We start from the raw sequence: 141,352 nt of genomic DNA, 5'->3' as shown, positions 1-141,352 counted from the left end.
TTCAAATTCTTCAAAAAATAAAACAAAAAACCCTCAAACTCTGTGATTTTATTTTACAAAAAGGCTTTCCACAAGGACCTTTAAAGCCATAGTTCTCAATGGGATTTGTTCCATAGCAGATGGGCCCTCTACTCAGAATGCTGTGCTTAAACAAACTTTTAAAACCTTAGGAAACGTTACATTAATGTATATCCTAGGTTAAGAGCCCCTCCCTTAGAGGCTCCTTTCTCCCCCTGAAGTCTGGGCCTGTGGCAGTCAGGAGGCTGGGCCGGGCCCCCCAAGGGAGCTTGTGCCAAGCTTGGCTCTGCAGGGCCTGCTCCCCAGGGCCCTAAGGTCCGTACAGTGACCTCTGCTGCCTCTTTTGCCTGGCTGTGACTCCAGCTTCCCTTAGTCTGAGGGCCCGAGTTCCAGCCCCACAGTCCCAGGGGCCCCCTGCAGTCTCCGCTCTCCTGGCTCCCTCCTAGACACTGTTTAGACTTTCTACTGAGCCCCCAGATGCCCAGGTACCTGTGACGAGTTCTTGGATCTCCTGAGAGCTGACATTTTGGCACAGCACCAGCTGTGGACAGTCGAGGATGACACAAGGTTGCGGCTCCCCTGGGGACCACCTGCAGAAAAGCTGACCTATGGGAAAGGCAGAGACCCCGGTGTGGGTGAAGGAAAACCACTGCGGCCCAGCACACAAAGAACAAGGCCCGGCCCGGCCCACGAAGGTCCCCACTGGTGAGGGCTGCAGGGGTGCTGGGGGGCCCTTCCCCGCTGTGGCCCCACTCAGCTCCTCTGAACAAAGATTGGGGTGCTGGGGCCCAAGCCCTTCTGGTCCCCCCACCCACACACCTAGAGCTAGAAAAGGTGCATCCAACAAGGGAGGGCCTGGTGGGGGCAAGGCTGGACCCGGGCCTGCCTCTACTCCCCAAACTGTGACATCAGAGCCCAGCACTCAGATTTGGGAGAAGGCATCTGTAGCCCCAGAAAACGCCTGCCCCCTTCCCTTTCAGAGGCGGGAGGCTGTGAGGGCGGATCAGAGCAGATCCTGGCCAAGTCCTGGCCTTCTGACCTTGTGCAGAGGGAGGGGGAAGGGTGACTCTCTCCCCTCCCCAGGCCCTTCCTCCTGGACACTCTAGGACCCAGAATTCCAAAGCTCCATGGGAGGAGCCCTGCCTTTCCCCTCCCCTACAGGTTCCTTGAGGGCAGGCAACCCAGTACAGCGCCTGGCACCTAAAAGGCCCAAGAGAGGAGGTCAGGAGTGAAGGCAGAAATGAGACACTGGTCCACAGTCTGGGCGAGAAGAATGACGCCCCACACAAATGAGGAGAGCGAGGGATTGTGGAGAAGGGAGGAGAATGGGAACGGTCTGGAAGGCAGAACGGGCAGCTCTGATGACATTGAACCAAAAAGGGTTTGCCCAGAACCGAGATGAGGAGGGACGCAGAAAGCTGGGGAAGCCTTACAGCCAGCGACTCCGATAAAGACCTCGTCTCCAATCTAGATCAAGTGTGGCGTCTAAGCTACAAGAATACAAGTCACTCCGCAAGTGACAAATGGTCAAAGGACATGAACGGACAACTTTCAGACAAAGAAACTAAAGCCATCTCTAGTCATGTGAAAAAAATGCTCTAAATCACTATTAATGAGAAATGCAAATTAAGACAATTCTGAGGTAGCACTTTGCACCTCTCAGAACAGCGGAGATGGCAAATGTTGGAGGGGATGCGGGAAAACCGGGACACTGATGCATTGTGGGTGGAGCTGTGAGGGATCCAGCCGCTCTGGAGAGCAGTTTGGAACTCCGCCCGAAGGGCTCTCAAACGTGAATCCCTTTGACCCAGCAGGGTCTCTGCTGGGCCTGAATCCCAAAGAGAGCTCAACAAAGGGGAAAAGGGGCCCACATGTGCAAAGATGTTTGTAGCAGCTCTTTTTATGATAGCAAGAAACTGGAAACTGCGTGGATGCCCATCAGCGGAGAATGGCTGGACAAGGCATGGCAGATGAAGGCAAAGAAACATCACTGTGCACAATGAAGAACAGCTGATTGTAGAAAGGCCTGGGAAGATTTACACGAACTGATGCTGGGAGAAAGGAGCAGAGCCAGGACTACGTTCTACAGATGATCAGCTACCACAGACGTGGTTCTTCTCACAGGCCAGCGAGCCAAGGCAATGCCAATAGACTGCACAGAAAACGCCATCCGCCTCCAGAGAGAGAACCACGGAGGCTGAAGGTGAATCAGCACACGCTCTGTTCACTTCTTTTCCCTTTTTTCTATTTTGTTCTCTCATGGCTTTTCCCTTTTGTTCTGATTTTTCTCTCTCAATGGGAATCATAAGGAAACCGTGTAAAAATAAAAATATACACGTATAACTAAAAAATGTTTTTACATGTAACAGGTAAACACAAAAATTTAAATTAGAAATCAAGACATAATAAAACAAAAGGTGGCAATAAAGATGCAATGAAGTCCTTTCTCCCTAACATCTCTGATGTCGAGGAGTACAAGTGCTTCCTCATTACAGATGGGAAAGCTGAGGCTCAGTCAGAGACAGAGACAGTCAGGGACAGAGACGGGATGTGAACGGGCTTCCCTCACTCCAGAGGCGGGCAGCAGCAAGCTGCCCGAGGTCACATCCCTCGGTGTGTCACCCTCTCGGTGCCGACCTGTCCTTAATTAAGATCTGGCCAAAGAGGGGAAGCCAGGCTGCTGGGGGTGGGCACACCCAGGCCTCAGGCTCCTGGTCCGGGGGCATTGGCTCACCTGTTCTGTTGCCAGCTGTCGGGGGTAGGTCTCTGCACACTTGCTGGCACTGATCTTTGCTTGTGGCTGTCTGCACCCCAAGCACCCAGGCCGGGCTCTTTCTCAAGGAGCTCTGCTGGTCTGACCAGGACAAGGACAAGGAAGAAAGCAGAAGGCAGGCCGCGGGGGCCCACATCTTGAGGGCGGGTGCTCCAGGCGTGGCGTGGTGGTCTCCAAAGCCCCCAGGGAGGGAGGACTGGCTGCTGCTCAACCTTGAGACATCTGTGAACAAGAGGCACGGCGTTAGGAAGGCCTTCCTGGGAAGGGCGCATCTGTCCCTGGCCAGGAACCCACAGGGAAGGGCACCACTTTCTCTGGGCGCCCCAGGGGGGAAGGGAGGTGCTCTGTAAGGGAGACCCGACTTCTAGACACACAGTCCCAGGAGGCAGCAAAGCCCAAGGTCCGCTCCGGGGTGAGAGCCTGCCCGGCTGTGGGATCCCAGACAAGGTGCCCGATCCCTCCCAGCCTCCATCTTCTTGTCTGTAAAATGGGAATAAGCAGCCTCCCATACCCCTGGACTGCCACACATAAAGCGTTTTGCAAACCTGAGAGTGGGCAGCACCAGCAGGAATTGGCTGCCACAAAGACCTGCCCGACCATTCGAGACCCCGTCTGGGGTTTTCTTGGCAGAGACATTGGAGGGATTTACCCTCTTCAACTTGTTTTACAGATGAGGAAACTGAGTCAAATGTTTGCCTAGGATCACCCAGCTAGGAAGTGCCTGAGGTTGGGTTTGAACTCAGGAGTATTGGGCCTGAGTGGAGGTCACTCTAGCGCCACTGAGTGGCCCTCATTCTCTGCCACCCCCATGTCACTCAAGAAGCGGGGGGTCCCTTAGTCTCTCTGCAGTAACCCTCAAAGCCCCTTCCCTTCCATTGGGCTCTCAAATAAGAACTGGGCGGAGACGGAGCAGGCGGGTCAGTGGGTGACTAGGTAGAGGAGGGAGAAGTGCTGGAAAGAGACAATCAACAGGTATAGGTGATCCCCAGCTAAAAAGGACTCAGAAACTGGGTGTTTGTAATCTCCCCCAGAAAGGACCCAGAAATTGAGCATGTGAAGCCCTGCTAGAGCGCAGAAACTGGGTGCTTCGGCTCAGGGAAAGGCTCAGAGGAGAAGGCACCGGCTGGGGTGGGGTGGGGTGGAGGTATCTTATTTAAAAGAAGGACCTGCTTTGGTTCTTGCTTTTGTCCCCAGCAGTGGGTTCTTGGGCCTCCGGCCTGGTGGGGGATGCCAGCTGACCAGACCGGCTGGGCTCCTTCCAGGCCCGGCCCCAAGGCCACCTCTGCTTTAAGTTTCCTCCAAGAAACCCCCAGACTAATATGGAAAGGTGCCCCGTGGGGAAGGCAGCAAGGGAGAAAACGGAGAACACGTGTGACAAAAACAAACGCCGAGAACTCTCTTTACGCGGAACGCTGTATTCTGGCCGGATTTCGTTGTCTATGTGGGCCCCCAGAGCCCACGGGATGTAGCAGATGCTTATGGGCAGAATCCAACGAAGAAACGCTCCTCGAGCAACTGGTGTGGGTCTGGTAACACCCCAGGAGCCACTGGAGGTGAGTCACCAGTCCAGGGTCACCCCTGGTGCAAAGTCTGGTGGCAGGAAACTGCCACATGGGCTGGGAAGGGGCCATACTGACCTGGAAGTCAAAGGGAGAGGGAAGGCGCGCTAGGAGTCATGGCTTCCACTTCTTGCCAGTGGACCCGAGTCAGCGGGGTGGAGGGAAGCACGAGGTGGGGAGCCAGGTGAGGGTAGGGCTCGGAGGCTGGGGGAGGACTTTGGACAGGCTCCGATAAGGATCTGCTAAATCAACTTTCTCTTCTCCCTCCTCAATCCCACTGATCCTGGAGTCCGGAGGATCACTCACCCCCCATGGTTGGAGCCTTTCCTCCCCTCCTCCCCTCCTCCCACTGGCCCCAGTGTGGCCGTACCTGGCACGGTTGCCAGTGGCTCAGCCCCCCCCCCCAGATGCCAGGCCTGCACCCTCCTGCGTCCCCCTGGCTATAGGAACCAGCTCCCATGCTGCCTTCCCCTCTTCCCAGGTGCTGAGAAATATGGGGACCCTAGATGGGCAAATCTTTCACAGATGGTGGGCAAGAGGCAGTGTGGCCCAGAGGTCGGGGGTGGGCCAAAAAAACGACCCATACGGCTCATGGGATGCTCCAGGCCAAGGGGTTGAGCTTGGGCTGCCCCCAGAGAACCAGGCTGCATGTAACGACAAATAAAACCCCAGCAGCCTGCAGCCCCCAGTGGGACCCCCCGCCCTGCTAAGTCAGCCTCCCAAAGGAGAAGAGCATGGTGTCCTCAGGGATTTATAGCAGCTCTTTCCATGGTGGTGGTGAACTGCAAATGGAGGGGGGGGCGTGCTTTGGGCTGAACCAACTGTGCTGAGCGGCTGCCGTGGAACCTCTCGTGCTGCTCAGAAGCAGAACCGGGAGGAGACGGCTCCCAGCAGCAGCAACATGGCGCGGCCTTCGACTGGGAGCCATGCAGCTCTGCTCAGCAGCGCGGCGATCCAGGACGTTCCCAAGGACTCACGGGAAAAGCTGCTCCCCTCCCGAGAGAAAGTCTGAATGCAGATTGAAGCACAGCTTTTCAACTTTATTTTTCTTGGGTATTTTTTTTTTGGGGGGGGGGGGTCAGTCCACATTTTCTTTCACAACATAATAGGAAAATGCTTCACGTGACCACAGGCACCATACGTGTAAAGATCAAAGTGCTCGTCTAGAACGAGAATCGAACTAGAAATACATTGATCTCCAACAAAACTCTGTCTATTCCCTGGAAAACCCGGCCCTCCTCCAACTCCCTTTTCTCTCCAGACGGGAAGGTCTGCACCCTGGTCATCCTTGACTCCTCCATCTTCCCCCAGCAGCTGCCAACGCCTCGCTCTATCTCCACAGCCCTTACCCGGCCCTCTCCCCTCCGTTGGCACATCTCTGCCTCAAGCCCTTATCATCTTGTAACAGACTTCCTGCCTCCGTTCTCTCCTCTCCAACCTTTCCACAAAACCTCCCAACCCCCAATTTGATATTTAAAAACCAAACCAAACATGAAAAGGTAAAACTTTGTCACCTCCTTAGCCCCAGACCTTCTGTGGCTCCCTACTGCCCCTAGGATAAGGCTCTGTGAGACAGAGACCTCCCGGGGCACCCCGTCTGTGACCTTCCTCCCTGCTCTCACCCCCAAGCCTTCCCTTCTCACCCATGGCCCCAGCAGGGCCGCCATCTTGGCCATGAGCATATGGTGCCCTTACTTGGTCCCTGTTAAGGGCCACACAGACGGGCCCTGTCTGGGTTTTCTCCTGGTGGGTCCAGGACCTCAGAGCGCTTGCACAAAGAAGCCCATCAATCGGCTGAACGGCCCCGGGGCCTCACCTGAGGGCCCAAGCCCCTGCATGGGGCGGACAGTGGAGCCCCCGCACCCCGGAGATCTCCACTCAGGATGACTTACTCAGAGCAGCCTCCCCCCTGCAGCCTCCAGGCCCGACCTCTCCCACCCCCCATTTCCAGCAGAGCCCGGCGCCTTGTCCCGGGTCACCCCGCCGTCATGAACGACTCTGATCTTTGCCCGGATGCTCAGCAGGACTTTGGTCCAGGCCCTGACCAGGCAGGGATGGCACCGGCCGCTCGCTCTGCCCGTGGTCAGAGGGCAGACATTGGGGGTCACACCCGCTTCTGTGAGTGAAGGCTCCTTGTCCCCCACTCCCTGCCCCCGCACAAAGGGGCCATTCAGCCAACACGGATGACTGAAAGAATCAATGCTTGTTGAATAAATGCTGCTTCTCATCTATCACTTCCCTCCTGGGCAACCTCTGCCCCTACAGCGAGTACCACTCTTCCATCTCACCATCCCCCATCCTTGGGCACGGGCTCCCGGCTCCCATGTCTGAGCAGAGTCGGGGGCTGAGGGAGCGAGGGGGAGGCAGGCTGGGAAGGGCGGGGGTGGAATGGGGGAAGGGCCCGGGTATCATGCCAGAGTGAGGAGGCTGGAGCCAGCTGCCCCCACCCAGAGCAACGTCGCACTTTTGTTCCATACAAAGCCTCGTATCCAGTAGGTGCTCCGTAAATGTTTCTCTGATTGCTTGCACTGGCTCAAAGGCACGTGGGGCTTGTGGCCAGGACACCGACAGTGGCTCAGGTCCCCTCCTAATCCCTTTTTCTCCACCTCGGCCCCAATGGCTGCAAAAAGCAGGGGGGAAACTAGGGGCTGAAAGCGAGGCGGGGGTTGGTGAGATGCCCCCACCTTGTGGAGGCTGTAACGGGGACACTGGTCAAGCTGCCACATCAGCGGGAGTGTCTGAGGTCCCCAGAACTTGGGCAGGAGGCGAGGGACCCCTTTGGGGTACAGGGAGCGATGGGACCTCCTGGGAGGGCTCTGCTGGTGTGCGTGGCCCCCATGAGCGCTTCTTTGGGCCTCTGTGGCCCGGGCACTGGGAGGCAAACCAAAGGATCCAGGGGGAGGGAAGAATTCTGGGCCTGACACAGTGCACGCCCCCCGGCCCAGGAGCCGGGACCTGCTCACTCCTGGGAGAAGAGGAGACTCTCCAGCCTTTGGGATGTCAGGGAGAATGAATGGGGGAAAGATGGAGGCGGGAGCTCCCCAGCTGGGCTAGGTGTGTGGAGGGGCAGGAACAGGGTCCAGAGAAGGAGCAGAAGCAGCAGCGCATGGGAAGCAGGTTCTGAGGCACCTCCGAGGGGAGCTTGGGAAGGAGCCGCCGAGATGTCCCAGGAAGGGCCTGGGGCAGCCAGGGGAGGAGAGCCAGTCCCCCTCCTACCCCGAGGCCCCTCTGCCAGTTTGGCGGCCGGGAGCTCCTGTTCTGAACAGTGTGAACTAACCCTGAGGCGGGCACCTGGGGGGAGCACTGGGGGGAGGACACAGAGGCCCACCCACTCCGCACACGCCCACCTGGAGGCAGCAGGTTCTCCTGTTCCCCCCAACCCACTTCCTGGGATCCCCGCCCCCCTCAAGGCCCCGAGTGTCCCTTTGGAGCCGGGGTCACCACCTGCCTGCGCCCGCCTCTAACAGGGACTCTGGGGGTCGCCCCTGAATGCCAGCCTTGGTGCCCAGGCAGCTTCTGCGCTTTTCTCCCCCATTCGGGGGGTGCCACACGGAAGCCTCTGACGGCCTTCGGGCAGGAGCCGCCCAGAAGACGAGGGGGGTGGAATCTTCCCTGCGGGGACGCGGGAGCCCACGGGAGCCCACGGGACAGGAAGAGGGGCCCGAGGGAAGGTGAGTGAGCCGGCCCCGACAGAGGAGCCCGGGAAGGGCCCCCAGGACTGCAGAGATGCCAAAGGCCGAGGCCACCTGACAGGATGGAGCGCGCGGCAGCGGCAGTGGGGGGAGGGGACTGTGGGGGGCGCTGTCTGAGGAGACACTGGCCCCGTGGGGGGAGGGGACGGGGGATGGAGCCCAGCCCCGGGGTCAGGGCCCTGCACACGGCGGGCGCCGCTCCGTTTGATGCTGGGTTGGAGGGAGGATCAGCAGAGGCCGGTGGGTGGTGACGAGAAGGTCCCCAGGGAACGACAGGGAAGGTGAGGGGGGAGGCCCCTAGGGATCCATGGGGAAGGGTGGTGAAGGATCCCGGGGCTGAGGCCTTACACACTTACCCGGTGCCCGCCCCGTGGGTGGCACCGGGCGGGCGCAGGGAGCAGGGGCAGCTCATGGAGCTCTGGGGACACGGACAGCACTGAGTGAGGAGGAGGAGGAGGAGCTGCCAGGGCCCAGCAAGCACCAAGGGCACCGTGTGCCAGGCCTGGGGGGCCAGTCTGTGCCTCGGAGATCCCAGGGCACCGGGGCCTGGCGACCCCGGAGGGACTGGGGGAGAGGTGGGGCGGGCGCCGGCGGGGGGCGGGGGGCGGGCGCCGGGCCAACTGGAGCCGATGTCACGGGCGTCAGGGGAAGCAAAGCCCCTCCCCCCCGCCCCCCGCCCCCCGCCAGCTCCCTGCTCGGCCCTCCTCCCTGGCAAGGGCTAACGGGGCTCCGAGGCCCCCTCACCCGGCAACTCCCGCCAGAGCCCGGCCAGTGCGAGCTGGAGGCAGACCATGAGGCAGAGGCCCTGGGTTCAAATCCTGCCTGACAAGCGGCACCCATGTGGCCCAAGTGCAGCATGCCCCCCCGGGCCTCAGTTTCCCCAGCTGTCGAGCGTCGGACCAGGGGACCCTCAGCACCCATCCCAGCCCCGGCTCCACGCGCAGCTCGAGCCGGTCTAGGAGGCTTTGGCCAAGTCTCGCGAGAGAACGCGGAACCCCCTCCCCAGCCCCCCCCCCGCCCGCGACCACCTCCCTCCCGTCTCCCCTGGCAACGGCGCCGGCATCAGCGCGGCTCTTACCGGGCGCGGCCCCGGGGAGGAGCGGCCGCTGCCACCTGCGGGCTGCAGGCGGCGCGGGAGGACACGGGGTCGGAGCGTGGCGGGCGCACGACCGGCCGCGGGCGCCAGGGAGCCCCGGGCCTCGGCCTTGGCCTCGGCCCCAGCTCTGGGCCCGCCCCGCCCCGCCCCGGAAAAGACGTCACCCCAGCCGGAAATCCAGGGCGCGCCCGGCCCCGCCCCGCAGGGCGCCACGTCCGCGGAGGGAGGGAGAGCCGGCCTCATCGCGTCCCCGGAGCAACCTCCGCAAGGGCCGGGGGGCTCCCGCTCTCGATACCGCCGCCGGAGGCCGGTCCAAGGCCCGCGCCGGAAGTGAGGTGGACGGAACCCCGCGGCGCTGCGGTCGTCACCGGAAGCGGACAGGGGCGTGCCGGAAGTGAATGGGATGTCCCGGAAGTGGGCGGGGCCTGGACGAGGCTACCAGTCCCGGGACGCCGGGTGAGCGGCTGGGGGGGGCGGTCAGCCTAGGGTCCCGGGCGGAGGCGGCAGCGGCTGCCTTGGCATCCTCGCGGTACGGAGGAGGAAACCGAGGCCCAGAGAAGTCGCGTCTGGAGCCTAGGGTCGCCCCGCGAGAGTCGGGCCCCGAGATCCGGGAGTTTCTTAGTGGGAGGGTGCCCTGGGCAGCGGGGCCGCGCGCGCTCCCGGATATCCGGGCCTCGTCCGTCCCGTGCGCCCCAAACCACAGGGCCCGCCCCGGGGCGCTTCGAGGCCTCCACCCCTCTAGGGGCGCTCCCGCACTGGCGCTTCCCTTGGGAGCAGCCCTGGGCGTTGCGGCTCTGGGGGGATGGGCCCGGGGCGGGCTATTGTTGACTTATCCCGCCCCTGCGGTCAGCACCGCCCGGGGCCGGTCAGAGCTCCCGTGCCGGAGCCCGGGCCCTGACAGTCTGGGCGAGGGGGGAAGCGTCTTAAAACGGCCCCAAGAGGTTTCCCTTTCGTTCAGCTTTCTCTCACATGATTCACGCCATTCAATGTGATCATTAGAAAAGGTTATTTCTTAACAAAAAAGAAGGAACACGTGTAACCAGGAAAAAGGTAAAAAACATAAACAAGCAGCCGGGCGTGGCCTGGAGGAGGCTTTTTCAGTTAGTTTTCTAGGTGGCGTGTGATGGGGAGAAAGCAAAAGCAGCTTGGAAGCGGGAAGGCACCGGGTGCTGTATTGTCTGGACCGAGAGGCGTGCGGCAAAGGTCCTAGACCGGAGAAGCGAAAGCCCATGGGGGAGAAGAGAGTAAATGCCCCGAAATATTCCCCATGATCACAGTCGTCCCCAAGGGGGATGGGGGAGATCCCCAAAGATCCTGGTGGGGCAGAAGCGCCTCCCTGCGGGATTTCCCTTCTCCCGCAGCGCACTTCGCACAGAGGACAGGCCTTTCGGGCAGGGGGTCTCTGGAGGGCTCTGAAATGCCGACTGTAACCGAGACCCTAGGGGCTTTTGGAGAAGACAATCAAGAGAAACCAACGCGGTAGAATGTCACCAACGTTAGGAATGACTGGAAGGTGGAAAAGAACACACAAAGACGTTCCATCTGGGGTTGGAAGTGCTGGGGAAAGCAGGCTGCTGGCTGTGCCCGGGGGCCTCTGCGCACTTGTCTGGCCTTCCTGGAAAGCGACCTGGAGTTTGCCCTTGCAAGTGAGGAACCGATAGCCTTTGACCCAGCAACAACTGCCAGGGCTGTGACCCAGAGGGATTAAAGAAAGATCAATGAGGAGATTCCAATCACTGAGGGGCCCAGCGAATGATGGTGTATGATGAAACGTGCCGCCCCCTACCAGACAGGGAGGGCGTATTGAGACTGAGAATGTGGCCTGAGAAAATGTGAGCCTGAGAGTAAAACTGAATTTTTAAAATGTGGCGTTAGCTCTATGGAATATTATTGTGCTATGAGGAACGCTGTAAAGATTGATTTCTGAGATGTCTGGCGATGCTCAGCTCGATTAACGCTAAATGAACTGAGCAGAACCAGGAGCGAGACACAACATCGGAAAGACAAACAATTCTGAAAGGCAAGGACTCTGGTCAGCACAGTGGCCAACCACCGCTCTCTCCCTGCTGACAGAAGGGATGGATTGACCCGTTTTTGGACACGGCCAAGATGAGAATTTGTTTTTGCTTGACTATGTGTATTTGTTACAAGGATGTCCTTCCCCCAGTGGGAGTGGGGTGGTTGGTTGGTTGGTTGGTGGGAAGGAGGGGGGAAAAAAAGTGAGAATTGGAAAAAAAAAATAAAGTCTTAATAATGCAACTTATTATGTGATTGTGGACAAATTGTCTTGTCGTTTTGTCAGCCCCTCTCTCCCTCTGGGTTCCAGGATCCAATCCAAAATGCTCCATTGGGACTTCAAAGCTCTTCATAATCTGGGTTCCTCCTCCCTTTCCAGTCTTCTTAAATTTTCCTCAACACATACTCTCAGTCCAGTCACACTGGCCTCTTGGTTGTTGCATGAAAAAGACCCTCCACCTCAGCTGCTGACCTTGGCCCTACCTATTCTCTTCCTCTATTCTATCAGCTGACCTCACTGGCTTCTCAAGTACAATCCCACCTCCTACAGGTAGCCTTCCCTGAGCCCTCATGATTCCAGTGTCTTCTCTTTGCTAGTCCCGTCCTATTTATCCTGGTTATAGCCTGTGTTTATACATTTGTCTGCCTGTAGTCTTTATGGTTAGAGTAGGGACTGTCTTTTGTCTCCTGTTGATCCCCAGTGCTTGACAAAGTGCCCGACGCGTAGTAGATAATTAACATTTATTGATGGTTCTGTAAAATGACAATATTTGTCTTTGATAAAGCTATTGCGAGGGTCAAATGGGATAAGGGATGTAAAGTGCTTTGTGCTGTCAATTATTAATAGTATCACTCTTATCCTCTGCTTTAGGTTGTACTTTTTGATATTTCTAGTTTATGGGCCTAGGGGAATCATCCTACAACTTAAATCAGAGACTGAACCTCTTGGGAATCTAGTCCTGTAAATCAATGTCATTGCGATGTAAATCGAGGTGGAAGTGAACAGTGCTAGGAGCCTGCGAGAGGGAGAGGAAAGGAGAGGATGTGGGGGCAGAAGAACTCGATTAGGTCCCAGCTCTTCTGCTCACTCCTTAGGGGACCTCAGGCAGGTCAGTGACCTCTCTGTGCCTCATTTTCTAGACTAGGGGAAAAAAAATGGGCCAGGTGATTTCTTAAGGTCCAGTCATCTCAGTCCTGGGAAGGAAGAAAGCGTTTCCTTCTGTGGTAGCTGCTCTGTGCCAGTCATGTTAAAAGGTTTACAAATGTGATTTCATCTTCACAGTAACTTGTGAGACAGGAGTTGTAACTGTTCTCATTTTATAGATGAGGAAACTGAGGCTGGGTGAAACTAAGTGACTTGACACAGCTAAAAACTAAGGTCTGGATTCACCTTCAGTTCTGACTCCAGACTCAGCACCATGCGCCTTACTTAAAAGGGTATTTTGTTTGTTTATGGTCCCATTTTGTAGCTTTCATTTCAGATTAATTTTGATCTTTAAATGCTTTGGCATTTAAGGAAGAGCACTAGCTTTATAACTTTAATAAGTGAAAGATCACCGAGTCAGTGTTGGAAGGGATTTAAGACCAGCTTACATGGGAAGAGACAGCTAGGTGGCGTGAGTTCAAATCTGGCATCAGACTTAACACTTCCTAGCTGTGTGACTGGGTAAGTAAGTCACTTAGCCCAGTTGCCTCAGTGGGGAAAAAAGAGATAAGTGAGTGTCAAAACATATTAAAAACTTCCTTTTTGGTTTCTCTATAAATATTAAGATGTGATATTTCTCTGTTCTAAAAAGAACCCTCCAAAATTCTTGGAAAAGCTCCTTGAAAAGGTGAGTGAGAGGTTGAAAAAAGAAAAATGTCTAGGAAATAACATGACAAGTGACACCCAATCTTTTTAACAAATAAACTTTTTACATCCTTACCTTTCTACCCACCAGGAACTAGTTGGAGCCTAAATCTACCCAGTCTTTTATCTTAAAAAGGCTATTGATATCTTGCTCATAGTAGGCCTCTTTGTGTGAATCACTGTTATTACTCAATTATTCCCAGATGTTATTAATCCAGACTGAATTGTGATCTAGTTACAGATTGTGATCCAGACTCTTCTAAATAAATATTACCTGATTTGGCAATTGTTAATGCTGTAAAGTATATATCCTGTATATATCCTGTAAATTAAAGGCTATTAAATAAAAAAAATAAATAAATAAATAAATAAATAAATAAATATTACCTGAAATTGGCACGAGGCAATCCAGGCTGGAAATGTTTGGCTATTAGATCAGTATTAAATAAAATTGTTTCTGGCTGGCTTGAGCCTAATAAAAAAAATGCAGAGTACAATATTAGAATTAATATTTTTCTTAATACCAGGCGTGATGTCAGCACCCTCTCTCGAAGATTAATGGTCATTAACCCTTTGCTCAGTCTCCTCAGGGAAAACCAGCCTGCCATGCTGGTTTGGGGTGGCTCTGATCATTAGGAAGTTTTTCCCTATGTGAAGTCTAAATTAACTTCACAATTTGTGCTCATTGTTTCTAGGTCTGCTCTTTCGGTGAAAAAGAAGGAGGGATTTATTTCTCTGCTACGTGGAAGCCTTTGAAGTAAGGTGATTGTATCTGCTCCACTCTCCATCCTCTACCCCACCCCACTTTATCCAAGTCAAAATAATAATTAGTATGTAGATAACACTATAAGGTGCACTGGCTTTATATGTTATCTCATTTGATCCTCATGACCTTTTACAAATGAGGAAACTGAGGCAGGCAGCTGTGAATTGACTTTCCCCATGTCACACAACTGGGAAGGGGCTGAAGCAGGATTTGAACTGAACTCTTCCCTCCTCCACACTCCACTACCAGCTAGCCACCTTTCAAAATCTCCTTGACCTTCAACCCTCAGGGTATCCTGGTTGTCTTCCTTGGCACATTCTCCAGCCTTTCTATAAAAGCTGACACTTATCTGTTCATCACAGCCCTTCTTAATGGAGTACCCAGAACTCAGAGCAACACTCTTGATAACATCGCCTTCCTAGATCTGAGCATTGCCTCAGAACTGTGACTCACCAGGATGATCTGGTCTTTTTCTCTCATCTTGCTGACTGGTAACTTGTAGTTCCCTCCCCCAGCGGGACAAGTTGCTCTCAGCCTCCCCCAGCGGATCTTATTGGAACAGGTGGTTCTGAACCAGGGAGATAAAGGGAACCTTTACCTCCGTTAAACCCCTCCATTAAACCTTGCTTTAACAGATTTGGGTCAGGATGCATTAGAATCCTGACTTTCATCCACTGCATTGAGTATTCAGCTCAACTCTGTGCATCAAGTTTAATCTGTCCCTTGACCCACTAAACTATTGAGTTATACAAGGTTAACCCTGGGAGCTTGGAGCTCTACACTAGTCCTGGGCTAGCCCACAAATCTCCTCCTCCAGAAGAATTGACCAGTCTTGATGGACGGATTTGTCCAACCAGTAATTGAAGAGCTTTCCCTAGGAGGATGGGAATGCCTGGGAAGCAGGGAAGGACTTTAAACAGGCTGGAGAACCACGTGTCAAGAATGGTGTCAAGGGATTCTTGTTGGGTCCTTCCAAGTCTGTTACAGCTTTGGGATCCTGTGGACGTCTACACCTGCCTAAGAGTCTTTTATCCTAAAAATAACAAAACCGCTGTCACTTGACCCAGATGTCCATTCCCTTAAGCCAACAGGCTGTACCTTCTCTCTCACTGAGGCTCTAGAAAAGAGCTCCAGGTCCTCACACTTCCCTCAACTGCTTTAACACTTTCTGCCATAAGGAAGCCCCTCTCTCTGGGCTTCCTCCTCCTGCACTTTGATCAGCTTTTTTTTTTTAATATATATTTTTATTTTTTTATAACTTTTTATTGATAGAAAATATGCATGGATAATTTTTTTTTTTTATAACATTATCCTTTGTACTCACTTCTGTTCCGAGTTTTCCTTTCCCTCCCTCCACCCCCTCCCCTAGATGGCAGGCAGTCTCATCCATATTAAATATGTTATAGTATATCCTACAAACAATCTATGTGTGCAGCACCGAACAGTTCTCTTGTTGCACAGGAAGAATTGGATTCAGAAGGTAGAAATAACCTAGGAAGAAAAACAAAAATGCAAACAGTTTACATTCATTTCCCAGTGTTCTTTCTTTGGGTGTAGCTGCTTCTGTCCATCCTTGATCAATTGGAACTAAATTAGATCTTCTTATTGTCAAAGCAATCCACTTCCATCAGAATACATCTTCATACAGTATTGTTGAAGTATATAATGATCTCCTGGTCCTGCTCATTTCTCTCAGCATCAGTTCATCTAAGTCTCTCCAGGCCTCTCTGTATTCATCCTGCTGGTCATTTCTTACAGAACAATAATATTCCATAACATTCATATACCACAGTTTACCCAACCATTGTCCAATTGATGGGCATCCATTCATTTTCCAGTTTCTGGCCACTACAAACAGGGCCACAACCATTTTGGCACACACAGGTCCCTTTCCCTTCTTTAGTATCTCTTTGGGATATAAACTTTGCTCAGCTTTTGACCCTGCTGGCCACATACTCTCTTTCCTCCTCTGACTTTTGTGACTCTTGGTTCTCTTCCCATCACTCTTAATTGCCCCTTTTCTGTCATTTTTACTGGATTATGATCCAGATCATTCCCCCTCCATGTGTGAGCTCTCCCTCAAGAATTTGCTCCTTTTGGGGGATTTGTCTCATCAAATCTTCTGAGTTGTTGTTATTTTTATGCAGATGAATCCCAGAGTTCAATCCCTGTATCCAACCCTGGCCTTTCTAGAGTGCTAGTGACTGGAGAATTGTCAAAGTACAGCCAGATAACTCCTGGATGTGCCACAGACATCTCTAACTCAACATGTCCACAGTAAGCCTGTCCCTTCTCCACACCAATTTATTTTTCTAATAATAGCTTTTTGTTTTCCAAAATACATGTAAAGATAATTTTCAACATTCACTCTTGGAAAACCTCATGTCCAAATTTTTCTCCTTCCCTCCCCAGCTCCCTTCTCCTCTCAAGACAATCCAATATAGATTAAACATGTGCAATTCTTCTATACATAATTTCTCATTTATCATGCTGCCCAAGAAAAATCACATAAAAAGGGAAAAAATGAGAAAGAAAAATACAAGCAAGCAAGCAACAACAACAAAAAAGTTGAAAATACTATGTTGTGATCCACCCAGGCCTCTCTCTGGGTGCAGATGGCTCTCTTCATCACAAGATCATTGGAACTGGCCTGAATCATCTCATTGGAAGAGAGCCATGTCCCTCAGAACTGATCATCACATAATCTGTGTTGCCGTGTACAATGATCTCCTGGTTCTGCTCACTTCACTCAGCATCAATTCCCTGAGATCCATGTCTGGAAACCACTCCCAGTGCATCTATGGTAAAATACAGATTGCTAGAGAAAGCAGCCTGGTATTCTGAACTTGAGGATCTGAGTTCAAGTCCCAGGTCTGATTCTTCCTAGGTATGTGATCCTCTTGGGTAAGTTATCTAACTGTTCTGGTTTTCCCTAATCTTGCTCCCCCTGCCTCTCTAGACTTATCTCAGTCGCTGTTATGTTATCTTAGCTGGACACAACCTGCAGCAAAGCAGTGCTTTCCCACGTTCCTAATAGATTCACCCTCCCACTCACTACCAGCTCAGCATTTCCAATTGTCATCCCTCCTTAAAGCTCTTTTTGCTCCTGATTTCCCAGCTGAGAACTTGCCTCAACCTTCACAAACAATTGAAGACCCAGAGAGCTTCCTCTTCTCTCCCCCTTCATCTCACATAGTCTTTGCTTTTTTTAAATTGTATTTTTTCCCCCTCAAATATATGTCAAGACAATTCTTCGCATTTTTAACAAGATTTTGAATTCCAAATTTTCTACCTCATCTCTCCCCTCCTCTAGCCTATTTTCATTACATTTATCAGCCTCCAGACAAATGCAACTCTTTCCTCTTCCTCTCTTTTCTTCTCTTTCCGCTCTTTTCCCCCTTTTTCCTCCTCCTCCTGTTTGTTCCCCTTTTTTCCCTTCCCTCTCTCATTACTTCTCCCATTTCCCTTCTCATCCTTTCCTTCTCCTTTCCCTTTCTCCTGTACCTTTCCCTTTTCTCTTTTCCCTCCTACTTTTCTTTTTTATTTTCCTTCTATTCCTCTCCTATTTTGCTACTTCTTCCTCTTCTGCTACTTCCACTTCTCTTCCTTTTTTGTTCTCCTCCTCTTTCCCCCCCTTTCCTCATTCTTTCTTCTCTTCCTTCTCTTTTTCCTATGTATTCTCATCCTTTTCCTTTTCCTTCTAAACTTGACATTTCCCGTAGGAAAAAAAAAAATCAAATGCCATGTGACTAAATCGCTAAAAAAAATTCCACACAATTTGCATTTTGAATAAATAGAAAAATTAATATTACTATACATACATTTTCAACTAAGCAAAACTCAAAAGAATCTACTTGCTTCATACCTTCTTCTGTACACTTAGGAAGGTCTGATGCCTTGTTTGTTTGGTTTTTTTTCCCAGATAAAATTTTGCCGTTTTTGTTGGTCTGCTCTCATTCTACCAGGGGTCCTCAAACTATGGCCCACGGGCCAGATGTGGCTACTGAAGACTTTTATCCCCCTCCCCCAGGGCTATGAAGTTTCTTTATTTAAAGGCCCACAAAACAAAGTTTTTGTTTTCACTGTAGTCTGGCCCTCCAACAGTCTGAGGGACAATGAACTGGCCCCCTATTTAAAAAATTTGAGGACCCCTGCACTATATCTTATGTTTCCTTGTATTTCATTTAACTCAACACCTTTCAACCACGTGTTATATTCTGGCCACTGTGGGTGTTGTAGGTGCAGCGATAAAAATCAAAGAGAATTTGTCAGCCTTCCTTTCAGTTCAGTAATCACCCCAAATGCAGCTAGGAGTTAAAGTCCAAATCCTTTATTGCCTCTTTCCAAGTTTTGTCTCCTTTCCTGTGGCCTGGTTAGCTTTCTTATAGGCCTATTTCTTTCCTTGGTTCCAAGAGTTTGAGCTCCAGCCTCCAGCCTGGCTTCTGAATCTCCCCGACTGAATCCTGGCTGAGGCTCCTAGCTTATATAGGATCTCTTATCAAAGGTGCGAATCTTATAGAACTATAGTAAGTACTAAGGACATGTACTGAACTAGAGAACCATTAAGCACCAGGTTAAATAACCATTGTTTCTATCAATTCCACTGACTTAGCACCTTATTTCAAGTTCTGGCCCATAACACCCTGTGATTTCTATTGGATTACTTGCTGTCTAGGGCAGGGAATGGGAGAAAAGGAGGGAAAAACTTTTGTAACACAAGGTTTTGCAAGGGTGAATGTTTAAAATTATCTATGCATGTGTTTCAGAAATAAAAAGTTTAATAAAAAATATATAGGTTAAACATGTGTAATTCTTCTATACATATGTCCACAATTATACTGCACAAGAAAAATCAGATCAAAGAGGAAAAAAATGAGAAAGAAAATAAAATGCAAGTAAACAACCACAAAAGGAGTAAAAATACCTAGTTTGATTCCCACAGTCTCTCTCTGGGTGCAGATGGCTTTCTACATCACATATTGGAACTGGCCTGATTCACCTCAAAGCTGAAAAGAGCAGACAGCAGAATTTGATCCACCCTTTTTCAAACAGGACTTTGACTCCTGCTAAGAGGTGAGCAGGAGTACATGAGGCTCACTCTGCTCTCTTCAGAGGTGGAGTAGTGGGCAGAATTATGTTGGTCTGCCACCCTAAATATTATTAGTCTAGGGGAAAGAAATTTTAGGTTCAAGATACGCTTCTCCTCCTCCCTTAATGAGGAAGGATGCTTAAGATAAATTGAAAGATTCCCACTTCTTTCTCACTAAATGCCAGTTGCATTACTCACAGTGATTAACAAATAAACTCATTTGTCCAAGCTGATGATAAAATTAGGTAAGTCATATAGATTAAAATATATCAGACAATAAACAGAATGAATGAATTCATCCATTGGGAACAAAAGAGAGAGAGACCGAAAGGTCCTGATCTCACCCAAGAGGTCTTGAAATGGAGACCAGCAAACCCCTCGAAGATTAAAGTTAAAAGATCGGGGTCTCTCCTCTTCCAGGCTCTCACCAGCTCAGATCTTCGTTGGGGCATGAATTATTAGCATGGAATAAAAGTTCTCTCCACCACTGAGGAGTCTTATAGAGCCTCAGCTACATTCCCCCAAAAGTTGGGCTGGAGTCAGATTATGAAGAGTTTTAAATGGAAAACAGCTGAGTTGGTCTTGAATCTAAGCCTCCCTAACTTTTTGAACTGAGAGGCGCTGGGTTTATGTGTGTTTAAGGAGGTAGGTTTGTGGTGGGCAGGTCAGAAAGGGGAAAATTGGGGACAAAACAATGGAAGCTTTCTTCAGGAGTGAAGGGGCCTAGACAGGAGCTGCTCAGAAAAGAGAGGCGGAGAAGAGAGTTGTAGGACTAGAAGTGGCAAGACCTGGTGTCTATTTGGATGTGTGGAGGAAGGGAGATGGAGGGAAGGATGGAACACATTAAGGTTGGGAACCTGAGTGGGAGGAAGTGGGGGAGGATTTGAACAGAAAAAGGAAACAAGGGAAAAATTAGAGGAAAAATTCAACTCTTCATGGGTCATGTTGAGTTGGAGATGGCTCCAGGATGCAACAGGCAGGTGGAGTCTCAGAAGGCTTGGAGGGCAAGAGAGAAGCAGGTCTGAGATTCTTTTCCTCTCTGTGCATTTTCCAGTCTCATTGTTTTCTATTTGTGACTGCAAACCACATTTTGTTCAGCCATTCTCAATCTCTGGACACATGGCTAATTCTGAAATTTAAAAAATTAAAAATAGAGGTATGAATGCTTTTTTCTTTGGTTCTTCTCCCCACCCCTCAGCCCCCCAGAGTATTTTAGGTTTTCAGTTACATGTAAAAATAATCTTCAACATTCATTTTTTTCTTTTATTAAATAACTTTTTATTGACAGAACCCATACCAGGGTAATTTTTTACAACATTATCCCTTGCACTCACTTCTGTTCCGATTTTTCGCCTCCCTCCCTCCACCCTCTCCCCCAGATGGCAAGCAGTCCTATACATGTTAAATAGATTACAGTAGATCTTGGATACAATGTATGTGTGCAGAACCGAACAGTTTTCTTGTTGCTCAGGGAGAATTGGATTTAGAAGGTATAAATAACCTGGGAAGAAGAACAAAAATGCAAGCAGTTTACATTCATTTCCTAGTGTTCTTTCTTTGGGTGTAGCTGCTTCTGTCCATCCTTGATCAATTGAGACTAAGTTAGATCTTGTCTTTGTTGAAGAAATCCACTTCCATCAGAATACATCCTCATACAGTATCGTTGTTGAGGTATATAATGATTTCCTGGTTCTGCTTATTTCGCGCAGCATCAGTTCATGTAGGTCTCACCAATCCTCTTTGTATTCGTCCTGCTGATCATTTCTTACAGAACAATAATATTCCATAACATTTATATACCACAATTTACTGAACTATTCTCCAGTTGATGGGCATCCATTCATTTTCCAGCTTCTGGCCACTATAAACAGGGCTGCCACAAACATTTTGGCACATACAGGTCCCTTTCCCTTTTTTAGTATCTCTTTGGGGTATAAGCCCAGTAGAGACACTGCTGGATCAAAGGGTATGCACAGTTTGATAACTTTTTGGGCATAGTTCCAAATTGCTCTCCAGAATGGCTGGATGTATTCCCAATTCCACCAACAATGTATCAGTGTCCCTGTTTTCCCACATCCCCTCCAACATTCTGCATTATCTTTCCCTGTCATTCTGGCCAATCTGACAGGTGTGTAGTGGTATCTCAGAGCTGTCTTAATTTGCATTTCTCTGATCAATAGTGATTTGGAACACTCTTTCATACAACATTCATTTTTGTAAGACTTTGAGCTCCAAATTTTTTTCTCCTGCTCTCTCTTACCTCTCCCCCTCTCTAGGACAGAAAACAATCTTATATAGGTTATACATGTACAATCATTTTAAACATTGCCATAATAGCCACATTGTGAAAGAAAAATCAGAACAAAAGGGGAAAGCCACAAGAGAGAAAAAGCCCCCAAAAGGTGAAAATTTTATGCTTTGATTGGCATTCAGTCTCCATCATTCTTTCTCTGGATGAGGATGTCCTTTCCCGTCCCAAGTCCACTGGAGTTGTCTTGGATCACGGCCTTGCCTGGAAGAGCCAAGTCCACCATAGTTAATGGTTGATGAGTGCCCAGTGTTGCTTTACTGTGCACGACGTTCTGGTTCTGCTCGCTTCCCCCAGCATCACTTCATGGAAGCTTTCCTGAAACCAGCCTGCTGATCACTACCTATAGGGCAGAAATACTCCATTACATTCAGAGCCCATAACTTCCTCAGCCATTTCCCGGTTGGTGGACGTCACTGGCTTTCCAAATGAAGGCTTTTTCTCCAGAGAGTTCCTTCATCTTCCTCCCTTCTCCCTTTCCATGAGATATTTTAGATTCGAGTCTCAGCCATGGAAGGATGACGTCAACATGCCCAATAGCTGTTGGGACTCTCACTGTCCATGGCTTGATTGCTCTCCTAAAAGTACCATCGTTCTACCAGCCAGATCTCAGGGTGCTTTTCATGCCACTCCCCCAAACTCACTAGAATCTCCTTTACCATTTTCCTCAGCTTGGAGGAAAGGAACTGCCGGGAGCAACTCAGCTTTCTGCATGGTCCTGGCACATCATTTTGTTGTTCGATCATTTTTCAGTCGAGTTCAGCGTGTAGGAGACACTTAATAAGTGCTTGTTGACAGACTGACCTAAAGTAACAATGGAACACTTGACTTTTAGTCAGGACTTCCGTTTCAGGGGAAATTGTGAAAGGCGCCATTTGTTTTCAGTCCCCCCCCCCCCCCCCCACCCCCCCCCCCCCCCCCCCACCTTCCTCCTCCTGGCCTGAATCTCTGCCATCTTTCTCCCTATGAAAGGAGTTTTCAGGAAACTAGGTGACATCAGCCATTTATACTTCAGGGTGAAATTAAAGCAATATTTGTCTTCCTCAGGCTATTGCATTGTCAGCGGTTCTCTCTGTGGAAGGAAAGTTTCTTCCCTTAGAGACATTTGGGGAAGAGAAATCCTGAGATATTATGAGGAAACTGGCTTTCTCGGAGGCAGGAGGGACGGTGGAAGGGGACCAGATCTGAGTTTCCAGGAGACTGGGTGAGATAACTCACTTAAATAATTGGGCCTCAGTTTCCTGAAGAGCAATTTGAAGATAACAGAGCCCTCAGAGGGTGGCCATGGGAGTGTTTTGTAAACCTTGAAGTGATTGTTAAGGAAGCAGTGATGGGTCAGTGATGGCAACGACCCTGGTAATCTCATCTCACTTCAGGCAGTCCCTGAGCTAATCGGGGGGACTCAGCCCCTCAGTTTCCCCATCTGTTAAATGGGCCTAAATCTACCTCTCAGGGGTGCTGAGGATTTAATAGATAAGGTAGAGTCTCTCCCAGCAGAAATGCTGAGCCCACTGCTGGAGCAGCCCCAGGAGGGCTCTCTCAGGAAATGCCTTATCTTCTGTCTCTTAATCGGGCCAGGGTTCTGCAGGGGCCTTAAACCCTGGAGAGCAGGAGAGAGGATGGGACTAGCCAAGCCCCTGGCCCACAGCAGCAGCCTCCGCCCAGCCCCTCCTTTCCCCTTCTTCCTTTCCCCCTCCCCCAGGGGCACAGCCCCTCCTGTCAGTCAGTCGGCCCAAGCCAGTTGTCACCAGCTATTTACAAGCCCCATGGCCCCTCCCCTCAGGCAGTCGGGACAGCTGACCCCCTGTCCCCCACCTCTGGCTCCCAGGTGTCAGTTCACTGAACAAACTGAGTGGAAGCAGGGAACATGCAGAGCCACCGGAGCCCTGCTCCTGTCCAAGGTTGGGTTTCCTGGTTCCCAGGCTCCTTGGGCAGCCCAGCTAAGGCCTAGGGGGGTCCCAAACTTCGGGGACCTCAGGGGCTCTCCGGGTCCTCTCGTAGCCGAACGGGACTCCTCTCCTTCACTGGGAATAGTCAGAAAACATTTGCGGAGCACCTACTGTGTGCTAGGTCCTGTGCTAAGGGCTGGGGAGACAAAGGCAAAGGTCAGACAGTCCCTGCCCTCCCGAAGCTCCCCACAAACTCTAGAGGGGGATCCCTTGGAAATAACCTGAGGGAAGGCCAGGGGCAAAGCTTCCCCTGGAAGTGGAGTTTGAGGTGAGTCCTGAAGGAGGCCAGGAGGCTGAGGTGAGGAGGGACAGTCTCCAAGCATGGGGGAGCAGCCAAGGCAGGCTCCAGGAATCTAGTCTCAGACTCAGGGCTTTCCCCTTTCTGGGTCTCAGTTTCCTCATTTGTAAAATGAGGTCATTGGACTCAAAATGCCTTCTGACCCTAATCTATGCTCCTGACAAGCCACCCCCAGGACATGTGCTCTTTCTCCAGAGATGGGGACTCCATCACCCCAGGAAGTGGGCCCCTTACTTTGGGGGAGCTCTAGCTGTTAAAGATTCCCTGCCTCCCCAGCCCTCCCAGCCCTCAAGGTCAGTCAGCCTCTGCAGCAGCCTTCGGAGCCTTGAGGCCAGTCAGGGTGAGAGCAGCGGGGAGGGGGCCCAATTGGTCAGCCAAGCCTGGATTCAGGGTCCCACCCCCAGCCTTCCAACCTGGGAGACTGGGGCTGGTAGTCTGCCTCGGGGGGGGGGGGGGGGGGCTGGCTCTGGTGGCCTGCCTGGTCTGGATCTCTGCTCTGGTGGCCTGCCTGATCTGGGCCTCTAGGTCTGGTGGTCTGGATCTCTGCTCTGGTGGCCTGCCTGGTCTGGCCTCTGGCTCTGGTGGCCTGCCTGGTCTGGGGCCCTGGCTCTGGTGGTCTGCTCTGGTGGGCGTGGGCTTGCAACAGAGAGAACCTCTTAGACTGGAACCCTTGGAGACCTGCCCCCTTTCACACCCTCCCCTGTCCCCAGCTGGTTCCTGTGGGACTAAGCACCAGCTCCAACCTGTCAGTGCCCCTTGAACTGCTCCACTTCTCCCCCTCCCCCCCAGTGCAGCCCCGGCCTCCTGCTGGGGTCTGATCCCTGGACCTCTGAGTCCTAACCCTCCCAGGCCCACACTCTCCTCCCTTGTCCAGTGCTATGAGGGACTCCCTCTCTGGAGGCAGGTCGGCGCTTCTCAGGGCAGAGTGAGATATTACACGCTGCTCCCGGGGAGGTCCGGGAGGTGGGCTCTGCACCCCGTCTCCCCCGCTGCTGCTCCCCCTCCCTCCCTGCTCCTTAGGCAGGGACACAGTGTCCCACTTGGTGGCTTGGTGGGTGATCCCCAGAGAGCCAGCCTTAGAATCAGGAAACCGGGGTTCAAATCCTGCTTCCCGTCCTCACTAGCTCTATGGGCCTCCGCAAATGACCTAATGTCCTTTAGCCTTGGTTTCAGACTTTGAAACCGGGGATGACCAGAGCGCCTCCTCCCCAGCTCCCCTCCCCCCCAAGGGTCACCCCGCACGTGGCCCCAGGGATGGGGGCGCATAGAACCAACATCTCCGGGGATAAAGCCGGAGGGCAGGACCCGCCCTTGGGGTCCAGATCCTGAGGCCGTCAGCTTTCTGCTCGGTCAGATGACAGGGGGATGCCGGGCCGGAAGCGGTTGCTTTGCTGGCCGAAGCGGCCTCGGTGCCTCGGAGCCCGGCGTCTCGGAGCCCGGCATCTCACCCCGCGGCCCCGGGCAGTTCCGGGAATCCCCGGACGCGCACGGGAGGGGCCCGGAGGGCCGGGGGCCCCTTGTTTTGTCTGCGACGGCGCAGCGGGGCGAGGAAAGGCTTCTGCGCCCATCAGCTCGCCCAGTCCCAGGCCGCTTCCTGCAGCCCCATTGTTAAGGCGAAGCCGCCGAACAAGAACAGAGAAGAAAGGAAAGAAAATCATAACATCGTCAAATGTTTAGACTGAAAGAAGCCATCTCTGCCCCCCCCCCCCCCCCCCCGACTGTTTACATTTCAAAGCTTCATCTCCTTAAGACCCGGCTTTGGGCCGCAGAGCCAGAAGCCCCAGATTCAAATAGTGCCCCAGGCGGGGCGGCTGGGGGATCCGCTGGGGGTGACAGCACGGCGGCAGCTCAGTTTCCTCTCCTGTAAAACAGAGAAAGCGATCTGAAGCCGCTCCCTCCTGGCTTTGGGCAGTGATCGAATGCCCATAGGTCACTTTCTCATCTGTAAAGTGGGTTTTTTTTTTTTTTAAATAAACACCATCTATTATTTTTTATTTAAAAATTTCTACGGCTTGAGAAGTCAGGTTCAAGCCCTGTTTCTGACCCAACTGGCGGAGAAATGCTAAATCTCCGATCCCGGAGCTGCTCCTTCTCTGGGATTGCAAATCACAGAAAAGGTGTCGAGCTGTAGAGGTAGAGGAAGCGTCGGGATCTGGGGGGAGAAAGCTCTTTACCAATGAAGTCACCGGGCGGCTCCTGGCTGGAGCCCTTGCCTTTCAAATCTGTCCTTCCCCCAGCTCCTCAAAGTCACTTCCATGAGCTGGAAGCTCTACGTCTCCCCAAGGACCCCAGAGATATTGAACCTGGAAGATGCAGAAGAGAAGAAGGAAGGAAGGAAGGAAGGAGGGAGGGAGGGAGGGAAGGAAGGAGTTAAGGAAGGAAGAAAAGAAGGATGAGTGTGAGTTCAGTACTGATTGGACACTGCAGGGGCTGTTTGCCTTCATATTACAGCCCCTCCTCTCCTCTTCTCAATCTTTACCACATTAGCTCTGGGCAACTTAGCCCAAAGCAAAAATTCTGGGAAAAGAAACCGAGGCAGCCAGACTGTCTGTGCTCCAGCGCCCAAGTCCTTCGTCCCTGTTCTCGGCTCATTCTCCAAGACTTCAGAGATCTCACGGGTCGAATTAACCCCTGGATAGTTCTTAGAGCTCTTGTCTCTCCTGAGCGCCCTTCCACTGTCAGCTGCCTCTCGGCCATTTCTCACTGGAGTTCTTGCAGGCAGACTTAATGCAACCTCAGCAGAATTCGTTACCTTCCCACCCCTCTTCCTCAGGTCCCGGTTTCGGTGGAAGGGCCCCCTTCCGCACAGGGAAACTTTTGAGGCGCCCCCAGTGCCTCCCTCTGGTTCCTCCTTCTCTCGGGCTCCTTCCACTTTGGGGATTCTGAGTTTCAAAGAGCATCCTCTTTTGGGGGGAGCAGGGTTCCCTTTAAGCATTTTCATTCATCCTCTTGGGCATTTCTTTGATCCCGACAATCAGTCAGCACTTAGGAAATGGCTCCTCTGGCTCAGGCAGGGAGCGCCCACTTCTAGAGATACAAAGAGCGATAGGAGTTCAAAGAGCTGGCGTCCTATACATGCAGAAATGCATGTGAACACGATCAAAATGGATGTGGCAGAAAAGGAGAAAATCCCCCAGACTGTTTAGCGGAGGGGATCAAGAAGCGCTTCCGGTAGCAGCAGCCCGGAGCCCCACCCGGGCATTCAAGGAAGGGGGGGGGGGAGGAGGTGCGCTGTGGGCAATGCCACCCGGCCGGGGCGCTCGGGGGATGAGCGTCCCAGGTGAGGAGCTCGAAGAAAGCTAGTTTGACTGGAAGGGAGAGGCCCGGAAGGGGGAAGAGGGGCCGAGAGGGGGAGGGCTCAGCTTGCACAGCCTGACTCAAGTTCAGGGGAGGCCCCGGAGCCTCAGTGGGGCTCCTGCATCTCAAAGAGAGGCCTTGAGTTCAAATCCAAGCTTCTGGTGCAGCCCCAGGCAAGAGCTGAGCCCTGCTGAGCCCCATGAAAGGAGGTGGGGCCCTAAGAGTAGTTGGAGCCTGGTGCTACAGGCTGGCCAAGCTTGGCTGTGAAAGTGATTGCAATAATCCTTAAAAAGCCCCTGAGGCTGAGTTACAAACCAGGGAGGCAGTGCCAGCCCCAGCCCTGGCCCACCTCGTCCTTGTCCTCGTTGTCCTCGTCGTCCTCCTCCTCCTCGTCCTCGTCCTCACCCTCACCCTCCTCCTCCTCCTCGTCCTTGTCCTCCTCTTCCTCATCGTCCTCGTCCTCACCCTCACCCTCCTCCTCATCCTCGTCCTCTTGCTCCTTCTCTCTCTTTGTATCCTTGTGCTTAGCACGTGGTAAACACTTCATAAATATTGGTTGACCACCTGCTGGATGGGTCCCTGATTAGCCAGACTGTGGGACCCCCTGTAGACTTTGGATGGCTGGGTGCTGAGCTGGCCAAACAGAGTTCAAGTTCACTTTGGCAGAGACCCAGAGGCCAGAAGGCCGAGGCAGCTTCTGGGAAGTCCCTCAGGAGGCCTGCAGGGTCCAGCCAACTGAGGCACCGGGACTCCTGTGGCTCCTGTCAGGCAATCAAACGTGGTCAAGGGAGAGATCGCCAAAAAGGGGGAAAGGCCCCACGCGTGCAAAATGTGTGTAGGCTTTTATAGCGGCAGGGACCTGGAAAGTGAGTGGACGCCTGTCAGCTGGGGATGGCTGGGTAAGATACGGTCTGCGCAGGTTATGGAATATTATTGTTTATAAGAACCAACCGGCAGGAGGAATCAGAGGGGCCTGGAGAAACTGACAGGAATTGGTGCCGAGGGAGGTGAGCAGGAGCAGGAGACCATGGGATGCGGCCACAGCAAGATTATACGATGATCAAGTCTCATGGAGGGGCTTCAGACTTGTGATGGAGAGAGCGAACTCAGTGTGGATCACAACACGGACTGTTCAGCGTTTTGTCGTTTGCTTGTTTTTTCCTTTCTCATTTTTTCCTCTTTTTGATCTGATTTTTCTTGTGATAAACATGGAAACTTAATTGCCCATGTTTAACTTATACTGGGATTGATTGTAGTCTAGGGCTCTGGGGGGGAAGAGACAAAAACTTGGAACACGAGGTTTTGTAAGGACGAATGTGGGAAACTACCTTTGCTTGGATTTTGGAAATTAAAAAAAAACTTATCAAATAAAAAAATTTAAAGTGATTAAGCTCCTACTATGTGTCAGGCTTTGTGCTAAGTTCTAGGGATACAAAGAAAATCTTTGTTCTCATGGTATAATGAGGAGAGGACGTTCAAACAAGGATGTTCAGATAAGCTCCATACACAATTGTGAAAAACAGAGGGAAAGGGTGGATATTAAGAGGAAACCTCTGGCCGATCTGAACTGTCTTGAAGGAAGCCTGGACATGGGACAGTGTTCCAGGCCCCAGAGAGCCAGTGAAAATGCCCGGAATCTGGTCCGGGAGCCCCAGGGAGGCCGAAGGAAGAGGGAGTGCCGGGAAGTACCTGTGGGGGGTGAGGCTAGCAGGGGCTTTGCCTGCCAGAGGACGGGCACTGGATTTTGGAGCTGCCGGGAGCCCCAAGGTGTGGGAATGAGGGTGATGAGGGGAGGTGATTGGAGCTGAGCTTGAGGAGGATCATCCTGGCAGCCCAGGGCAGGATGGGTTGCAGTTGGAGGCAGGCAGGGGCCGGAGGCCAAAGGAACATAGAAGAGACTGCACCCCGGTGATGGCCCAGTCAGAGGAGCGAGGGAGGGGTGCAGGTGGACATACACAGGAGACATTGGCAGCAGATTGGCTCTGTGTGTGTGTGTGTGTGTATGTGAGAGAGAGAGAGACAGACAGAGAGAGAGAGAGAGAGAGAAGGAAAGAAGAGGGGAGAGAGAGACAGAGGGAGAGACAGAGACAGAGGGAGAGAGAGATAGAGACCGAGGGAGAGACAGAGACAGAGGGAGAGAGAGAGACAAACACAGAGGAGTTCAAGGTGATCTCTGAGTTTGGAGCCAGAGGGACAGAGATGGGCGGCGCCCTTGTCAGTAACTGGGGAGTCAAGAAGAAGGCCGGGTTTAGGAGGAAGTTCGGGGCAAGTTGGGCGTCAGGGAGAGCAACAGGCGGCCGGCATGGCCGGGCAGCAGAGGAGCCCACCCGGGCCGCGGCCGGCCGCGGGGTGACGGGCCCGGCAGGTGGCAGCTGGCGGGCGTGAGAGAGCACGCCGGATGGGGGCTGGCAGGCACGGAGGCGGGGCCGGCGCGGCAGCTGGGGGCGGGGAGCCGCCGGGGCTCCCGCCCCTCTCCTCCTCCTCCTCCTCCTCCTCCTCCTCCAGCTTCTCGGGAACGTCCTCCCACTGGGTTGGCGGAGGATCGGGGGAGGCCCGCCGGGAGGGGGCGAGGGGAACTAGCAGGGGGCGCGGGCCGCCGGGAGCGCACGCTGGGGGAGCCGAGCTGCGCCGGGGCTCGGGCAGCTGGGCGCACTGGTCGGAGCCGGAGCGGGCACCGGAGCGGGCGCCGGAGCGGGAGCGGGCGCCCGAGCAGGAGCCGGCCGGCCCGCCCGGGGGACGCGCGGACACCTGGGCCCCCGCGGCCCGCGCCATGGAGCCCGAGTGAGGCGGCGGGGCCGGGCCGGGGCCGGGGCCGGACCATGGAGGCCGTGCTGGCGCTGCTGGCCCTCTGCAGCCACTTGGCTCCAGCGAGAGGTGAGTGGGGCCCCGACGCTTTGTCTCCCGGGGCCAACTTGGCCGGGCCTGGGCCGCCGGGACCGAGCGCGGGGTATCGCGATCGCCCGGGACCGGCGGCGAGCGGGGCGCGCAGCCCGGGCTGGGGGCGGCGGCGGCGGCGGGCGCTGCGCCCCCCTCCCGGCCCCCCCAGAGGCTCACGTTAACTTTGGGGAGGGGGGGTTGCCGGCGCCGAGACAATAGAACTTTGCTGGGACCCGCTGGGGCCGGACGGCCGGCCTGCTGGCTGCCTGGCGGCCGGGAGAGGGAGCCGCTGGCGGCTGGCAGCGCCGGGAGCCAACTTTGGGACAGGAGCCGGGCCGAGCTCGAGCCCAGAAGTTGGCTCGTGGGCCCGGGACGCCCCGCGCCGCGGCCCGGAGCCCCGGGGGGGGGGGCGGGGGAGGGAGATCCGAGGGAGGCGGCCGCGGGTGGTTTCCCCCTCACGCACCCTCGGCGCCGACCCGGTCCCCAGCCTCCCCGCGCCTGGGCCGGTGCCCAAGTGGGGCTTTCCGGGCCCTTTGTCTGGAGGTCCCAGCCTCCTCCCACCCTGGCCCGGGGAGGCCGCCGCGGGACCCTGTCCCTGCCTGCGGCCGGGCCGGAGGGAAGCGGGGGGGCCCCCAGCGCGCGCGCCCTGCTCTCCTCTTGCTCCCGGAGCTGCCCCGCAGGGAGAGGGGGAGGCCCGGGTGCCGCGGGGTGTGGCCCAGGTGCTCGCCCTGCCTGGCGGAGGGAGGGGGACGATAAAGCGCAGGGAGGCCGGTCGGGCCGCCAGGTGCCCCTGGCCACCTGTGGAGAGCGCCAGGTGCCCGGCCGCTGCCCCCGCCCCGGCGCTCCCCTTTTCGGCCGGGGAGGGAGCGATCCGCAGGTGGAGGGAGCCCCACGCTGGCGCCCGGCCCAGCTCCGGCCTCCTGCTTTTCCTCGTGGCCCCGGGCTCGGGGGGGGGGGGCCCTCCCCCAAGCCTTCCCTCCCCCAAGCCTTCCCTCCCCCAAGCCTTCCCTCCCAGGCGCCGCCGCCCCCTCCCCCAGGCATGGGGAGCCCGACTTGCACTGGAAGCTCTCGCCGGCCCCGCGGTGCAGCCGCTGCCTTGGTGGGGGTGGGGGCGGCCAGTGCCGAAGCGCTGCTCACCTGGCGGCCCAGGTTGGAGGCTGCCCCAAGACAGGCCGGGTCTACACATGCAGAGCGAGCTAGTCTGGCCCCGGAGGAAGTGTGGCCCCTAAGGTCCGGATAACTCCCCCCAAACCGCCTCCAATCACTCTTTGTTTTACTGGTGTAGACCCGGCTTTCGGGGAACTGCTCAGTGCGGGCTGGAGGAACAACAGGGCCCCTTGGCCTTGGCCGGAAACTTTGGGCCCTGCCCCCGGAGGGGGCCGAGGCTGGCGGCCCTGGGAGGCCGAGCAAGGGGAGGCCCGGAGCCAGGTAGCGCTGGCTCCGCTTCCGGCTGCCTCTTCTCTCCTTGGGCCCAGTGACCTTGGGCTGGGCACAAATCTGAGAGCTGCCTGTGGCCCTGCCCGCATTGACGACGGTCAATGAAGGGGGGTGGGGGGAGCGTTGGGAAGGTGCCTTTCGAATCCATTCTGAGTCTGCACTCAGTGTGTTGCTCTCTCCCAGCCCAGGCTCCGGGCCCTGGTCTCGAGAAGCAGGACAGACTCCCTAGAGCAGGCTGCCCGGCCTCCGCCCAGCTGATTCTCTGTGTAAGAGAGGAGGCTGCTGAGAGTGCCCCCCCTTTCAATTCCCCCCCTCCAGTCTTGCCCCTGTGCACACAGATTGGTTTTTTTTTTAATTTAACCTTATTTTTTTGCTATGTTGACTTGATGCCAATTTACTCCTGCCAGTCATTCAGGAAGGGTTTGCTAAGCACCTACTGTGTGCCAGGCATTCAGGAAGTGTTTACCAAGCACCTACTGTATACATCTAGCAGGGATAACCACTGTCACACATGTTATTGTCTTTGTCCTGTTGAGAGCCCATTTGGGGTTTTCTTGACAGGGATACTGGAGGGATTGGCCATTTCCTTCTCCAGCTCATTTTACAGATGGGGAAACTGAGACAAACAGGGTGAAGTGACTTGCCTAGGGTCACAAAGCTAGTGAGTGTCTGAGGCCACATTTGAAGTCAGGTCCTCCTGACTTCTCACCCAGCTGCCTCCCTCACACTGACAGTGGGCACCGAGTCCGGGGTTTAAGCTCATGTCTCTAACTCCCGAGTCAGTGTGCTTCCTCCTGCTAAGTACCTACTGTGCACCAGCTGGCAGCGATAACCACTGTCACACATGTTGTAGTTTCTGTCCTGTCTCCTGCTTTTATTACCTCCTTTCTGGGCCCTCTAAAATGGGGATAATTATAGCCATAGTCTGGGTATACCAGGCCAGCAGATAACAAGCATCCATTATTAAGTCCTTACTGTGCGCCAGGGAGGGGATTCTTACACAGATACATATGGAGAGACAGAGACAGAGAAGAGAGAGAGAGAGAAAGAGAAAAAGACAGAGAGAGACAAAGAGAAGAGAGAGAGAAAGAGAAAAAGACAGAGATAGAGAAGAGAGAGAGAGAAAGAAAGAGAAAAAGACAGAGAGACAGAGAGAGACAAAGAGAGAGACAGACACAGAGATAGAGAGAGCTAGAAACACAAAGAGACAGCAGAGACAGAGAGAAGAGAGAGAGACACAGACACAGAGGAGACAGAGAGACAGAGACAGAGAGAAGAGAGAGAGAGAAAGAAAAAGACAGAGACAGAGAGAGACAGAGGAAGAGAGAGAGAGAGAGAGAGAGAGAGAGAGAGAGAGAGAGGAAAAGAGAGAGAGAAGAAAGGCCTTGTCCTCCCTCCCCCAGCTTCCAATCTAAAGTAGAAACCCCACATACAAGGGAGCTAAAACTGGGCTAGGGCAGGGGAATGACACTACAGGGGTTCGAGGCCCATGTAAATGCTGACCCGTTCTTTGTGCAGTGGTTAAGAGTTGACAAAAAAGCTCGATTCCTTATCTTATTTGGGCTTCCCAACAGGCCTGTTAAGTGATTGCTGTCTCCTTTTTTATGGGCGGGAAACTGAGGCTCCAAGAGAGGAAGCAAGTTTCCTGGGGTCAGAGAGCAGGTTTTGAACCCCAGTCCCCCAACTTGAGTCCTGGCCCCTCCCCTGTTCCGAGCCTCTGGGAGAGAGGACGGGCCTTGGGACCAAGGGAGCCGGAGCCCACACTGTGGCTGTGCCCCGTGGATGGGTGACCGTGCACAGGTCCCTTCCCATGTTGGGGCCTTGGTTTTGTCTGGCTGCAGTTGGGATGCCACGTGGGCTCTGGAGGTCCTTCTACTTTTGGTTTCCTCATTAAGGTCTGGACTTTGGACAAGGAAGTTCATTGTTCTGAGACTTAACTTACTTATCTCTAAAATGGGGATGCTGCTGCCCATTTTCCATACTTTGGAAGCTCTTTCCTTGGGGTTACAAAAAGCAGGACACAAGTGATGTCACAGCCGCTCCCCATTTATAGCAGGGAAACGGGGCTTTTCCTAGTTGACAGATGGTCTTTCTTGCGGTTCTGATCCGAGCTTCCCAAAGTTCTGCTCTCTAGCCTACCTCCCTTTGCCCGGGGCCGCCCCCACTGTCCACCCCGATGTTCTCCTCTCCCCAGCTCTGAGGACCCCTCCCTCCTCGCTGGCTCAGAAACTTTGCTTTTATCTCTGTACCCGGATTTCCTTGTCGGTGGAGACATTTGGGTTTTTGATTCCGAGTCCCAAGCGCTGCACACTGTAAGTGCTTAATAAATGTTTATTGAATTGAATTCCATGGACTGAAGGGAGGAGGATCTTCTGATCCTGGTTTTGGAGCCAGCTCTCAGAGGCCTACTGGGCGACCACCCAGGGAGGGGGACCTGGGGGGGTCAGGGTCTTGGCTCCCAGGCGGTGGGCATCCCCTGGCAGCCGGGTGGGCAGAGGAGGGGATGGGAGCACAGGAGGCATTTAGGGTTAGTCAGGGGAGAGGGGGAGTGACAGGAACTGATGTTGCAAGCGGGGGGCACCATGTGAGAGCGGGCAGCTCCGGGCCAAAACCACGGACGCTCGCAGATCGAAAACAGGCTTCTCGGAGCGGCTCGGGCCCGGAGACTGACAGGAAGTGCGGGGCCCGGTGCCAGGCTGGACCACAGGGGGAAGGCCGGCCCGGCCAAGTCCGCCCTTTGGAGCGCTCAGCGCCTGGGGAAATAGCAGCGAAAAATGGGCTCGGGGCTGGCCGGGGGCTGACGGAACGCAGCTCTGGCCCAGGGCTGGGAGCGGGCCACGGGGCCCCCGCTGCTGCTGCCCCCACTTTCCCAGGGTTGTTCCATCTGACCACCAGGCAGGATGTTTGCTCACCTCCGACCTCAGGAAATGACCTAGGGGTCGACTCAGGAAATGACCTAGGGGTCGTAAGGCATCCCCTCTCCTTGGACCCCTCCCCTCCCCAAGAGTCCTCCTCCGGGGCCTTAACTGCCCCTTCACTGCCCCTTCCCCCCTTTGTTTGCCTCCAGGCCTGATGGGAAAAGAGAAGGAGGCTTAGGAGGTCAGTGATGTAGATGGTCTGTCAGATCCCAATAACCCAGCTCCTGCCTCAGTCTGAAGGGAAGATCTAGGGGAGCAAGTCATAGCGAGTCAGGAAGCATTTATGTTGCGCCTATTGTATGCCGGGACATTGAGCCAACCAAAAAGGGGGGTGCAAACTGCAGTGTCGTGGCTTCTGGGTAGGGTCACTGATCTTGGGCTGGAGAAGAGAAGGCCTCGTTTACAAAATGAGACCCACATTTCCACCGGCTAGAATTTGAACTGGGAGCTCTGAATGCAAATTCAACACTTCTCATGTGGTTCTGGGGGCCTTCCATTGGGTTCCTGCCCATCTGTGTATTGGGATGGAGAAAAGTGACCTTTCCCTGAGGATCCTGCGAGAAGGGGAAGCCCAGGGACTCATGGGAAAGCTTGCCGGCCCTCCCCCTCCTCAGGTCTGCTCCGGCCCCTCCCGGCTGTCCAGGTGTGGCTCGTCCCCGGGGGTCCCCCCTCCAGCCGGTGGTCCGATGGTCCCTGGCCATCCTCTGCCCTGAGAAAACCATCCAGGCCTGTCTACACCGGCTGAAATCTCCGCCTTCTTTTGGCAGAAACGGTCCCCGTGGCCGGCCCCGGCCGGGAGCTGATCCGGCGGCAGGGAGACTCTCTTGCTGTAATTTTGCTGGATAAATTTAGGCTCCTTGGCGGTTGAAGAGAATTATGTTGCAGCTGGAAAGAGCTGGGATTTCATGGGCGTGGGCATTCCCTGTCCTGTTAATAATAACCTCGGCAGGCTTTCTTACACGGATTCACAGGCCGCTGCGGCCCAAAAAAAATAACCGGCATTGAGTGGCGGCCGCGGGGCCGGGGCGGGGCCGGACCGGGGCTCTCACTTGGGCTGTGAGCTGGCCCCATACTCCTGATAGAAAAACGGAGGCAGTGGGAAAGGTAGAGGGGGGAGAGTGGATGCTAAGAGCAGCTCTGGGCCCACTGGGGCTAGGCCGGAAGGGACCCCAGACAACATTAATAATGCTAATTAATGGTGCTTCCCCTGTGCCGGCCTGGGATGAGGGCTTTACTTACATTTGATCCTCACAACAACCGGGAGGGAGGTGCTCCTATGAGCCCCGTTTGACAGATGGGGAAAGTGAGGCAGGCAGGGGTGAGGGGAGCGCCACACAGCTGGATCTGGACCGAGCCAGCCTGTCTGCAGCTCCCGTGCTCCAGAGAACCCAACCATCTGTGGGACCAATGGGGAAGGAGACGGGAGGTGGAAGGCCTGGGAAGCTGGGCCTCCGGGCCGGCCTCCTGCATCAGGGCTTCCAGGAGAATCTGGGAGTGGGGAAGCCCAGGGTTGAGGGAGGGCGTCCCAGGCCGGAGGCGCAGCCAGGCCGGAGGCCAGAGATGGGAAACAGGGGCTGGGGCTCCCGCCCTGGGATCTGTGTGGGGGTCGGCGTGGCCTGGGGCTGGGGGCGCTTGTGAGCCGATATCCTAAGCCCCAGCCCTTAGGGCCACGGTTTCCATTTTCTTGGTATGGCTAGGAGCTGCTATTGTGCCTCAGTGGAGGGACTGTGTGCCGTGGGGATCCCCCAGTGAGAAAACCGTGGGCCTAGATGCCCCCCAAACAAAATGGGCTCCCACCATGAAAGTGGGTGCGCGAACAAAGGCAAGACTGGGTTTGGGAGTCCTGGCACTCGTGACTCACTTCCCCGCATGATTCTTCCTCTTGGTCCGGCCAAGCTGCCCACTCTGGGGCTGTTCCCCCAGCCCCCTGGCACCCCCAGTGCCCCCAGCTCCCCGGGCTCCTCCCAGAGCCCCCAGTGCCCCTGACTCCCCCAGTGCCCCCAACTCCCCGATTCTGGCTCCCCCGGCTCCCCAGCACCCCCTGTGTTGCATCCAGAGATCCAGAGGCCTTGTATATGAAACAACTTATAGATAAAATATACTTATACATGTTCCATCTGCGCCTCACACATTCAATCTGGATAAAGGAGCTTATGTAAAAATATAATCTCTACATAATCTCCACAGCCTGCAAACGCAGGTGTAAAACACACACGTAAATGTACAAATTGGGAATGTTACGCGAAACAGCCCATGAAATATGTATGTTCTACACGTGCGACACACATTGAACACGGATACATGAGTTTTATATCAAGTATGATTTATCGATATACTGCAAACGTCCATGTAAAACGCACACGTAAACATACAAATATGGGAATTTTACATAAAACAATCTGTGAAGTATAGATCTATATGTGTTCTATACGTGCTAGACGCATATAACTGTAATGTATATAAGTATGAATTTTATATAGAATACAATTATGCATGCTACACACATATAAGTATATACATATCTATAAATATATACATATATAAACGAATATGATGTCAAATATGTATTTATATGTTATAACATGACATATTTATCTGTCAAATATGTAACATATATTTGTATATATTTATACGTATCAGATATATTTGTCAAATATAAATATATAAATTATGTATGTAATCATATATAAATTGTTTTGTATAAGAAATGTATTTCCATATGCCCTGCATTGGTACACACATAAATAAATGAGTTTGTATACAAATACATATATGTAAAAGTATGATTTATATATATATATAAAATACCTTAATATATGTTATCCGCCACCCCCACCCCCCCTACCCCCATTAGAATGTAAACTCCTTCAGGTCAGGGATTATTCCATTTCGGTCTAGCACTAACTGCCTGTATATAGCAGGTGCCTAATAAATGCTTGCTGGCTGTTCCGTCCTCTCTCTTCCCTGGGCTCTTTTTCTTCACTGGAAGCCGAGGGAGCCTCTGTGGTTCTCAGGCTCTGGGCCCGCTGGGCCCTTGCCCGTGCAGGGGCAGTCAGAGTGACGGGCGGGACAGGGTCCGTACCGCTGCCCCCTCCCTGCCCCCTCTGGTGCCCTCCCAGGTGAGTTGCTCCTGATCGGGGGGGCCAGGCCCAGCTTCTGCATTGGATGCCGGGGGCCCTCAGGGGCCAGAGGACTTAGGGCTTTGGGGCAGGGCCCTTGGGCGGGGGGGTCCCGTGCTGGGGGCCAAAGTGGGGGGGTCCCGGCCCGGCCCAGGACACCGGGGGCTGTGGATTGTTTCCGTGCGGGGCCCCTCTGTCACAGGCCTGGTCCCTGTCACGTTGCATCTCCTGACATCTGGGACCACTTAAGTGGGGGGTTGGCTGTCCTGTGACTGGGCAAGGCCTGGAATTGGCACCGGAGAGCCGGGACTTGGATCGTCCCTCTGCATTCTGCAGCGGGGTGACCGCAGGCCGGTCCCTCCCCCGCTCTGCTCTTCCTCTCGGCTTGTGCCTCAGTTTCTTGCCTGGATCCTTTTCAAGCTTTCAGCTCTCTGCTGACGTTGGGGGACCGGATTTGGGTGAATGATGTTCTTGTGTGACTGGGGCCTTCCCCCAGTCTGAACCTCAGAAAATGACGCTTATGGAAAGGGCTGCCAGCGGCTTTTCTCACCTTGTGTCTGTCGTCCAGGAGCTCAGTCTGGCATTCGGGGCTCCCGGAGAAAGTTCGGCTCCTGCCCTTCGCTGCTCCCCAAGGTCAGCCTCTGGGGGGGAGGGCTCCTTTCACTCCCCCTACCCAGGAGATCCAACTCAGGACATCCTGTGGGCCCCTCAGATGTGCTTGTCCTGAGCCTGTCCCCATTCATGGCAGCACAGCGGGAGGCCGGGACCGTGGGGCTCCTCTTGGCCGATGGGAAACAGGCCCAGGCGACTGAAGAGACTTGCCGAGCTTATTGAGGCGGGCAAAGTTGGGGACTTCAGACGCCCCATCTGGGGCCTTCTTGTCATTCTGCTCGTGGCTTGGGAGCCAGAAGGGCCCGCCGAGGTCCCGGAACCTGTATGCAGAGCGGGGGCCGAGAAGTGGAAATGATGGGGGGTGGGGGAGGGGGGAGGAGGCAGCCAAAGCAGGATCCGAACCCAGCTCCTCTGGCACCCAGGGACGCTTGGGGAGGGCTGCCCTGCACCCGACTCTTGCTGCCCCTCCGTGACCCCATTTCTTGGCAGAGACTCGGGCTGGCCACTTCCTTCTCCGGCTCATTTTACAGATGAGGAAACTGAGACAGCCAGGGAAGGCTCCCACGGCTAGTGAGTGTCGGAGGCCCCATCTGAATTGGGTTCTCCCTGCGCTGCCCCGATTATTATCTGTGCTCGGTGCCTGTCCACCAACAACACTTTATTAAGCACCTACACATGGCAGGGCTGGGGATGTGGGGCCCACCCCGGATCCTCCCTCAGTAAGTTCTAGCTCAGAGGGCCTGGAACCTGGGCCCGGTCACTGGGTCCATGTCCATGTCCCTGGGGATTGGGGAGAAAAACGGAGAAACTCGCTGCGAATGCCCAGTGTCCATGAGCAAGGCCCGGCGTGTTTTGGCAGCGGCGAGCTGAGGGGGGTCGTCCATCCAGGAGGACGCTGGGATGGAGGCTCCAGGCAGGGCAGGGGGCTGCCCCTGTGCCCGCCTTCCCGAGCTGCCGGGCGGTTAGGCCCTTGGCCCTTTCTGAGTCTCAGTTTTTTCATCTGTAAAATGAGGATTAATAATAGCATCCACTTCCCAGAGTTGTTGTGAGGATGAAACATGATGGTGATTGTGAAGTGGCCAGCCTGGGGCCTGGCGTGTAGTAGGCGCTATATAAGTGTTAGCTGTTATTAGAAGAAGGCATTCAGTGGTGTCAAAGGCTACACAGGGGTCAGGAAGGGCGGCATGGCTGTGTGACCTGGGCAAGTCACGTAAGCCCAACTTCCTAGGAAAAAAGGAAGGAAGAAGGAAAGGAGAGAGGGAGCAAAGAAGGAAGGATGAAAGGAAGGGAGAGAGGGAGGGAAGGAAAGGGGGGGAGAGGAAGGAAAGAAGGAAGGAGAGAAAAGAAAGGAGAGAAGGAGAAGCGATGGATGAAAGGATCAAAATAAGGGAGTGAGGAAGGAAGGAAAGCTGAAAGGATAGAAGGAAGGATTGGAAGGGAAGGTTAGGAAAGAAGGGAAGAAGGAAGGGAGGGAGAGAGGAAGGAAAGAAGAAAGAATGGATGAAAGGAAGGGAGAGAGGAAGGAAAGGAGAAGATAAAGGAGGGAAGGGAGGGAGAGAGGAAGGAAGGAAAGAAAAGAAGAAGGAAAGATGTAAGAAGAAGGCAGGAAAAGGAAAGGAAAGGAAGGGAGGAAGGCTAAAAGGCTGGAAGGGAGGGAGAGAGGGAGGAAGAGTGGGCAGATGAGGGCTGAGCAAAGCCGGGCAGACCTGACAGTGAAGACCCCCCTGATGCTGGGCAGAGTACCCTCAGCTGCAAGACGAGTTTGGGGTCACGCCGGGGGGGCTGTTCCGACACTGGGGGGGCTGCTCTGACACGCCGGGGGGGCTGCTCCGATACGCCCGGGAGCTCAGGCTGTCAGGCCCCTCGTTGGGAATGCGTGCAGGGAATTCTCCAGGACAGGCTGGGTTGGGGGCTTCCGGGGCCACTTCCAGCCAGCAGGTTCAGGGAATCTCGGTGCAGTTGAAGCAAAGAGAAGATTTAAGGAAGACGTGGCCGGATCCCCTGGGCTTCCAGGGCCGGGCACGAGGCATTAGCCTGGACTAGTCCCCAGAGCAATGGGTTGTTTCAGGGCTGGAGGTCTCAGGGAGGCAGATAGTCCTGAGGTCCAGGGTGCCAAACTCAGATGGGAAAGTGCCCTTCCGGCTGCGTATTGCCATAGAAAACCTCAAATTCACGTGGTCTCTGTCGGGTGAATTTTCATTCGTGTTGGTCCCTTTTCTGAGGCATTTCTGGGCACTCCTGTCCTGGCCATTGGAGCCGCTCGGGGGGAGAGGGGCTCTCCTTGGAGGTCTCTGAGCCCATGGGAAGACCGCTTTCTTTGGAGATTTTTATTCTGCCGAGGGTTGGATGAGATCCCCGTGAACGGCTGGAGTCCAAAGGCCCCAAGCCCCTCCCTATGTTGGTAGAAGTGCTGATGCAAAGGGAGAAAGCTCCGAGGGTGGGCATTGAGCCTCCACTTTGGGGCACCAGATCCTCAGCCTCTGGGTCTCGCAAGCTTTGCCCCCTCCCCAGCGCCCCAGGCCCGTCTTGTCTCATTCCCCCATTTCCGGATGGGCGGGAGGGGTTTGCCCACTGACAGAGCTGGGATTAGAACCTCTGCCTCTCCCTGTGGGGAGTACTCCATTCTGCCAGTCTTCCCGGTGCCCACCTCGTGGCCACCATGGCTCGGTGTCCCCACAGCCTCTCGTTCCTTTGGACTGATGTCCTCGGCCCAGGATCCCTCCTCAGCGACCGGACAGCTGGCGTTCCACTTTGATGCTAGAAGCTGCTGGTCCATGGCCCCAGGGGCAAATCCTCTTGCCCCACAGCTGCCCTCGCCCCCTTTCTTGCCTTCCCCTGCCCTCCACATACACCCCCGGCCCCTCCGGCGTCTCTGTGCCACAGCTTTCCGTCTCTCAGCTTCTCCGGCTCCTTTAAGAGCGGACTGAGGACAAGGCCTCCCTCCGCCCTCCAGTAGTGTCTTCTTCCCCCCAGCTTTCTGTCTGTCTGTCTGTCTGTCTGTCTGACTCTCCCAAGTGCTTGCTTATTTACCCAGAGCCTCTCCCACGAGTCTGCCCAGTTCGGAGACCGCTGATCTTGCACTCTTGGCTTCAGGCTTGAATCGATGCAGTTGGCGCCCAAATTGCCAGCTTTATGACACTGGGCAAGTCACTGACCCTGCTTGCCTCAGTTCCCTTGTCTGTAAAATGCATTGGAGAAGGAGAGGGCAACCGCTCTGGTATCTATGTCAAGAAAAGCCCAAGTCAGACGGGGCCGGACAACGGCAGGCGTAAGTTACCTGAGCCTTTGGTCTGACACGCCACGTCCTGTTGCCCCTCCAACACCCGCGAGCTGCCTGCCTGCCCCCCGCCCGCCGTCTCCCCCTTCCCAGGACCCCCTGCCCTCAGTCACACGGTTTAGCCCTGAATTATTCTCCTTCCCTGCAGGGTGTATGTGCTGACTTAGCAGAGGTCCCCATGGTTGAAGGCCCTTGTGGAGGAGGAGGGGCACCCCGAGATGATTTGTGTCCGCGGGCTTTCCGTGGGTCCGCAGCCTTGGGTCCTGGTGTGGCTTCCTCCCTTCCTGAGCCTGGATCGGGCCCCCGCTCCCTCTCGAGACAAGGCCCGAGCTCCCAGCTCTTCCCTCGGGCTGTTAAGTCAGCAGAGTCCCAAACCCCAGCCCAGGAAGCCTGTGGTTATGGGGTTACCCAGGGCTTTTCCTGTCGGGGGAAGCCAGCGGGCTCTCGCACTATTTCAGGCAGCGATCGGGTTATTGTTGCTGGATGTGGAAAACATGGGCCTGGGAGCGGGGGCCCGGGTTCCAGGGCCTGTCTGCCATTGGCCGACTTGGGCCCCGTGTCCCTGGCTGAGCTTCTACCTCTCTCCGGGCGAGTGCCTCGGCCGGCCCGGAGGTTCGGGAGTACGAGAGGCCCCTCGGACCCCCTCCTCGGAAGAGGGGCAGAGAGTGAGCGCCTGCTGGGAGGGGCGCGGGGCAAGCCCGCTCCTGCCAGAGGCCTCGGGCGTGGGGAGCCGCCTGGGTTGGGAAGCCTGCGATCGGGAGGGTGGGAGCCAGGTCGGGGACACATGCGGCTTCCACAGGCAGCTGGTGCGAGGCGGACACAGCTCTGGGCCTGGGGTTGGGAAAATCTCCACTTAAACCTGGCCTCAGACCCTCCCAGCAGCATGTGTCCCTGGCCAAGTCACAGCGTCTTGCCGGCTCTTGGTTTTCTCAGCTGGAAAATGGCTGTAACAAAGGGCCTGCCCCCCAGGGTGCTTGTAAGGGGCAAATTGACAGAAACAAATAAAAATCTTGCTCGTCTTCTCGATGAGTAGAAGGGGGAGAACATTTGGGACTCAGATTTGTAAAAGTGTAATTGAAAAATACTGAACAAAACCAAATCAAAATATATTTTAAAAAGAAAAGGAAAAACAACACATGAGCCAAGGGAGGGAGAGAGGGAGAGAGGGACGCCAGCTTTGGTGCTTAATTAGTGTGGAATAAGTTGAGATTTAATAAACTGACCCATCAGTAGCTGAAGTTAAATCCCGCCCCCTCCGCTTTGTTAAATGGCTTGCTGTTCAGCCGTGTCCAACTCTTCCTGGCCCGGGGACAACGTGACACCTGTACTGTCCACGGGATTTCTTGCCAAAGATCTTGGAGCGGTTTGCCATTTCCTTCTCTATCTCATTTTACAGGGGAGGATACTGAGGCAAACTGGGTAAAGTGACTTGTTCAGGGTCACACAGCTAGTGAGGGTGTGAGGCTGGATTTGAACTTGAGATTAGTCTTCCCGACTCCAGGCCTGGCCCTCTGTCCACATAGCTAAGTGCTTAATAAACACCTCCTGTTTGCCCCTTGGTTCAGCTTCGTCTCTCAGAGCCTCAGTTTTTCCATCTTGCACTGGGGTTCACCACAGTTATAGGACCCGTCTCTTGGGAGGCTTCGGAGGAGAGGCTGAGGTAAAGGGCTCTGCAGACCTTCGGGCCCGTGCAAGCCTTAGCTCGCCATTGTTCTTCCCGGATGCTCTGGCAGGCGCTGGCAGGGCCTCCTGCCGCATCCCAGCGTGCATCCTTCCCTTGGGGCCGCTTCTCTCTCCCGAGCATCGGTCCGGGCGACCTTGCTTGGCCGGAGCCTGTCCATTCCCACACAGACCCATTGTCCTGCTTCCTGTTCCCCTGTGTGCCGGGGGCCGTGGTGGTAGTGGGCCACCGGGCTGTTTGGACAGGTGGGTGGGAGGATGTCGCCTCGGAAACCTCTGGGCCAGGACTGCCGGCATGGAGGGACTGATAAAGCTCGGCCTTCCTCTTGCTGCCCATGCCCGAGCCTGCATGTGAAGGGTCTGAAGAAGCGGCCACGTTTGAGGGTTTCCTTGCTGGATGCTGTTCTCTGGGCCCTGCCTGGACGTCCCGCTTCCGGCATGAGGAGCAAACGGCGAGAACTTTCCTAAAGCCGCGGTGATCTGAGAGGGCCGGGGGGGGGGGGTAGGGACTTCGGTCCTCTAGGCGGGGCCCCCTCGTGCCAGGGCAGGCCGTCCTGGGCCTCAGGCTCTGTGTGAGGGCCTTGCTCTGGGGGCACAGGCAGGAGCCTGGCCTGGCCCGGGTTCCTGCTCCAGGACTCGGTGCAGTTGTACCCCAACTGCAGAACAGCCCACTCCCCAAAAAAGCAGGAGACCAGAGTCTCTGACTGTCCCGCGGGCAGGTGGCCCGTCAGTGTGTTCCTCGCGCTTCTCCATGTGCCGGACACTGTCCCGAGCCCTGTGGATGCAGCTACGCCTTAGTTTTCCCGGCTCTGTTGGACCACAGAGGGCATATTGTTCTGAGCAAAAGGCCGAACAAGAGAACTCGGCTTGATCCACGTGCGTCTGGGGAGAGCCATGGAACATCTGGAAGGAAAACCTGGCGAACACAAGCCCACTTTGTGTCTGACCCTGGCGCGCTATGGACGTTCAGAAAGAAAAGGATGGAGCTAGCGTCCTGGAAAAGGAAGAATCGGGATGAGGCCCGCTCGGGGTGGCTGAGCTCCCCCTGCTGAGGGTCTCCTGTGGGGGCAGGGGCCACACTCCAGCTGCCAGGGCCCACGAGACCCTCGGCCAGGCCCTTCCTTCTGACACAGCAGGAGGGGGCTCGGGCCCCGGGGAGAGCCCATTGAGAAGCTCCTCAAACCAAACCCAACTGGGGCTCCTTTCCCAGGTTTTACGCTGTATCGGGCACTTCCTGCCCAGCGGGGCTCTGTGGGGAAGCCCTGGCAGGCGGCATTCCCCGGGCAAGCTCCCGAGACTCTGAAAAGATTCTGGAGGATGGTGACAAGAGAGTTCTCTCCAGAGATGGGACATTCACTGCCTCCCAGGACAGCTCTTCCTGTCATTGGAATCATCCACACACCAGGCCCCAGATCCTTCTCTTGGCAGCTTTTTCTGTTAAGAACTAATCGATAGATTAGCTGTTTCTGGCAGGGCCAAGCCAGACCCGAGCATCTGGAGGGGCTTGGGGGGACCCGAGCGTCTGGACCCGAGTTCAAATCTGGGCTCAGACACTTAACACTTCCTGGCAGGGTGACCCTGGGCAAGTCACTTAACCCCAATTGCTTCAGCCCCCCCCCCCCAAAAAAAAAAAAGAATAGCCATGGATGGATGGTGTCTGCCTTTCTTCCAAATCCTTACAGGAAGACACGTGATCCCTGTGTAGCCAAGAAACTTTTACTTTTTTTTTAAATTTTAGCTTTTTATTTACAAAACACATGCCTGGGTAATTTTTCAGCACTGACCCTTGCAAAAACTTCTGTTCTAACTTTTCCCCTCCTCCCCTGATCCCCTCCCCCAGATGGCAGGGAGACCAATACATGTTAAATATGTTAAAGTATATCTTAAATACAATGTATGTATACATGTCCATACAGTTGTCTTGTTGCACAAGAAAGAGCAGATTTAGAAAGAAGGTAAAAATAACCTGGGAAGGAAAACAAGAATGTAAGCGAACAATAACAGAAAGAGTGCAACTGCTCTGTCGTGTTCCACACTCATTTCCCAGAGTGTCTCTGTGGGTGTAGCCGGCTCTCTTCATCGCCGAACAATTGGGACTGGTTTGGATCATCCAAGAAGCTTCTACCAAGCACATGCCCAGTACCATGCACTGTGCTAGGCACACTGGAGTCACAAACTTTCCCCAGTGTGCCAGGAAGTGTCCTGTCCTGTCCCGGCACTTCCCTTCTCCGGCACCTCGAGGTGACTGCCCACGGGGCAGCGGTCTAGTGAAACTGCGGATGTCTGTCGCAGCCAGGTTTTAAAGAGCACAGAATAGTGATAGCGGACCATGAGGGAAACAGATTATATTGAAAGCTGGCGAAAAGGTAATAAAAGCGCCGGGCAGCTGGAGCGAGGCCCTCTGTCCCATCCAGGGCAGGTCTGTGGCCTCCACTGCCGCCCATCCTGTGCCCCAGGTCGGCCTGCCGGGCTGGGGGCCACCTTCTCGGTGCCAGGGGCCCGGGCTTGGCCTTTTCTTGGCTGGTTCTTGCTCTTGTTGCCAGGCTGACTGCTCTTTGGTTTGCGCCACCCCCCCCCCCGGGGGGGGGGAATCCTCCTTCCTCCTTTCTCTGCACAGTTCACATATGCAGCCACCTCCTCTGAGGCACATTGGATTTCTATCCTGGAGATGGGGGATGCTGGGAGAAAGGGGAATGCTGGGAAGTGGGGGATGCTGGGAGATGGGGGATGCTGGGGGATGCTGGGAGATGGGAGGTACTGGGAGACGGGGGATGCTGGGAGATGGGGGATGTTGGGAGATGAGGGATGCTAGGGGGGATGCTGGAGTTGGGGGATGCTAGGAGATAAGGGATGCCAGACTTCGGCCTCCAACACATTAGTTAAGAGATGGGCCTCTGTCTCAGGGAGAAACTTCCTCCCATCAGCCTTGGGCCCCCCTCCGTCCTGGGAACAGCTCTCCCCCTCAGTGGGATCATGGTCCTCTGGCCCGGGAGTTCTTTGGCTCCCGGAGGACGTGCTGTTTAGCAGCTTCCTCCCGCGCCTCCTCTAGAATGCTAATATCCCAGCAGATCTTGGGGGAAGTTCCAGAGTTTTTGGGATCAAAGAGGCAAAAGGCAGGAAATGGGAGCATTCGGGCCAGATCATTAAGTTGTGTAACAGCTGGGGAGCCGCCGGGGAATGATCGATTTAGGGCCGCAAGGGACCTGGGAACGGATCTAGCCCACCCCCCCTCATTTTACAGTTGGGGAAACTGAGGCTCAGGGAATTGTGATTGGTCCAAGGTCACACAAAAGCACAGTCTGGATCTGAACCGAGGTCTCTGGTTCATGACACAACAAGAGAAAAACAAGCCCGTGGCTCTGGAAATGATTACGTTAATGGAGATCAGAGAGACAGTTTGTCAGGGGCCCGGCCACCCAACCCCGGTGCACATTCTGTTGGAGCTGCTGTGGCTCTCAGCTTCTCTTCTCTGTTATTTGCAGCATCCCCAGATCTCTCCTAGGGGATTTCCCATTTCCCACTGCTGGGCCTTTGCTTAGGCCGAGCCCTCTCCCTTTTCACTTGTGAGTCTTGTTCCCTTCAAGGCTCAGCTCAAAATATTCCTGGTTCTTCCCCGCCCCCCCCCCCCTCCAGCCTCCCAGCACTTTCTCCCCCACCAAAGTTACATTGTATTCCCTTTGAGCTCAGAGCCATCCGTTTCCCCTCTCCTTCCTCATCAATGTTACTTTGTATCCCTCCGCTAAAACCATTCCTAGTTTTCCCCCCTCAGCCCCAGCCTCCCCCACCAATGATACTTTGTATCTCTTTGAACTCAGAGCCATCCCTCCTCCCCCTTCCAACACTCTCTTCCTCACCAATGATACTTTGTATCTCTTGGCTCAAGCCTTCCTAGTTCTTCCCTCCCCCCCAGCCCCTAGCTCTCTTCCCCTCCCTCGCTACTTTGTTTCCCTTGGCCAGGTAGGATTGGACCCCTCCTGACCAGTCCCACTCTTCCTCCCCAGGCCCCAGGACAGCCCCGCCCTCGGGGAGGGAGGGAGGGAAGGAGGGAGGGGCAGCCGGGGCGCTGGCTTTCTGGGACCCCTGGGACTCCCTGGTTGCCCCAGCACTCACCTGTCAGCCGGTGCTTCTTGGAGCCATCCACAGGGGGTGGGGTGGGGGGGAGGCCTTCCCGGGCCCTCGTTGGGGGGGGGGGGCTCTGCTCACACTCAGCACGGATCATTCCTGGCTTCCCAGGGGAGCTGGGGCAGGAGCGAGGCCGGAGGGCAGGACCTCCCTGCGGGAGCCGGGCTCTCGGTGCCCCCGAGATCGCTGCTCCCCGGGCATTGCAGCCAGGTGGCTGATCTGCATCTTTGGAGGGAACAGGCACGATGGGGATAGTGTCACCCCGCCCCCCCCCAAAAAAAAGACAGCGCCCTTGTCCTCCAGCATCTGCCGGGGAGGAGGGGACTTTGTCCTGGTTTGGGGGGAGCTGGAGCGGAGCCCCCTTGCAGGGGGGCTCAGAGCCTTAGCACAGGGTTGAGTAGCTTTGTTGGCTTCACTCCAACTGAGCCTTGTGGGTCCCTCCCCCCGACCCCAGGACACTTAACACATGTCCAGACTCCTTCCCTGAACCTTCCCCTTCCTTCCTTCCCGTCGCTCTATTTTCTGTTATTCTTGGGCCCTTTTGATTCATTGTAGATCCGAGGGGAGGGGTGTCTGGGATTAAGGAGCCCAGCCTTGTTTTACAGACAGGTAAACTAAGGCTCAGAAAGGGCTAGGCAGCTTAGCTTGGATCCCAAAGGTCGCAAAGGCAGGATTGGCACCCAGATTACTTCCTGAGGCAAAAGGAAGCCATCTGACCTCCGGGTACTTTTCTGAGCCAGTCTCCTGCCTCTCCTCATTATTCAATTAGCTCCTTCACAAGGAAGCGTGTGTGTATTTTTAAGGCCCCCCCCCCCCCCCCATAGCCAGAGCTGTCTTCTCTTCCTGCCCTTCACCCTCTCTTTGTCCTCCTTGGCCATTTGTTACATATTTCTATTCCGTCCCAGCTCCTATGGTTCTGTTGGTCCCAGAATCCTCCAGGAGAAACCAAGTCTCAATATTCATAGTGGGAATGCTTGGCAGGCCCAGCCTTCTAGGTCCCCAAGTGCCAGCTTTCTAGATCCTTAAGTGCCTGGCCTTCTAGGTCCCTAAGTGCCTAGCCTAGATCAGCACCATAGAAAGAAGCCTGGCTCTGTAGTCACAGAATGTGGATTATAATAATTATAACAATAATAAATAACGCTTCTATGGTGCTTCCTGTGCGCCAGCTGCTTTACAACCATTGTCTGATTTGACTCTACTAAGTGTTGTGAGTGATGCACTCTTATCCCCATTTTACAGTTGAGGAAACTGAGGCAAACAGAAGGTAAGCGACTTGCTCAGGGCCACATAGCCAAGTATGTGTCTGAGAGCACATTTGAACTCCGGTCATCCTGCCTCCAGGCCACCACTCTGTCTCCTGTACCACCTAAGTCCCTGCTCTGTCATTCACTGGCTGTGAGACCTTAGACAGGTCATTTCCAGGGTCCTCCTGAGGCAAAGGAGTAGCTTGTACTAGATCAGGACTTTTAAACTTTTCCCCTTTTCACTCAAGAAATGTTGGCGTGGCGCTGGGCATATAAATAGATAATATACATACACACACATATATGTGTATAGTAGGTACACAAACCAAATATTGACTGATAATGCGTCCCAGGGAGATCGATCTGGAATTCATAGTTGGTTGTACAATTTTTATGGTAGAAATTTACACGTGTAATTTTGCCTGCTGAGGCGCTACCTGAGCTTGTTTATTTTTACGTCAAGAATTAAAGCATGGCCTTGTTGCTGTTTTCTGTGACCCCCCATGGGATCACCCCCCCCTCCCAGTTTAAGGAGTTTGGGGCCAGGTTATCTCCCCCAGCGCCAGATCTGCGAGGTGCAGCTCCCGAGAAGCTCAGGGGCTCAGAGGGGCAGGCCGCTGCCCAGGAGAGCCCGGCCTGGGCTTCTGATGCCAGGCATGCCCCCTCTCCCTGGCTCCTCTGGGCTCCTGCTGCCCAGTTGGCCCCACTCGGCCCAAGAGCTGGCCACCAAACGGAGTCTGGTGATTGCAAGTTATCTTTAGCCCGGAGCCTTCCTTGAGCCCCCCCTGCCCTGGACGATGGGCACGGCCGGGAGCCGGCCCGGGATGGCGTGTGTGTAATCAGCAGGCTATATTTTGGGCAAATAAGAGCGTTCGGAGCCCAAAGTGCAGGCTTGCCAGCCCGGCTGGGCGCTGGAGGATGCAGTTTGCTCGGCCCTCCCGCCGAACCTGCTCATTAGGCCCGAGGCTCCGGGCAAAGGCGGCTCAGACGGAGTTGTGGGCGCTCGCCCCGGCCATCCCGGAGTCACGCCGAGCCACAATGGCCAAGCTGGGCACGCTTTGGGCCCGTGGTGCGCACATCCTGTCCCTGGCCCCGTGGCCGAACACGTGCCGACGCCGGGCCGAGAGGGAACCTCAGACCCGGGCCCTCTGGGCCACGTCGGCTTTTGGGACACCGACCCCCGGCCGGGGCCTGAGCCTGAAACCCCAGAGACCGTCCCAGCCACTCAGCTGCCTCTGCCTACTCTTCCCCCAATGAGCCTCTCCCTGGCCCCTGGGCCTCAAGCCTCTGGCTTCTCCAGTCCAGCCTCCCAGCAGCTTCCGAGGTTTCTGCTGCTCTCCCCAGTAACCTTTAGTGGCTGCCCGTCACCCCCAGGATGAGGGAGAACCGCCTCTGGCCTTTGGAGCCACTTCTGTCCTTTGCTCCCAGCCCAGCCAAGGGTGGGGGCCCCAGCTGCTCCTCATACTTGGGGCTCCAGCTGCTTCTCACATTTGGGGGCCCCAGCTGCTTCTCATATTCAGGAGGCTCCAGCTGCTCCTCACATTTGGGGGAGCTTCAGTTGCTCCCCACACTTGGGGACTCCAGCTGCCCCCCATATGCCTGGAATGTCTTCCCTTCTGGCTCCCAGGATCCCCAACTTCTAGGACTCCACTCTGGAGCTCCTCCTACAGGAAGTCTGCCCTGATGTCCCCCCAATCACCCATGCACTCATTTTGCCCCCTCCAGAACGGAGGTTCCCTGAGGGCAGCCCCCCCCATCTTTCCTGTCATGGAGCAGTTGTCCATTTGAAATCAGTTCCTCTCCCCCCTCCCTTTCCGTCTGTAAAACCAGGTGATGTCACTGCTCCCCTCCTGCTCTGGAGAAATCATAGGACCTCAGTTTCCTCATCTACTCGTTGGAGGGATTGAGGCTCTTCCCTTCCAGGCTGGGGGGGAGGGAGGACTGGTGGCTCTGGCCCCCTTCTCTGTTCTCCCTGCACTCTCAGATCATGAGCCCCGCCCAGAGGCTGCACCCCAGCAGAGGGGGGAGGGGGCTGGGAGCACAGCCCTTCCGGCAGAGGCTCCTCCCCCAGCCTTGGCCATTTTGGACTAAGGAAGATGCTAGGGACTTCCCCCCCCCCCCAATAATTTCCATTTTAAATGCTTCTCCTTTGGTGTAGACCTTCTAGGGGCTTTGAGGGGGAAAGTCCTGGAATAGCTGCAGGCCCTGGGGAGGTTTAACCCTGGGGGGGGGGGTTTCACACATTGAGGGGAGGGGGCACTGCAGAGGCTGCGGGACTGGAAGGGGACGGGGATTGGGCTGGGCTCTGCTGGCCCCCCGGGGCTGCATTCCCCCCCTTTACAGGTCACCCCAAGCCCAGCCCAATTCTAGGCAACCCGTCCCCAGCGCCCCTACAGGGTCAGTCCGGGCCCATTTAGATTCCTAAGCGCTACATGGGTGCCTCGCTGGGATCTGGAGGGGAGCTGGGGGGAGGGGCTGGCTCAGAATGGGGGACAGGGGGCTCCTCACCCAAGAGCTCTCCCTGGGGCTGGACTCGCTGCTCTTGGGGGCCCCTCCAGCTCCAGGCTTTCTGCTCATCCCAGAATCCTCTGGGGCTCTGCTAGGCTCCATTGTCAGGGGGCCTCTGCCCAGACTGGAGGCTCCATGGGGGCAGGGGTCCTGTTGTAGATTCCTCTGAGCTCTCAGGATCCCTCGAGGTCCCCAGTAGCTGGGCCCCCCCCAACCCTCCGGACCCCAGCGAGGCATCGTGTAGCGCTTGGGAATCTAAATGGGCCCAGACTGACCCTGTGGGGGCACCGGGGATGGGTTACCCCGATTTGGGCTGGTCTTGGGGTGACCTGTAAAAGGGGGGATGCAGGCTGTGGCCGAAGAGAAGCCCCGCCTTCTGTTAGTGGTTCTCGCTATAAAGAGTGGCTGTTGTGACAGGCCTCAAGCAGCTTGGGGCCCTCTCCCCCTCTCCCTTTGTCTCCCCACCCTCTCCTCCTCCTCTGTCTCCCCTTCTTTCTCGGGTCTCTGTCTCCCCCTCTCTCTGTCTCTGTCTCTCTGTCCCTCCTCTTCCTCTTCCCTCTCTGTCTCTTATTCTCTATGTCTGTCTCTGTCTCTGTCTGTTTTCTCTCCCCCCCCACCTCTCTCTTCCCCCCTCCCCTCCCCCCCCGTCAGACTTTATATCTCACCCCTAGTGACTGGTTTCTCTCACTTGTCTCTGAGGCTGTTTTCATGGTGGGATCTAAGAAGTAGCAGCAAATATTGGGTCTCCAGCCCCATCTCCCCACAGTGAGGCCTTCTGGGGGTCCTCTGACCTCTGGCCATCCCCAGACCCTGTGTGCCTGTGAGTGTGCCTGTGAGTGTGCACAGTGCGCCTGTGGGAGCTATGAGTTACTAAGGGTTCTTTCCCAGCCTCCTTGGCCCCGGGCAGTGCTGATGTGATCACTTTCCACTTTACAGAGAAGGAAACTGAGGCTCAAGGAGACCAGATGCCTTGGACAGAGCCCCATGGTTGACGTCACGGGGCAGGTTCCATGTCTGTTCCTTCTCTTCTTCCTCCTCTTGTGCTCTTTCTTCCTCATTTCCTTCCTTCTCAGATCTTTCCTCTCGTGTTTGTTCCTCTTCCCAGGGCCTGGCTTCCCCTCCCCAGCTGGAGCAGGGGCTCCGGCCGGCTCTGGAGCCGGGGCCTCTGTCCTGGTCTGTGGAGGCCGGAGCCGGCTCTGGAGCTGGGGCCGCTCACATGGGTCCAGGCAGGCGTCGTTCTGCTGGCTCCTGCACCGACATGTACCCATATTAGCCGCACTTAAAGCAATTAGAGAAATGGAAGCAAGAAGGCAGGTTAATTAACGATCATCCTCCCACGGTGGGAGAGTTGGTCAGCAAGCATTTATTAAGCCCCGACTGTGTGCCAGGCACCGTGCTCAGCACCGGGGGTACAGAGAGGGGCAAACCCAGTCCCTGCTCCTAAAGACTAAGCGGGTGCGTGGGCAGCGGGTGCTGAGGTCAGCAAGGCTCCGCCCATATGGTTTTCCACATTCTAACATGCAAAGAGGGTCTTCTTGCCAAGGTCAGCGAGCAGATGGGCAAGCGCTCTACTCTTGGGCACCTTGCCAAGGATACACAGCCCCCCAAAAGCCCCTCCCTTGGGGAGCTCACGTTGTGCCAGGGCAGGAGGATACCGTGTTTAAGGAAGTCGAGTTGGGGGAGCATTGAGTGGGGGAGGGAGCTTCCTGGATCATCCAGCCCCCACCATGGTCTTGTACAGAGAAGGGACATGTTTCTGGGTGGCAGCACCCGGCCAAGTACAGTGGTCAAGTCTGCTTTCCGGTCCCGGCCTTTTGGTTCTAAGCTCACTGCCCCTCTGCCCCACTGCCCAGCTGCTCTGCTGCCCTGCTGCCCCTCTGTCCTATTGCCCAGCTGCCCCCCTGCCCCGCTGCCCTGTTACCCCTCTGCCCGGCTGCCCTGCTGCTCCACTGTCCCACTGCCCCACTGCCCCTCTGCCTGGCTGCCTTGCTGCTCCACTGTCCCACTGCCCCACTGCCCCTCTGCCCGGCTGCCCCTCTGCCCCTGCAGGTGTCCGCTGAGAAGCTTAGTTGGTTGAGTTGCATGCATTTGATGGTGTATTTGAAGCAAGTCCCCATATTGTGGGCTGAGCCAGACCCTGGCTGTGTGACTCCGGGCAGGTCACCGCGCCTCTCAGAGCAGAGCCGGCCCCCGGGAGAAAGGTGAGCCTCTGCCTGCCTGCGCTGGCTCAGAAGGCCACGTCTTCCTGTTCTCCGGGTTCGATTGTAGTTTTCTTTATTTCCCAATCATGCACTAACGTGGCTCAGTGCCCTCGGTGAGTCCCAGGCCCCCCCGGCAGGGGAGGTGCCCGCTGGGACTGGCACAAGATGCCCCTCCTGTGATGTTCCCTTTACTGGTGAAAGCCAGAGCCCAAACTGGGCCAAAGTAGTGAGAGGCAACACAGCTTAATGGCTAACCTCAGTTTCCTCAGTTGTAAAATTAGGAGGTTGGACTACAGTCCTCTGTCTGTCCCCCCCCCCCAATTTCCTGCCAGCTCTAATCTGCGGCCCTAAGACCTTCATTCGAGTTCTGACCTTGGCTCTGACACTCTGCGCTCACCTAGTATGTGATCTCATTGGCAAAATAAAGGGATTCTAAGTCCCCTCCCATCCTGGCTCTGCCCCTTCCAGCTCTGTGACCTTGTCACCTTTCTGAGCCTCAGTTTCCCCATCTGCAAAATGATTATCATTATGCTTTCCCCCCCAGTGCTCCAGGCAGCCGGCAGATGAGTTTTTAAGCACCTCAGCTCATTGGCCTTTGGAGGCCCAGTTTCTAGAGGAACGGGGCAGGTGTGGGCTGGTTTGTCCCCCCCCCCCCCCCCCCCCCCCCCCCCCCCCCCCCCCCCCCCCCCCCCCGCTCTTTAAGCCTCATTCACCGAAGGCCATGCCCGCTGCTTCTAGCTTCTCGCTCTGAGGGAGGGAGCCCGAAGCCTGGGAGCCGACGGCAAGCCCAGAAGGTTTTCACCGTTTGCCTTGGAGAGGGAGGACGTGACCGCCCGGGCGCCTCCCAGCAGGAACACACGGTCTCTGGAAGGGGGCAAAAAATGCCGTCTTTCCAGTTTGGGTGGTGAGCCCAGCAGAAGTGAGAGGACGAGGTTTTGTGCTGGAGCCAGAGGCTGCAGCTCGGGCGGCTTTCCTTCTCTCGGGAGATGGTCCTCTGGGGCAGGGTGCACGGCTCAAGCCCCCATCCCTCGGGCCTGAAGGCAGACCGGTCCCCGGGGTCCCAGTGGGGCCTTTGCTTCCCTGCTGCTCGGCCGACTCTTTGGGGCCCCACCGCTTGGCTAGAGGGGTTGTCCAGCTCCTTCTCCAGCTTATTTTGCTGATGAGGAAACTGAGGCAGGCTGGGTTAAGTCACATGTCCAGGGTCACATGGCTAGGAAATGTCAGAGGATGGATTTGAACTCAGGAAAGTTTATCTCCCTGACTCAAGCCCTGACACTCTTCCTCATGGAGGAGCCTGGGTTTGCAGCTGGAGGGATCTCAGCAGTCAGGATGTCCATTTTACAGTTGAGGAAACTGAGGCAGACAGAAGTCAAATGGCATCAGAGCTAGGAAGCATCTGAGGCTAGATTTGAATTCAGGTTTACTTGACTGCAGGCCCAGCACTCTATCCCTGGGCCCCCCAGCTCCCATCTTTAAGAAGATCCCCTAGAGGTTTTAGAGACCAGCTGTGGCAGTTACCAGCCCTGTATCCCTGGGTCAAAAGCTTCCCTCTAATCCTCAGTTTGTCTGTGAAATGGGGATAACAGGAACTGTTAAGTAATCAGAAATTGTAAAGAGCTAAGATAGTGAGACCCACTTCATGTCGGGCCCCTTCCCAGGAGTGGAACCTGGCCTCTGACCCTAGGAATTCACTGACTAAGCTGAGCCTCCCCAGAGAGGCCTGGAGGCCGTTCCCCAGGCAGCTCTGTCAGAGGAGCTGGGACGGGAGATAAGGTCTGACCCAATGCCAGCTGGAGCAGAGTGGGGGCCACCTGGGGGAGAAGGGGGGCACTTCAGGGGAGCCCATGAAGTAAGACTGAGTCTGCTGGGTGCGGCAGCAGATTGACGGTGCTCTACGGGTGGTGTTGAGCCTGTGGCTGGGAGGATAGCGGTGCTGTTGGACCGAAGTTAGGCAGGGGTGGCCTCGGGGAGCAAGAGGGTGACAAGATCTTAGGTGAATGGCCCGGCCCCGCCATGACATCCATCCTGTGGCCTGGTCCTAGCCCGGAAGCCTTCCAGGGGGCCCTGCTGGAGCCCCAAGATGCTTCAGGATCTAAGCCTGGAATTGGGGGATGGGGGAGCAGCACATTTTCCTACTGGGCCGACCTGAGCTGCCACTGTCGGGTGTAAGGGCCTGTGGGCTGACGCTTTGTTCTGAAGAGGAGGTTTAGGAACAGAGGGATGGAGAAAGTGGGCAGATTTTGGAAGGCGCGTGTAGACGTTGCTTTAACAAAGGCCATGATTGGCTACCCAGGAGGGTGAGCTGTGACCCTTCTGATTGGCCGATCCCCCACCACTGGGGGTCAGGCCATGGGCCCCCATTTTGGATACTGCCGGTCTAGGCCATTGGTCCCCGAATAAGCATCCCCGGGACAAGGTGCTGATTTAGGGAGAGTTCTGTGAAATCTGGGGGGCTTTCCTCCCAGTCCAGGAGGAGCCGACCCGCGTTGTGTCAGCTCCAGGCAGAAATGAAGTGCTTTCCCTCAGAGAGCGTGCCCCTGGCCAGGGGAGGTGCTCTAGTAGGATCCTGTGGATGTCATATGGAGAGGCATGTGTAAAATCCCCCCGTGCTTTGGCTGGGCTTATGTTGCCTCTTGGGGTCCCGGGTCGACTCCGTGAGTGAGGAGACCCCTGCCCACCCCAGACACCCGAGGCAAGGAGATGGCCCGGCTCACATGGGCTCTTGGAAAGATGTCAGCTCTGGGGCCTTGCAGCTGGCTGGACCCAGTGACGGAAGGTCCACACCTGCTGTTGCTCTCCAAAGCACTTCCCCTCCACTTCAGCCATTTCGCCCAGAGCCGTGTCCTCAGGGTGAGGGGGGCACATAGTGGGGCTGCACGTTTCCTTTCAGAGGTGGGAAAGCTACCCGAGCACACAGCTGGGTGGGCCGTGGCTCCACTGCACAGGCGGACCAGGTGTCTACAGAACAAAAGCCTCCCCCATGGGGAGCTCACTAGCAGGCTCTAACCCATTTTGTTCTGCCCATTAAAGGAAGGTTCTCTAGAGATCTAATTGTTCATGGAGAAAGGCATTGCCTGTTGGAACGGCGGGGGGAGGGCTTGGATTCGAATCCTGTCTGGTACCTTTGAGCTGGGCCCTGGTGTGATCTCTTCTCAGGGCAGCCTTTGCTTCCACGGCTGACCTCGACATCTCTGGATGGGGGGGACGGGCCTTGGCCTGGGGGTCACAGGGTCGTAGCCTGCCACGTCTTGACGATGTCCCCCGTTTCTGCTCCATCTTGCAGCCTCCCCGCTCCTGCTCTTCGCCAACCGTCGGGACGTGAGGCTGGTGGACGCTGGAGGAGCCAAGTTGGAGTCGAACATCGTGGTGAGTGGCCTGGAGGATGCGGCTGCCGTGGACTTCCAGTTCTCCCAGGGGGTCATTTACTGGACGGACGTGAGCGAGGAGGCCATCAAGCAGACGTACTTTAACCAGTCAGGGAGCGCAGTGCAGAACGTCATCATCTCTGGCCTGGTGTCCCCCGATGGCTTGGCGTGTGATTGGATCGGGAAGAAGCTCTATTGGACCGACTCGGAAACCAACCGGATCGAGGTGGCCAACCTCAACGGAACCTCCAGGAAAGTCCTTTTCTGGCAGGACCTAGACCAGCCTCGGGCCATCGCTCTGGACCCCGCTCACGGGTGAGTAAAACTCTTGCCTTCCCATGGCCACAAAGTGGCCAGGGGCTTCCTTCTTGGGTTGAGGGGGGGGGGGACACATGTCTGCCTGCCCACTGGGATGTGCCAGGTTTGGGCTTCCTCCTGGCAGCCTGGTCTGGATTGAATTTGTCTCTTTTACTGGGACATGACACGGGTGGCTGCAGGGGCTGCTAACGTCTCTGTGTCAGGGAGAATGGACGTGGTGTATGGCTGTCTCTTGTACAAAAGATGGCCCTGGGCACGGGGCTCCAGTTGGAAATGTTCACTTTGTTTGGGGGAGGGATCTTGAGCTGACCTTGTCAGTGATGGGTCCTTCCAGCATGGAAACTTCTTTCTCCAGAGTAGACTGGCAAGTTCAAGTGTCGCTTGTGGCTATCGAAGGCATTAAGTGATTCACCCAATTTATCTGAGAGGGGATGTGACCTCCGGTCTTCCTGACCTAATTTAGCTACTATATGAAGTTAAAGACTTTGAACAACTTATGCATTTGAATAAATATCAAATAATTAGATATTAAATAATGATGATATAAACAATAGATTCCCCAGCCTGGATATTTTTCCAGGGTTCTGGCCCTCTACAAGGAGGATTCCTCCAAATAGTAACTTTGATAACTCCATCCTCTGAGGATCCTAGAGATGACCCAGGTGTGAGGAAAATGTTCATTTTCAGCACCTGCCATTACGCTTCCATTTATAGAGATAGATCACAACAATCTCATGGACTCAAATATAAAACATTTATTAAAAAGGCAAAAGCAAGGGTTTATCCAGTAAAAGATAGAAACAAGGATAAGAAAAACAACAGTCAACTCTTAAACCTCAGTCACACTCTCTCTCCGATGCACGCAACGTTCTTGGAGAAAGGGCACATCAAGAGGCGTACAAAGAGGGAAACCCATGGTCCGGAGATAACTAACAACCTTTGATCTCTTTAGGGAATCATTTGTGCTATTCATGACTGTCTGGGAGGTCAGGCTGTGGGAGCCAGTCTCTTAGCACACAGCCACCCTTGCTAGTACACGAGTGTTGTGCTTTTTTGGGGATGAGCTGTCCCTTTAAGGCTGCTGTACCCACAGATGTACTCCGGGCCCCTGAGACAGAAAACACAAGGGGATTCTGTTTTTTCCGTTTTCTTTAATGTAACTTTTTTTATTAAAGCTTTTTATTTTCCAAACATATGCACGGATAATTTTTCAACATTGACTCTTTTTTTTTATTATAGTAACTTTTTATTGACAGAATCCACGCCAGGGTAATTTTTTTTTACAACATTATCCCTTGCACTCACTTCTGTTCCGATTTTTCCCTCCCACCCTCCATCCCCTCCCCTAGATGGCAAGCAGTCCTATATATGTTGAATATGTCCTAGTATATCCTAGATACAATGTATGTGTGCAGATCCAAACAGTTTTCTTGTTGCACAGGGAGAATTGGATTCAGAAGGTAAAAATAACCCGGGAAGAAAAACAAAAATGCAAACAGTTTACATTCATTTCCCAGTGTTTTTTTCTTTGGGTGTAACTGCTTCTGTCTATCATTGATCAATTGAAACTGAATTAGGTCTCTTTGTCAAAGAAATCCACTTCCATCAGATTACGTCTTCATACAGTATCGTCGTTGACGTATATAATGATCTCTTGGTTCTGCTCATTTCACTCAGCATCAGTTCATGTAATTCTCTCCAAGCCTCTCTGTATTCATCCCGCTGGTCATTTCTTACAGAACAATAATATTCCATAACATTCATATACCACAATTTACCAAACCATTCTCCAATTGATGGGCAGCCACTCAGTTTCCAGTTTCTAGCCACTACAAACAGGGCTGCCACAAACATTTTGGCACATACTGGTCCCTTTTCCTTCTTTAGTATCTCCTTGGGGTATAAGCCCAGTAGAAACACTGTTGGATCAAAGGGTATGCACAGTTTGATAACTTTTGGGGCATAATTCCAGATTGCTCTCCAGAATGGTTGGATTCGTTCACAACTCCACCAACAATGTATCAGTGTCCCAGTTTTCCCGCATCCCCTCCAACACTCATCATTATTTTTTCCTGTCATCTTAACCAATCTGACAGGTGTGTAGTGGTATCTCAGAGTTGTCTTAATTTGCATTTCTCTGATTAATAATGATTTGGAACACTCTTTCATATGAGTGGTAATGATTTCAATTTCATCATCTGAAAATTGTCTGTTCATACATATCCTTTGACCATTTGTCAATTGGAGAATGGCTTGGTTTCTTCTAAATTAGCGTCAGTTCTCTATATATTTTGGAAATGAGGCCTTTATCAGAACCTTTAACTGTGAAGATGTTTTCCCAGTTTGTTGCTTCCCTTCTAATCTTATTTACATTAGTTTTGTTTGTACAGAAGCTTTTTAATTTGATGTAATCAAAATTTTCTATTTTATGATCAATAATGGTCTCTAGTTCGTCTTTTGTCACAAATTTCTTCCTCCTCCACAAGTCTGAGAGATAAACTATCCTATGTTCCTCCAATTTGTTTATAATCTTGCTCTTTATGTCTAAATCATGGACCCATTTTGATCTTATCTTGGTATACGGTGTTAAGTGTGGGTCCATGCCTAATTTCTGCCATACTAATTTCCAGTTATCCCAGCAGTTTTTGTCAAATAATGAATTCTTATCCCAAAAGTGAGGATCTTTGGGTTTGTCAAACACTAAATTGCTATAGTTATTGACTATTTTGTCCTGTGAACCTAACCTGTTCCACTGATCAACTAATCTATTTCTTAGCCAATAGCAAATGGTTTTGGTGACTGCTGCTTTATAATATAGTTTTAGATCAGGCACAGCTAGGCCACCTTCATTTGATTTTTTTTCATTAATTCTTTTGAGATTCTTGACCTTTTATTATTCCATATGAATTTTGTTGTTATTTTTTCTAGATCATTAAAATATTTTCTTGGAAGTCTGATTGGTATAGCACTAAATAAATAGATTAGGGAGTATTGTCATCTTTATTATATTCGCTCGACCTATCCAGGAGCATTTGCTATTTTTCCAATTGTTTAAGTCTGACTTTATTTGTGTGGAAAGTTTTTTGTAATTTTGCTCATAGAATTCCTGACTTTCCTTTGGTAGATGGATTCCCAAATATTTTATGCTGTCGACAGTGATTCTGAATGGAATTTCTCTTTGTATCTCTTGCTGTTGGATTTTGTTGGTGATGTATAAAAATGCTGAGGTTTATGGGGATTTATTTTATAACCTGCAACTTTGCTAAAGTTATGGATTATTTCTAATAGCTTTTTCGTAGAATCTCTGGGGTTCTCTAAGTATACCATCATATCATCTGCAAAGAGTGATAGTTTGGTTTCCTCACTGCCTATTCTGATTCCTTTCATCTCTTTCTTGACTCTTATTGCCGAGGCTAGTGTTTCTAATACAATATTGAATAATAATGGTGACAGTGGGCAACCTTGCTTCACTCCAGATCTTACTGGGAAAGATTCCAGTTTTTCCCCATTGCATATGATGCTTACTGATGGTTTTAAATATATGCATAGCCTTGTGATTCTGCTTTTTCCATTGCGCTTTCAGCAAGGCTGTGCCCCTGCTCCATCAGCACAACTCCCCTGTCTATCTTTCTCTGTTTCTCCTTCTCAAATCACAGAGGCGGTCAGTAAAGTAACACTTCTCTCCCCCTCCACATGGTTCCCAGAGAAGCACCGGCAGAGTCCATCAGTGCTCTGGGGCCCAAGCAGAACAAATTTAATCTCTTTTCTATGTAATTAGTCTTTCACATACGTAAAGCCTGCTAGTGTCTTCCCCTTCTTTTCTCTGAGCTTGACATTGCTGTATTTCTCCCCTAAATTGTCATTCTCATTTCTCGAGCAATTTACCCTCACTTTATGTTGTGGGAGATCCACAGTCATTGTTTGGGTTTTCTGGTAGTGTCAGGATTAAAGCAGCCAAACTGCCAGTAATGACCTCTAGACATTAATATCGTAAAGAAGTTGAAGATTTCTCCTGAAATCTCAGTACTCCTAGTTAAAGTTATGAAGTCCAAGGCCTTCCTCTTATTTTTTTAAAATCATACCTGATGTTTAAAAAGGAGCTGCATTTTCCTCAGGATAAAAATGTTTTCTCAGGGAAATCAGCTTTTAGGGCTTCTTTTCATGAAATCTTCCATAAGCCTGCTTCCATTGACTGCTTTAAAAAAATGGTGTTTTTTATTTTTAGAAGGTAATTTTTATATCACCTTCCTTTCCTCCTCTACTCATGAGGCAGCCTTTGTAGTGAAGAATGAAAAAGAAAGAGAGGGAAAAAAATTCAGCAAAACCAACCGATACATCAGCTGCCTGTCTTTGGCTATGCGCCGTTTCATACCCACAGTCCCCCACCTCTCTGGTGGAGAAGGGAGGGATGCGCCTTCTCTCAGCTAAGTTGGTTGTTTATTTGGAGATAGGATGAGACAAGAATATAAGGGCTTTGTGGTAGCCACTTAAACATAGGATTCTCACCACTTGAACATCCTGGCGCTGCCTACTACAACGGTGTAATTTACTGGTTTCTGATGTGAGGGGGAGCACCATTTAGCTCACTACCTACCTCTCAGGGCTCGTTTGGACCATTCTGGCTCTATTTGGTCCCATTAGGCATTCAGAGGATGGGAGAGGGGGAGTAGGGTATTGATATTGAGGAGAAATGAGATAGCTTGAATCATTTCCTCTCTATTTCAGTTTTTCTAAACCAGAATGGCCCAGGAGTGTGAGTTGCTTCACCCCCAGGTAAATGAATGAAGATCCTCTAGACCTACATGATCTTTTTCTGTAGAAACAAAAAATTGTCAGAACTCTGATAGCAGCTCTGAACATCCATAAGTGGTAGTTGTGTCCTGCTTAGAAGGCTGTCGTGGCTCATTTTTCTATTTGGGGAATAGAGGCAATATCGCTTTTACATTTGCGTGGTGCATCATTGCCCTTGAATTTTGAAGTAAGGACTCTTCTTTTCAACTTGTTTGGGGTTAATTTTTCAAACATGAGTCATGGACTTCTGAAGTCTGTCGTCTCCAAGGTTCCCTTTGCAGTGTTGATGAAGGATTTGTACCTCTGAGGTCTGAGAAATTTTATCTGGTTTTACTTGGCGGTAACTTCAATCCTCCTAACACTGGCGCCGTGGGGGAAGGAGCCTTTGACTTCAAATTCTGGTGCTATTTTTGAACTATTTCTGCTCTTTGAAAAGAGACCGTTGAGATTTGGGGGATAATTGAAATGCTTTAAAAAAACGTTTGATTCTCCCTTTTATCTAAAATCTGCTGAACATGTATTCAAATCATGTCAGGAACTGGGTTGGTGCAGTGACAAGAATGAGATTTGGGGTCAGAGGCAGGATCTGGGTTCAAATTGTGGTTGTCTCTGACTTCTGATAATGGACAGGTCTCCTGCTTTTTCTGGGCTGTAATTTTCTCAGCTGGAAAATGAAGGGATTGGGCAAGTTGGTGTCCAGGGACCTTCCCCCTCTTGAGGGATGATCCCAGCACCTGAATTTGGTAGAGACCATTGAGAATCCAATTGGACCCAAGGCCATCAAGTCCATGTCTAAGCAGGTAGCCCCTCCACTGATAAATAAACCACAGCTAATGAGAATTCTCCATGACCAAATGAGTCTTTAACCACTTATTGAAGGGATCTGAGAATGCAGCACGGTTCAACTGGTCAGAGCGCCCTCCCCAGGATATCCTTGTAGGGGAAGGAAGCGTGATTTCTGCCATTTTCATGTTTAATAGAAACTGAGTAATTGAAGTCAGGGATCCCGGGACAGTCACAGGCTATGGAAAGATCCTTTCCCCTTGGCACTTGCTAGGTGCACTCACAACACTTTCCCAGCATCATCTGCTCCCACGGGAGACATAGGGCCTTGGGATCACCCGTCCCAACCTGCAGATCTCTGCCCCTGCCTCTGATCTGGGCACAGCGTGCCCCCTTGGCCCATTGCGCTCATGCAGAACTTCTCTGTGTCACGGTCTGAGTTTTAGCCGAGTGTGTCTCATCCCCCCGGGGCCTGTGAGCTCAGCTAGGAAAGGGGCCGTGTCTCAGCCCGAGCTGGCCCCTTTCCCCTGGGCCTGCTCCAGCGCTTTGTACCTAGTAGGCATTTAATAAATCTCTGTTCCCTTTTCCAGAAGGCGGGGTGTGGTCCACAGAGCCAGCTGTCTGCAGGAGGGGAGGCTCCTCCGTGGGCCTCCCCCCATCCTGGGCCTGGGGTGGGGACAGGGAAGTGGCCTTCTCACCCATGTCAGAGAACCCCAGAGAACTTTATTAAAATGGGAAAGTGGTCTTTTGCTATTAAGTCTTCACACACACGGAGAACTTTCCGAGCCCTCTGCCAAAGCAAATATATCAGAGCTTTGTTGCTGTAATGTTTCCCCGTCCCTTCCCAAGAGCCAGGAAGAGCTCAGTTCTGCTGTGGATGAGGCTGTCCCTGGGGGAGGAGGAGATTTCATGGCAGAAATTCTCCCCCTTTTTTGGAAGCGATAAAGAGACCCCTCTTCCCTATCCCTTCTGGCCCTCCTTCCCCCACAGCCTTGGACTGCTGTCCGTGAGCTCTTGGAGTGGTCTGGATGGTGAGATGAAAGGTTTGTGCTGGAGGGGCCCAGTGAGAGCAAAAACCCGCTCTGATTTCAGAAATCTAGTCCTGACCCACGTCTGGTTTCCTTTCTCTGGCAGTTTCCTTCCCCCCTGCGTGCTTGCTGCTGTTACGAGCAAATCCTAGAGATAGAAGTGGAATTCCCTTCAAGATTACCCGTGCCGTCTTCCCATTTTCCAGATTCACTGAGCCCCAGAGGTGATGGAACTTGCCCAGGAGAGGGGGCAGTGGCCTAAAATGAGCTACTGATGTTTCTCACGTGGGCATCCCTTTCTCCTGCTCCCTGAATTGGAACTTGTTGTCCATTAGCAAATAATTTGCTGAGACCCAGGGGGACTCAGGGCTGTAAAGAAGCATGATCTCGGCCTCCCTGCAGCTTGGAGCCTCCTTGTGCATTAGAGTAAATGATCTGGGGCAATCTGCATCTGTTGAATAGTGAAATCAGTAACTGGGCCCTGACTCTGGGGAGGAAGCCAACCGTGTGGCCTGGGAGGGGCGATCACAAGATCAGATATTTAGAACTGGAAGGAAGCTTTTGTTGTTTAGTTGAATCTGACTCTTTATGACCTTATTTGGGGTTTTCTTGCTGAAGATCCTAGAGTGGGTTGTCATTTCCTTCTCCAGTTCATTTTACAGATGAGGAAACTGAGGCAAACAGAATAAGGTGATTTGTCCAGAATCACCCAAGTAATATGCATCTGAGATTGGATTCGACTATGATCTCCACTGTACCACCTAGTTGTCTTAGAAGAGACCTTGGTGATCACTTAGCCCAATTTTTTTCAATTAATTAATTTTTTCTTTTCTTTTAAAACAATAATAGCTTTTAATTTTTCAAAATACATGCAAAGATAGTTTTCAACATTCACCTTGCAAAACCTTGTGGTCCAAATTTTTCTTTCTCCCTCCCCTCCCACTCCCCTAGACAGCAAATAATCCAATATAGGTTAAACATGTGCAGTTCTTCTAAACATAGTTTCACAATTATCGTGCTGCACAAGAAAAATCAGCTCAAAAAGAAAGAAATGAGAAAGAAAAAAACAAGCAAACAACAAAAAGGTGAAAATACTATGTTTAATAAATATTCAGTCCCTATTGTCTTCTCTTTGGGTACAGATAGCTCTCTCCACAAGTTAACTGGAATTGTTCTGAATCACCTCATTGTTGAAAAGAGATCATTGTACAAGGTAACAAGAAGATTATGTAATATCATCAAAAATCAACAATAAAAATCCATTTTATTCATATACCATCACTTACTCAGCTATTCCCCAACTGATGAGTATTCACTCAGTTTCCAGCTCTTTGACCTACAGAAAGGGTTGCTACAAACATTTTTACATAAATGGGTCCCTTTCCCTTTTTTATGATTTCTTTGGGATACAGATCCAGTAGAAATACTGTTGGATCAGAGGGATGCACAGTTTGATAGCTCTTTGGACATTGTTCCAAATTGCTCTCCAGAATGGCTGGATCATTTCACAACTCCGCCAACAATGTATCAATTGTACCCATGTCCCAGTTTTCCCACATCTCCTCCAACATTTGTCTTTTCCTGTCATCTTAGCAGTCTGAGAGATGCAAAGTGGTACCTGAGAGTTTCATTTCTCTAATCAATAGTGCTTTAGAGCATTTTTTCATATGACTAGAAATGACTTTAATTTCTTCATCAGAAAACTGTCTGTTCATCTCCTTTAACCATTTATCCATTGAGGAATAGCTTGTATTTTTTATAAATTTGATATATATTGTAGAAATGAGTTCTTTGTCAGAAACACTGGATGTAAATTCTTGCCTCCCAGTTTTCTGCTTTCCTTCTACTTTTGGCTGCATTGATTTTGTTTGTGCAAAACCCTTTTAATTTAATATTATCAAAATTATCCATCTTAATATTTCATAATGTTCTCTGGTTCTTCTTTGGCCATAAATTCCTTCCTTCTCCCCAGATCTGAGAAATAGAATAGTCCTTGTTCTTTTAATTTGCTTATATAGTATCACTCTTTATGTCTAAATTATAAACCCATTTCAACCTTGTCTTAGTATAGAGTATTAGGTATTGGTCATTGCCTAGTTTCCAATTTTCCCAGCAATTTTTATCAATAGCAAGTTCTTACCCCAGAAAGAGGAGTCTTTGGATTTATCAAACAATAGATTACTATATCATTGACTGTTGTGTTTTTGTGAATCTGTTCTACTCATCCACTGTTCTATTTCTTAGCCAGTACCAAATGATTTTGATAACCTTTGCTGTTTTATAATATAGTTTTAGGTCTGGCGCTGCTAGATTTGCATTTTTTCCATTAATTCCCTTGGAAATCTTGCTCTTTTGATCAAGATGTATATCTATTCAGCGTGCGGTGGTCTCATGTAAAAAAAATAGTACGCACCTGAATTAAAAATACTTTATTGCTAAAAACACTAACTGTCATCCTGACCTTTAACAAGTCACCATATTTTTTTTTTAACCAGCGGAGGCTCTTGCCTGGATACTGGCTGCTGAGGGTGGTGGTTGCTGAAGGCTGTGGCAATTTCTTAAAATAAGACAACAATGAAACTTGCCACACCCAGTGACTTCCTAAGAGATTTCTCTGCAGCTGGAGATGCTATTTGATCGCACAATAGGACTTCTTCCCAATTGAAGTCAGCCCTCTGAAACACTAGCACTGCCTTGTCAACTATATGTATATAATATTCTTCAATATTGTGTCTCAAGGTATGGAGGACCTGAGGAGTGGGAGATGGGGAGCAATCTGCTCCAAGCATCTCTACCACTGCTTTGTCAGCTAAATGTATAGAATATTCTTCAATATTGTGCCTCAGGGAATAGAGGGCCCTAGGAGCAGGAAAGAGATAGGGAACGGTCTCTTCTAAGTGTTTCTACCGCTGCTTTGTCAATTAAATGTATAAAATACTCTTCAATATTGTGCCTCAGGAATGGAGGGCCTGAGGAGTGGAAGAGATGGGGAACACTTTGCTCCAAGCATCAGAATACATTATTTTTAAGTTCACCACCTTAAATGGTTATGGTGTACGGCGCCCTAAACAGGTACAATAGTAATGTCAGAGATCCCCAATCCCGGATTGCCATCACAGATGTGATAGTAGTAAAAACGGTTGAAATGTGTCCTTAAATGGACACGGACCCGCTGCTATGGGGAAAACGGCGCTGTTGGACCCGTTCAATGCAGGCTGCCACAAAATTTCAATTTGACAAAAACTCTCCCACAAAATCTCCAAGTGCAATAAAATGGGGTGTTTCTTCATTTATGAAACGGAGACACTAGCGCCTACCTCACAGGGTTGGCGAGAGTTTAACCAGGGTGCAAGGCACTTTGCCCGCCCCAGGATCAGCATTATTTTAAGGGAATTGTGGGCTTGGAGATAGAAGTTGAGAGTTCCGAGCTGCGTCCTCAATGTGGTTTCCTTCACCCTCCCTCATTTTTAGGGCCCGAGGTTTCAGAAGGGACTGATGAGCTGGGGCAGGACCAGACAAGGTCACTTCAGCCTGGACATCATTGTGGGATGGGGCTTCTTAGCGGGGGGAAAAGAAGGCTCAGGCAGGTATCAGGGCCTGAAATCTGTTTTCAGGCCTCATGGAAGAGGAGTTTTATTTTTTCTGCTTGGCCCCCGAGGGCAGAACTAAGAACTGTGGGGAAGAAGTGGCAGGAAGCTTGATGTCAGGAAACACTTTCCTTCCCGGGGCAGGTCTGCTCCCCGTGCACGGCCCAGCGGGTCTCCCTGCTCAGGGACAGCTTACTTCAGCCCTCACCGGGTTCTGTGATTCTGCGCCAATTCGAGAACGTGACGGCCCCAAGTAGAGACAGCTGTGTATAGAATGTGCCTCGGTGGCTGGTTCTGCTGCTGCGACTGATCCTCTGGGGGGCTTGAGACAGACTGAGTCCTCGCTTTCCTTCAGTTTCCTTATCTGTGAAGTGACCTCCCTGAGTGGAGGGAGCGTGCCTTCTGTCACTGAAGCCATATGGCTCACTTACACGCACGTATGCACACACTCAGTCATTTACAAGGACATACTTACACATTTACTTGTACAATGCACATATTTGCACGTTTGTTATATATGTGCACATATTTACACATTTATTTGCACACATGTACATGTTTACACATGTATTTGTACACTGTACATATTTACACATTTATTTGTATATGTGTTAATACTTACACATTTACTTGTACAATGCACAACGTACACATTTACATGTACAGATGCACATACTTACACATTTAAGTGCGCACACATGTTTACACATGTATTTGCACACTGTACATATTTACACATTTGCTTGCACATATGTACATGTTTACAAATTAAATACAAGGTAGCTTAGGGGAGACCACTTTTTCTTGGGGTCTCTCTCCTGATCCCTGGCTGAAGGCAGATGCCCTCCATTACGAGTGCCACCCCCCCAAGCAGCCCCCACAGCCCTTGGAGCTCAGGAAGGCTTCGGAGGTTGCCGTCCCCCCCCCATCTCCCTGTTCTGTGGCAGGCTAGAAAGCGAAGGGGGCAGACGGGGTCTTTCCCCAAGTTGTGCGGGAGGCCCGGCCGGTATGGAAAGGGCCGGATTTCCATCAGGCAGCTCCACCCCCGGGGCTGAGAGGCTCTGGAGGCCTCCTCTGGGCCAGAGTTCGTTTTGCACACTCTTCCCCAGCCACGGTCTGGAGCCTGGCCAGGGCCTGGCTTGGTCCTGAGCTGGGCTGCTGGTGCTCCCAGGTTCAAATCAACAACAGGATGAAACCCAAGCCTCTCCTCCCAACCCAAAATGTCAAGGCCCCAAAATAGCCCCAGACCTGGGCAGTGCCCGAAGGGCCGGCCCGTGACCTTCCTCCCTGCCATGGCCCGGGCTGGCCCACTCTCCCGGGCAGCCGGGTTCCCCAAGTGTGCTCCTGCCCGTTTCTGGGGCTCCTGCGAAGGGAACTCACGGGTGTCTGTTATGCAACAGGACCCAAGGAAATGTGACTCACGGTGGAGCCAGAGTCTGGAGCTCGCATTTTTCTGGTCTTGGACTCGGCTGCAGCATTCCCGTCCTGGACCCAGATTGGGCCCCTCGGCTTCCCAGCCAGTTTTCCTGGGAAAGAGAAGCAGGCTGATGGGTGCCCCCTTTAGCCCAGCATCCCCTCCAGGGAGGGGGAGGAGCAGACACCCCACTCTCTAGCCCTGCTTGCGGCCTCTACTTTGCAGCTCGGAGAAGGAGGGCCCTCCAAAGCCTCATTTGGGAAATCAGGAAGCAAGCTCAGAAGGGGCAGGGGCTGGCCTGGGCTCACACAGCTCCTAAGTGGCAGAAGTTGCTTTTGGACCCAGATATTCTTCCTGGAAGTCCTACCCTTCCCACTGCCCTGCCCTGCCTTGCCTGTCCTTGCCTGGGCATAGTCTGGGGACCTCAGGAATGCCCGGGGAGACATCTATCTCCTCCCCAAAGGATAGACGAGGACTTAGGGAGCACCCTATGGGCCAGGCTCACCGCGATGTGCACAGACCATCCCTGTGTGCAGGGAATTCAGAGTCCAAGGGCAGGTGGGCACACGGCCTCGGGTTCGAGGCTCCCTGCCCTCCCTGGCAGCCCATACCACTTTGGGCTAGGTCTCATTATGAGTTCTTCCTTGGCTCCCCAGCCTCAGGGGGCAAGCAGAACAATCTAGTCCCTTTCTAAGGAGGCCCCAGGGGCAGTGGGAAGAGCCCTGGCTCTGGACCTCAGTTCCTTCCTCTGTAAAATGAGGAGGCAAGAGGGCAGCTAGTTGGTGCAGTGGATAGAGCACCAGCCCCAAAGTCAGTAGGACCCGAGTTCAAATCTGACCTCAGACACTTAACACTTCCCAACTGTGTGACCCCAGGCAAGTCACCTAACCCCAAATGCCTCAGCAAAAAGAAAAAAAATGAGGGGGCAAGGTCCCTTCCAACCCCTAATCTTTACTCTCTTTGGGCCTCAGTTTCCCCATTTGTCAGATGAAGGGGTTTGACTAGATGGCTTTGAGGTCCCTTCCAGCCGTCATTCGGTATGAGATCTGAAGGCAGGAAGCCTGAATCAAATCCAGTTTCAGGTGCCAGCCGTGGGACTCCCGGGGTCTATGAGGTTCAGTACAATAGTGCTTGTAAGGCATGGAGCCGGGGCTTGGCTCAGTGCCGCTACTCAGTTATTTTTCAGGCATGACCCTGATTTTCTCAGCAAAAATCCTGGAGGGGTCTGCCATTTCCTTCTTACTTTACAGATGAGAAAACTGAGGCAAACAGTTATGTGATCTGCCCAGGGTCACACAGCAAGGAAGTGTCTGAGATTGGATTTGAACTTGGGAGGATGAGTCTTCCTGACTCCAGGCCGGGCACCTGTGCCACCTAGCTACCCACCTGGCACATAGCAGGCATTTCATAAATGCTTATTGCCTCATTCCTCCCTTAGTCTGTGATTGTGGTTCCTCTCCTTGAGGAAAGCAGTCACTTTCTTTTGGATGTGTCGCATCCCCTAGGTCCCAGCAAGCTCCCTGACATCAGGACTTTGTCATTTTTGCATCTCCAGTGCCCAGAACACAAAAGCTGCTCAATAAATGCTTCTTTATAATGTATCCGGGAGAGAAGCCCCATTCCTCCACCCTCCCCAGTCCCCCTCCTCATGGCCTCTCCCATCCCCATCCCCATCTTATTGATGGGGCCCCTCTATCCACTCCACAGCTAGGCCCAGCCTAGTCCAGACCCTCATCCGGTCTCTCCTGGACTGTTCCAGCAGCCTCCCACTCGGTTTCCGGTCTTCAGGCTCCCTTCTGTCCTCCACTCAGCTGCTGAGGCTTTTCCTAAAGCTCCCCACTAGACCACACCACTCCCCTGCTCAAGAAGCTTCAATGGTTCCCTCTTGCCTTAAGAACAAAATGCCAGTTTCTGGTTTGGGCACAGAAAACCCTCCCCCCTCTGGCTGGATCCCCTTTCCAGCTTCCAGCACTCCCCTTTATGCTTCTTTGTTCCTTATATGTGACTTTCCTCCTTCTTCCATTAACTCAGGACCTGGCACACAGTAGGTACTTAATAAGTGTTGAATGATGGGTTGATTCTCTGTGCCTTTACAAGATGGAACCAAACCCCCCCCCCCCCCCCCAACTCCTTATTCCTTGGAATTGCCTCCTCCCCTCCTTTAAGATAGTCCCAATACCACATTTTTCAAGATTCACTCCTTGAATTCCCTCGTTATCAATCTCTCTCCCCTCCCCCCAACTCCTTTGGATTTACTTTTTCTAATTTCCATATCACCCATTTTTGCCTTGTGTGTGTAAGCTCCCTGAGGGGAGGCTTCAGCTTTGTTTGTGTTTGGCACACAGTAAGTACTTTAAAAACACTTGTTAGTGGATTGCGTTCATCACTAGTGACCCTACTCGGTGCACGGGTCTTGACCATGGTGCTGATTGTCCCCTCAGTGGGAGACATCCTGAGTCTTCAATCTCAGCTTCCCTAGTGGAAGGATCCCTATGTGCAAATGAGAAAACTGGCCATGTTGTCTCAGCTCACATTTCTCTCACTTCCAGGTCACAAAGCTCCCTAACCCCAAAGTCTCACTCATTGCTCCAAACATCCTTTTGGGGGGCAGATTATGCAAATCTCATCTGCGAAGGGGAAATGACTTCTCCAGTGTCACACAATTAGTAATCCAGGCAGTGCTCCTAAAAGCAGAAGGGAAGGTGAGCAGATTTGAAATTGAAAGTGCCACGGATCAGGTATTTGTATTTCTCCCTGTGTAAGAAAATTCTTCCCCCCTCACTGTTTGCTTGGGGGGAATATTACAATAAAATGAGGGCTAGAACTAAATGATCGGTAAGTCAATCAGTCACCATGCATCTGCTGAGTACTTTCTGTGTGCCAGGTGCCATGCTACAAATGTAGCACAAGGGATTCAAAGGCAAAGCAAAAATACCACCTCCCCCCAAGGAGCTCACCTTCATAGGAACCCCCTCCAACTCTGCCAGGAGCCCACTGGGTGGGGAAGTCCATGTTGGGCTTTTACAGTTTGAGACTGAGAAGAGCAAAGAAGGGTAGTTGTGGGCTGACCGCGGTGGCGTGTTACCCGATCTACCGAATTACCAGTCCAAAAGGATCGCAGCAAATTAAGAAGGAAAAAAGGATTTTACTGGAAACTATTTGAGCCAACCGATAAGATGACTTAAACAAAGGAATATTTACAAGAATCTAAAGTATCCAAATTAACAGAACAAGAAATAGGAAATTAAAATAATCACATTTCAGAAGAAGAACTAGAAATATCTGCAGAAATAGATCAATAGATACAAAAATTATTTTTTTAAAAGGAATAAATGGACCTTTCAAAAAATGATAAGTAGTACTTATAGTTACTATATATAACAAATACAAATTAGAGTCCTTTCCAGTAAAATCTGGGATGAAACAAAGCTGTTCATTGCCACCCCTTCACTTTATTTACTTCCTGTATATCCTGAGCATAGCCTGAGCGTAGTTTGTAAACATCTACTTGCACGTGGTCTTCCTAACCAGATTAGTAAACTCTTTGAGGTCAGGCACTATCTGTTGATTTTTTTTTTCCTGTCTCCAATGCTTATCATAGGGCCTGCCATGCAGTAGGCACTTAATTAATGTTTATTGACTGATCACTGGCTTTGAGAGACTTGAGAGCTTTCATCACTGCAGTAAACAATCATAGTTCCATAGCACAAGTCATCATGCATGCTGTCTGCCTCTGGACAGAGATAATCTGCTCTGGGTGCAGACTATTCTTTTATTGCGGGTGATTTGGAGTTAAGTGACTTGCCCAGGATCACACAACCAGGAAGTGTTAAGTGTCTGAGACCGGATTTGAACTCAGGTCCTCCTAACTCCAGGGCTAGACAATTCTTTTTAAAACACGGCCAATGTGGCAAGTTGTTTTGCTTCGTTATACATATTTGTAACTAGGGATTTTTCCCCCACCTGGGGAGAAGGGAAAGGGAGAAAGAAAATGCTTGTTAGTTAAAAAATTAAAATAAGAAAGAAGTTATATTAAAAAATAAAACAAGATGGCACAGTGGATAGAGCACCAGCCCTGTAGTCAGGAAGACCTGAGTTCAAATCTGACCTCATATACTTAGCCACTTCCTAGTTGTGTGACCCTGGGCAAGTCACTTAATTCTAACTGCCTCAGCAAAATAAAAAGAAAACAAGAAAGTTGGATGGCAAGACTTGCTCTGTGATTCTGAGACATTCTAACTCCGGGAGGACATTCTCTTCACTCTGTTTTCCCACAGGAGGATGAGCAACATTTCTCTGGGGTTTCACTGTTGGCTCTAATCTTTTAAAGAGCCAGTGAGATGCTGACCTTGGTCCCTTGGGGCTCTAATCCTGTGACCCTTAAAATGGAATCTGAAAGACGCTAAAATATTGAAAGTCTCGTCACTGACATTCTGAGTCCCCGGTGATTCCATAGTGACCGCGTTGTTCCTCTCCCTCCAGGTATATGTACTGGACAGACTGGGGGGAAACCCCTCGCATAGAACGTGCAGGGATGGACAGCAGCACAAGGAAAATCATCGTCGACTCCGACATTTACTGGCCCAATGGCCTCACCATCGACCTGGAGGAGCAGAAGCTGTACTGGGCGGATGCAAAGCTGAGTTTCATCCACCGAGCCAACCTGGACGGCTCCTTCCGGTAGGTCGGGGGGCTCCTGCCGATTGTTTGATGAGAATAAGAGCAGCCCGAGGACGGGTAGCCTGAGATCTAGCATTGCCATCAAGAAGACCTGGTTCTGACACTGGCAGGGCAGCCCTAGGCAAGGCACTTAATGTCTCTCGGACTCAGTTTCCTCCTTTCTCCAGGGTTTGTCATCCTGGAAGCTTCCTTGGCCCGCAGGGCAGAGTGTGTGGACCCTGGAAAAAAAGAGATAAGGGCAAGAGAGAGGGGACTGGCAAGGCAAATCCATCTGATCAAGCCTCATTTTAATGGGTGCAATAGTACAGATATATATAGCAGTAGAAAAGAAGGCAGGGTTATTCAAACACAGTACAGGGTGGGGGTCCATGACAAGGGTTGGTATCCCGCCCAAGGATGAGCTGCTCAGATGTTTCAGGTGGCAGGAAGCTCTATGATGCGATTAGGGGATGCCTAGATATCAGCCTATTCAAAGTTAGGCTGTGATTAGGAGATTCCTATTCAGGAAGTCTTTGGTATAATGTGATTAGGAGATTCAACCTATTCAAGGTTGGCCTTATGTGGCTGTAGATTAGTGCCGGCTCCCCACAGGAAGCTGTCTATTGGTGCTGGGAGCCTTGTTCTTCTTGGCGCTAGAGCCCAGAACTAGGATCTCTGGGCACGATCTGAAAAGTGGGAAAGTTCAGTTAATCTTTCTCACAAAGAACAGGGATTCACAAGTGCAACAGGCTGCTTTGAGGAGCACTAAGTTCCTCTTTGAGCAAGAGGTCGTTGGCCCCTGGTCGGGGATGTCCGAGAATGGATTCCTGTTCAGGTTGGTCTTGTGTCTCTGCCATCCTTTCGGTTTGGAGATTCACTGATGTGCCAGAGGAAACCAAAGTTCTGTCTTCCGTGTTCCTAGTTTCATTAATCTCTATATTCTATATAGTATATTCTATTAATGTATATATAAAATAATATACTTTTTTTTTTTTTTTGCTGAGACAATTGGGGTTAAGTGACTTGCCCAGGGTCACACAGCCAGGAAGTGTTAAGTGTCTGAGGTCAGATTTGAACTCAGGTCCTCCTGACTTCAGGGTTGGTGCTCTATCTACTGCACCACTAGCTGCCCCTTATAATATATATATCTTGAAGTAAGAAGAAAACATAAATTTAAGCTTAGACAATATCTTAGACTGCTAGTTCTTTCCTGAAGGATAGAAATCAGGGAGTGAGAAAATGGTTTGAGACCTTGTTTGCCTTTCAATTTTATATAATATTTTTATAATTCCATTGAAGAAAATTATATCCCAATATATATTATAATCTATATATTCACTACTGTCAGTAATCACTAATCATAATGGGATTGGTGATTTACATTGTGCAGATCTTGTAAACTTTGCAAGTGAGGAAACCAAGGTTTAGAGAAGTTAAGGGATTTGATCAGAGCCCCCAGAGGGCACGGGCCAAAATTCCCAGCAGTCCTTGCGGCTGGCCTTTTGAGGAGAGAGTCCGGGGCCTCCCTCAGGACCTCCCCTCAGCCTGGCTGGCCGGTCTCTGTGGGAGCCATCGCTCGTCACTCTGTGGGAGGCCCTTGAATGTGACGCAGAAGTGACAGGACCCCAGCGTGGCCCCAGAGGGACCGACCGGGGCCACAAGGGGCGGGAGACATCCCCTCGGCCGGCCCGATGCTGACCGGTTCTTGTATTGGACCAACCAGGCAAAAAGTGGTGGAAGGCAGCTTGACGCACCCCTTTGCGCTGACCCTCTCGGGGGACACCCTGTACTGGACGGACTGGCAGACACGCTCCATTCACGCCTGCAATAAGAGAACCGGAGAAAAGAGGCGGGAAATCCTCGGTGCCCTTTACTCTCCCATGGACATCCAGGTGCTGAGCCAGGACCGGCAGCCCTACTGTGAGTAAGCCTTGTTTGGTGCTGCTGGGCTGGGTCTGCCCCGGGGGAGAGGAGGAGGGGCACTTCCTGGGGATGGAGGCGGGGCACCTCTGCAGAGCTGGGGGGTGCTGTCTTCCCCCTGCAGGAGGGGCCCTTCCTCCCAGGATCCCGTCCTGGGGCTTGTGTGCCAGGGACACGGTTAAGCTGGGGCGACTGGGAGGATCAGCTTTTGCTCAGCACAGAGGAGACAAAGTGGTGAAGAACTCGCTGGCATCAGATGCCAAGTTGGGCACCAAACTCGTGGCAGGAGGAGCCGGAGCCATGGCGGCTTCCTTCCCGCTAAGTTGAATGGCTTCCAATGCACTTTCCTCCTAAATTCCCAGTGACTCCTCCAGTGAAAGTTTTATCCCCATTTTATGCCTGAGTAAACGGGGGCCCAGGAGGGGCCCCTGTGACCAGTGGCAGTGAGGTCAGGCTTGCAGTCAGAGCAGCCTGGACATTGGCACGTCCCTTAACCCTTTTAAACCTCAGTTTGCTCACCTGCAAAATGAGAGGGAGAAGACATGGCAGAGCATCCCCGCCAGTGTCTTTGCCGAGAAAACCCCAAAGGAGGGTATGGGGAGTCAGCTGTGACTGAAAATGGCTAAGCAGCAGTAACTGCATTAACAATCGGCGCTTAATAAAGGTTTGGGATTGGACTGGACCTAACAAACTCCTCTGTGGTCCCTCAGGGTCTTCCAAGGCTCTTCCCAACCACGAGGTAGTTCCTGGCGGGTTAATACTCCCATTGTACAGACTGGGAAAGTGAGGTGATAAATAGTTACTGAGAGATTTCCAAACTTGTTCTTTCTCACAGTCCACACCCCCTGCGAAGAGGACAATGGCGGCTGCTCCCACCTGTGCCTGCTGTCCCCTCGAGAGCCTTTCTACACCTGCGCCTGCCCCACGGGGGTGCAGCTCGAGGACAACGGCAAGACCTGTAAAGCAGGTAAGAACACGCGCTTCCTGTGGGGTGGCCGCTGAGCGAGGACATCTCTGTGGTTCTTGGCTCATGGCCCTTGGCTTGTAGACAGGTCCTTGGCTCGTGGATCCCAGGACCCACCTCGAGTGGAGTTTCATTTGACTTTTCCCTTTTTTAAGGCGGTCGAGGAGCTCTGGGTGCAAGTCCTGACCTTGGTGATACTCTAGCTATGTATTTCTTTTAAATTTTAATTGCTCTATTTTTAAACAACTTTTGGCATCGCTTTTTTGCACTGCACCAAATTTCCCTTTTGTCTCTCTCCCTCCCCCTCCCAATGAGTTTTTCCTGGAGAATGAAGAATTTTATTAAAAAGGAAAAGAAAAGGAAAACATTCAACAGAGCTGATTGAAATATTAAAACAGTCGGACCACATATGCGGTCGTTTAGCCTCTTTCTGGCCTCAGTTTCTTTGTCTGTAAAATGAAGGCATTGTAGTCACAGGCCTTTGTAAGTCTTGAAGTAAGTTCTAGCAGTGATCCCCTCACCTATCCAAGGGTCCTTTGGTCAGCCGCGTAAGCCATTGCCCAGTTGTTCCAACTCTTTGTCACTCCCCTTGTGGTTTTCTGGGCAGAGACTGGACTGATCTTTCCTTCTCCAGCTCATCTTACAGATAGGGAAACTGAGGCAAACACAGAGTCACACAGCTAGAGACTGTCTGAGGCTGGATTTGAACTCTATCCATTGCAGTGCCCCTTAGAGGCCCATCTGCCATACTAAGAACAACACTAACACCCATTCTCACAAGAGCAAGGGTTTATAGGTACTTTAAGGTGAGCAGAGGCTATACAACTATCATTTCATTTTATCTATATAACCCTGTAGGAGAGCTGCTGTTCATACCCCCATTTTACAGATTGAGAAACTGAGGCAGACAGAGGTTTAGTGATTGTGAAAAGCAGTTGGTAACCGTTGGCCAATGGCTGAGGTGTGAGGGCAGCCTCATTACCAGGATGTCACCCCCAGGGACATCCTCCTTTCCCCCCACTTATGTCCCCTACCCCAGTCTGAGCTGAAAGTTGCCCAACCTCCAGGGGCTCCAGTGTCTGTGAGTGTGTATGTGTAAATATGTGAGTGTAAGTGTGTGTGCATTTTATTAGCATGGGGCTAGAGCAATGAAACCATAGGACCCATGGCTGTGCCCGAGATCGTGTCTGGCTTGGAGGGATTGGGGGCATGAGACTTTCTTGAGCAGCCCTTGAAACGCTTCCTTCCAGAAATGCGCCGCCCCTCCCCACATGTGCAGACTCCCAGGCTGGTGACAAAGCAGGGAACCTGGCCCCCGGCGGCTGGACTCTGGCTTCCCACGGTCCCTCTTCACTCCAAAGCTGCGCCAGAAGCGGTGGCGTGTGGGTGACCTGGGAAACCGCTCATTTGTACTGATTGTGGGGCCTGTCCTGGGTTTGCCTGAACACTGAGAGCGGTTCCCCCCGTCCCCCTGGCACTGGGCAGAAACAGGGAGACATTCTGGGGGCTCCATCCTGGGAGGCTGAGTAGTGGCTGATTTCTTGTATTGGAGTTTTGATTTTGGATTGTCTGAATTTGAGCCGATTTCTTGTATTAAAGTTGTGATTTCGGGCCTAGGACGTTTACAGTCATTTCAGAGTCCTTTGTTTCCAAAATTATTGATTTACTTTGAGAAGCTGAAAGCGACAGCTTGAGCGTGTTCTCACCAGATCAGCGGGAGGTACTGGGGGCTTGGGAGGATGATGGACACGCTTTTCCTCCATTTCAACAAAAATAAAGTTTCATCCGAACAGGGGAGGTTAATGAGCTGGTTGTTGTTAGCCAAGAAGGCCGGGGCTCCTTCACGTGGTCGCTTTGTTGCTCATCCTTCTCAGTAGATAATTTTCCAACATTCACCCTTGTAAAACCTCATGTTCCAAATTTCTCCCCCCTCCCCTAGATGGCAAGTAATCCGATATATGTTAAAAAAAAAAAAAAAAAGTAATGTTGAAATTAATTATTTAATCAATGTTGAAAAATGATCTATGCATGTTTTTAAAATAAAATTTTTTTTAATAATAATAAACCCCATGCATAGATAATTATCAACATTCACCTTTGCAAAACTTTGCGCTCCCCAATTTTTCCCCTTCCTCCCCCCACCCCCTCCCCTAGATGGCAAGTAATCCAATATATGTTAAATATGTTTCTTAAAAATGTGTTAAATCCAATATATGTATGCAAGATTTATACAATTTATTGTGTTGCATCAAAAAAAAAATCAGGACAAAAAGGAAAAAAAAAGAGAAAGAAAACAAAATTATGCATGTTTTGCAAATAAAAAGCTTTAATAATAAAAAAAATAATTTTGGGGTTCTAGAGGCAACAGGGAGGCGCTGGAGTTGATTAAAGGGGTTAGTGACATGGTCACTTCTGCCTCTGAAAGGTCACTTGGAGAGCTAGGTGGGAGATGGCCCGAGGAAGGAAAACTGATGGGGAGGATGGTGGCACCTGTGGCAGAAATTGGGAAGGTGGAAAAGGGGGCTTGAGCTTAGGACAAAGGTTCTTCCCCTGGGATCTGTGAACTTTTTATTCATATCTTGAGGACCGCATTTTACCATAATGGGTTTCCTTTACAATTCTACCTGATTCTTTTTCTTTATTTTTCCCTGAGGCAGTTGGGGTTAAGTGACTGGCCCAGAGTCACACAGCTAGAAGTGTCTGAGGTCAGATTTGAGGTCCTGATTTCAGGGCTGGTGCCCTACCCACTGTGCCCCCAGCTGCCTCTGCCTGATTCTTTTTCCTCATTGAACAAGACATAGAATTCTTGAGACAGATTGCTCTCCAAGGCTCCCCTGGCCCAAGGGAGTGAGGGATCCCCAGTGTAGGAGTTCGGTTTTGAGATGTCTGTGGGACCGCGGTTTTGAGATCTGGGCAGACGTGGGACCCGTGTTCCCAATAGAATTAGATTGCAGGGCCATGTAATTGGTCATTGAACCTGCTGGGAGCACATGCCATCAGGGGAACTTACCCTCTGACCCCCAGCTGCTGCTCTGGAGAATGGCCGTGACAAGGCCATCTCTCTCGCCATCCCTGCCTCACCTGCCCATTCCACTTTGGGGTCTCTCAGGGCCCACCTGCCTGGAGGACCCAGGTGTGAGCCCCCGTCTCCCCAGCAAACAGGGCCGAGCCTCCGCTCCCCCGGGCCTGGGCTCTCTCAGGAAGCACTTCCCCTTTGCCCTGGAAGCCCCATCCTTCCCTCACAGCTGAGAAAGATGTTTCCACAAGCAGCTCCTGTCCCGGCCCGCCCGGGGCCCCACAAGCACCCTTTGTGCAGCCATTTCCAAGGCCTGGCGCTGCAGACAGTGGGAATGGGCGGCCAAGGGCATTCAGCTCGCTGTGAAAATAAATTGGATTGGGGCTTTCTTTGCACCCAGCCCACACCTTTCCATTGTGGGCCCAGACACTCTGTCTAGGGCTTTCTGTCAAAGGGAGAAAAAAAGCCTGGGAAGAAACAAAAGGAATGGAACAAGGCCTGCGCTTTTACATGAGAATGTGGCCTTTTGGGCCACTTTGATAAACCCCTTTTCCCAAGCTCCTTCCTTGGCTGGCCCGGCTACGTTCAGCCCCAGGATTTCTCCCGCTCTCGTTAATTAACTTGTTGGGATCAGAGTGGCCGGGAGCTCCTTCCTTTGTCCCCCCCTTTGCCAAACCCGGACTAGTGGAAGCCGTGGCCGATGAAAGGATTAACTTTAGAAAAATGAATGCATTTCCTACGGTTTGGGGCCCTTCCATCCCGAGCTTGGGCCCGGCTTTGATGGGCTTCCCAGGCAGACTCTCTGGAGTCTGTTCCAAGATGTTTACAAGTGTCCAAGAGGTACAGTTTCAGGTGCGAGGAGGGGCCTGTGCACAAAGCTCGGGTTCCAGACCAGCCCTGACACATCCCGGTGCTCTCAGGCAGCTCTGTAGGACTCAGGGCTCTGCTCGTGAGTAGCAGGTGGGGAGCCGTGTCCCTGGACCAGTCAAAATAAACACACAAACCAAGCGTGTTCTCCATTTTGTGGCTGGGTGGAGTCCTCAGAGTCTGTTTCTGGAAGAATTGGTGAAATTCAACTTTTTTTTTTTTTTTTTTTTTTTTGAGAGACAACTGGGTTTAAGGGACTCGGTCACGTTCACACAGCCGGTCAGGGTTAAGTGTCCGAGGTCTGACCTCAGGGCCGCCGCTCTAGTCATCCAGCTGCCCCTGAAATTTAACTTTGGAACTGGAGCCCCCTCATCTCTCTCACTGACAAAAAGGCATCAGAAGTTGGCTGGGATTTGCAGGGAGCTCCTCTGCTCAGTCAGGGTTCATGGGTCCCTATTCCCTGGGGGGGTCACATGCAGACAGCTTCCCATTTGGCACAAGCTGACTGTGACTGTACCCACTAGCGCTCTCTCTAGGATCCAGGCCAGCCAGGCTTCTGCTCGCACTACCCCCCCCCCCAATCTGCAGTGCCCCCTCCCTCCCTTGCTAAAAGAGCTACTTTCTTCAGAGCTCAATGGGGGTCCCCCTTTCCAGGCTTGATCCCATCCTCCCATAGCCTTGCATTTACTAGGTATTTTGCACTTGCATTTATTATGTATTTTGTGTCCTTATATGTGTGTGTTTCCCCCCGTTATAGAGTCGAGGGCAGGAAGGGTTTGGTTTTTCACTTGTTATTCACTACTCCTAAAGGGGTGCTTAGCACCTAGAAATACTTGCTGATGGAATGGGGGGAAGAACTGGGGACCACGAGATGTGCTGAGCCACCTGGCCTTTGGGGGGCAGTGGATGATGCAAGGACCAGAGAGGAGGCCAGATTCCCCTGGCGCGCCCTCCCTGCTCTGTTCTTATCATCTTCCCTCTCGCACTTGGTCCTACTCCTGAGGTCCACGCTTCTATTGTCCCGGAGAATTCTGGTTCACAAAGAGCAAGATCTTTAGGGCCAGATCTTGGATCCTGTTCTCCCCAACCTGAGCTTTGGGAACAAAGAGAATGATTTTGCACAAGTTGCTCAGTCTTGTAAAGGAAAATGACTTAGAAAGCTGCAGATCCCCGAGTAATCGAGAATGGCTCTAGGAGAAGATGGTCGAAGTCGGGTCTCCCCTCTCAGGAGTGTTGGGATGGGGAAGACAGAGGGAAGTGCAGAAGGAGATGCAGTGTGTGTGTGTGTGTGTGTGTGTGTGTGTGTGTGTGTATGAGAAAGAGACAGAGAGAGAGAGAAACAGAGAGAGAGAGAGAAACAGAAAGAAACACACACACACACACACAGAGAGAGAGAGAGAGAGAATGAGAGTATTTGTGGGCAGTGGTAGAGATGCAAGAAATCAGCCACAAGGGAGGAGAATTTCCAGAGACCTGAGCAAATTCAGAGGAGAAAACCAAAAAAAATTCAGAGTGGGGGTACCAAATTTGGTCACCCCCTTATTAAATTTAAAATGCTTTCTTCGAAAAACCAAACAGTCAAAAAACCATAACAGATGTATCCAGTTTCATTGGTAATTTTGGGTTTTTCTCTGTGTTAAAATGTTTGCTCATGGTTATTTTCATAACAGTTTTTTTTAAAAAGGAACTGAGAGGGAAGACAAAGCATGACTCTGAGTTTGAAGGAAATGCTTCTCCACCCCCAAAGTATGAAATATAAAGCCATGAGTTTATAGATTAACAGCTGGGAGAAGCCCTGCCAGTTACTTTATACTCGTTTTACAGAAGAGGAAACTGAGGTTCACAGAGATTGAGTTAGTGGCCCAAGGTCACATAGATAATAAGCATCAAAGGTAGGATCTGAGTGTGAAACACTTCAAATACCCAAGAGAAAAGGGTTTGATCCTAGAGGCAATAGGGAGCCATTGGAGGTTCTAGAGCAACTAGCCACATTGGTGCTTGAGGAATATCCCTTTGGCCACTGAGTGGAGAGGAGAGAGATGAGGCAAAACCGCCAACCAGAAAGCTTTCTCAGTTTTCCAAGGAGGGAAATCTCCCTCTTGCTTCCCATCATTGGCTCTTAGAGACCAGCTCTTTGAACCTAGAGTAGTCACCAATCTCAGCCCTGGAATGGACAACACAGGAAACTGTAGCAAAGCTCTGTGAACGCTTTTATTTGCCTCATTTGTCTGGACCAGGTCCCTTGGCTCTTAGACACCCTCTTGTCATCTCTTCAACTCTTACTTTCACAATTCTGTCGTCCTCAAACTGTCCTTTTCATTAGTAGAGAGAATAAACAAAAAGGGATTGAATAGTTTTAGCTTTTACTGGTTATTCCCATAGTTTCTTCTACATCAAACAACCGTCTCATCATCAAGCAATCCTGGTGCTTTCCATCTGTTGATCATCTCCTATTTGTCCTATTCCTATCTTGTTTGTATATAGTTTTTTCCTTTGTTTTTTCCCCCATTAGACTGGAGACAGCCTTTTGCCTTCCTTTGTATCCCTAATGCTTAACAACATGCCTGGAACACAGTAGGTGCTTGATAATGCTACTTGACAGACTGCCAGATTCTTTTCTTTCTCTTGCCTATGATGTGAATAAAAAAACCAAATTACTTTTCTATTTTGTTAGCCTCATTTATTATTCTTCCTGTTGCTCTTTTTACCAGACTTTGTTGCTTTTGCATTTATTGTTTCCTGCCTCCTTTTTTTTCTTAAATTAAATTTTATTGATCTTACTTTTCCTTTTTTTTATTGTAGCTTTTTATTGACAAAACATATGCATGGGTAATTTTTCAACATTGACCCTTGTAAAAACTTCTGTTCCAACTTTTCCCCTCCTTTTCTCCAACCCCTCCCCTAGATCCTGCCTCTTTTTTTTCTGTCTACGTACATATAAAATCTGAGGAAAGTTTACTTTCCTCCCTTTTTCATTGGTAGCTGTCTCATCTGAATGTGATTCTTGACTTTTTCTAGCTCCTTTGAACCCTTTTAACTTGTTGAATCTTAATCTAACCCAGGAAACATTTATGAATCACTTTTTATGTACAAGCACTGTGTTGGTCAAGAATTAAGACTGCAGATTTATCTGTAGGTTCTTTTCAGTTCTGTGACCAAATATCTATTCATAGATATTTGATGAAAAAAGTAAAGATAGATGGAGCCAAATGGGGGGCTTGTGAAGAGTGAGGAGGGTGCTCAGCACTATTGATGCTCCCACCATTTTGGAGCAAAGAAATTGTTACAATGGAATGGAATCTATTCTAATCCCTTATTTTATGGAGAAGGAAATAGAGACTTTAGGAGGAAAAGTGATTTATTCAGTCACTCAGCAAATTATTGGCAGATTTGGGACCTCAGCTGGGGCTTCCTGAGGCCCAGGTCTGTGCTTTTTCCTCTATATCCTTAATCAAGGCAGCAGAAGGTAGAGAACTTAAAAAAAAATCACTTCTACTTGAATTTAGTGTTGCCCTTTGGGGTAGTAGAGTTATCTTCCTGTTTATATTTTTCTTCATTTAATAAAAACAATTGGCTTAAAAAAATAAAAAACAAAAAACAATTGGTTTTCATTTCTTGACAATAGTATTTCTGGGCAGCAGGGGAGACCCTTTGTTGGGTGACTGGAAGACATGAGTGTGACTGGATTTTTCTATTTATATCCACCTGTAAGCTGTCCACCTGATGGTATTTTATTTTTGTAGACATGTGTTGGAGCATTAAAACTAATTTTGTAATTATCCTTAACACAATTGACTCTAGGTAACCATAATATATGGGTAGAGGCAGCCATGAACTCTTGTTCAATGAGTTCTCAATGAGATCTGTTTAAAGATTCCAAATCCCTTCTGTGGGAAAAGTTGCAATGGCGGCCAGTGGTGACATGGCCGTGGTACTTGCCCATCAGGACCATACTTCTCATGACTTTTTGAGCCCCTCTTAATTGTCTACTTTCCTTTTGCTGAACTTCCCAACTCCTGGACGTCTCCTGGAGCCTTGTTTTTGTTTTCGTCTCTTCCGAGAATTATTGGAATTGTTCTAATTCCTGGGGATTCCAAATTTCCCTAAACTTTTCCTCGATTTTTTCTTTTTTCTCCATTTGTGACTTCTAATAGAGCTGGGTTGCAATGTCCACTCGTTACCAGTAGGTGCCCCCATCTGATTCATCCTTTGCCCCAGATTTTTTTTTTTTAATTATATTTTTTAGCTCTAGCTTTTAGGTTGTATAAAAAGAAATAAATTTCTCACTTTATCCAAGTGGAAAGCTGACTATGGCATATTGAGTTTATTTAGAACAGGAGATAGCTGTGTTAGTGCTTCTTTTTATAGATCCCGGCCATGTTATATGGGCATTTTCCCATGGCCCTAAAACACAGACTTGGGTTTTTTCTGAACTGGAAAACGAAGATCACAAGTTTCTCTTGTACCCAGCCTTCGGCCTCAGGGCCCACAACACTTGGGACGGTTTCTGAGCCAGGCCACCTCCTTCCTCCTTTGCCTTCTGTTTTCCTTGTTAGAGAGCCCCGAGCGTTTATTAGCACATCTTGTCTTCGTTTTTCCACGTTTTTCCAATTAGAGGGAAGAGCCTAGAAACAGCGGGGAGTGAGTGGCCCTTGATGCTCACGTCATTATTCCACCATAAGAAATCCTGCTCTCCTAAGAAAGCCTTGCTCCCTGGGGTTCCAGTCTTGCCGGAGCTGGCATCCCAAGGCCGTTTCATGTTCCCGAGGCCTGCGGTCAGCTCTCCGTGTCATTGTTTATGGCGCTTGGCCACCTTATTAAATAGTATTTAATCCTCCTTGTTCTAGGGATGTTTGTGTAACAAACTCAGTAACCAGCACTCTCTGACCCACACTCCTCTCCCCGTCAGGCTCCTGGGCTCAAGGACAATCCCAGGATCTTTGTCCTTCATCCTCACAGGGTTGTCCTCTGCTCCCTGGGCCTGACCTGAGGAGGTGACATGTCTGTTCCTTGGCTGGGAAGGGTGGTTCCTGTGCCGCAAAGCTAAAGCTCAGCAACTTCCCAAGAGTTTACCTCCTCTGTGGGTGCTCAGGGATTGAGGCTTGCAGAGTGGGGAGGGGCTCCATGGGTAACCGGCGGTTCTCCCATTTCCTTCTCCTTCACAGCTGACTTACAACTGGGACTCGACTTTCAAAGCCCCTTTCTGAAGTGGCTTAGCAAGGTCGGGGTGCCCTGGGCCCCATGGCCTTCAGCCGGGTGAATGAATCCGAGCATTTGTTTCCATATTAGAGCTGTCTTGTCCCTTATCATGTTAAGTAGGGCAAAGGGAAAAGAAAGGAGGACCTTGTTGTCTGGAGGGCTGGCCGGCCTGCCCACAGCTGTGATTGGCGTTAATTTGGCAGAGCCAATGCAGCTGCTATTTTCAGCTGGGAAGCGTGAATTTTTAATAGCTCAGAGACTAAACAACACAATCGTCCCAGGCAGGGGCCATCCCAGGAAAATCTGACAGACTCCGGAGGGGAGTCTGGAAGGCGGGTTCTGGCTACCTCCGAGCAAGGGGCCTTCTTGGAAGGTTCTGAAAAAGAAAGACCTTGGCCGCTGGGGTGGAAATAGTCACGATAGCTCACATCCAGAGAGTGCAAGACCCAATGGGAGCCTCACGCTAACTTTGGGGGGTGGGGGCGACATCCGTTATTGTCACCATTTCACAGATGAGCAAACTGAGGTCCAGAGAAAAATGACTCCTTCAAGATCATATAGATTATCATGACGGAAATGAGATTTGAACCCAGCTCTCCTGATTCCAAACTCCAGTCCCCCACCCCTAAGGACCGGCTTCTGGGACAAACTCTGCTCCCCAGTCGGCTTCTTCTGATCTCAACAGTCTTCCGTTTCAGTCCTGTTTGCCATTTCCCTCTATGGTTCATTTTATAGCTGTGGAAGCTGAACAAGCAGGGTATAGTGACATGCACAGGGTCACGGGGCTCAGAAACGTCTGGGGCGGGATTTGAGCTCCTTGACTGGCACTATCCACTATGCTGCCCTCTAGCTGCTCTTCACCTTATGTATTCTCCTGTCTGCTCTTCACCTCATCCACTATGGCGCCCCCTAGCTGCCCTCCTCTGGGGCAAAGATAGGATGTTGTTCTCGTGCCGGGAAGTTGCCTCTGAAGACAGAGTCTGACGTTCTGCTTCCCGCCAGATGCTCTCGCCCCGGGCCCCACTGGCCGCAGGAGTTCTGGCTCCAGCTCTGGCTCCCCCGGGGAGCTGGGGTCAAGCCCAGGCTGGGCGAGGTCACAGGCGGCTTCCTCCTGGGAGGCTGCAGGGCCCCTCCCTCAGGCTGCTTCCTCTCAGCCTGGAGGGAGCGAGGCCCCTTCCCGAAAGTGAAAAACCAGGCAAGTCCGTGAAGCAGAACCGTCCGAAATGATCAGACCCGAGCTGGACCCTATGGAGCCCGGTGTCGTCAGCCTTTGGACCGGACCCCACGGCCTCCTGGGCTAGGAGGGGTGCGGGGGAGAGCCCGACCTCTGCTCTTGGCTTGTGACTATGAGTGACAACTCACTGAAACTCTCTGTGCCTCAGCTTCCTCATCTGTAAAATGGGGATAATAATGGTGCTTAGTTTGCAGGGTGGTGGGGATCAAATGAAGTAAAACATGGCCGACCCTCAACCTGAATCCAGGGATGTTATTGTGTGGTCGTTTTTATGACGACAGATGGAGTAGCAGACGGATAATGGATGGAGGGAAGGAGGGAGGGATAGACAAGTAGATAGATGGGTAGATGATAGATGAATAGACTGATAATGAATAGATGGCTGGAGAGTTAAATAGAAGAATAGATAAATGGATAGGTAGATGATAGATAGATTGATGGATAAGTGCATAGATAAAAGAACAGATATGTGGATGGATAGATGGACAGATAGTGAATAGATATATGGAGGGATGGACAGATAGATGTATGGATAGAAGGACAGATAGCTAGATGGATGGGATAGACAGGTAGACAGATAGGTAAACGATAGTATAGATAGGCAGGAAGATAAATGGGCGGGTGAATGGATGGGTGGATAGATGAGTAGTTAGATGCTTCCTCCGTGTCAATCACTGCCTTAAACATTGGGACTACAAACGCGCCCCCAGAGGCAGTGGCTTCCTGCAAAGGTCACCTCCTGATTTCTCCTCTGAGGACGCCCGCTGAGCCTGGAAGAGTCTGAGGGTGTCCCCGGTGCTCATCTCCCTCGGGACGGGGGCTTTCTAGCTTCCCATATTTATGACTCACAGATTGAGCCCAGATTGGGGCTGGGGGGATGGGAAGTAGCGATCCCAACCATCACAAGTAGCGTGGAGCCCCCCCTCCCAAGGGCTTGGGGAGACATCTAGGCCGTGGGCAGTCCCGAACCCCTTAGGGGTGGGAGCAGACTGGGTGGAGAGATGGGAGGTGACCCTCAGGGGCTTCCAGACCTCCCGCTGTCCCTGCAGCTCACTGGGGAAGTAGAGGAGGTTGGTGCAGTGGGGGTGGGGAGCAGGTGGGCAAGGGAGGGACGGCATGAATGGAGACATTGTTGGAGGCTGGGGGGGGGAGGGTTCCTGACTGGTGCGGGATTGGAGTGGGAGCTTGGGAGCCAGGCCCGCCCTGTCTGGGCCATGCCCCCTGACCTCTCTGCCACAAGCTGTCAAGTGCTACGGGCCCCTGACGTGGGGTAGGGGGAGCCAGGGAGGGGTGAGCTTGGAGCGGGACGTGGGGCACGAGCCGGGCTGGCCAGCTGAGGCTTCGTCCTTTCCAGCTCTGGGTTCTGAGCCGGCATTCCTCTTCCTTCTTGCTCTCCCACTGTCCAAAGCCCAGGGAGCCTGAGGGTCTTGGGCTTATTCCTGGAGAGAGGAGGAAGGTGGGGCGCTTTTACTTGCCAGGATGCTTGGGTTTCAGGGGCTGCAAGACCAGGGCGGGGGCTCTGGGCTCGGCCCTCACCCCCCTCCCACTCTCTGGCCAGAGGGCTTCAGGTCTGGGTAAACTGAGGCAGAGAACTACCATTTGTAGCTGTAGCTTTCTGGAAGGGTCATCCCTGGGCAGTCATCCCAGGAAAGCAGATGAGCAGGGGAGGAAGCATGGGGAGGACCGGCTGGAGGACTGTTGCTGGAGGATCGTTGCTGGAGGACCGCTGCCGGAGGACCGCTGCCTTGGGGAGCTTCACTGTAGCCTCAGGCCGGGATTTCCGGGGGCCTCCACTGCCCTCACTTGGGGAGGGGCAACATCAAGTCATGACTGTTTGCCCTTCAAAATGCGCACTTGGTCCCTTCTCTTCAAGCCCAGCTCCCAAACCTCCTCTTTGCCCTTTTCTCCCAGGGCTCTTACTCGTATCTCCTCCCAATCCCCTCCTTTCTTCCCCCATTAGGCAGAGTACTAGGGAAGCTCAGTAGCTACATTTCTGCCTCAGCTTCCTCATCTGTAAAATGGGAATAATAATGGAACCCTCCTTCCAAAGCTGTTGAGAGGATCCAAGGAGATCCCATGTGTCAGATGCTTAGGTCAGTGCCTGGTAGGGGGCCTGGAGACTTAGTTGGCATTGTTGTTGCCTTTGGTTTAGGGAAAGGCTGGACAGCTCACTCCTCCCACTTCCGGGGGGGGGGTGCCCTAATCCCTCCCCTAGGCTTGCCTCAGGCTCAGGTGAGGGGGGACTGGCTCTGGGTGGAGCCCCAGAGGGGAGCTTTCCCTTTGGCTTTAGGGGTTTGGAGTTTGTTTAAGCTGCCAGCGAGAGGGAAAGGCAGGGGACAGCTTCTAAGAAGATTAGAGCCCAGTTCTCTGAGGTCCCAGCCCTGGGCCCTGCACTCGGCCCCCAAACGGCCCTGCCGCAGGTCACTGAGCCCTAAACTGAGGCCCAAATTCTGGGGGGGTCTGGGGGCAGGGCCCTGGCCGTTTCCCCTCCCTTGGAACCAGCAGTCACAGAATTTGGTCCTGTCCACGACCAGCAGCCGGGGGAGCTGGGGTGCGGGCCCAGGCGGACAGAAGCCCGACCCGTTGGGGAATTTGTGCATTTCTTAGCCATTTAACACACAAAGTGATGCTCCCATTTTTACAGTTCCTGTCTTTGATTGTTTTTTTTTTTTTTTTTAATATTTTTTGCTGATGCAATTGGCGCCTAATACATGCACACCAACCCAACTGACCAAATCTCCTCCTAGGTGCTGAGGAGGTTCTGCTGCTGGCCCGGAGGACAGACCTGCGCAGGATCTCCCTGGACACGCCAGACTTCACCGACATCATCCTGCAGATCGACGACATCCGGCACGCCATCGCCATCGACTACGACCCTGTGGAGCGCTACGTCTACTGGACGGACGACGAGGTGAGGGCCATCCGCCGGGCCTACCTGGACGGCTCGGGCGCCCAGACCCTGGTCAGCACGGAGATCAACGACCCGGACGGCATCGCTGTGGACTGGGTGGCCAGGAACCTCTACTGGACGGACACGGGCACTGATCGCATCGAGGTCACACGGCTTAACGGCACCTCCAGGAAGATCCTCATCTCTGAGAACCTGGACGAGCCTCGGGCCATTGTTCTGAATCCAGTGATGGGGTGAGTCTCCTGGGGGTTTCTGTGCTTCAAGTGGGGGTGAGGGCCCCTCAGGATCAGGAAAGGGACTCCCCCAGTACTGCTGGGGTCATTGTTCTGAACCCAGTGATAGGGGCACCATGTTTCAAGTGGGGGGGTAGGGGCCCCTCGGGACCAGGAAAGGGGCTCCCTTGGTGCTGCTGGGACCATTGCTGTCCTTGTGGTACAGGTGGAGAAACCGAGGCGCTCCCTGCTCTAGTAGTCTGTGTCCCAAGGGCTCGAACTCTTGACTCCAAAGGCAGCATTTCCCCCCCGAGCCCAGGTTGACTTTCTGGCAGCCACACCTCCTGGGAGCCCAGCTGTCGGCCACCTTAGTGATCTGGGACCCCAGGATCCCTGACTGAGAGCTAGGCTTAAAATGGCGGAGTTGGTCAAAACCTGTCCGTTCTTTTCTAGCTACATGTACTGGACGGACTGGGGTGAAAGTCCCAAAATCGAATGCGCGCACCTGGACGGACAGGCCAGAAGGGTCCTGGTGAACACGTCCCTTGGGTGGCCCAACGGGCTGGCACTGGATCTCCAGGAGGGCAAGCTGTACTGGGGGGACGCCAAGACGGACAAGATTGAGGTGAGTCCCTCCCGGCGGAGGGGACTGAGGCAGAGCTTGGGCGGCTCTCCTGCTTCTAGTTTTGGAGACTCAATTCTGTTTTATTTCCGTTGTGCTTTCTCCTGCTTTCCCCTCCGTCTCCCGTCCCCACTGCAAATGAGACAAACAGATCCTGCTACAAATAGGTGTGGGCAAACGGAGTGGGTCCCCACATCCGCCTCGGCTGCAAACCTCCATACGCGTGGGCGTTTTTTATTCAGTCTGTGGCCTGAGCTCATCTGGGCACAGCCAGCTTCAGCCCGGGTCTCATGGAGTTGTGGTGGCTCGGGGGTGGGTGAGCGTCACCCCGTCTCCAGATAATAATCATCACAGTCTTGTTGTTCCTGTGCGTTGGGCCCTCCCGTTTCTGTCACTGCATTGGGCCCTCCTGGTTCTGTCCCTGTGTGTTGCTCTCCTGGTTCTGTCCCTGTGCGTTGGGCCCTCCTGGTTCTGTCACTGCATTGGGCCCTCCTGGTTCTGTCCCTCTGCTTTGGACCCTCCTGGTTCTGTCACCTTCTCTTTACTTCAGTTCAGATAAATCTTCTGGGTTTTTCTAGAGCCATCGTCTTCATCATTTCTCATAGCACAAGAGGATTCTATCACAATCATATTTTACAATTTGTCCAACCATTCCCCAGCGGAGGGCGTCCCTCGGTTTCCCATTCTTTGCCGTCCAGAAAAAGAGCCTCTATAAATGTCTCCATACAAATGGGTCCTTTTCCTCTTTCTTTGCTCTCTTTAATGTGTAATAAATATAATATAACTTGATGAGGTTTAGATTTGGGGAGCCCAAATGGAATTAGGGTTTCTGGTGGTCAGAGAGTTAAACAAGGTTTGGTGGCAGGTTCGGGGTTCAGGGTAGGTTTGGCTCCCCTGTATCCCTTGGGATTTGGCCCAAGGGTAGGGAGTTCTGGGGAATTCCCTTCTAGTGGCACAAGCAGTTGAATTTACAGCTCCGAAAACCTAGATTGATAAAAGAGGTTTGTTATAGGGATTGGAAGTCTGGTTAAAATCTGGTGAAGGAAATAGGTGAGGGTAAAGAGAAGAGGGCACTGGAGACAGTATTCTAGTGGGCAGAGGCCCTTGACATGCCAAGCATAGGGCTGGCACGTTTGGAACCTCTGCAAAGAGAGGGCTCCACTCTTTACAATAGGGTGGTTTGGCTACAAGCTGAAGGGGGCTCGTGGGTAGAGTCCCAGGTTGGCTCCTCGCTGGGTTTCAGTTAGTGCTAGAATTTGACTTGAATTCAGTGGGTTTTAGGGCTGAGCCGACCCCACCCAGATAACAAAGATGGAACTGTTGTGCTTGGGATGGAGTCTCCTCTCTGAGGCAGAGTCGAAGGAGATTTTTTCCTTTAAGAATTTTCAGAGTTTTGGAGTTCCCTCTTCAATATAATATAATGCAATGTGATATGATATAATATAATATAATATATAATATAACAACATGGTACGATACAATATATAATACTATATAATATAAATTACACAGCATGATATATGGTATATAACATAATGTAATATTGTATTATGTTACATTATATTATATTATAGCTACATCGCTATGTCAGATATTGGCTACAATTGAACAGCTCTTGAAGTTTAGTTTGAAATTATTTTCCAGAATGGTTGGACCATTCACAGCTCCACCAACAATGCACTAGTATCCCTCTTTTCCCACAGTCCCACCGACATGGAGCATTTTCCCTTTTTGTCCACTTTGCCAACCTGACGGTTTAGAAACAATTTTTCAGTTTTTTTGACCGTGCCTTCCTCTAATTATTAATGATTTAGAGCATTGTTTTTTTCATTTTGCCATTGGTAGCTTGGCTTTCGAATTTCCTCTGAAAACTTCCAGTTCCTTCCTTTGTCCAACTGGGGAATAGCTCTTACTTTTATTAAGTGGGACGTATTCCCACATGTGCGCATGCACATACACGTCCGTTAGAAATAAAACCTTTATCTGTGAAACTTGTCAAGGAACCATTGCTTATATAGTGCCCACGGCTCGTACTGTTGGGGCAGCGAGGTCGTGCATGGATAGGACCTGAATTCAAGTCCAGCCTTCGCCTTTATTAATGGTGTGATCCTGGGCTTTTTTCTACCTCAGTTTTGTTATCTGGAGAATGGGGATAAAAACAGCACCTAACTTTCATAGTTCCTGTAAAAATCAAATGAAATCATAATTGTAAAGTGCTTAGCCCGGTGCCTGGCACATGGTAAGCTCTATATAAATATTAGCTATTTATTATTATTATTCGATTATTCTCATATATCAGCCACATGACTGGTCAGTCCTGGGTTCAATACTGTCCTTATTTTTACTTTAACACCTCTCTATATCTAACAGTAGCCACCAGTTAGTCAATGGCCAGGCATTCATTAAGCACTTTATGTGATGCATCCTCTCAGGTGCTGAAAAGAGACAAAAGTGAGATGACCTCTGCCCTCGGGGAGCTTCGGTTTTGTGGAAGGGAATAACTGAGGAGCAAATGGGTGGAGGGCAAGGAGCCATCCTCAATTCTGAGAGCTTTGTCATTAAGAGGATTAACAATAATTATTATTGTTATTGTTATTAACAGTTGTTATTAACACTCATTAATAATTGTTATTATTCTAATTAACACTCATTAACATGGTAAGATCCAGGGTCTCAGCACCAGCACACAGTTCTCTCTGAGGGGGGAATTTTGTCACTTCGGTTTTCTGTGACTAATTGTTGTTGGCCAGCCCCCGGCTTCCTCGGGACGTCCCCTGCTCTTCTCTCACTGTTTTGTGGGTCTCTTCCTGGGGACATGATACATGAGCACGGTCACTGTCAGCCGATGGTAGGTTGGCCGGCAGGGCAGGAAACTTGATGTTTGATCTCTCAGAATCCAAATGCTTGTTTGGGATCATTTCAGGAAAGGTGTGACAATGAGCAAATGTAGAGGGAGAGCAGGTCTTGTCAGGCTCACACCTTGCACTGGTCACTTTCAGCAGAAGCAATCATGATGTCCACTCTGTACAGCATTACATAATGCTTCCCCTCTGCAGTTCACAGAGTTTTGCTCAAAATCACCTTGTGTGGGAGGGACTGAGTATCGTCCCCCACCTTGGCTTCCTGCTTTCTGCTGACAGCGATCCGATCATGGCTCCTTCCTCCCAGACTGCTCATCCCCACATCCCCCCGGCATTGCCTCTATGAGTATCACCTTCTCATCTTTATTATCCCTATTTATGAGAGTTTCTTCCAGCTCTCTATTCCCCAGAAGGAGAAAATCTCTGACTTCCAACAGATGGAAATATTCTGTGTCAATTCTTCAGCTAAGAGCAGGGGGGCAGGAACCCTCCAGGTCGCCATGAATCGGAAGGGAAGGGGAAGGTGATTCCTGGTCTGAGAGCTCTGCTAGAACGTCGTGCAGACACACATGCCAGACTTGAGCCCCAGGTAGCGATCCTAAGCATCTTCATCCCCTCTTCCTCCTTTGCTCCATTGGCTTTGGTTTCTTCAAGGGAACAAGGAAGGGCTGCCCTGAGGTGGGGCAGTCGGCACTGGCCACGTGCTGGTGATTCTCCAGTGAAGGTCTAAGTCCATGTCCCCAAAGTCTCCTTGAACTTGGAGCTTCTATTCTTTATGGGAAAATGATGGACTGGTGGCGTCTGACTGAGAGGGAGCACAAGGGGCTGGTGGCATTCCACTGACTGAGAGGGAGCACAAGGGGCCAATGCCACCAACCAACCACGAGGGAGCATAAGGAGCCAATGGCTGACAGCAGGGAGAACAAGGGGCCAGTGGTATTCCACCAACTGTGAAAGAGGACAAAGGGCCGGTGGCGTTCCATCGACTATGAGGGAGGAGAAGGGGCCAGTGGCACTGGGTGGTCCCAGCCCTGGAGTAGCCCAGGCTGCTGGAGGAACCCCCATGTCCTGGGTCGGCCACTTCAGACGTTTTCTCCTCAGAGAAGCACATCTGTTGTGATAATCACCGTTCCTTGGCCTCAGAAACTGTCGAAACCCCAAGGGCCACACATTTGGCTCTTTTTTGGTGAAGATGAAAAGGAGGCGGCTGGTGGAAGGGGGTCAGCAAAAAGGGGAAGCTGCCCCCCACCCCACCCTGCAGGGACACGTACTCCAGCAAGAACCGCACATGAATGGGGGCAGAGGAGCCGGGACGCTTTGGCTCTGGGACCAGGAATGCGCCCACTTGAAGGAACACATCTCCTTTAAAGGAGAAAACAGCGGGGGCCCCTCCCGTTCAAGGTGCTCGGCTGAGTTTGCCCTGAGTCTGGCCAAAGCTTGACAAGTTTGGGTTTCCTTCCAGAGGGGACTTTTCTGCAGGGGGTTGGGCCAAGGAGCCGGCTCCTCCCCAGCTCAGATCGATTGTCTCTGAGGCTGGGAGGAGCTCAGCCTAAAGACCATGTGGGGGCCAGGTCCAGGGCCTTTTACTCCCCAGGGCTGATTTGGGATATTGCTCCCCAAGAACAAGGACTTGTGGAACCTCACACAAGTTTTACCCGCACAAACACACACATGAAAACAAACTTCACACATATAGAGGCAGACACATAGGGCATGGGATCCTTAATTAACTTAGTAGCAAATGGGACAATGGGAGGCTTCTTTTAGAAACTCCAACCCTCAGACTCCCCAGCTTCCCTCAAAGATCAATTGAAGTGGCCACCCCCAACTCAGGCCCTTCTTGACCCCCCATATCCCTGCTGTTCAAACTGTCCTCCACCAGAAGAACAATTACTGTACATTCATATACTGTCTCTCTGTGTTTGTCTCTGTCTTTCTTCTCTCTCTCTCCCTCTCTCTCTCTCCTTCCCTCTTTCCTTCTCCCTCTCCCTCTCTTTTTCTCTCTGTCTCTCTCCTTTATGCATTTACATATGGTTCCACCCCTCCCCCAGTAGAATATAAGCTCATTGAGGCTAAGAACCATTCTGTATCTTTTCAGCTTCTGTACTTATCACAATATGCAGGACATTGAGGTGCTTAATGATTGTTGGCTTCTTGATTCATTGATTTTGGGCCCTACCCATCCCACCCGGCCCCTAAAGAACTCAACAGAAGTAAAGCAGCTTGCAGGTAACTAAGTCATTAGTCCTCTGTGTCCTCCCAGGCCCGATTGGCCAGCTTGATTCTCCTCAGCCCTTGTCCACAGAGGCTTCTGTATACTCTTTGCGTGGCTTTCCCTGCCTGGTTTCCTCCCTGCCTTAGACTAGTGTTATCTAGAACTCATTGAGAGAACTTGCTCTAGCCACTGACAGGTTTTCCCAATTCCTCCCACAAGTTAAGAAGATCTCTGACTTAGGATCAGTTTGTGCTCCCTAATTCAGGATCACCAGAGCCCCAAGGAGATTGTGATTTCCATGTTGAAAGTGACCTAGAACTTGAGCTAAAAAGGTCATTTTGAGCTTAAGAGGGAAGAACAGCGGGTTCAGGGTGTGGGCCCTTGGCTGTTGAATACTTCTTGTCTCAGATCCTTATTTTACTTTCCCATAAAGCCATGGGCCTGAGCTGGATAGTGTCTCAAGGCCCCCATGGCCTCCTTAATGATGTATGCAGAACCGCCGTCTCTCCCCTTTCTTGTATGGTGTCCATTTGGCGTGTGGTCTTGCCCCAGTTCTGGGCCTCATTAATGACAGACAGATGACAGAGCCATCTTTCTTAGACCTCCCAGCAGCTCCGGGAATGGCAGGCCCGGCTGTCAGGGGAGAAGATGGGTTAGAACAGCTGGGCAGCCAGACCAGCCAGGACAGCGGCCAGCCACCGAAGGGGGGGCAGGGCGGGAGGCTTTGTTTCTGTTCCAGAGCAGCCACAATCGCCTTTTAATAAAACTAGATCAAAAACTGGCCTGAATGGGCTGGGGGGGGGTGTCCTTCCTCAATATACTGGGTTCAGTTTGGAGAAATCCTTCCCCCAATTGTACCCCACTGAGGACCACCCAAAGGTCTCAAAGGAAATCCCATTCTGAGGAGCCACAGACCAGGGAGGTTCCTGGAGAACAGACGCTGACAGACGGCTCCCCAACCCCGGCAGAGGAGTGTGGGGGACGATGGGGGCAGAACAAACACATGGCTCCGGCCTGGAGAGCTTGAGCTCAGTGTTTTTATTTGTCATGAGGATCCAGAGTGGCCAGGGATGATGGGTAAGGCTGTTAGGTAAAGATAAAAGGTAGCAGCTGTCAAGGAAAAAGCCTCATGTTTGACATCATGCTCTATATTTAGGCCTCAGGCTGCCCTGAACGACTTTATTTAATTTGTTATTAATCTATAGCCAGGTTGTGTGTGTGTGTGTGTGTGTGTGTGTGTGTGTGAGAGAGAGAGAGAGAGACAGAGACAGAGACAGAGACAGAAACAGAGAGAGACAGAGAGAGAGAGTCAGAGAGACAGAGACAAAAGGAGAGAGAGAGAGAGAGTGGGAGGGAGGGAGGAGAGGAAAAGAGAGAGAGAGAGGAAGACAGAGAAAGAGAGACAGGGATAGAGAGAAAGGGGAAGAAGAGAGAGACAGAAACAGAGATGCAGACAGAATGAAAGCGAGATAGTGAGAGAGGGAGATAGGGAGAAAGAGACAGAAACAGAGATAGTGAGAGAGACAGAGACAAAGATGGAGAGATGCAGAAAGAAAGATACTGAGAGTGGGAGACAGAGAGAGAGACAAAGAAAGAGACAGAGATGCAGACAAAAAGAGAGGGGAGAAAGAGACAGAGAGAGGGTGTTGGGAGGGAGGGCCAAAGGGTCTTAGAGCCCCCTGCTCTTCACCCCCTTCCACATGATTCTTTGCCCTTGGATATTTCCAGTATGTTTATGGCACCTACTGTATACAGTGCAGTGCCAGGCCCTGTGCTTGTGCTTTACAAGTGCAAGGTGGCTTGGAGGAATCCTGGAAGGGAGACTCTGGCTTTTATGGGGCAAGGAAAGGCTTCTTACTGAAGGTGAGGCCTTACCCAGAGCTTGGAGAGGCCAGGGAAGCCCAGAGGCCGAGAGGAGGAAGGGAATTTCAGGGTCAAGGGGCAGAAAAAGGCCTGAGTCTGAGCCCAGCCTGGGGCTAGGATCAGAGGGGCAGGTCCGGAAGTGTAAGAAGCCCGGAAAGGTCAGAAGGGGCCAGCTGGGACCCCTGGGGAGGACAGAAGAGCTCCTGGAAGCCGGTGTGTGCTCATGTTCTGGGACACTCCCCTTGCCCGAGGGACCCCCCCCCTTCCATTGATCCCAGTCCTTTCTCGGGGACAAGGCCCTCACATGGCTCCTCAGGAGGCGATTGGGAAGCGGGAGCTTGGTTATTGCATGAGTCCACTTCCCTGAGAACCTCCCTGGGAGCCGGGAGGCCGGGGGGGACCCAAGGCTCCCCTCAGACACACCCCAAGCCCGGGGCTAGCCTGGTCACTTAATGTCTGCACAGCTTTCTAAGAGCAGAACTGGTGGGGGTCTTTCCTCACTGGTGGGGGTACCCCAAACCCTTAAATAAGAGATTTTGAGGAATTGGTAAACTCAATCAAAAATTCGAAGAAGGGAAATTCTAGCTCTGAATTTAGAAAGTCGGAAGTCCCCGGGGTTACAGTGGTGGGAGGAGTGAGTGGTTAGAACCCGGGACAAGCAGGCAGGAAAGTCTGAGGGCCAACCCCCCTCAATCCTCAGTAGCCGGGCAATTGACCCCATCTTCCTCATCTGTAGAATGGGGGTGATGCTACTTGCTTCCCTGTCACCCCAGTTTCTTTAAGGAAGATGTCTTGTTACTTTGCGATTGTCCTGAAAATGTTGTGATTTATTGGAGGGCAGAGGCCATTATTTTCCCTGAAAAGCAAACCTTTACCGTAGCAGTTAGCGATGACCCGATGACTAATGGTCCTTCCCTGGGCCGGCCTGGAGACCTCACTGCCCTCTGGCACAGGGGTGTCCAACAGGCCAGACCGGATTAAATGGAGCTGGGAAATCCTTCACAAAATAGATAAAAGTACACTAGATTGTTGGCAATGGGACGTTTTCTGAGTCATCCAGACTCCCAGTTAGTGGTATGGGGGGCTCCCAGTTAGCGGGCTGGGTGGCTCCCAGGTAGTGGGTGGGGGGGCTTCCAGTTAGCGGGCTGGGCAGCCCCGGCTCCTTCAGGACCACAGGTTTATAAATGTCGGGAGAAAACGTGTTCTGGGTTTCATGCCCCTTTGAGATGAGGCTCTGGAGGCCCCTTGGTGTGGGGTGCCAGCGAGGGCTGCCTCTGGGTCTCCATCGGTGAGCTGGAGGCCAGCAGTGATGGCCCCCACCCCCTAAGGGGCACTCGGTCCCAGAGGAGGACCATTGGCTTGGAGACACAATGTTTCCCCAAATTATTAGCTTTTGTGTGGGTGCTGGAGAGTTGATCACGGATTTCGAGCTACGTTCACCTGGGCCATAAGTCACAGAACCACAGAATTTGGGACTGGAAGAGATGAGCTTCTTGGCCAGCTCGCCCATTTTACAGATGGACAAAGCTGAGACCAGGAGAAGAGAGGGAACTCCGCTCTCGTTGTCGTCATCATCCCGGGCAGTGGGATGAGCTCCGCATGCTGCTGAGGGGCTTCCGTGCCAGAGCCAAGTCTTGGGGACAGATTTCCAGCTGTGCGTTGGCAAACGGAGCCAGGGCTCGCTTCCTCCTGCCCGTGTCTAGTCTGGGCAGGGCACCTTGGGCTGTCGGGGATGTATTATTGGGTCCTGTACCCAAGGACACAGAGTACCAGGTTCAGTGTCTGCTCTGCTTAGGGGCTGCCCTTCTCTAGGAATGGGCACTTGCTTTTCTCCTCTTCAGTGAGTTTTGATTGGTTGATGGCCTGGGACTAAGTAATGGGGAGAATTCAGGATTGGACTCTTCTCCTTTTAGAGCTGGCCAGAGAGGAATGGGTTATATTGGGAGGGAGGGAGACCCCCGTCCATTACACACTCAAATACTGGGCCTTTTTAAGGAGCATTTGGCCCAGGCCGGAGGGTTCTTGTAGATGATGCTTCCCCAGACACAGTCAGACCAGGGGGCCCGGAACGGGCCGGGGCTCTCCTGGGACACTGTTAGGATGGGCTGAGACACAGTTGGTTTGGGGGGAAAATCCAAACAACTTTCCCGTTTGTGTCCGGGCTGTGGCTGGCTGAGCCCCGGGCTTTGAGGGGACGCGTCAGAACAGAACGCGACGATGGACTCACTGGCTCTCCCTTTGAAGAGGCCGGATTTATTGTTGCCCAGGCTGGCAGCTGCATCCGTAATCCCTTCACTATGTTGGGCGCAGAACAAAGGCCCCCAAGTGCGGAGCCCAGGAAGCGGGCTCTCAGACGGGCACCTCCAGGCTCGGGGACGGATTTAGGGGCTGTGGACAAGCCTGCAGCATCCTGGGTGTGGCTGAGGTAGAAGCCGGCCACCGTGCAGGGTCCGGCTGGTGGGAGACCAGGTGGGCTGGTCCTGCAGGCAGAGGGGGACAGTCAGCCCCTGGTCATGGGCCGACTTAGACAAGCTCAATGAGCCCCTCTATCCAGTCATATTTTCCCATTTATTATTCTCTATCGTACTTATCGCTTAACAACAGGTAACGAGTGTTGTGTTGCGCTTTACTTTTATATTGGCCCAGCAGTTCCCAATTGCAGGCAAGGCTGAGAGAGTATCTGCGTCCCAAGCGGTTCAGTGACTTGTGCAGGGTCACGTGGGCCAGGAGCTGAGGGGACGTCCCAGGCCTGCCCCTCCTGCCCCGCTGCCGCCCCTTGTTGCACCTTGTGCGTCTCTGGATCGGAGGGACGAGGGATTTCTCCCTTGGGAGCTCAGTGAGCCCTCAGGGCTGATGATGTCTGGGGGTGGGATCCAGGCCCCGGCAGCCTCTCACCCCGCAGCCCAGACGGCCCGCAGCCATCCTAACTCGCTCTGCCCAGAGCTGGGCTCACCATCTTTCCTGGGTTCCTCATCCTCTCTTGCCCCTGTTTCCAATCTGTGCCAGGGTCTAAAACCTTCATCCCTGCAGCCTCCCTCTGGTACGCCCCCGTGCCCTCACCCCTGGGCTGTTGCCGTAGCTGCCGGGGGGCCTCCTTGCCTCTTCCCACCAGACTGTCCTCCATTCCGCTGCCAAAGGGATTTCCCTAAAACGCAGGTCCGATCTTGCCCCCCCAGGCTCACTTCAGGAGCTCCCTGAGGCCTTCAAGATCCAATAGGAAATCCTCGCCTGGCATTCAAGGCCCTTTGTCACTTCTTCCCTTTCCAGCCTCCTTAAGCCTGACCCCGCCAGGATCGCCAGCCTCCCTCTCATCTCCGAGCCTTTCCCCTGGCTGTCCATCCTCCCTGTCTGAAAGGCTCTCCCTCTTACCTCTGCCTGTGGGCCTCAAGGTCCAGCTAGAACCAGAGACCTTTCCCCGTCTCCCACATTTCCGGGGTCCTCCCACTGCTGACGATCCCCACCTTGTATGGCACATGTACCCTGTGATGGTCATCGTGTGGGCCCCAGGTAGGGGTGAGCTTCTGTCTTTCTGTGTAACTCCCACTCGGGAGGGCCTGGCCCACAGCAGGGGCCTCCCCGACTGACCGATGGCCGGACTTCAGGGAGCTGTAACTGTTCTGCAAGGGCAGAAACTGGGGCACACTCCTGTTCTACCTAATAACCTCCTGGGGGATCATCGCTGCTGGTGCATCGATGACCCAGGGCTGGCCCTTCGGTTTCCTTAGTAGTAAAGCGGAACCACTGTCCTCCTACTGGGTCATCGTGGCCCGGGGTGCTCATACATAGGTAATCAGGAAGATCTGAGTTCAAATTTAGCCTCAGACACTTGCCAGCTGCGATACCTTGGGAAAGCCACTTGATTTCTGCTTAAAATGAGGATAATAATAGCATCTTCCTGGCCAGATTAATGTGAGGATCAAAGGGAAAAAATGAGAAAATATTTACAAAAAGCTCTTACTATGTGCCTGGCACATAGTAGGTACTGTAGAAAAGCTTATTCCCTCCTTTTTCCCACCTTGTCATTGATGGAAAGTTTCATAGGAAACCATGTGAGTTCCAGAAGAGAAAATGGATAGATTCCTTGGGATGCACAAGGGACATTCATTATTCATCCTTAGAGTCTTGAGCTGGACTTTTTGTTTCCCTTGGCCCCTTCCTTGAGCACTGGGACTGGTTGAAATCCACATCTGTTATTTAGAAAAGGAGCCCAGACTTTCTGGTAACAAATATCGGACTGAAGGAAGGGACTGGAAGAGCACCCCCTTCGAGCCCCTCACACTCTCCCCTTTGAAAGTCCCCTGGGATCCTTTCTAGCCCTCCCCCCAACTGGCACGGCCCTCTTCCAGGAACGTCGGCCAGAATATTTGCGGGCTGGGTCCAGCCTCTAGCAGCTGATTTCCATTGATGGACAGCCTGTCGTCACAGGGATCCCCTTTCAGATAATATAACACAAGTGGGGAACCACAGCAGCGGTGGTGAGTGTGAGTAAGTGACCTGAGATGAATTAACGGATTATGGTGGATAAAAATATATTGGTGTTCCCATGGTCTGACACCTACAAGCAGAGGAAGGCAAAAACTGAAACCTAACAGATCTGCAGAAACGAAAAATGGCCATCCGGAGAGAAAATAGCATCGGGGCGATTAAAGAGAGGTGCATTTGTCCGGGTAGGAAATAACATACAAGGGGTTTCTGAGAATCTGGGAGACTTCATCCCCATTGGATTTTTAAATTTAACTTTAGTTTTTTTTTTCCTTCGGTTATTAAGCATTTCTTTTCTTTCTTTCTCTTCTTCTCCTTCCTTCTGGGGGAAAAAAAAAAAAAAACCTTTGTAACAAACATGCCCAGTTAAATGAAATAAATCCTCCCATTGGCCATGTCTAAAAAGGTATCTTTTTCTGTATTTTCTATCATCAGCCCTTTGGAACCATGGTTCATTGCTGAATTGATCAGAATTCTTTAAGTCTTTCAGAATTGTTTATTTTATAATGTTGTTATAAATTGTTTTCTTGGATTTTCTCACTTTGTGCTTATCCATTCAGATAAATCTTCCTAGGTTTCTTTGGAATCATCCATTTCACCCTCTCTTATATCACGATATTAATCCATTACATTCATATACCATACCTTGTTCAGCCATTCCCTAATGGATGGACACTGCCTTAGTTTCCAACACTTTGATTTCTTTAGAGTATAGGCCTGATAGGAACCCTATTAGTTAAGTGTTCAGTGTTTCTAAATTATTGAGGTGACTTTCTGTCTCTAGCCCCACAAAGGAGAAAACTATGACTTTTAAAGCATTGGATACTTTTTGGGGGGTATCATTATATTTGAAGATTCAAGTTCCTTTCTTTTGAAAGGATCACAATTCAATTATTTTACCAAGTCAGTAAAAACAAAGTTGGTTATGCTATAGAGAAATATCATTTTGGGGTATCTTTCTCAGAACATAATTGTTTGGTAATAGGGAGCCTCTTTGCCCCATGTCCATTGCATTTCACTGTATCCAAACTTGTGGTCTCACTGATGTGTGTGTCCCTTTAATGATGCAGCCCTTCTCCTTTTCTCCTGACTGGCTTTCCACTGGGCGCTTGACCAGTGTGCTAAGGACCTTCCAAGGTCCTTTCAAGGGTACCCATAAAGCATTTCTTTCTTTCTCTCTCCTCCTCTGCTTCCCTCTGGAAAAAAAGGGGGGGGAAACATCTTTGTACAAACATGCCCAGTTAAATGAAATAAATTCTCCCATTGGTCCAAAAATGTATCTTTTCCTGCATTTTCTATCTTCCATGGGTTCCAAAGACACCCATGGGATGTCCAGTAGTTATCCCCGTGTCCTATTTGCCCTGTGACCATCCCTTCTTTTAAGCTCCTTCCCTTTAGTGTTCTCCTCTGTAATTTTTCATTTTCCTGTGCTTTCTCCCTTGTCCCTTGGGGGATCGTCCAAGTCAGTCTTTCGGCAACTGTTGTGTTCCATGACGGCCAGCCCTCCCACGTCATCGGGAGGATACTGGAATTCACGATGTGGGTCTTTGTCTCAGCTTTCATTGTACTAGAGCTAACAGGTGCTGAGCGAGTGACTTTCCCCCCTCTCTTGGAATCTGAGAAGGCGTAGAGATACTGGCTTCTCTTAACCCAGTGAGTGCTTCCCAAGCCTTTAAATTCAGGTCGCTCGGAGGAGCCCCATCTTTGGCCCCCGGGAAAAGAATCTCCTTCAAGTGGAAAGGATCCTCCCAGGTCCTAGCCCATATTTAAAATATGAATCCCTTCTGTGAGCACCAGATTGAGCATGAACCCTAACCCTAACCCTAACCTTTATGGAGCTCATATTCTAGAAGGAAAACCAATATAGAACCTCATATGACCATAGATATTTGATAGTGCTATAAGAGCTACAAAGTTTTATGTGGACACAGAGGAGGGAAAGTTGGTTACCAGCTGGAAAGGGGGAATCAAAAAAGACTTTCTGGAGGAAAGGATTCAGCCTTTTAAAGAATGTGTTTATTTAAAACTAAATTCAAAATAAGAAAAAATAAAATAGGAAAAGAAAGAAAAGGAAAAAAAAAAAACAACAAATCAGACCATTGTCATGTGCCCAGCAGAACTCAAGAGGATTCAAATTGGGTAATAATAAATTTCCATTTCAAGAAAGCATATATAATAATAGAAGAGATAATATATTCATGATTGTCCATGTTTGCTTCCTTGTAGGTTATTTTTTTGTTCTCTGCTGAGCATGTTTTACCTTTATTGTTTTTCCCCCTTCCAGCCTCCTCCTCTCCCAAGCAGACTACAGTTAAGCATGTATATATTTATATATACAAATATCTACAAAAACATATATCTCCATATCTGCACAATATACATACATACATAAACCTACACACACACACATATATACATACACACACTTACATATATGTAAATGTGCATGTAAAACAATATTAACATGGCTGCTGTATAATATAGATTTCTCTCTTGATTGTTGAATCAGTCTTTAAGGATTTATCAAGCTGACCATGTGCCAGCCACTGGGATAAGCTTTGGGGGTTCCTGCCCTCAAGAACCTCACAGTGGAATAGGAGAGGCAACATGTATATAAATAGACACACATAGGACACATATGAAGTAAAAGGAAGGGATGTAGACAGGACAGAGAAGGGCTGTGGCATTTGTAAGCACAGGGACAACCTTGAGCAAAGATCATTACTGGAGCTTATTGATTTTTGCCTATGTTGTGATAAAGAATTCAAAAGCAGCAAATTCAGCAAACACTTATGGAGTACCTACTGTATACAGAGCACTGTACCCTCTGAGTGAATGCATTGAGGGCAGTTGGCATGTTGAAGAGGTGGGAATAAGAGCTAGACAGTGAAGAGAGAATCTTAGAGATCATCTCATTAGGTCCTTCCATTTTATAGAGATTGAGGTCCAGAAAGAAAAAGACCCTCACTTATGGGGCAGAAGAATGAATGGCAGAGCAGGTCAAGACTGAGCCCAAAAGTCCACTAACATCTGGAATAGAGCTAACAAGGTGAAAGGGGAATTCAGACTTTTTTCAGTGCTATTGACTAGGTCAGTAGTTAGTTGATTTGATATTTGCTGTTAATAGTTCTTACGCTCAGGTCGCTTTGAAAATAAAGACCAATAATTTACCCATCTCTAATAGTTCTGTTTCAAACTAGTGAAAAGCTTTATTTGCTCTTCTGTATTTCCCTAAATTTCTTTCCTAACAAATCTTTATCAAAGGTATATGGAGTAAGGAGCAGCTAGGTGGTACAGTGGATAGAGCACCAGCCCTAAAATTAGGATGACTTGAGTTCAAATCTGATCTCAGACACTTAACGCTTTTCTGGCTGTGGGACCCTGGGCAAGTCACTCAACCCCAGTTGCCTCAAGGAAAAAAAGTATTTGGGGTAGTTTTTTTTTTTCTTAATCAATAGGTTTTTTTTTTTCTTTTTTCAGTTGCATTGATTTTGTTCATGCAGAAGTTTAAATTTTTATATTTTAAAAAAGTTATTGACTTTTCTCATCTCCATTTTTTAAAGTTGTGAATTTTTTCCCAACCTCAGATCTGAAAAATATCTCCTTGTATTCTTGTAGGGTTTTTAAAAAAATTATTTAGTGGTATGATGTTTTAATGATTTAAGTTGAGACTGTTTATCCACTTAGAGCTTTCTTGGGATATATGGTTCAAGAAACAAGTCTCCTTTGGAAGAGGGCTCCTTAAAAGGTCAGGCTAGGGGTGGACTTGCTAATTCAGGCGGCCAAAGGACTTAACACCCCCAAGAAAATGTTCAGGCCAGACCTGAGCGATTGGAGGCACGCATATTCCAGACAGATGTCCCACGTCACAAACAAGCTATGGGGAAGTCTTGTTTCACCCATTTTTATTTTTGCCAGATGTGTTGGATGTTGTCAAGGTGCACTGAGATGTTTCACAGAGCAACCGTTGGAGGCTCATTTGTTTTCTTGTGAAATGGACCGGCCCAGAGCCGGCCTTTGCATTCCTGATTCTTTCCAAGCCTTCCAGCCAACATGTTGCTTGCTAATCAGTTCCAGTAATCATTGTGGCCCGAGATCAGGAAGGGTTGTTTTCAAATGGATGCAGGGGATAGAAGGGCCTTGGATGGACTCCCACGGGGCTGGCATTTAGAAGCAGGAGATGTCTTTAGTCCCAGATTCAACGGCTTCTTGGGGGCACCTTTGGTTCGGTTTGCCCTGGGAGACTTCTGACTGGCAGGTTCAAGTCTCAGCTCTGCTGCAAACTTCCTTGGAAAAATTGCTTCTGTTAAACGAGGGGCTTGGACTCATGATCTCTAGGGTCCCTTCCAGCCCCCGCTCTCCGACCAAATGGCTTCTGTCCGATGCTGGTGTGCATGGGCAGAGCTGGCACCTGGGAGGGCTCCGGAGCTCTCCATTAGCACAGCTTTCAAACCAGGAAGGGAGAAGCGCCTCATACAGACTCAGAAGCCCCTGAAGCACACAGTTCTGCTCCAGGAAACCCAACTGGGTCTCGTTAAGCGCAACTCAGATGATTCCAGGGATAGGGACTCCCCTGTGGCTTTTTTGAAAGCCGGTGCATTTGTAAATGCAACAAAAGAGTCACTTGAGCTGACTTCCTTTCCTGCTCCCTCAGTGACATCCTCCTCATTTCTAGGGACCCAGCCCATAAGTGAAGGTGCTGTGGTATAATGGATTGGGTAGTTGCTTTAAGTCAGGAGGATTTGGGTTCAAATCCTGCCTCAGACACATAAGAGATGTGTGACCTTTAGAAAATACTCTTCACCCCCAGATAGAGAACTGATGAACGCTGGCTACAGATTGAAGCAGATTTTTCTCCTTTCCTTATTTTTCTGCTTGTGTGTGCACGCGCGTATGTGTTTTTGCAACATGGCAATATGAAGAGATGTTTTGCATGACTGCACATGTATAATTGATATCATATTGTTTGCCTTCTCAACGGGTGGGGGAGGGACAGTAGCAAAGGAAAGAATTTCAAAATCAGAATTTTTAAAAAGTGAATGTAAAAAATGTAAATGGGAAATATTGAGTGAAATCAAAATTTAAAATAATTTTTATAAAGAGACATGACCCTGGATAATTCACATAACCTCCCTGTACCTCAGTTTCCTCATCTGCAAAATATGTGTGTATAATGATGAGGAGAACTTGATGACTTCTAAGATTCCTTCTAATACCTACGATCCCATGACATGTCATCTTCTATGTGATTTCCTCAGTGGTCAGTAGCTCTCCTTTTTATATTTAGATGTAAATCTATCTAACTATAATTTTTATTTTTTGTCACGGGTTCAAACCTGTGATTTCACTGACATAAAAGATCTTCCCTATCAGCATCAATTAGCCCAGTATTCTTTGAGAATTGCCTGGATTCAATTCCTATAGAATTGGGATGCAAAATGCCATCTGCATCCAGAGAGGGAACACTGAATAGTGATTAAAGAATGGTGTTTTTGCTTTGTTCGTTTGTTTGTCTTTCTTATGCTTTTTTCCCTTTTGGTCTGATTTTTCTTACACAACATGACAAGTAGGAAATTACATTTAAAAGAATTGCACAAATTTATCTTATATCAGATTACTTGCTGTCTTGGGAAGGGAGATAAGAGAGGGAGGAATAGAAATCTGGAACACAAAGCCTTACAAAATGAATGTTGAAAACTATCTTTACATGGATTTGGAAAAATATAATTTTTTTTAAAGGGTGAATTAGCTGGGTTACTGAGAGGTTAAGTGCCCAGAGTCACATAGCCAGTGTGTTCTAAAAGGCTTTACTTGAATCTGGAGCTTCCTAGTTCTAAGGCCAGTTCTCTATTCTGCCATTTTGTGTGTGTGTGTGTGTGTGTGTGTGTGTGTGTGCTCACATGTTTTCCTGATGTTTTTTTTTTTTTACATCATTCTTGCTTCCCAATGATCTAATGAATCCTCCCTTGCAATAAGGTACAGTTCAGAAAATAAACCCATTTTGTTGACTCTCTCTTGCCTTGTGGGTGGCATCCTGCCCCTATATTCATCCACTCTACCAAGGGAAGTGAGTTCCGCTTTGCCATCGGTCCCCCAGAGGAACACTGCAGGTGATAATTCAAGTTCTGCTCTCAGTCATTGGGGTTTTCCTGGAAGTGATTTTGGCCCCTCTTCTCTCTTCGTTCCGTTGGCTTCCCTCTGTGTCAGCTCAAAAAGTCTCCCCGAGTTTCCTCTGAATCCTTCATATACGTGACTTATAAATACAATTTGTCAGCTCTTCTCTAATCAAGGGACCCCAGTTACTCAAAAGTTCTATTAGTAATACTTTGGTAATCACCTTTAAAGGCACAAACCCGGGAATTAAACATTGCCAAGTCAAAGAACCGAGACATCTTGGAGTTTTTCCTTTAATCCGAGTTGGGTTTTCCGTCTTTTCGTACTCTCGGACAGATCCACTGCCCCAACAGTGGGCTGTTCTGCCTCCCTCTCGGTGGCTCTTTGCCATTTGCCATGTTTTTCCTGTATCTTTGCCAGTCCGATTGATGTGATGTGAAAACCCAAGAATTGTTCTAAATTGCACTCCTCTTGTTATTAATGACTTGGAGCCATCTTTCGTATGGTTGTTTATAGGTTGCATCTCTTTATTTTGAAAATTGCCCGTTCCCATGCTTTGATCCTTTATCTCCCGGAGCAATTATCTTTTGCTTACACAAGAATGATAATTCTGGCTGACCTTCATATTAATAAGGTTTTAGGAAGGCTTTGTTGCATTTTCCTTCCCCATAAGCCGAGGAGGGAAACTTTGAGGCCCCCCCCCCCCCGCTCACGAGAACTTGACCTTCGCCACAGGCTCCCCAGAAATCCCTCCCAGCTGTTTGCCGCCTACCCAGTCTGGTGCCAGTTCCCCAGAGGACATGGATCCTGAGCTTTGGCCCGGACAGAGACGACTCCCTCTTTTTGTTATTCTCGGGTCCAAAGGCTCCTTCTCCCCTCGGATTATTTGTTTCTTTCAAATGAGCTGAAATCCGATCCAGCTGCTGGAGCTGGGCGGCCGGGAGGCTTTCATCTCCTCTGTTCAAAGAGATGGGGAGCTCAAGTGTCCTCACCCAGAACATTTGTGCTCATCTCCAAACAGACCCGCACCTTATCTCCCCTCCTGCCTCAACCAGATCATTAAACTGGGTTTTGATGTTGGACTGTGGTTTTATCCCCCACGGGTGGTTTTTATCTCCATTTGACTTGTCACCAAAAAGACTGAGCCATGAAGTCTCCAGTGTGTGTGTGTGTCCCCTGGCAGCGTCTTGGCTGGCAGCCGGACCAATGGGCGTCCAGACCAGCGAGCAGCCAGACTAGTGGGCATCCTGGACCAGTGGGCATCCTGGGCCAGTGGGCGGCCGGATTAGTGGGTGTCCTGGACCAGTGGGCAGCCAGACCAGTGAGCAGCCGGACCAGTGGCAGCCAGAGAAGTGGGTGGCCGGACTGTTGGGTGGCCAGACCGGTGGGCAGCTGGACCAGTGGGCATCCTGGGCCAGTGGGTGTCCTGGAACAGTGGGCAGCCAGACCAGTGGGCAGCTGGACCAGTGGGCATCCTGGGCCAGTGGGCATCCCAGAGAGGAGCCCCTGTGGCCGGTCCCTCTCCCCAGCCTAGCCAGAGACACAGAAGCGCGGCATGTTCAATTGTCACTTTATGAAACCCTTTTATTGTATCAATGGGGAACTTGAGCATCCAAGCTAAGTGACTTGGCCAGGGGCCCGTGGGTAGTAAGGGAGGCGATGGCGTTGGAATCCAGTTCTGCCTTTCGCTACGATACTGCCTTTCATGCGTTTTGAGCAATAATTGGATAAACCAAATGTGAGTGACGAGTGGACTCGGAGATGGGGGATACAAGGAAGCATCCTCCTTTGGGCCTTGCTACAGACTCCTCCAGCTGCCGCCTGCTCCCCCAAAGCACCAAGTTCACTGTGGACACCAGGCCCGGGGATGGCCCTTCCCTCTTGCTTCTAGAACAAAATACCAACCCTCTAGCTGGGCATTAAGGCCGCAGGCTGTGGCAGCTTTTTCCTGCTTGTTTAATCTCTCTGCACTCTATTTCCATCAAAGTGCCATCCCCCTGCCCAGGTGGGCCCCCGTGCCCAGAATGGACGCCTTCCTTCCGTCGGCCTCCCGGGGTGCCCTGTAAACTACCCTGCCCCATTTAATCTTCCCTGCTTCCTCTCCCCCACTTGTTAACAGACTGTCCGTCTTGAAGCGAGCGTTCCTTTGTGTGCACATCATCTGTATTGATCTGGATGTGTGTCCCCTCCCCCCACTAGGGAGTCTGCCCCCCCCACTAGCGAGTGTGCCCCCCCACTAGGGAGCGTGTCCCCCCCACGTGTTTCCCAACCCCCCCACTAGGGAGCATGTCCCCAAGGGCTGGGACTTGGTCTCTGTGCCCTGGGAGTTGGGAGCCACGTTCTACAGGCTCACCGGATTCAGGGGGGGCCCCCCTCACACCCGGCGTCCCCCCACGGCTTTCTGTCTTTTCCAGGTGATCAACGTGGATGGCACCCGGAGGAGAACCCTTCTGGAAGACAAGCTCCCCCACATCTTCGGCTTCACCTTGCTGGGGGACTACATCTACTGGACCGACTGGCAGCGGCGGAGCATCGAGCGGGTCCACAAGGTCAAGGCCGACCGAGACGTCATCATTGACCAGCTGCCCGACCTCATGGGGCTGAAAGCCGTGAACGTGGCCAAGGTCATCGGTGAGAAGGGGCAGTGGGCGCCCACTGGGTGGGAAGAGGAGGGGGAGGAGTCCCAGGGAGGAAGGGGGGAGGAATCGGGGGGGGGGGAAGGATCTGTGGTCCCTTTAAGCCCTGGAGAAGTGTTTAGCATCAAGCTAGCTCTTATTTGATCTTGGGGCATCATGGGAAATGGAGGTCGTCCTTCAGCTTCCAGTACAAATCCAATGTGTGAAAATTCAGGTTTAAACAGAAAAGTAGTCAGGGGGGGCTTCAGTCCTGCTTTACTCTTCCTGAGGGGTCCTGACTCCTCATCCCTGGAGGTGCTGATCCCACAAATACCAACAAGCATTTATTGAGTGCCTACTGTGTGCCAGACACTGATCTAGGGGCGTAAGGAAAGATAGAACCACTCGCCTTGCTCTCACGGAGCTTGTATGCAAGTAAAGTGGGGGGTGTAAGGACCCACCTGGACGCTGGAGGCTTAGGGGGCTCCAGGGCCAGGCAGCCACCTCCCCTGAATGCAGGAGGTGCCCAGAGCCTTGCGGAGCTCAGGGGCTTGGCCCCCGTTACACAGCCTGAGTCCAGGCCTCTTCTCTGGGACTCCAGGATGCTTGAGGCAAATGGACAAAGTGAAAATTAGGTTAAAACGATGCCCTGCCCTCTGAGACAGCACGTCCATGTGTAAAGTGACGGCCACCTAGTCATTCATTCATTCATTTGTTTGTTCTTTCATTCCTGGCTTGTGGTCAAGGGCTGTAGTGGCTGGGGTGAGGTTTCCCTGAGCCCCCTGCAGAGAGCTGGCCCCCATGAATGATGGGAAGAACCGTGGCTTTTGAGCTCTGGGACTCAGTTTAAAATTGAGAGATGGTGGCCAGTCTGAAGGAAGCCAGAGAACCCCTGTTGGTTTCTCAAAATAATCGAGTCTTTGGTCAACAGCAGAGAACAAAATCCAGACCCCGGCACTTCTGTTTGGGAACCTGAGGAGAGAGAGAATTATAGAATGGGTCAGAGCTGGGAGGGGCCATGGAACATAGAACATAGAACACCTGAGCTGGGAGGGAACATAGAACATAGAACACCTGAGCTGGGAGGGATCTTAGAACATGAACATGAAACACCTGAGCTGGGAGGGACCAGAGAACATAGAACACCTGAGCTGGGAGGGATTTTAGAACATGAACATGAAACACCTGAACTAGGAGGGACCATAGAACATGGAGCCCCTGAGCTGGGAGGGGCCCTGGAACTTCCAACGGGACCAGAGCTGGCGCCCAGGATTCCCCTGGGCAGAATGGCTCCTCCCCACACCCTCAGCGACCCCCCCCCCCCCCCCCCCCCCCTGGGCCCGGCCAGGTGCGCTTGACCAAGGGGCTGGGCGCTCGCTTCCAGGCACCAACCCCTGCGGGGAGAAGAACGGCGGTTGCAGCCACCTGTGCTTCTTCACCCCCCACGCCACCAAGTGTGGCTGCCCCATTGGCCTGGAGCTGCTCAGCGACCTGCAGACCTGCATCATCCCCGAGGCCTTCCTGGTCTTCACCAGTCGAGCCGCCATCCACAGGATCTCGCTGGAGACCAACAACAACGATGTGGCCATCCCGCTGACCGGCGTCAAGGAGGCCTCCGCCCTGGACTTCGATGTCTCCAACAATCATATCTACTGGACCGATGTCAGCCTGAAGGTAGCGTGCTTTGCACACCCCGGCCGCCAGGAAGTGGGAGCCAGGCTGCGGGGGGAGGGGAAGCTAGGAATTGTAGGACTGGGGGCGGAGGGCCGACCCTTCTGAGCCTCTCCTGGGATCTTGGTTTCAGAGAAGCCTGTTTCACTGAACCACCTCCCCCTGGGCTCCTTCCCCTCTGGGGCCCTTTCCCTGTCTATGTGTCCTGGACCCCACGGATAGCACTCTGGGAGGCCCAGGGGCTTCCTCAATGTCACGTTCTTACCACCTTAAGTAAGACTCCGTGGGTGATGAGGTACCCCTTCTATGGGGAGCTGAGAAGCCCTGTTATAACCCTGTTCTTAAGATGGCTCTCCTCTTAAGTACTCACTTAAGTACTTAAGTACCCTCCCTCCCTCTCCCTCTCTCTCTCTCTCTCTCTCTCTCTCTCTCTCTCTCTCTCTCTCTTCCTCTCTCTGTCTTTGTCTCTGTCTCTCTCTCTCCCTCCCTCCCTCTCTTCATCTCTCCCTTTCTCTTTCTGTCTCTCTCTGTATCACTGTCTTTTCTCTATGTCTCTGTCCATCTCTCCCTCCCTCCCTCTCTCTCCCTCTCTGACCATTTGCCTGGCCAGGAAGCCCACCTTTCCCCCTCTGCCCTTGCAGACCATCAGCCGGGCCTACATGAACGGGAGCTCGGTGGAGCACGTGATCCAGTTCGGCCTGGACTACCCCGAGGGCATGGCCGTGGACTGGATGGGCAGGAACCTGTACTGGGCAGACACGGGCACCAACCGCATCGAGGTGGCGCGCTTGGATGGGCAGTACCGGCAGGTTCTTGTCTGGAAGGATCTCGACAACCCCCGGTCCTTGGCCCTGGATCCCACCAAAGGGTGAGAGTGCCGGCGGGGGCCTGCTAGATGGTCCCCACCGTGGCCGGAGGGCCGAGGCTTTGGGGCCCCCCAGGGGCCGGACAAGCTGGGCTTGAGTTCCCATTGCTGTCTCTTCCTGGCTGGGTGACGTGGGGCAAGCTGCTTTACTGCTCTCGGTCTCAGTTTCTTCATGTGAAATGGGCATAAGGATTCCCACGATGCTTTCTTTTCAGGGTGTATTGAGAATCAAATGAAGCAGCATTTCTAATAACTTTTTAGTAGAATCTCTGGGGTTCTCTATACCATCATATCATCAGCAAAGAGTGATAATTTGGTTTCCTCATTGCCTATTCTTATTCCTTTAATCTCTTTCTCAACTTTTATTGCCAAAGCTAGCATTTCTAATACAATATTAAATAGTAATGGTGATAGTGGGCAACCTTGTTTCCCTCTTGATCTTATTGGGAATGGTTGCAGTTTGTCCCCATTACATATGATGCTTACTGCTGGTTTTAAATAGATGCTACTGATTATTTTAAGGAAAAGTCCATTTATTCCTATACTCTCAAGTGTTTTTAATAGGAATGGATGTTGGATTTTATCAAATGCTTTTTCTGCATCTATAGAGATGATCATATGGTTTTTGTTAGTTTGGTTATTAATATGGCCAATTATACTGATAGTTTTCCTAATATTGAACCAGCCCTAATTCCTGGTATAAATCCTACTTGATCATGGTGTATTATACTGGGGATGATTTTCTGTAGTGTTTTTGCTAATATTTTATTTAAGATTTTAGCATCCATATTCATTAGAGAGATTGGTCTATAATTTTCTTTCTCTGTTTTCAACCTACCTGGTTTAGGTATCAGTACCATGTCTGTGTCATAAAAGGAATTTGGTAGGACTCTGAAGCAGCATTTCTAAAGTGACTTAGAAATCTTAAAATTTGTTTTCATTTTAATAATAAGAACCTGGCAGACATGGCCGGAGGTAAAGAGCAGAAAGGAAGGTTGGCCCGGAAGCCCCGAGTCTCTCCTCCAAGCGGCTTCTGTTAGAGAATACAGTCCATTTAATGCCATGGTGCCCTGGGGCGGGCAGGCCCTTGCAGAGGCAGCGGGAAGGTTCCTGGTTTGGAATCAGGGCCGCGGGTCCAAACGCTCCCAGAACCAGTCTCCTCATTTCCAGGAGGGACAGAACCTAGAAGGAAGGAAGAAAGAGTTCTTGAGATCCCAGGACGGGCTGCGGGCGGCGTCACCCCAGGGGCAGGGACGGGTTTCAAAAAGCCATGACTTTAACCCAGAGCATTAAAGGCAGCATTTCCAAATGTCTCTCCTGCAGTTAAGCTGAAAGTCTCCTGTGGCCTCGAAATCGGGTTCTCTTGTTGTCTCTCTGTCTCCCTTTATCTCTCTCTTTCTCTGTGTCTTTTTCTGTCTCTTTCTCTCTCCATCTTTCTCTCTGTTTTTATCTTTCTGTCTCTGTCTCCCTTTGTCTCTCTGTCTCTCTCTGCCTTTCTCTATGTCTCTGTGTCTTTCTCTGTCTCTGTCTCTCCATCTTTCTCTCTGTCTCTCTATTTCTCTCTGTCTCTATTTTCCCCTGTGTGTCTCTCTCTCTTTTTCTTCCCCCTTCCCTCTCTTCCTCCTCCTCCCCCCTCCCTCTTTTATCATTAACGGTTCCAGGTCGCTGATGTTCCTCCCGGTCCCCCGTAGGTACCTCTACTGGACAGAGTGGGGCGGGAAGCCCAGGATCGTCCGGGCCTATATGGACGGAACCAACAGCATCACTCTGGTGGACAAAGTGGGGCGGGCCAACGATCTGACCATTGACTATGCGGACCAGAGGCTCTACTGGACCGACCTGGACACCAACATGATCGAGTCTTCCAACATGCTGGGTAGGAATGTACCAATTCCCCAACATGGGGGTGCGGGCCATGGAGTGCCCAGACAGGGTGGGCAGGGCAGTGGGCTCAAAGGGGGGCAAAGGGCTCCTGGGCCCACTCAGAGTCTAGGCTTCCTAAAGTGAAACAGACAAACACGGGCAAGTCTTTCCCTATACCTCGGGACAGTTCAGTTCAGCCAACATTAATTAGGTCCCTTCTGTGTACCAGGCCCTATGTATACAGGGGAGCACCAATAAAAGAAGCAGTCATCTCCTCAGCGAGCTCACTGTCCACAGCACGGTCCCTTCAGTGGTCAGGGTTTGCTGGAGCCAGAGTCCCTCCCTCTCGGCCAGGCCTACATTTCTGTCTGTTCCTTCCTCCAGAAAAGGAACCAGGCTGGGGGGGGGGGGGGGGGGGGGGGGGCGGGCAGCTGGATGGTACCCTGGCCCTGGAGTCCCATAGCCTCATGGGTAAAGGGGGTTCCTCCCTATAAATGTGAGCTTGTGCACACTGGCCGTCTGTGGGAGGAATTCTGGGCAGCGGCTAAAGGCCCCCGTCTGCCTCTGTCCGTCCGCCTCTCACTTTATTGAGGTCTCTTGTTTTGATGGTCAGTCATTTCCCAGAATTCCCGAGCCGGCATCTGGTCCGAGTCAGACCCAATAGTCCCGGGTGCCCACCAAGGGTCAGCCAGCTCCGACCCAAAGTCCTCCGGCGAGAGAAAGTCCCTGCTTCCCCCAGGAGGGCTGCAGCCACACCGTGGTTCATGGCTTGCACCTCCCCTGGCGCCTTTGTTCCCACCATTGTTCCACCTGCACCATGGGAGAGTGAGGGGCCTGAGGGCCGCCATCCACAAGCTTGACCCTTGCATTTCACAGGAGACCAATGAGGCTGACAGCGGGGGAGGAGGCGGCTAAGTACATCCCTTCCTGAGGCCGGGCCCACTATCCTGTCCACTCTGCCCTCTGGGTCTGAGCAAAACACGTGTATGCACATAGAGACACATACATACACAATACACATGTTCACATGTGTGCACACACACACCTGCCTTCCAGTACTTAGTGTCTATGTGACTGCCTCAGTTTCCCCACCTGGATAGTCACAGTGCTTCCCTGTCAGGGTCAGAATCATCCGTTTCAGCAGGTGGAGACACTCTGAGGGCTGGGCTCCGGTTCCCAGGGTGTCCACACTGCCCTGAGACTGACCATTTGTGGCCGGGGCTGGCGCAGGGTTGGGGAGGCTCCCAAGAAGCATGTGGGTAGGAGCGGCCTCCAAATGCCCACCAGGCTGAAGGTCCAAGAGCCGTCGGGCTGCCCTCATTGCCATGTGTGTGAACCCGGACTTTCTCCCGGCCCAGCCTGGGACATGCAGTCGCTGCCAGGGGAAATGTCTCAGGGAGAATCTGGAGACCCCCCTGGAGGAGGAGATGCCGGACTCTGAGCTCCTTTCTCAGCCCAAATTGCCAAGGGTTCCGACTCTGCTGCAGGGAGTGAAACTCCGGGCCAGCCCCGGTTTGTTAGCCCCTCGTTGGCTCGCTGGAAAGGTGACTTTGTGGAGAACCTGCCAGGGCAGGCACTGCCAGGTGGTCAGAGGCAGCAGCGCAAGGGCCCTTGGGGTCCCCACCTGGGCTCTAACGCAGGGGAGTCGTTGCTGCCTTCTTGGAGGACAAAGGACAACAATCATCCGGTTGTGAGGATCAATGATTCACGGACAGGAAACTGAGACCCAGGCTCGGGGACGAGCATGATGTCCCATACCTCCTGACTGTCCTGAAGTTGACCACACTGGGGGCCACGGGGGCCACAGAGTCATGGGCCTTAATCAGGACCTTTCACGTTCCCCCCAGATGACGTCGCTGAGGGCTGATCTCTGGTGGCTGCGCCCACCATGCGTCCTGGTGCTTCACAACAGCCACCTTCCATATGGCTGCTCCGCAGCCGTCTCCATGTGTGTCTGAGGGACAGCTGTGGTCCAGATGTCAGTGGCCACTATGACTAACAGCCAAGAGACCCAGAAAGCACTGATGTTGTGGTGGGGGGACATCCTGGTGAGCCCACTGCTACTGACCCCTGTCCAAGGTGCTGGACTCCCCCAGGACTCCAGACCAGAACTCCAGACCAGAACTGATCCTCATGAACTAAACCAGGAGTTAGAAGATGATACTGAGATTGTGGAACAGTTACTTCCATGACTTTGACCATGACTTCCTTCCTTCCTTCTTTCCTTTCCTTTCCTTTCCTTTTTCCTTTTTCCTTTTTCCTTTTTCCTTTTTCCTTTTTCCTTTTTCCTTTCCTTTTCCTTTTCCTTTTCCTTTTCCTTTTCCTTTTCCTTTTCCTTTTCCTTTTCCTTTTCCTTTTCCTTTTCCTTTTCCTTTCCTTTCCTTTCCTTTCCTTTCCTTTCCTTTCCTTTCCTTTCCTTTCCTTTCCTTTCCTTTTCCTTTCCTTTTCCTTTCCTTTCCTTTCCCTTCTTCCTCTTCCTCCTCCTCCTCCTCCTTCTCCTCCTCCTCTTCTTCTTCCTTTCTTCCTTCTTTCCTCTCTCCTTCCCTCTCTCTCTCTCCCTTCCTTCCTATGTTCCTTCCCTTCCTTTCTTCTTACATTCCTTCCTTCCTTTCTCCCTCCCTCCCTTCTTCCCTTTCTCCTTCCTTCCCTCCTCCCTTCTTTCCCTTTCTTTCTCCTCCTTCCTCCTCCTCCTTCTCCTTCTTCTCTGTCAGATTTAAGTGATTTGCCCAGGGTCACACAGCCAGTGGTGCCTGAGGCAAGATTTGAACTCCCAGCCTCCATGAGTATGAATGGTTCCATTTATCAGGCAAGCAAACAGAGAATCACAGAAATTAAGTGCTTTGCTCAGGGGGCCCAGAGTCAGGATTGTCAGATGTAACATTTGAACCCAGCTCTTCTTGAAGCAGGTCCAGCCATATCTCTGGGAACTCTCCAACGTCCAACAAATTCATGCAGATGATGTTGGGCTTTTGGGATCCTGTTAACTTTGTATGGAACCACTCGAAAGCTTTCCTGAATTTGTAGCAGTTCTCGCACATTTTCCAAGTCCATGTGCAGAAGCCACCGGATTGGAAGCCAGAAGACCTGAGTTCGAATTCCAGCTTTGTTCCTTACCAGTCACATGACCTTAGGCAAATCCCTTGGGCTCTCTGGACCTCTGTTTCCTCCTCTAGGAGGTGACTTTCAATGATCCTTTTAGTCCCTTCCAGATCTAAGTCCATCCCTCCTTTTGTGTCGTGATAAATGAAGGTTCTGGACTAGGTGACCGTGGTCCAGGGGCTGTGAGCTGGGACAGCCTCCAGCCATTGCCCTTTGCCCTCTGTGAGGGGGAACCAGAACCTCCGGACGGAGCCTGATCTCTTCTTGCCTCCCTCTGATGGTTAGGAGGCACTTCCAATTTCGGGCTTTATTCACTAACCCCCGCCCCTTCGGCGAAAGGCTCACCCTACATCCCCACCTTTAGGGCTGACGCAGTACAGCGACTACATCTATTGGACCGACTGGAACCTCCACAGCATCGAGCGAGCCAATAAGCTTACTGGCAAAAACCGGACGCTGATCCAGGGCCATCTGGACTTTGTGATGGACATCCTGGTCTTCCACTCGCCAGGACCCTGAGGACTCTTCAGAACAAACCACTCGGGCAGCTGGCCTGGGCCCCCAATGGTACAGTGTGGTGGCCCATTACTCCCTGGATCCCAACCACAGGAACTGCAGCTGTATGTGCCTTGAACCCCCTTCGGTCCAATCTCCCTGAGAACCACTGGGGGGGTGACCGGGAGGGGGGGGGAATCAACCTCCTGTCCACTTGACAACACAGCACATTGGTTTTCTAGCTAACAAATGGGCTCAGCCCTTTTAACACCTTCATGTCGACAGGGGGAAAGGAACGGATTCGTCCAGGCTTATTAGTTCTGGTTTGATTTAATATAACTGTGCTGAAAAGGGGAAATGTAATTTGGGGAGATCGGAGGGAGTTGGGAAAAACCCCAAGAGGAGGCAAGATCTGAGCCGACCCTTGTGGAAATTTGGGTTTTCAGCAGAAGAGGGAAGGAGACAGAGTGGGCCAGTTAAGTGGGCGCAGGGCCCAGAGGCAGGAGATGGGGTTTCCCGTGCATGCTTTAGAATCAGTTTGATTTTATCTTGACAGAGTGTAAGCTTCCTGAAGGTAGGTTCTTGCCCCGTGTCCGGGTGCCTCGCGTACTTAACAAACAGCTTCCGTGGAAGCCGGGCAAACGCACCGAGAACCTGCTCGGACACCTCCTGGTCCCCTTGGTCTCCGAAGTTCTCTATTCGGAAAGTTTCAGGGACTAGAACAGATCTAGATAGTTCTTCAGTGGGAGCAGCAGCTGCTGCCCTAGGATTCTGGAGACACAGCCATGATCCAGCTGGATGCTCTCGTTCGAGTCTCAGTCTCCAGGCGGGACGCTCAGTCCAGGCGGGCATCAGGGGCGGGTGTCGTGGGCAGCTTGGCTCTAGGCCAAAAAGCAAATGACCCTGTTCTGGGCCGAGAACGGGGGCTCAGGGTTTGAGGAAGGAATCAGGTCCTCGCTAGGTCAAAGCCCCAGAGGGGGCATCCAGTGCAGGGGGGGCTCTTCCTGGCATCCGGGTCTTTTGTATCTGAAAGGGCCAGCCCTCTTTCCCCCAAAGGGACGGGCAACCCAGCCCTTCTCTGACTTCTCCTTTTCCCCTTTCCCCGGCTTCAGCCCCAACCTTCTTGTGTTTGGCAACGCCATCGCGGATATCCCCATGACCAGCAGAGCCCATGGTCCTCCGCTGCCGGCCTGCCGTGGGGCCCCACCGACCCGCTGGACAAGTTCATCTACTGGGTGGACGGGCGCCAGAACATCAAAAGGGCCAGAGACGACGGCAGCCAGGCAAGTCTGCCCGCCGGGCCTTGGAGGGGGCTGGGGGCGCTCTCGGGGCAGACAGCCCTCTAGAGGAGGAGGAAGAGGAAGAGGAGAAGAGAAGGAAAAAGAGAGGGAGGAGGAGGGAGAGGTGGAAGAGGAGGAGGGAGAGAAAGAGGGAGGAGGAGGCGAGGGAGGAGAGGAGGAAAGGAGGAGGAAGAAGAGGAAGAGGAGGAGAAGGCAAAAGAGAGAAAGAAGGAAGAGGAGGGGAAGAGGAAGAGAAAGACAAGGAAGAAGAAGGGGAGAAGAGGAGAAAGAGAGAGGAGGAGGGAGAGGTGGAAGAGGAGGAGGGAAGAGAGAGAGGAAGGAGGAAGTGAGGAAGAGGAGGGAGAGAAAAGGAGGAGGAGGAAGAAGAAAGGGAGGAAAGGAGGAGGAAGAGGAAGAGAGGGAAGAGAAGGAGGAGGAAGAGAAGGATAAGAGGAAGAGAAGAAGAGGAGAAGGAGGAAGGGGAGGAGGAAAAGGAGGAAAGGAAGAGGAAGAAAAGGAAGGCTTTGAGGAGGAGGAAAAGGGGCAGGAGGAAGGTGATGCTGATGAGGCTGCCCCTAGCTAGCATTTAAAGTTTGGGAAGCACTTTACATTTTTCCCTACACCTGGGGCAGTGGGAACTCCGTCCCCATTTCACAGATGGGGACCCCCCCCCCCCCCCCCCCCCAGCCTCTCCAGGTCCTGAGTGTCTGAGGCTGCTCCCAGGCTGGCTCTGTGCTCTCTGCGCCCTCTTGTGGCCACCACGAGGGTCAGTTCAGTGTTGGGCCGGTTCTGTCAAAGCAAGCCAAGCTTGCTTCCCTGGGTGACCAAGCGTCCAGATCACGCCAGGCAGCTGCCTCCTGAGCCCGTGGCTTAGTGGCGACAGGACCAGCCGCTGGGAAGAGCTCAGCCCCCAGCCCTCCTTCGGCCTCCGCCCCTCCTAGGTGGGTCAGTGGAGCCTTTCTGGCTGGCCTGGATTCAGACTCGGTTATGCACGAAGGCTCCCGGCTTTCCAGCCCTTGGCCACAACTCTTCTGCGTCAGAGGAAGGCGCTCACGGCGTGTCTTGGCGTGGGACGTGACATTCTCTCCTATCTCTTGATGGGATGGCGTGCTGGGGCCAGAAAGTGCTGATTGTTGGGTGGGCGCTTCCCCACAGAGAAGGCTGTTGGGTCTAAGTTGTCTGAAGGATCCTGGAAAGGCTGATCCCGCTGGGCCGGGGCCCTGGAAAGGCTGATCCCGCTGGGCCAGGCCGGCTCTCTTGTGCATAAACAGCTTAAAAGAGAGGGCCCTTTAGGAGATGTTTCAAGTGCCATGGGGCGATTTAGAAAGTTCCCTTTCCAGCTTCTCCCCCAGATCCTTAGCGACGATGCGAATGGGAGCAGCTTGGCTTCCTGAGGGGCCAAGTCTCTCCTGTGGTCAAAGAATAACTAGATAGTTGGATACAATCTCCCGTTTCGGAGGAGGCTTTGTATCAAATATGATCTCTCCCCAGAGATCTAGCCTTGGCCCAAAATGAGGTCCCCCCAAAACGGAGCAGCTTGCACCCCCATCTCTCGCCTCTCGGGGAGTCCTTTGGAATCCTGGCTGGTCTCTGAGGGGTTCGAGGGCCAAGACTGGTCAGAGTGGGGGAGCTTCAGAGCCCCATAGACATTTCCGTCTTGTTCTGCTCTCGCCACCTTGTCTGAGTTTGTAGAAACCTTCCCAGGCTTCTCTGGGATCGCCATCATCCTTCCTCTGAGTGTGAGAGTAATCCATTGTGCTCATGGCCAGAGTATGCTCGGCCATTCCCCATTGGTGAGGGCCTCCTTATGCAGCGCGCTGTGGGATCGGCGGCCCCGCGCTGCGCCTGGAACGCCAGCTCTGACTCGTTGGCCCTGGCAGGCGTGTCTCCTGTCCCCAGGCCCCCAAACGGCTGATCGCAGACCAGGTACTGGTCTGTACTGATTGAGGCCGTTGCCTCATGGGGAACCGCCCATACCAGTGGCATTAGTTCCACTCCAAAGGACAGCGGGAGGGAGCCTGTTCTCCTGGCACAGAGGGCAGTGCCCACTGCTGGGCCATGTGGAGCCCCAGGGCACCTGCTCCCAGAAATCTGAGATGATGGAGAATGAGGAGCTGGGCTGGCCCAGGGAGTGCCCATGGTGGAGATTCAGGGATTATTTCCAGACCTCTCAAGGTCAAGGAGAGAGTTGGCCACGGGGCCCTTGTGGCCCAGGTCCCTTGATGATAATAATAACTATGGATCACATTTATGTGATGCTTTAGGATTCGCAGATGGTGTCAGGAGGGCTGACCCAGCCCTGTCATCCCAGCGACTAGGGGGACCCAGTATCCCTGAGCTGCAGTCGCCTGTGCCAGCTGGGTGTCCACACTATGCCCAGTGTCAATGTGATGAGCACTGGGGGAGGGAGGGCACCACGGGGATGGAAGGAAAAGGCTGGTTCTTTCTATGCTTTGTCTCACTTAGTCCTTAGAACAGCTCTGTGAAGTGGGTACTGTTATTCCCATTTTACAGATGGAGAAACTGAGACTGGGAGAGATTTAGCAGTTTGTCCATAGTAGGATTTGAATCCAGGTCTCCTGGCCGATTTGATCTTCTGACCTACTGGACCTCCTCTCCCCAGCAGGGTGTAAGCTCCCTGGGAGCAGACACTGTCCAGGCTCTCCTCAGTGCCTACCACCTATTGGGTGCTTGCTGTTTCCAAACAAGTTACCCAGCAGTTATTAAGCACCTGCTGCATGCTGGGCTCCACAAAGCCCCAGGCTGGCTACGAGTTAGTGAGAGCTCTTCGCCCGCTCTAGGAACCTATGGCCCGGGCCCCTGGCTCTGAATTCTCTCTGTGTCCTTCCCCACAGCCTTTCATTGTGACCTCCGCCAGCCAGGGCCAAGAAAAGCAGCCACATGACCTCAGCATCGACGTGTACAGCCACACCCTGTACTGGACCTGTGAGGCGACCAACACTGTCAACGTGCACCGGCTGAGCGGGGAGGCCATTGGCGTGGTGCTGCGCGGGGACCGTGACAGGCCCCGGGCCATCGCTGTCAATGCCGAGCGTGGGTGAGGGCCCAGGGAGTCCCTATTGGTCCCCATCAGCACAGGTCCTAGCAGGAAGATCCCAGGCGGGCCCCCTCCCAAAGGCATTAAGCTGGAGGGGAGCCACAAGCACCTGTAGTGGTTGGCTGCAGTTTGAAAGGAATATTGTTCTGAGTGCTCAGCAAGCTGTCCTGGAGAGATTGTTGCTACTGACCGCCTCTCTGAGCCCTCTCTGAGAAGGACCAATTATCCAAACTTTCAGGGATGGGGAGCTCACCACTCCCAGGCTGGCCTTTCCCATTACTGGACACCGCCCATTTTAAGAGACTCCTCTGGTTTGCCCACTCACTGGACCAGTTTAAAATGACCGTCCCCCTCCCTCTGCCCCCATGTATGAGTGCTGGGTCTGCAGTTGGCAGACTGCATCATCATCCCGGGCCCCCGACTCCAGGGCCAGATCCTAGGCCAGACGGCCTTCAGGGCTACCCTGTGAAGGAGCAAAGATGAGAATGACCACGTTGTTGCCTCTGGAGGCAGCCAGTGGGAGGATACTGGCGCCAGCCACCCCCTCACGGCCCGTGTCTGTCCTTGGCAGGTACATGTACTTCACCAACATGCAGGACCGGGCCGCCAAGATCGAGCGGGCGGCCCTGGATGGCACCGAGCGGGAGGTGCTCTTCACCACTGGCCTCATTCGGCCCGTGGCCCTGGTCGTGGACAATCATCTGGGCAAGCTGTTCTGGGTGGACGCCGACCTGAAACGCATCGAAAGCTGTGATTTGTCAGGTGAGTTCTCGGGCGACCTTGGTCTGCGGGTGGCCTGACCAGCCTCACCCCACATTGATGTCTCGGCCCCCATTGAGGCCTTTTCAAGGGCCTCGCCTGTTCAGCACACGGGTCCCGGCTTGCATGGGGATGACCAAGGCAGGAGATAGTCATGTGCCCTCTGCTTTCAGAATTTAGGGTTACCACAATGTTGAGGGAACCCCCCAAAGTTCAGGGCCAGTGCCCACATCACCCCAAGTCCCAACTCTAGGACACTTCTAGGAAACTCTAGGGCTACCTAAGGACTGAAGGGCTCTTTGGGGGACACTGAGGAAAAGGCCCCTCCTTTCTTTGGGGGCATTTCTAAGCATCTCTTAGGAGCTTGAAGCTAGGTGGCCCGATCCAGTTGTCCCCCCAAATTGAGGTAGGCTCCTCAAGCCCCTGGAAAACACTTGCCAGCCCTATGACTGTAGGTAAGGCACCCACAACCCCTCAGTTGGAAATGGGGGTGCTAAGGATAGCGCCCCCTCACAGGGTTGGACTGTTGTAGATTACAACATGATGCTATCTGCAAAGCACTGACCTTCAAGGGCCCATCATTGTTGTCATGGTCGGAGGCAGCGGGACGTGCCGAGAGGCAACCCAGAGGCCATCCCACCTCTGGCAAATAGTCCTCCCTTTATATGATGATTTCATATTTATAGATTTTTATTATAAAACCCAAATTGCAATATAAAAATTATAATCATCACCATAAATATATTATATATTTATATGATGATTTCATGACTTTGTACATTTAATATATTTACTTAATATAGATATACATTTATATATTATGCTGTATATTTATATGACGATTATCATTGTTTTGTACATCTACATGTTTTTACTTATATATATTTATATATTATACCCTATGTTTATATGATGATTATCATTGTTTTGTACATTTACATATATTTACTTATCATATATATTTATATATTATAATCTATATTTATAGATGATTATCATTGTTTTATACATTTATATATATTTACTTATCATATATCTTTACAAATTATACCCTATGTTTATATGATGATTATCATTGTTTTGTACATTTACATATATTTACTTATACATGTATTTATATACTATGTTGCATATTTATATGATGATTATTATAATTTTATATATTTATATATTCACTTATTATATATTTTTATATTTCTATAATGATTATTATAATTTTCTAAGTCCACTTTCTAATGGTCTTGAGGGACTCTAGGGACCGACCACTCCCCTTCCCCACAAACATACAGGGCTGAGTCTAACCCAGGAACAATCTCTGTCCTTTTCAAAATTTTTCTTTCTTTAATATTTTCATTTCCCCAGTTCCACATAAAACATCTTCTTACATTTGTTTTTCAAACTTTGAGTTCTAGATTCTCTCCCTTCATCCTTAACCTCCCTCTTCAATGAAAAGCACATGTGAAATTATGGTAAACATTTCCATAAAAGTCATGTTGTGAATGAAAACCTAGATCTGCCCCCCAAAAAATCCTCAAAAAGAATAAAATATTTAAATTTTAAAAATTAAAAAAATTAGGCTTCCATCTGTATTCAGACATAGTCAGTTCTTTCTCTGGAACAGACAATGTCCACCTAAGTCCTTCAGAGTGGCCGGGGATCAGGCCTTTAAGCAAGATGTTCCGGTCCTTCCCACAGATGTAGAGGGTTCCCCCACTGAGGGCGTCTCGCTCTTTGGCGGGTGTTTAAGAGGACCCAGCTCGTAGCGAGTCCTTAACAGGAGAGCACTGATTGCTTGGGCAAGAGCTGGCAGGCTGGGCTGGGCCGGGCATCGGCTTTCCCTGTCATCTTTTAGACTATGGGTCTCTGTCAGGGTGCCCACAGGAGCCGAGGGATCCCAGGATGTCCAGTGCCCCTCCTTGGGTGACCGCCCGTCTCTTCCAGGTGCCAACCGCGTGACTCTGGAAGACTCCAACATCGTGCAGCCAGTGGGCCTGACCGTGCTGGGCGACCACCTGTACTGGATTGACCGCCAGCAGCAGATGATCGAGCGGGTGGAGAAGACCGGCGGCTACAAGAGAACCCGGATCCAGGGGCGGATCTCTCACCTCACAGGGATCCACGCAGTGGAAGAGGTCGACATGGAAGAGTTTGGTAAGGGGGCCTCTGGGCCTTCTGGAGGTGGGCAGAGTGGGAGGTGGGCATGGCGGGAGGTGGAGGCCACCGGGAGCCAGTGGGAGGTGGGTGTGGCAGGAGGTGGGGGCTCACTTAATACTAGTTTTCTTGCATGCAGTGGAGTGGGAAGGAGCACCTTTCTCAGGGCCTCAGTTTGCTCATGTGTAAAATGAGATGATCCTTCCTGTCTAGTACCGGCGATGTCCTGGGCAAGTGCCCTGAGGGCGCGCTGGGGCCGAGAGAGGCAGACTCGGGCCTTTGGGGGCTGTGGTACCTCAGCCCAGGCGGTCTGCTTCAGGTCCCACAACAGGGATCTCCTTCCTTCCTCAGCCGCCCATCCGTGCTCCCGAGACAATGGAGGCTGCTCGCACATTTGTATCGCCAAAGGAGACGGGACGCCACGCTGCTCCTGCCCCGTGCACCTGGTGCTGCTGCAGAACCTCCTGACCTGCGGAGGTGGGTGCTGGGTCCTCGCGCTCCTTGAACCTTCCGAGGCATGAGATCGCTCCGGCCTCAGTTTCCTCATCTGTAAAATTCATCCCTCCAGATCTGGGATGAACCGGATCTCAGCAAGCATCTGAAAGATCTGGCGGGGGTTGTATGAGTATGTGAGTGTGTGTGTGTGTGCATATAAGTGTGTATGAGTGTGCTTGTATGTTCTGTGTGCGCATCCACCTTGATGGACGCAGCAGGAGCAGTGACCAGCTTGCTAACGCCGGCTCCCGTGCTCCCCTCCCCCAGAGCCCCCGACGTGTTCCCCAGACCAGTTCACCTGCGCCACGGGGGAGATCGACTGCATCCCCATGGCCTGGCGCTGCGACGGCTTCCCGGAGTGCGACGACCACAGCGACGAGGCCGACTGCCCCGTGTGCTCGGCCGCCCAGTTCCAGTGCGAGAAGGGCCAGTGCATCGACCTGCGCTGGAGATGCAATGGCGAGATCGACTGCCAGGACAAGTCCGACGAGGCCGACTGTGACGGTACGGTGACACCTTGGCGGGCCGGGAGCGCAGGACCTCCCACTGTTCGTCCCTGAGCACCCACTGTGCACTGGGCGGGGGATGGGGGCCGGACCGCCAAAGTGGAAGGATCCCCACCCTGGGGAAGCTTCTGTTCTTGTCCCATATCCAGGAAGGGATTCTGAGCGGGGAGGGCCTGTCAGACCTGGGACAGCCTTACATGGGTCTGGAGGAGGCGAGATCTGCAGTTAGGCCGGGATGCATGAAGGGGGTACCAGTCTGCTTGGACCCCCTCGGCCCCTCGGCCCCCATTCCCTTTGATAGGGAGAGGAATGGAGATTCTTGTGGAGGGGCCTAGTCAGCTTTCCCAGAAGTCTCCTTGGCCCAAGGGTGATTGAATAAGAGACTTGTGCCTTAGTGGGCCTTCTGGCCTCTTCCAAAGGGGCGTTCTGGGAGGACTGGCACCTCTGATTCTGTCTGGAGCCTGGGGGACCTTCCCAGTTCGGTGGTGCAGCTTGGGTGAAAGTGCCAACATGGAGTCATCAGATGGGGAGGGAGGAGCCCAGAGAGGAGAGGTGGTCCTCAGTGGTCTTACTCAGGAGGAGGAGGAGGGGGATGAGGAGGAGGAGGAGGAAGAGGAGGACAGGCCTTTGGAGCTGGAGGGCAAGGCTGAGCAGGAGGAGACCATTGGAGCTGGTGGAGATCACCTTCCCGCCACCCCATGCAAACTCCGGGAGGGTACCCCGGGCCCTTGCCCGCCCCCTCCCATCAGCGGGCTCAGGAGTCCCTCACTTGAGTGTCTGATGATGTTGATCGGACGGCAAAGTGAGATCCAGCGGCTCGTGGAACACTTAGCGGCCGCGGCGTTCAGGAGGGCTCTGCGTCCTTGGCAGCAGGGAGGGCGGGCATGGGCACAGGGTGCAGGCAGGCCGGCTCACCCTGCCCTTTCTCATCACCAGCCATCTGCCTGCCCAACCAGTTCCGCTGCGCCAGCGGCCAGTGCATCCTCATCAAGCAGCAATGCGACTCCTTCCCGGACTGCATGGACGGCTCCGACGAGCTCTTGTGTGGTGAGTGGGGCTGGGGGAGGGGAGGGCCTAACTCGGCCCCACCATGCCTCATGGTCCAATCCCGTGCACGTTGTGTCTGCCATGTGCCAGAAGCCACATGGTCCCGATTCTGGGGGAGCCCTTGTCCGGGGCACATGGTCACTAACGGGCTCAGAGAACCGCCCAGGAGGCGTGGCCCGGGCAGTGAGCTGCCCAGGGAGGAGCCACAGTGATTGGAGGAGAAGCTTTGAATGTGGGTCTTCCTAAAACTGGCTACCCCTTCCTCGGGCTCTCTAGTGACCAATGCTCCAGAATAAGGGCTCAGGGGCCCACATTGAGCTGCTCCACCTGTGACCTGAGGCCCTTGGACTTTCCTCCTCCTGCCCAGCCTTGCCCTCTAGCTCCAATGGCTGCCGCCTCCTCCACCTCCTCCCTCTCCTCTTCCCCTCCTGCTCCTCCTCCCCACCTCCCTCTGCCAGCTCCGTTGCTTTCCGAGTCCCCTTGACTCTTGCTCTGGGTTTTGGCAGAGATCACGAAGCCCCCCTCGGACGACCCCCCCTCCCATAGCAACGCCATCGGCCCAGTCATCGGGATCATCCTCTCCCTCTTCGTGATGGGGGGCATGTACTTTGTGTGCCAGCGGGTGATCTGCCAGCGGTACACAGGGGCCAGCGGGCCCTTCCCCCACGAGTACGTCAGCGGCGCCCCTCACGTGCCCCTCAACTTCATTGCCCCCGGCAGCTCTCAGCACGGCACCTTCACAGGTAGGGGAGAGGGGCTGTAGGGGAAGGGTGGGCACTGAGTACCCGGAAACCCCGGTCTGGCGTCCCTGCCAGTGCCGTTACTTGGGCCAGCCGGACTTGGCTCGATGGTCAGGGTGGGGGACGGGGACAGGACCGCCCACCCGAGGTTGTGGAATATGGGGCGTGGTCCCGTAGGGACAGTGGGCCAGAAAGGTGGCAGAGGGGAGGCGCTTCTGCCCCACCTGCCCTGGCAAATCCAGAACACTCCGTGGGGCGCTGGGCCTGGGGCCGGGCCGGGGTCCTGCATCCTGCTCTGGAGGATGTGCTTTAGGAGGTTTGGGTCAGCTGGAAAGTGTCAGGGGGAAACTGAGACCGGTGTGAAGGGCCCCCGGAGACTCAGCTGAGACTTAGCCTGGAAGAGAGACGTTTCTGAAGGGAACGTGGGAAGTTGGACCCGGGAGGAGTTGGGGAAGCTGGGCTCAGGAAGGAAGCTGGCGCACAGGACTCGTTCCATAGGAGAGTGGGCCAGCAGCCTCAGAGGTTCTAAGGGCCTCCCACTGGGTCACCAGCCCAAGGTGGGGGATGGGACAATTGTGGGCCAGATGGGCACCTCCCCTCAGAAATTCTGGGCTTTACAAGGTCTCTTTGGAGCCAGGGGCACGGCTCACCCTCAGAGGTGAGCCAGGTCAGGAGCCCCCGGCACATCTTGTCCCCTGTCTTTCTCCAGGCATTTCCTGTGGCAAGTCCATGATCAGCTCCATGAGCCTCATGGGAGGCAGCAGTGGCCTGCCCCTCTACGATCGGAACCATGTCACCGGGGCCTCATCCAGCAGCTCTTCCAGCACTAAAGCCACTTTATACCCGCAGGTGAGCAGGAGGGGGCCGGGAGGGAGCCATGGCTGGCAGCCTCTTCTCCCATCTCCCCTCCCAGAAGGGAGGCAGGCGGTCTCTTCTCTCAGTCTCTCCTCCCAGAAGGGGGGCTGATGTCACAGAGCCAGAAGGCCCAGTCGTCAGAGAGTTAGGGCCAGGCTCCCCTGAGTGCACCTTCCTTCTCCTCTTTTCTTCTTTACTTCCTTCTCTTTGTTCTTCCGGGAGCTCTAATCTTCGGACTTTTCACCAAGTACGAGCTCCCAGTCGGCTCCCATGCAGTCGTGAACTCTGTGCCAGGTGTGGAGGGGGCCTCTGGGCCCTGAGGGCGTGAGGGCAGGGATGACCCAAGCCCGCTGTCCAGGCTTCTCCTCTGGGGCTGGGTGGAAGTCACACGCGTTCTCCAGAAACAGCCTTGGCAATCATGGTGTCTGGGGGCCAGGCCTGCCAAAGCCGGAGGGCCACACTGATTGGAAGTTGACAGGAGGTCACAGACGGGGCCAGAACAAGTTTGGGGAGACCCAGATGTTGGTGCTGGACTCCTGGCCCCCAGCACTGCTTCCAGCCTCGGGCTTGCTACGAACTGGGCCCTTCTCTTGCCTTGGACCGTGATGTTCTCAAAGGTCTGGCACCTCTCAGCTCCAATATCCAGTGGCCAGGAGCGGGGCTCAGATCTCGGAGCTCCCCGCCAGCTTCCTGGGGGCAGAGCCTGGTCCTCCAGCTCCACCCTCTGCAAAGGAAGCGACCAGGATGTACCCAGTGCTGGGAGTCTGGTGGGATCCAAAGAGCCCCTGCTGATGTTCCTGGGAGGCAGCTGCCCCGGTGGAAGCTCTCCAGTCTGGCTGCCAGGTCCCAAGCCGCGGCTGAAGGGAGGCTCCCAGACAGTGGGGACCAGACCCCTTGGGCCCTCTCCCAGGCAGGCCCCTGCTCTCCAGTCCTGGCCTTTTTGTCTAATACAGCCCTCTGGACTCCAATCCAACTCAGGATTGTGCCAGAAAGGAGCCTCTCAGGGTCCGGGGGAGTGTCAGTCTGCCTGAAGTCACTCCACGTCCCCTTGGCCAAGGGCCACCATGGAGGATGGGCCCAAACTCTGGGCCGGAAACTGGCTGGAATTGGGAATTGTACTAAGCCACAGGCTCCCATCATTCTCACCAGCCTATCTGCCCATTACCTTGGACAATCCAGGGTCCATTGGCCTGAGAACTTTGGATACGACAGTGTGGCGAGGGCTAGTTTTTAGTGATCCATTAATTTAATGACCTAAAACATCGATCTTGATGAGCAGCAAAAGCCCAGAGTGTCTCCCAAGACACAAAAGCCACAGGAGAGAATGGTTCCTTTCCATTAACAAGCATTTATTAACCACCTACTACATGCAGAGAATTGTTGGAGGCCGCATTTACAGACCAGTTTTGAGAGCCCCAGCCGGGCTGCCGTCTGAGTCAGTGAGATCACATCTGTTAAGCGGTACTACGGGAATGTCAGCAACGTTTGTGTCATGGCCACTCTTGTTACCTCCTCCTGGGAAGAGTCGATACAGCATCGGTCAGTCAGTAGGGATTCATTAAGCGTCCACTGTGATACGAGCACTGGGCTAAGCCTTGGGGAGATAAACCAAGGCAAAAGCAGGTCCCCATCCTCAAGGAAAGCTTGATCACATTGGAGGGACAGCAAATTACACACAGGGATAATCTGAGAGAATCGAAAAGTCAACAGAGGGAAGACCAGAGCAGGGAGGAGAAGGGCTACTTGCAAGAAGAGAGCCATAAAGTGGACACGGGTGTGTCCCACACCAGGAGCAGCCATGGAGTCAGTGTCCAGTACATGAGGAGGACGTGGTGGGGAGTGTGAGCTGGAGGGAGATGGGAAAGGTTGGGGCTTCTGGACTCCCCCTTTAACAGTATTTTAGTTTTCAATCACACGGAGAGATACTTTGCCACACTCATTTTTATTATGATTTTGAGTTCCCAGTTTTTCTCCCTTCCCTTCCTGAGCAGCAAGCAACCCTAACCCTAATATCTGAGAAGATCCATGTACAGCCCTTTAAAACGTATTTCAATATTTGTCCTGGTGTGAAAGAAGAACTAGAACAAAAGGGAAAACCTGAGAAAGAGAAAGCAGAAGTGAGAATCAGACTTTGATCCGCACTAGGTCTCCATAGTTCTCCCTCTGGATGCAGATGCAGTTTCCATCCCAAGGCTGCTAGAATTGTCCTGGATCGCCGCATTGCTAAGAATTGATCATCACATAATCTTATTGTTGCCAGTTCTGCTCGTTTCACTCAGCATCAGTCTTTCCAGGCTTTTTTGAAATCAGCCTGATGATCTTTTTTTTTTTTTTTTCCTGAGGCAATTGGGCTCTCTTGGCAGAGATCCTGCAGTGGTTGGCCCATTTTGCAGATGAGGAAACTGAGGCAAGCAGAGAAACAACTTGCCCAGGGTCACAGTCAGGAAGCCTCCGGTCTACACTGGAACCCATGAGGATGTTTTCCACTCTGTGCACTGTGGCTTCCTTTCTGCCTCTCGATTCCTGACTCTAACCCGACTCTATTCAGTGCACAGGTTGTTTCTCCAGCAGAGGGCAGGCTCCTGGAGTGTGTGTGTGTGTGTGTGTGTGTGTGTGTTTTGCTCTGTCTGATTTCCTCAGCACATGCTGTACTGGCCAAGTTCCCGAACCCCCTGCACAGGGACTCGGGGAGCTCTGCCTTGCATCTCTAGGAGTGTACATGGCCCAGCAGTCCGCGTGGGACTCCTGGGTTCCAGCCTCCCCAGCAATGCTTCTGGGGCCAGACTGTGCCCAGCAGGAGGACATGGAGGGAAGCGGTGCAATGCACGTGAGGGTGAAGATGCCGAACCTCTTGTTCTTTCTCCCCCCAGATCCTGAACCCTCCCCCATCTCCCGCCACCGACCGCTCTTTGTACAACACGGAGATGTTCTACTCTTCAAACATTCCTTCGACCACTAGATCGTACAGGTACGCGGCTCTGCTCCCAGTCCCGAACCCACTAGGTCACAGAGTAGGGTCCCAGGGGCCCGGGGAGGAAAACGAGACCCCTAATTTGCTCAAGGTCCCTCAGCAAGTTACCAGCGGCCATGGGCCTGACACCCAGGTTCCCAGTTCCGTTTGTGGGCAACTCCTCACTAATTTACCAGGATCCCAGACCGGGGGCTGGACAGAACATGAGGATGCTTAGTCCAGATGCAGGAACCGAGGCCCAGGGAACCTTAATTTATTTATTTCTAAAATTTAATCAATTAATTATTTAAGTAATTTAATCATTAAATTTAAATAAATTTAAATTTAAATACATTAAATCTAGATCCTCTGCCTGCAGGGTCTACACCATACCCTGGTCTCCTCCCCATAACCTTTATTCCCTAGGATTAAATCATTCCCCATCCGTCCTCAGCTGGTGCATTGGCCCAAGCCCGCCCCCAAGGGCTGGCAAAGTAGCAGCTGGACAGTGGGGAGGGGGTCTCCCCAGGATTTCCCAACCAGGGAGCTGTCTAGGACGGAGGTCTTGTGCCCCCTTGTGGTCGATCTTGGGAACAGCTTCAGCAGGCCCAGTGGGGTTTGGGAGTCCACCCAGGAGCCAGGGCTGGTAGGGGAGGGTCAGGAAACATTGTGAATGGTGGTAATAATTGTGATGGTGAGCTGGAGGCAACCACAGGGGCCGTCCCATCCCGTGCCCTCATTGTTCAGAGGGAGTGAAATGATTTGCCCAATCAGTTGGATCATGATGTCAAATGCAGGGTTTGAACCCAGGGACATGAAGTTCCATAAAGCACTCGTGAGTGGCTATAAGTAAGAATATCCCCATTTCACAGAAGAGGAAACTGAGACTCGGACAGAGTGCCTTGAACTAGCTGGAACTTGCCCCGAATCATTAGATCCCAGGCCTTATCCTCCAGGTCTGGACCTGGCCTGGGCGTCCCCCTTGCCCCCTGTCACTCATTTCTTTTCCCCGTTCCCTTTGCAGACCGTACATCATCAGAGGGATCGCGCCCCCCACGACCCCATGTAGCACAGACGTATGCGACAGTGACTGCACGACCAGCCGATGGAAGGCCAGCAAATATTATATGGATCTGAACTCGGACTCGGACCCCTACCCACCCCCTCCCACTCCCCACAGCCAGTACCTATCCGCCGAAGAGAGCTGCCCACCGTCACCCGCCACCGAGCGGAGCTACTTCCATCTCTTCCCGCCCCCGCCCTCACCCTGCACGGACTCCTCCTGACCTCGGCCCTGCCACCTGGGCCTGCTTCCTCCCCTTCCCCCTGTAAATATTTTTAAATATGAACAAAGAAAAAATATATTTTATGATTTAAAAAAAATAAATATGGTTGGGATTTTAAAACACACAAATGTGAATAATACCAGGGTGGGCTGGGCTGTGAAAACTTTGTACAGTGGAAAAATATTTATAAATTTAATTTTTTAATTTAATTCCCTTTCTTTCTGTGCTACTTGACTTGGGTTCAGAGCCTCGAGTGGGCGTGCCTGTGGCGTGTAAGTGCTCCCCGAGACCTCAGTGGGTTTCAATCATCAGCTCATTCAGGTCCATCTTTGATGGCTGAACCAAAGATCCCACGGGATGGTGGGAAGGCAGAGGTTACACAACCTCCCATGAGAGGGGCCTGCAGAGCCCCTTGAGCAAGCACTCCCTCCACAACATCCGCATTTGGAAAGCCCCCCATAAGTGGGAGCTCCCTACTGTCCACCTGAGGCAGCCTGTGAGGGTCAGGGAAACGTTTCCTCACTGGGTGCCCTTTATTTCTGAAAAATGGACACTGGGAGATGGGCAGTGCCCTACCACAATTAAAAAAAGGGAGGGACAAACTAACCCTCGGCACTTTTCCCTGGAGCAGGAGTCCCAGGAGGCTGCAGTGATTTTGGATCGGCTTTTTTTACCCAGAGTTCTACACATTTCCCAGCACTTCTAGGCCGAGCTCGGTGGGCTTAGACTCGGTGGGGGCCGAGGAAACCTCTTCCTTGTTGTATCCAGTTGTTTTCCAGTTATGTCCAACTCTCCAAAAGTTGGTTAATGAACACATGTTGAGTCAGAAAGCTTCCCAACATCCTGACCACCTGGGGCTGAAGTCGGCCTAGCAATTTGCGGAACATCAAACTATAAAATGGCAGCAGGTCTGCTCCTGCCTCCTCAATAGCCACGTGGGCGGAGAAGTAGGAAAAAGGATGGAGAATCCTTCACAAGCCTCCCTTTGAGAGTTGCTCCTTGTAAGATTGAGGGCCTTGCTGAATGCCCAGTAAAGCAACCTGGGTCTTCTCACTGTATACGAAGGCAGAAGAAAGAAGGGAATTACAGGGGAGAGGTGAATCCCAGTGGCTGCCTCAAGAGGCAATGAAAGGAGTTGGGGGAGGGACTTTCACACAATCCCCAAAGTTGTAAGAAGCCCCATTTCCTGGACCATTGGCCCCTTGCTTGCTACTAAAGACAAGTTTTGCCAAAATGTTCTTATGGAAATCATTGCAACTCAGATACCAATATCAGCTGCTGAAGTCACAGCCGTGGAGAAATTCTATGAAGAACTTGATAAGACTCTCTAGGTTTTTAAAAGAATATTTTATTTCTTCCCCAATTATAGGTTAATAGAATTTTTATTTTTTTCTTTTGATTTCTTTTATTTTTTATTATAGCTTTTTATTTACAAGATATATATCTCGGTAATTTTTCAGCATTGATCCTTACAAAAACTTCTGTTCCAACTTTTCCCCTCCTTCCCCCCACCTCCCCCTCAGGTCGTCCCATACACGTTAAATACGTTAAAGTATATGTTAAACACAATATATGTGTACATATCCATACAGTTATTTTGCTGCACAAGAAAAATTAGACTTAGAAATAAGGTAAAAATAACCTGAGAAGGAAAACAAAAATGCAGGCAGACAAAAACAGGAGTGGAAATGCTGTGTTGTGGTTCACACTCATTTCCCAGAGTTCTTTTGCTGGGAACTCTAGGTTTTAAAAATAATACTTTGTTTCTTTTCCAATTACAGGTTGATACAATTTTTAAGCATTTACTTTTTTTTTTTTTAAACTTTGAGTTCCAAATCCTACTCCTTCCCCTCCCTGAGATAATAAGTAATTTGATATTACACATATTAGGCTATGAGGTTTTCCTCCTTTTTTATTGTTTTCCTTTTTTTTTCCTATTATACATGTACCTTAAATTTTTAAAAATACACATTTCTTTGTGAATTATGTCGGGAGAGACAAAACAAAAGAGAAAAAAACATGAGAGAAAAAACAAGAAAAAGGTGGGGGGAAAGTGAACCTAGCATATGTTGATTTACATTCAGTCTTCAGAGTTCCCTCTCCAGATGCAGAATGGTATTTTCTATCCAAAGTTTATTGGGATCGCCTTGGATCGCTGATCTGTTGGAAGCTAGGAGTTCTTAACCTGGGTTCTGTGAGCCAGCTCCAGGTGCAATATCAGGCATGCTGGACCAGAAGTCAAGAAGTCCTGCATTTGAATGTGGCTTCAGACGCTTATTTAGTGTCTGATTTGTCTTATTTAGACAAGTCACACTCTCTACCTATAAAATAAGAAAAATAACAACATCTACCCCAGGGTGGTTGTGAAGATTGAATGAGATTATAATTGTAAAGTGTTTAGCACAATGCCTAGCATATAGCAGGTGCCATATAAAAATAAGATGTTATTTAATTTTTTGATAACTATTTCATTATAATTAGTTTTTTTTAATCCTATATATTTTAATTTATGCATTTTAAATAATTATTCTGGAGCAGTCAGGTGGTGCAGTAGATAGAGCACTAGCCCTGGAATTGGGAGGACTTGGATTCAAATCCAGATTGAGACCCTTACTTCCTGACCGCCTCAATGTAAAAACATTCTTCTGAGAAGACGTCCACAAGTTTCATCAAACTGCCCACCAAAGTAATCAGGAGCACACACACATACACACACACAAAGATTACAAACTCCTGCTCAAAGTCAAATTACCAGATATTCTGGGATCAGACTGTTAGTGCATAGTCAAGTCATTGATTTCCTAGAGCTAAGAACAGAATTTGTAGTAAAGGAGGAGAGCGACCAGAAATGAGAAAATATTCATTATGTACAATTAATATTTAATTTGGAATTATATAAGCAAGTTATTGAAAAGAGGAAATGGACAACGGAAGTGACGCGTACACTGTTTACATCCTGAAGTTAAACCAATTCCACTTGGTTATTTTGCCAAGAAAACCAAAGATGGGGGGGAGGGGTAGGAGAGAATTTGCAACTCAAAATTGAAGAAGAAAAGAAGATTAAATAAGTATATAAAAATTTTGAGGAAAAAATGAAGAAAATGGGAGTCTGGTGCTTCTTCAGTACAGTAATGACATAGATCAATATACTTAATGCAATGTAAAATCTTTTCCAGAAAATAAAACATTGGTGTTTGCCAATTACTCAATCATTTGAATCTAATAAGCATTTGTGAAGTGCCTACTATATGCCAGATACTGTACTAAGCACTAAAAATACAATTAATAACAAAAATTACTCTTGCGACTTATAAGGCTCACTACGGGCTGTGGGCCCTCTGACTTGGGTCCCATTGTACAGGCTTGACTCCCAAGGGTCAGCTTCTATTCCTTTAACTTGTACCTGGATTAATATTCAAGCTAAAACTTGGATATAGCTCATGTTTAGGCTGCCCCACTTGTTGGAGGTGAGATCCCCAAATCCTACTCAGCACTCAGTGTTCAAAATGTGCCCTCACTAAAATTGCACAAATGCTAACGAATCATATGAGCACATACAGAAATACAAAATTCCCAAATGGTTGGTTGGCCCCTCATCTGTTCTAGAAGGGAGCTCTACTTGGGCTGGTGCTCAGGCCTTCCCACAGTCCCTTCCCTTTTCCCCACAGTCTCCCCAAGTCTGCTGTTACTGCCATGTGTGTAAGTCTCCTTCCAAAGGGTGAAGCATTCGCATAGACTCCACTCTCCCAGAAGGCTGCATTAAGAAATCTCTTTTTCTGGATTCTAAGCTCTGGAACCTTGTATGGGGACTTAATCCATGTTGACTGGCAGGGTTAATGCTGCCCAAGACACAGACGATCGGGTTCAGGGGCTGTTCCATGTGGGGGAATTCCAAGTTCACCCTCCTCAACACAGGAGGCTGGGCTCAGGAATGGTGGCCTTGAAGGACCTGCTTAGGCCACTTGCAAACAGCACCATGTGCTTCAGCCATCAGGAACCATTGCTGCACCTGGGGGCGGGAGGGAAAGGGAATCTCCTTTATTTACAGAGGTTGTGATTGTTCTTCATTCTGGAAGATGGGCCATGACATCAGCGAGGCCACGAGTCCGTGACATGTGAGTGAATTGGGTTTAAGTGAGGGAGGCTGGGCAAGGTCACCGGCCTCCCTTTCCCACCCAGAGACATCTGGGGCCAGTGGCCAGAGAGAGAGCTGGACGCCTGCAGATGGCCACGGATGCAGTGGGAGACCTTGACCTTGTTAAGCAAAGGTCCTCTACATGGCTCAGTCTGACTGAGGCCTCAGTCATTTAGTGATTGAGATTAGGGGGCCATTGAGACAAAGAAGCTCCTCTTTCAACTAATCCCCCCCCCAAAAAAAATATCTAAATCAATGAATGAATGAATCTGGGAAGGGAAGGCCTCCAGACTTTCTGCTCAGAGCAGAAATGACTTTCTATTTACACCCAGGTGCATCCTGAGCTTGATCTTTGCTGCTGTTTGGAGGAAGGTACAAGGGAAGAATGATTCTCAACATGGGGAAACTCGGCCAGTTTACCTTTTAAGCCCGGACAGAAGGTGACACTGGTCCTTAACCTGCTGTTCTTCAACTGAATCAATCAACCGGTAGTTACTGTATACTTGTGGCGCACTGGGCATTGTACTAAGCTTGGGGGGGGGTGTCATGCAAACCCCAAAGTGAAAATCGGGTTGTTGCACTCAAAAGGCTCATGGGCTAGTGGGAGGAGACAGAGTGTGTGTGCTTGTGTATGTGTATGTGTGAGAAAGAGTGTCTGTATATGTGTGTCTATGTGTGTGTGTGTGAATATATGTGTGTGTATGTGGTGTGATGGGTGTGTGTGTATATGTGTGTGTGTTTATGTGTATGTGTGACTGAGAAAGAATGTGAATGTGTATATAAGTGTGTGTGTGTGTGTGAGTGTGTGTTTGTGTATGTGTGTGTGTGATGGGGCACTCAGAGCCAAAGGGAACAGTCACAGTGAGGGTATGTTGAGGCCGCACTGACTGAGCATGGGGGTGAGGACTGAGTGGACACCACATGGCCTCAAATGACCTCCATATCCAGGTGTCAGACTCCCAGACGTGCCAAGCAGGGTTGGCTCCAGCCCACTACTCTCCCCTAGAGCCATGCAAGATGGACACGCGCTTACCTGAAAGCTGGGACCAGTGATACCCACCCACATTTTGGATCGTCCTGCCTCATCTAGGAGCTGGGTCACTAGGCTACAGATTGCGAAATCAGTGTCAGCTCAAAGTGCCTGTGCCAGGTGTACAGAAATCTCAAAGAAAGGAACGGCCCCCTTAGAAACCACGATCATGGAGCCCCAGAACGGCCTACCAGAACCGCAGGGATCATTGGAAGGCACCACAGGCTTATCTGGGCCAATGCCTATTGAGTGTCTGTTAGGCGCCAAGCACCGCAGGTAGCACTTCATTTTATGGGGTCGGAGATGGGGAGGCAGAGATGGCACCCAAAGACCCACAGTTCGCGGGGAGCAGAAGCTGCCGCTGGTGTCCTGCCCCTGGGGTGGTGGTGCCCCCCAGCAGGAGGGAGAGAAGCCAGTGGGCTGAGTGGCCCCAGCAGGGGTCTCCTTCCCCAATTCAATGACCCGGGGCATACCAGTGCTACCATTAGCCCGGTAGGCCAGCAATCTGAGTCCTCTCTCTTCAGCTCTGCCTTCTTCCTCTCATTGGTGACCAATGCCTTGTCCGTACCCGGCCAGCTCCGGCCTGGCCAGCAATGACAGGTCTGGATTCTGAAGATCTGGGCTGTGCTCCTCACTGCTTCTGTGGCCAGCTAGGCTGGTCCTTACCTCATCTGGCCTCCATTTCTTCCTCCGAAAAATGGAGGAGACAGACTAGATGGCTTTTTCATCCAAAGCTCATTGTTTCCCTTTGGTTTGGGATCACCCTCTAGCCCTTCATTGGGCAGCTGCGGAAGCTGAACTTCCTAAAGCAAAGACATGCAGGAGGTGCTCCCTGCTCCAGAAGTGCCAAGGATGCCCTGCTAGCCCAGGACAAACAGAATAAAACAAACAACAAAACCCACCTCTCTTTGGTGCTTCAGATACTTCACAAACTAGCTCCTGCCCACCCAATTTCTCCTTACTCCCTATCATGTATTTTGGGGATCATCTGTGCCTTATTATGAGATCTCTTATATGTCAGTCCATTTCCCATCTCCAAGCCTTTACATAGGCTTGCTCCATGCCTGAAATAATCTCCAGCCTCAACTTCCTTCAATGATGTTTTGAGGGGCCATCTCCTTTCCCGATTCCCTACCAGGGTTAGCATTTTCCCTCCTCTCCAGCATAGTTTGTATTTGTTTCACATATGTAATGGAGGCACTGGCCAAGGGGAGTCCCATTCTTTGGAAATTTCACGTGCTTCATGGCTGGGACTCTCATTGGCCAACCTCCCATCCTCTTTCACATATTCCCCTAATAGAATGTCACTCTACATCTTTAAGGGTGAGGTTCTGTTTCATCTTTGTCTTTCTGTCCCCAGCTTCAAGCATTGGTCTGGAAAATCATCATCTTCATCGTCACCACCATCATCACATCACCATCACCACCACCATCATCATTATCATCATCATCATCATCATCATCACTATCATCATCATCGTCATCATCACCATTATCACCATCATTCTCACTATTACCACCACTACTAGCATCATCATTATCACCAAGACAATCATCCACTATCACCACCATCATCACCATCATCATCATCATCATCATCACCATCATCATTACATCACCATCATCATCATCACCATCATCATCACATCACCATCATCATCATCACCATCATCATCACATCACCACCATCATCATCACCATCATCATCATCATCACCATTATCACCATCATCCTCACTATCACCACCACTACCACCATCATCATTATCACCAAGACTATCATCTCCTATCACCACCATCATCACCATCATCATCACCACCACCATTGCCATTATCACCATCTTCACCATCATCATCACATCACCATCATTATCATCATCACCATCACCAGCATCATCATCATCACCATCATCATCATTATCACCATTATCACCACCATCCTCACTATCACCACCATTACTACCGTCATCATTATTACCAAGATTATCATCATCATCTTCACCATCATCATTACATCACCATCATCATCATCACCATCATCATCATCACCATCACCATTATCACCATCATCCTCACTATCACCACCACTACTACCGTCATCATTATCACCAAGATTATCATCATCTATCATCACCATCACCATCATCATCACCACCATCATCACATCATCATCATCACTGTCACCATTATCACCATCATCCTCACTATCACTACCACTACTACTGTCATCATTATCACCAAGATTATCATCTACCATCATCACCATTACCATCATCATCATTGCATTTGTCTAGCACTTTCAGGTTAACAAAGCAGCCTCGACATGTCTACTTTGACTCTTAGTTGTACCGAGAACCAGGCCTGAGCCGGCTCTAGGGCTCCCAGACCATCCCGCTGTCCTCCACTTCATTCACCAGACCCCCTAGTGGCCAGACCGGACGCGTTTCCTGGCTCTACCACCAAAGCACTTGCCATACCTGAGAGGAGTGTCCACGATTTGACTTCCATCATGGACCTTTACGTGGACCATATACCCAGCAAGTCAGGGCAGCTCTTTGAGTCCACCATGCCCCACCAGTTCCATGCTTAGGACTTCCCCAATACCCAACAGTGGACCATATCACCCAGCAAGTCACTGGGATCACAGCTTGGGTCCATCTCCATCTCGCTCAGTTTGAGCCCCTGCTGCCATGTCAGCCTTCCTCAGATGTCTACTGCTTGTCCCTCTCATGCCTGGGATTCAGCCAAATGGCTCTCCTGCTCCCTTTGAAGCCTTTGCTCTGCGTCCTGCCTGACACCTCTTCCACTCTCCTCAGATGTCTCTGCCTTCTTCCTAAGATTCAGCGATGTGGCTCTTCTGCATGAGCTTTCTCTTGCCAGCCTTTGCTCCATGCGCGATCCCTCACTCCTATTCCTCCTGTCCTCATCTCTGCCTCGATGTCGCATTTCAGTATCCTTTCGATGGGCCCCATGTGTGCTCTTCTAGATCTGAATGACCTTTTCTCATTCCCAGCTCATGCTCCAAGGTGCGATGACCTGCAACAAGTAGTGACTGATCCAGGTCCACTCAGTTGAGCTTATTGAGTGCATTCAGTCAGTTTTCTGGAGTAGCCTCAGTGCTTCCATGTGATGCCTCCCATCTGGGTTTTCTTGCCTACTGAGATCTTGCGACCTTCCGATTGGCCATTTGTTCTCTCGGATTGTCTCATGTCTCAGTAGGCTTGGGTCTGCAAACAAGTGTAGAGTAGACATGTCCAGGGTCAACATAGCTAGCCATATCAGAGGATTAATCTATTGCTCAGTGTTTGTCCCTGACTCAGCTC

General features: G+C 51.7%; 2 protein-coding genes across 2 annotated transcripts in view; one reads left to right on the top strand and one right to left on the bottom strand.

The window, feature by feature from the left end:
* The window catches only part of C6H11orf24 (chromosome 6 C11orf24 homolog), a gene marked incomplete at its 5' end in the record, with an annotated part of 11,019 nt that extends 1,517 nt beyond the window's left edge, over positions 1-9,502 (bottom strand). Inside the window, 6 exon segments of the mRNA XM_031942797.1 lie at positions 1-8; positions 508-624; positions 2,753-2,929; positions 2,931-3,013; positions 9,121-9,307; positions 9,310-9,502. The exon segment at positions 1-8 is cut by the window's left edge and continues 1,517 nt beyond it. Of these exon segments, the coding sequence (XP_031798657.1) occupies positions 1-8; positions 508-624; positions 2,753-2,929; positions 2,931-3,013; positions 9,121-9,307; positions 9,310-9,502 (765 nt within the window).
* Positions 9,503-29,188: 19,686 nt separating this feature from the next.
* LRP5 (LDL receptor related protein 5) lies at positions 29,189-133,079 on the top strand. The gene is made up of 23 exons (XM_031943612.1): positions 29,189-29,584; positions 55,989-56,385; positions 72,474-72,671; positions 74,374-74,570; positions 75,406-75,537; positions 88,598-88,994; positions 89,427-89,598; positions 109,545-109,761; positions 111,130-111,419; positions 112,058-112,284; positions 113,973-114,165; positions 117,583-117,753; positions 118,851-119,021; positions 121,874-122,076; positions 122,648-122,838; positions 124,777-124,986; positions 125,338-125,463; positions 125,749-125,985; positions 126,924-127,034; positions 127,541-127,777; positions 128,484-128,623; positions 131,500-131,597; positions 132,604-133,079. Exons 1-23 carry the CDS (start codon positions 29,530-29,532, stop codon positions 132,863-132,865), a joined length of 4,632 nt encoding a protein of 1,543 aa, XP_031799472.1. The 5' UTR covers positions 29,189-29,529; the 3' UTR covers positions 132,866-133,079.
* The last annotated feature ends 8,273 nt before the right edge of the window (positions 133,080-141,352 follow it).

Source organism: Sarcophilus harrisii, chromosome 6 (genome assembly GCF_902635505.1).
Source record: "Sarcophilus harrisii chromosome 6, mSarHar1.11, whole genome shotgun sequence".
NCBI lineage: Eukaryota > Metazoa > Chordata > Mammalia > Dasyuromorphia > Dasyuridae > Sarcophilus > Sarcophilus harrisii.
This window is presented reverse-complemented; position numbering and strand designations above follow the sequence as displayed.

Excerpts from the sequence above, each read along its gene's own strand:
- LRP5 (XM_031943612.1), top strand. The coding sequence starts at position 29,530 with ATGGAGGCCGTGCTGGCGCTGCTGGCCCTCTGCAGCCACTTGGCTCCA. Across the intron at positions 72,672-74,373 it reads AACCTGGACGGCTCCTTCCG|GCAAAAAGTGGTGGAAGGCA; the intron begins GTAGGTCGGGGG and ends TGGACCAACCAG. Across the intron at positions 74,571-75,405 it reads CCAGGACCGGCAGCCCTACT|TCCACACCCCCTGCGAAGAG; the intron begins GTGAGTAAGCCT and ends TCTTTCTCACAG.